The sequence below is a fragment of the Schistosoma haematobium genome, chromosome 5 (genome assembly GCF_000699445.3).
Source record: "Schistosoma haematobium chromosome 5, whole genome shotgun sequence".
Classification (NCBI taxonomy): Eukaryota; Metazoa; Platyhelminthes; class Trematoda; order Strigeidida; family Schistosomatidae; genus Schistosoma; species Schistosoma haematobium.
Genome location: NC_067200.1, coordinates 21808351 through 21952529, shown reverse-complemented (window position 1 = coordinate 21952529; position 144179 = coordinate 21808351). Strand labels below are relative to the sequence as shown.

Below are 144179 nucleotides of genomic sequence, written 5' to 3'. Positions count from 1 at the left end.
ACTAATTGCTAGTCACCGACTACCATGTCACTGCATCTCCTAGCTTTGCTCCACTGCCTTGTGGATTAGACCTTTAGGTCGAATGCTGCGAGTGTGGCCGATTAAGAAACCCACCTGATTCGGTTGGGGCACCCGGCTAGTATCACACCTCATACACAAATCAGGTGACTTGTGCGGCGCAAATGTGTTCGGTTCCCCTTGTACCAATACCTATGTGTTCAAATAAATAAATGTGTCGCTCAATTTCGTGGATTAGTTGGAGTCAGACATTAACACATTTGGATTTCAGCTCAGTGGTTAAGCGCTAGCACGCGAGACTGATAGGTTCTGGGTTCGAATCTCACGTGGCGGGATAGCGGATGCGTATTGCCACTGAGGACGGACATCCAGTGTTTCCAAGTTTTCCATGGTAGTCTCACTTCAATTGATTCATAATATCAACTATTGAAATAACTTAAACTTAAATCCATTTCATAACAATGTTACATAATAAATAAGAATGTAATCATTGGAAATAAATGAATTTTAATCAAAATACTTAATACTAATATGCGTAAATCATGCTGATCAATGTATATTGAATTGAAAAGATATAAATGATTTCTCATTTAAATGAATGTTAAGTAAGCCGGATTGAAAATGATCACGTATAGAATACATTAGAATTGAATTGAATTCATCTATGATCTATTATTAGATTATTATCTCTATGATTATTATTATTATTATTGTTGTTCCATACGTGTTTTAATTAAATCTTTTAATATTAATGCATCATTAGTAAAACGTCTTATACCATCAGTTAATTTATCATTAGCCATTTCATCTTCATTCATTTGCCAACGAAATTCTTCTTCTGTTAATAATTCATCTGATTGATAAGAATGATCATAAGATGTTTGAGCTGGATGTGTGTGAGTGTGTTTTATTGTTGTTGTTGGTGGTGGTCACAATAAAAAGAAAAGAAGAAAGAATCATAATTCATCAATTTACGTAAGTGAATAACACAGAAATAATGCATAAAAAAATTCCATCAGTGTGTAGTTATTTGTTAAGCCCCTAAATTCCATGTTACGACCGAGAGTGGGAAGAGTCAGCTCTCCCTCTCAAAATGCTCACACATGGTCACGTATATACAACCACTTCAAGTGAATTCCTACTTAACGCCTTTCACGGCAAGGCTGATGTTTACGAAATTCAGAGGACGAAAAGCGAATATCCGGTGGTTTAACCGGGTTGTTGGATATAGATGATCCACGTACGAGAGTTGGAAAACCCTCATTCCAAATCAATGGTGCACATGGGCTCCAGGATCCTAAGTGAACAAATGTCGTATGAACATATTGTTGGTCATCGGCTACGATGGGACTGCATCTCCTTATGTTGCTCCATTACCTTGTGGATTAGACTTTTAGGTCAAAGGCTCCGGGTATAGTACCCTAAGAAAACTACCTGCTTCGGTTTGGACACCCGGGAAGCATTATAGCCCACACACAAATCAAGTGACTTGTATAAATTATTAATACGACTAACTTATCAGTTTAGCTTGAAAAAGAACAACATAGTATCCAAATGAAACAATTAAAGATATTATATGGCTATCAAAACAGAAGTTGAACACAGTTTTGTTCCATAACTAAGAAAACAGAATAAATTTATTTACCTTTTTCTACAGTCAAGCATAAACTGGGCACTTCTGACATTTTACTTAATTCTTCTAAAAGACTAGGTGATATTGTTAACAAATCACATCCAACTAAACCAAGGATTTGTTCAACATTTCTAAATGAAGCACCCATTATCTAAAACAAACATTAAGAAGCAATAATAATATTTAGAAAAAAAACTGTATTCAGAATAAAATAAAAATATGTATATAGATGCGACAAAAGAATAATCCTGTTGACTAACTCCAACCATCATCTTATCTCAATATAGTACACTGAATGTCGAGTCACCTAGACTGGTAGCCACAATGCAACTTGGTCGATAGGATTCGATCTGCACTAAGAAGGACCACATATACATGATATTGATTACCACTCAGTGATTAATCGATTGTAAAAAGAATACTCTTTTGAACTATTAGAGTCTATCAGCATGGTATTGAGTTTGTATAGATGTAGAGTTTAGGAAATATACATAATTTAGGTTTGGATTATTTTTCTGGTAAGCGGAGAACAGCAACCCAATCACCCTTGATGGCAAAACTCTGGAAGATGTAGAGTCCTTCACATACCTAGGAAGCATCATCGATGAACAAGGAGGTTCAGATGCAGACGTAAAGGCGAGGATCGGCAAAGCAAGGGTCGCATTCCTACAATTGAAGAACATATGGAACTCATAACAACTTTCAACCAATATCAAAGTGAGAATCTTCAATACGAACGTAAAGGCAGTTCTACTGTATGGAGCTGAAACTTGGAGAACTACAACAACCACAACCAAGAAAGTACAAGTATTTATAAATAGCTGTCTACGCAAGATACTCAACATCCATTGGCCGGATACCATCAGCAACAGCCTACTGTGGGAGAGAACAAACCAACTTCCAGCTGAAGAAATTAGGAAAAGACGATGGAAATAGATAGGACATAAATTACGCAAATCGTCAAACTGCACCACGAGGCAAGCCCTAACTTGGAACCCTGAAGGGAAGCGAAAAAGAGGAAGGCCAAAGAACACATTGCGTCGGATAATAGAAGCAGATATGAAAAAGATAAATAACAACTGGAAGGAGCTGGAAAGGATTGCCCAGGACAGGGTTGGATGGAGACTGCTGGTGAGCGGCCTATGCTCCTTCACGAGGAGTAACAGGCGTAAGTAAGTAAGTAACATAATTTAGCTGCTAAACATTGTTACATTAGAAAACATTTGTCACATAATGAACTGCGTGGAAATCAAGCATGTCAACCCTACCTAACATAATATTAGTGCTGTCTACAATCTTAAAGGAAATAACCTTCCGCTTGTTGTGGATCGGTGGGAGTGAGGTAGCGTGTTCAAAGGCACATTACTTAATGTCACACTGTTGGAATTATTATTGCTAGAATGATCACTCACTAACTGATCACTAATAAGTGGTAATAATAATAATAATCATGAACATTATTGGATATTAAATATCAAAACAAACTATTTTGTAATTACAATGGTTGAGATTATGAATCAATTGAAGCTAGATCACCATAGATAACCTGGAAACACTGGACGGTCGTTTCGCCCTATTGTAGGACGCCTCAGTGACAGTGCACATTCACGATCACGCCTCACGAGATTCAAATCCAGGATATATCAGTATTGCACGCGAGCGTTTAACCACTAGATCACTGAGTTGGCATCCAATTGACTCATGATCTTAACCATTGAAATTACTACAACATCTACAAAAACCCGTTCGATATGAAACTACTTTGTATTGAAAAGATTTTTGTAAAGTTTTACACAGAATGGAATAGTTTAATTCATATACACGTTTCTTTTTTTTTCTATTTTTGTTTGTTTTGTTTTGTTTTGTTCTGCACTAATACCATTGATTATACAACTTTAGAAAGATTTATTATAGAAAGGTAGTATCAGCATGTTTTATATGTACATTTGGTAGTGATAATAATGACTACAAGAAACATCAAATGAATTGACGTAAAAGTCATCAGAGAGGAAAAAAACGATGACGACAACGACAACAGCAACAATATGAAGACAAAATAACAACTGTTGCTGTGGATAAAACATAAATACTTCATATAGACTATAAGTCATTCAAATTAACCAGGCAAACAATGATCATCTTATAAATCAACTAAAATGTTAATACATATTCTTTCTCATATATAGTACTATCATTAAAGAAGTAACTACTTCTATGAATTCAGTGTTCATTTAGTTGTACTAATGAAGTGCGACAATTTGAATCAATGCATAAATGTGTGCCTAGTTCTATATTGTAGCTGACTGACCGACTATTGACTGATATGATTTGTTCATGTCAAAATAACCATTTTAACTCGATATATTATTCAATAAGAATTAAAAGTGACTTCTAAGGAATAACAACAATAATAATAATACATATTCAGTTATTATATTGAATAAATGTTTAGGTCATTTAAAGAAGCAAAAAAAAAACAACATTCTTACATTAACTGAACATTGAATAGTTACTACGTAATGTCTTAAACAATAGACAACTTATAAGTAGTATAAATATGCATTAAACTAAGTTGTCATATGATGCAATCAAGACAAGATAAAAACAAAATTGTAATAATAATAATGATGAATAGTAAGATGAGACAATATGTATGTAATATGAATAGAAGATTTAAAAAAAAGTAAATACATGTATGCCATAATAACCGATATTAGATCGTTTAACATTGCTTAACAACCGTAATTAAATAATCGATATCTTTCTATACGATTAGTTCGAGAGTCAACAATCTTATGGATTAATATTGTAGTTTTGAGTTTCGTTAATCTATTCATGCTCTAGGCAACATTCGACGTCTAAGGAAACAATAGTTGAAGGTCTTGTTAAGTGTCCCCATGATGGAACAACATTTTCAACGAATTTGCTTAATTATGTTATATGCTTTTTTTCTACCTTTTAATAACTAAGACTAAAGTAATAATGATAAGGTTGTTTTTGATGTGCCTGCATTCCAGAGTCGATATTCACTACTAGAAATTCACCCCATTGCACAAATCAATGTCTATCTAGACTCAGTAGATAAGTGGATATAGCGATTTTATTGAAAGCTAAATGTACTGACATTAAGTCCTAGAGTGAACATCAAGTCTGAGATGCACGTACATCAAGCCGACTAGTTCAAAATACAACGAAACGCACGTCGCTGATTTTACTGCTATTCACCATCCATATGCTTGTAGCTTACCGGCAATATCGAGGCAATCAGCACAGAATGTACATACATCAAAAAGACTGATCGATTGCAATCCTGAACATTAATGGGAAGATCCAAACAACCACTATTTATTATTATTGTTTATTTAAACACATAAACATTGATAAAAGAAGGCACCAAACAGATATGCACCACGTAACTCATTCGATTTATGTGAAGGCTGTGAGACATCCCAGGTACCCAAGCCGAAGCAAGCGGTTTTCATAGGGGGCCAAACGCACAGCCTTTGACCTAAAGCTTCAATCCACAACACAATGGAGCAACGTAAGGAGATACAGTCCCATTGTAGCCGATGACCAAAAATATGTTCATACGCCATTTGTTCTCATAGGATCCTGGCGCCCATGTACACCATTAGTTTGGGATCAGTGTTTTCCAGCTCCCCTAGGTGGACCCTCCATATCCACCAACCTGGTTAAAGCACCAGACATTCGCTTTCCGTCCTATCAATTTTGTAAACAACAACCCCATCACGAGAAGGCAGTCAGTAGGACGTTCCTGGTAGCGGCTGTATACACGTGGCCTTTTGAAAGCACTTCGAAAGTGAGAGCTGACTCTCCCCACTCTTGGCCGTACCAGGACATTTGGGGGTATTAAATTAAAGATATTCATTATCTTTAATAGTAATATTATACAAACAACAGATTGTCTCTTGACCTTTTTATACCAAAAATGAACAAAATTTTGATGAGATCTTATTGTGTATACCTTAGAAACATTCTTTGGTAATGTTGATTACAATTATAATATACCTGAAATAGTTCTGATATGATTGTGAAACAAAGCGTTGAAATTAATTGAATTTCAATCGCTGAAATTATTTAAACACATTTTCTATATTTAATATTGTATCGTTTCAAACAATTCTATACAAGGGTTAAAGGAAAACAGTTAGAAGTTCTATTAGTCAGTCAGCTACAACGTAGGACCATACACATATATGCATCGGCCCTCATACCTACCTCTTAACAGCACTCAAGACCACTGAAGAAGTTCTATCGTTAAATATTCTATCAATTTCAATCACTCCACTATCATTGATGTAACTGTTTTTATGAATTTGGTATTCATCTTGCTTTGCTAATGAGGTATAGCAACTTGGACTGATGAATATATATGTGCTTGGTCCTACGTTGTAGCTGATTGACTCCATTGATCCACTGGTTAATTTAAAAAGTTATTTACATAACTTGTCAAAATCTATCTAGATTTTTTCGTATCCAACCCATTAAAACGATAGAAGCCTTTATCATTCATGAGATGAAGCCAAAACTGTGCGTGCAAAAGAAATATCTCTTATACTTACAATCGCTTTAAACTATTATTTAACTTCATATTTTTTATTATTACTATAGTTATTACGTAATCCGTTATTACAACCCTTTATAGCCTCTGCCAGGGAAGTCCTACTCACTGCCTTCTCGTGGCATTACTGTTATTTACAAAATTGAGAGGACGAAAAGCGAATGTCCGGCGCTTTAGCCGGGTTGGTGGATATGGAGAGTCCACCTAGGGCAGTTGGAAAACCCTGATTCCAAACCAATGGTGCACATGGGCTCCAGTATCCTGAAGGGACAAATGGTGTATAAAACAATCGTTGGTCACCGGCTACCATGGGAATGCATCTCCTTACGATGCTCCACTGCCTTGTGGACCAGACCTTCAGGTCGAAGGCTCCGGGTGTGACCGATTAAGAAAACCACCTGATTTGGTTTGGGCACCCTGGCAGTATCACAGCCCTCACACATATCAAATGAGATCTGTGTGGGGCATATGTATTTGGTGCATCCTTGTACCAATATCTACGTGTTAAAATAAATAAATAAATTTTACTACATCAGCACGTTTATTCATTAGTCATATTGTCCATATGGAATGAATATCTAAGAAATTTCATACAAATATATAGATTGATTGTTCAGTTTGAAAACAGGATTTCTTGAAAATAGATCTCTTCGTTGATGAACTTTATGTTTCCAATGATGAAGTGACAATTATACATCTATATAAGGACTATGTTATTTAAGGTGTAAAATCTTTTTCAGAAAATTAAACAAAAAGAATAGTAGAATATTTAAACAAAGATTAAGTGTTTGAGCATGAACCCGAAGGTCCTGGGTTCGAATCCAGAGGGTGGGATCGTGAATGCGCACTGCTGAGAAGTCCCACAATAGGACGAAATGGCCATCTAGTGCTTCCACGTTTTCAATGATGGTTTAACATCAATTGGTTCATGATCCCAATCAAAAACATAATAATCTCCGATTCAGTGGTCTAGAGGTTAAGCGTTCACGTGCGAGACCGAAGGTTCTAGGTCCGAGTTCCACGTGCGAGATCGTGGATCCGCACTTCTGAGGCACCCTACACTAGAACGGTTGTCCAATGCTTCCAGTTTTTCAATGGCGGTCTGGCTTAGATCGATTCGAGAAGTCATCTCTTAAAAAACGGCTCTATTGAGCACTCGATAGCGCCACCTGTTTACGATACAACAGTAACACGATGAGTTGAAAGATAAAAGTGACATTGAAGTAAAACAACTTAAAATGCTACAAATCAGTATATGCATGACTTAATAATTAGCAGACTGAAAATGTTGGAAATTATTCGGAAAGGAGCAAAACGTTACGCGAAACATTGGAAAAAAGTATTAACATCCACTTTTTCTAGGAAGAATTGAGCAATTGAGCAATACCAAAAAATGAAGAGGCTTATTCAGCAGATTCTCAAATAGCTTACGATTACCCTAACTCTAAATAGCGAAAAAAAAATGGTTGTCAACTCGAAGAAACCTTAGATATGCATACAAAGAAGATACATGCAATCTTATTTATTTGCTATATTCCATAATAAAAATGATCGATTCTTAGTCTAATCTTAAAGGATATGATATTTCTTACCTTTTTGTGTATGACCCTATATGAACTTTACCAATTACTTTATTTTGTTAGTATTTAAGATTTAATCAACATGAAATTTGAGATTTTCGAAGGATAACGCTAGTTAGTTTGATTTAAATGCTTACATACATACGTTGTTGTCTAACGTAATACAGTAATTTGTAAGCTGTGTTCATTATAGATTGACTTCAGTTGAAAACCAAAAATCACTGGACAGCACAGGTGCATCCACTCTTTGTGTTCTCCCAAATTCTTTTGTTCTGAATTCTTCATGTCCTTTTATTTTTACTCTTTCCAAATTTATTTCACTGTATTATACTCTTTAAATAACATCTACAAACCCTAATCTTTCCGATTAATGCTTATACGCTGACCGCCTCTACCACTATAGGATTTGAATCGACAACTGCATCTCTGTTCTAATGTGGTGTGGCAACTCGAACTGATGTACGTACGTACGAAGTTCTACGTTGTTACTGACTGACTGGACAGCTGTTCTACTCTAGTGATCGTAAGCCAACTCAGTTGTTTTAATGGTTAAATGTGAGCTGAAAGAATCAAGTGTTCTAGGTTCAGTTCACAAGATACTCAACATACATTGGCCGGATACCATCAGCAAAAACCTTCTATAGGAGAGAACAAACTAGCTTCCGGTCGAAGAGGAAATTAAGAAAAGACGATGGAAGTGGATAGGACATATATTACGGAAATCATTAAAATGTATCACGACGCAGGCCCTAACTTGAAATCCTGAAAGGAAGCGGAAAAGAAGAAGGCCAAAGAACACATTACGTCGGGATATAGAATCAGATATGAAAGGGATGAATAACAACTAGAAAGAGCTGGAAAGGATCACCCAGGACAGGGTTAGATGGAGAATGCTGGTGAGCGGCCTATGCTCGCCCACGAGGAGTAACAGGTTTAAGTAAGTAAGGTTTAGTTCATGGCGGGGTATTAAGTGAGCATTGTTAAAGAGATTTATATTAGAAAGAAACAGCTATCATGTACTCCTTGTTTTTCAACTGAGCTTTAACTAAGATCAATCTGTAACAAATATAACCTACAAAGTAAACTAATCTCCATAAGATTGCTAATTGTATAGATCGAAGAAGTTATCACTGAAACTGATTATTTGATACATTTTGGATTCACATACTTTTGAATACATAGAAAATACTTGACACAAAAATATGAAGCTAAGAAATGTATCACAAATAGATATTAATTAATTAAACAATGATAACATTCATAACTGATATATTGACCGAAGTAAAACACAATATTGATTAGATTATGGTGCCAAAATATTGAATATAAACGAAAGAAAAGGATAACTAGCACATATTACTGATAAGTAATCGATTACTAGTAATAAAGTTATTATTACTATAACTATATATATAGCAAGTGTATTAAGCTAACATGAACTAACCTAAACGAATTGTAGATGCATAATATAATTGATTGAATTTATGGATTGCATAACCATAACCTAATTAGAAATTGTACCATTTATTATATTTTCTTCAAATAAACCAATTAAATCTTAATGTTAATTAAGAAGTCATTAGTTAGTCAAAGTTAGTCTATGATGTAAAACTATACCAGTCTTTAAAGCTTATCATAATAAAAACAAATCAATCCTATGTTCATTAGTAGTGACTCACACACAAATGCCTGGTACAGTCGAGGGTGGAGAAAGTCCTCTCACCCCTTCAAAGTGCTCTCACGTGACCACGTGTATACAGACACTGTCAGGGAAGTCCTACTCATCGCCTTTTCGCGGTGGGGCTGATGTTTACGGAATTGAAAGGACGGAAAGTGATTGTGCGGTGCTTTAACCGGGTTGATGGATACGGAGATTCCAAACCAATGGTGGACATATGCTCCAAGATCCTGAAGGAACAGAGAAGGTATGAACCTATTGTTGGTCATCGCCTACCATTAGACTGCATTTCCTAACGTTGCCACACTATCTTGTGGATTAGACCTCTAGGTCAAAAGTTCGGGCTGTGACCCCCTAAGAAAACCACCTGCTTCGGTTTGGGCACCCGGGGAGCATCCTAGCCCTCACACAAATCGAATGATTTGTGTAGCGCATATATACTTGGTGCCTCGTTGTATCAATCTTAATCTGTTTAAATGAATAAATAAATAAGTCGTGACTAATTTTTATAGGTAATTTTTGTAATTCTAGCCAGAAGCCGTGAGACAATTGTTATCACTGGTAACCAATTGTAGTTGTGTAAAATCACGAATTGATTAAGATTGGAAATGCAAACCGGCGGGTGTTATATTCAGTAGTCTAGATGTTAAGTGATTGAAATGAGGTTTGAAGACCTTAAGTTTGACAGCTGGTTGTAAGTCCCCATTGATAAGTCACATATTAGGGATGAAGCATCTGCAAAGTGTTTTCTGGTTCTCAACGGTTATGATAAAAAGTCAGGGGTGTGGAATAACAAAATAAAACAAACAATTAAAAAAACCGAATGCATTAAATGCTGCAAAAAAAGATGAATAACTTCAAAAACATGTAACTTTGAGTTTTACTTCAGTGGTTTGAATGGTATTGTGCTTGTTGTGATATATGGAAATCCTAAGTTCTACATTGAGAATGCGTTATGAGTGTACACTGAAGACAAGTAACCAATTACGATCAAACACCTATCAAGTGTTAATGGGATTTTAATGTTTACTTCTCTTGATGTCAGGTTGAAACGAAATTTGTTATTTAAAATAAAGAAATCTCTTAACAGAAAACGAATAATAACGTTTTCTACAACACAAGTTAAGTTAGGCACTTAGCTTCCACTCAACAGAACTCAGATTAAAAGTACATTACACTTATTTCTATTTGGCCATTCCTCCTACAAAAACAATGTGGCTCATAGTCCATTGCACCAAATTAGTGCTTCACGATTAAGCTGAATCCCATAGGTTTTGTTTAGTTGGCGCAAATGTAAATAAAATGGAACATGTGCCGTTCATTCTGCCTCAAGTAAAAGAGGAGGGTTATGCATGCGGTTAGTGACATCTCGTAAAAAAGAATCTTGCTATAAAACTCCAACCAGAGATCATTTAAACCATTTAAACTCTGCCCTGAAAGTTGAAAGGTCTTCATATCAAAGGGTGATGACACTTCCAACGGTCGTTCGTGTCAAACACTGTATTATTATATTTTATTCCATTGTTTTCAAGACTTTCTACTTTTTATATTATTTCTGGGGTACAACTGAACATCTACTGGTTTTCAGTTTGAAATCAAACTAAATTCAAGATCATCATATTTTAACACGAACCTAACAAGCTTTAGAGATCAATCTAAGTCGGTCAGTAACAACGTAGAACTTCGTACGTACGTACATCAGTTCGAGTTGCTACACCACGTTAGCACAGAGATGCAGTTGTCCACTCAAATTCCGTAGTGGTAGAGGTAGTAAGAGTATAAGCAGCAATCGAAAAAATTAGGGCTTGAAGATGTTATTTAAGGAGTATAATACAGTGAAATAAATTTGTGAAGAGGAAAACAGGGACGTGAAGAATTCAGAAGATTAGAATTTGGGAGAACACAAAGAATGGATGCACCTGCGCCATTGCAAACGATTTTGAGCCATGTCATTCAGGGTCTCTAACCATCGGTTGCTATCATCTCGCGGTCCCCAACCAGGTAGTCTACACCTACCAACATGGCTCAGTTCATTTGTCAGTCATGGATTTGTGCCATGTTTTGATCTGGCCGCCCCTACCTTTCTTCAAACCTAATCCTACACCATGGAACATCGCACGTCGAGGCAGTCGGTCGTTGGGCATACGTAACACGTGTCCCAGACATCTCTACTGATGAAGTTTCACTACTTCATTAACTGATTTCCCATCCTTACTTAGTACCCGTTTCCTAACAACTGCATTACTTACTCGATGGTCCCAGGATATACGAGCAATGTTTCAAAGACACCTATGATCAAATACTAGTAACCTACGAATATCCTCTACTCTTACCGGCCATGTTTCACAGCCATAAAGTAGGACGGAACGAACTGTTGCGCAGTAAACACGTCCTTTGGTTGATAGACGGATATCTCGCCTACGCCATGAATAACGCAAGTTGGCAAAAGTTAGTCGAGCCTTCTGTACCCGTGCTGAGATTTCATTATCTTTAGTTTGAACAAAATGCTTTACACAACAACTTTATCTAACCCTTGATTAGTAAGTTATAAGTTCGAGTCCCAATTTGTCTACATCATTTTTAAGGAATCGAACAGCTTCACTAGCTCAAAAAAAACATCTTAGTCTGTATATATATTTATAATTATTTTAAAATAAGGAATTCATTAACTCACCTGTGTTTTATAACCATGAAATTTATAGTAATTATAAATACGAGTAACCAAATTAACACCAGGATCATTATGTCTAGTATATTCTTTTTTACCATATTTAGTTATATACCAATCTAGTACACGTCCAACAAATGGTGAAATTAATGTAACATTAGCTTGAGCACAAGCTATAGCCTATTAAATTTAAAGTAATATACATTTAAAAATGAATTATTTCAATATATTTATCAAAATATATGAGTTAAATAAAAAAGGAACACTCTCGAAAGGAAAACAAAGAACACCAATGATCCTTTTGTGATCAGCTGATCTAACTCCAATTTGGATGAATGTATAAATATGTTATGAATATAAATCTTCCATTTAATCCTAGACTAACCCTATGTATGACGGTGGTAATAAGAAGTCAAAAATGGGTTGTCTCGGAGAAATTTATTTCAAGCATTCGTTTATCTAGACAGATGTTCAGAATAAGATACGCAAAAGCGAAGAAGGTGAGTGAGCGTGACTCAATATTTATAGTCCGAAGAAAGTAAGCTAGAGACATGTGATAAATAGGATAAGCAGTTTACACATATACCCTCCTATACTAGCAGTCAAAGTTAATAAGTGAATAATTAACAGAATCGGAAATGTGAATTGACATGAATGAATAAATCGATCTTTCCGGAAGTTAGAATAAACCATGTCCGTTGGATATAATACTAGACACTACAAACTGATACCTAATTATGTATATATACATCTCGATACAAGTATGCATACATATATGTGTAGACGATGTTTCGATCTCAGATTCAGAAAATTTGAGCACAAACCTTTTGTTGACCAGTAACATAATTTTTGTACTAGCCAAAGATATTTTTTGAATGCATTTTTATGATCAGTTTATGTATCATAAACAAATAATTAGTATGAATGTTTTAAATAATAAATATTCAGACATGTTAGGATTTCAACAGTTGAATTTATAAATTTATCTAAGTTAAACCACCATTGAAAACCTGGAAGTATTGAATGGCCGTATCGTTCTAGTATAGGATGCCTCAAAAGTGGGGATTTACGATCCTGCACGTGGAATTGAACCCAGGAACTTTGGTCTCACACGTAAATGCCTAACTTCTAGACCATTAAATCGACATCCAACGGTATTATCGATCTATGATCTTGCACAACCCTTCATCTATTATCGGAAGTGGATAATTATCTCCGTCAGATAAGGATTGAATTTGCAAATGTAACGAATTAATAAATTTCAGTAGATAACACTTTTTCAGAGTCACTATTAATTACACTTATGACAGATATGTGAAAAGAACCACAAGAAAGGTTTATTTATACAAACTTTCGAACATGCTTTTACTAAACTGTATATTTGGAAAGTTAAAATTGTCAGTAGTGAAATTACTTGGCTTTTACTATGATTTATAGAGAAACTGTTATATCATTAAACGTTTTCAAACTGATTAATATGTACAGAAGTATAATGCAGTGAATCCTTCTTCATACCCTGATAAATAAAATTATAAACAGATCGTCTTGTTTCCCAGAATTTTATTGACATTCTCACACATGTAATGACTTACTATTTTTTTATTATGAACATCAATGATTAACACCCCACGTAGCCTACGATGTATAAATCTAATTACTTTTAAATACTATAAGTCATTCAGTGGTTATGAGCATACATTCAACACATATATACGTATTACACAGCAAGTAAATCTTTTTGACAATTTCCGATTGACGTAACATCCAAGTCTAGGATTTCCAGAAGACTATCCATAAATACACATTATTTCTAAGTATAACATTCAACACCGAATTTTTTTGTTTTTCTCCTATTTGTTTGAATTGCTGTGCGTTCTTTTTGAATGTTTATTTTCATCATAACACTCAGTCCGTTATACCATATTAGCATAACGAAATCAAATTAGTGAAATGAATACCGTACATGTCGGAATAAGTGATATTAACAACAATGAGAACCATTAAGTAGTGAGTGATATGCATCAAAAAGACAAGATTAATTTGTTGAACAAAAAAAACAATACTTAATGCTTAAGACAAACGGTCAAATAAAGAGTGAATGTATATATCATCATGATTGTTTACTAAACGTATTACGCAACGTTCCCCCCCCCACTGACTGCGGTTATCAAGCAAATCTAGATTAGATAGTTCGAATTTATTGATGAATGACTTCATAGACTGATAAAAAGTTTTTCTTCGACCGAATTTGATTTTCTTCCAATCTATCTCTATTCCATCATATATTATGCATTACGGGAGTCAATGGTTGAAAATATGTAACACATCTAAACCATCTCAATCGAATAAGTTTCACAAAACCATTAATATATCACGTCAACCGAATCATTTAATAAACATATCTGTAACTGGTTACTTATTTATTTAAACACATAAACATTGGTACAAGGATGCATCAAATAGATAAGCATCACATAAATCATTCGATATATGTGAAAGCTTGGATACTGTCCGGTTTCCCAAACTCAAGCAGAAACTGGTTAAAGAGACCTGAATAGAACATATTCTTGAGCAGAGAGTAGAAACAAAAGTCACTTCCTCATGAATAAAAACGTAAAAATATCAATTCATAAAAGAATCTGTAAAATATTTTACAAATAAAAATGCTACAACAAAATAAGCATAACTTTAAAGTCATACCATGATTTTGTTTTAATTACCTGATAAAATGAAAACATTAATGTTAAATTACAATGAATACCATATTGTGATTCTAATATTTTTGCAGCTTTTATACCTTCCCATGTAGAACTTAATTTAATAAGTATACGTTCTTTAGAAAATCCTAATTCTTCATACATTGAAATGAGACGACATGCTATTTCTATTTGCTTTTGTACATTGAATGAATAACTATAAAAAGATAAGAGAAGATAAGAATAAATAAAATAAGTATTATTATTGTTATTGTTGTTTTGTTACCGAGCATCCACTTCAGTAGATACACGTCCTGGTACAATTTTCAATATTTCACAACCGAATAATACAAATATTCTTTCTAGTGCTAATTCAATTTGTTCATTTAATGTCCTAAAAACGGTTGTTATCTTTTCAGAAAATAAACATACTGTCTTTCTTTTTTAGCATATTGAATAGCAGAATCTAACAAGTGTGAATATTGTGGTAATTTGCATGCAGATAATATTAGAGATGGATTTGTTGTTGAATCAATTGGTAAATACTTTTTAATAGCTGTAAATAATAATAATAAAGTGGAAATGAGAGTTGTTTTGTTAAATCATAAAATTGATTACATACAATTAAAATCTCCAGTGTCCGCTACAATAATAGTATGTTTTTTCAAATGATCCAATGTTGATGACATAGTAGTTTAAGAAGGGACTGAAAGATTTGGGAAAAAACGAAAAGAAAACAGAGTTACAAGCTGATGCAAACGAAAACAAAAATGAAATAAATATTTTAAGTGGTACTTTTGGTCAGGTTATTAAAACTGTATTACACCATCAAACGATACGACAGCGATAACCACATTGAATACAAAATGTTACGCATTTTTAGAAACCATCTAACTCAATGGGTAATGCTTTTTGGTGTAGAAGTAGGTCAGGAGGAAGCTAGGAGTGATTGAACGAGAGCATGGTATTGGTCCACGAAGTCACTGGCTATTGGTATGAGCCATGCTGTTAGATGTGGAATGTGGTTGTGGTCTGTGTCGTAACCACGATTATTGGCTGCAGTTGTGTAACTTGGGTTAGAATCAGTCACAATGGAGCCGATGTACTCACATCTCGATCTTGAATCCTAATATTCCTCCATACACTACTTTCCACTGCCTTTTCGAAACGATTTATCAATATTTATTCTTTTCCATTATCATTGAAACTACATTATTTCGATATGTTTTGCAATCCATCTTGTTGTTTTAAACTTGTGATGTTGCTGTATGGCGACTTGGGGTAATACACATCTATCCCAAGCTCTACGTTGATAGCGACTAAAGAAACAAGTAAGATGAGTCTAAATTCATCAAAACACTGCTAATACAAAATACAAAATGTTGTCTTAAGCGCGATTATAATGTATGCATGAACCAGTCAGATTTAAGTTAGCAAGTCTTGGATTTTGGCGCAAGAATCAATCAACTATATGGTTAGACAGTATCCCGCATTATAGCTGATCTCAGTTCGTGAAAACCTTAACTCAAATTACTAACCGTATTTTCCAACTCCGAATCCTAACCCAGTTTCCTCACAATAATACATAACCCTCTTCTGACTTTAGTGAATGGTTGGATCTCAAGATTATTTCAACATGGATAACAGGTTGTCTATAAATCATAGTCTCACCACCTTTTATGTCTACAGCCTACAAAAATGGCTAGTCGCACAACTTTACCAAAAGATGTCTAGAAAAATGACATACTGTTACGAAAGCACTTTTGGAAATCAAATGACAAACCAATGTTGTACATGATAAATACTCATGCAGTAATACAATCACTAAACTTTATCTTATGCAGACAGAAATACGAAAGAGAAAGGAACAGAAAATAAGGTACATCAATTGCAAGATGTGCTACACTATACAAAATGGACTTCCACTTTTCTCATACATAAACGAACGCACTAACAGTGAAGGCAGATACGTGATCCCTTACAGCAATGTATGCATACAACTACAGATACAAACTTGATTGTAAAAATCTAAAGACTCTATATAGAGAATTCAAGAATAACAAGAAATTCCAAAACGCATGGGATCTATGTCAATCTGCAATCAGCATTGATTTAAATCAGATTAATCAAATCAAGACAAGTAAGTCAGTTTAATCGAACAAACCGGTTAGAGAGAAGATAGTAAGTATTAAAACCTGTGAAGACTAGTCAAAATGGTTTTAGTGCTAAAACAATCCAAAATAACGAAAGTCAACTAGTTAAACCATCTAGCTCAAAGAAAGCAATACTACCAAAAACTAGTAAATATGACCTCCCTGATATTTGAACTGAGCTTATATGTTTTTAGAGAAACTAAAAAGAAAATCCCATAATGTTCAAGGTGTACGTGGTTCATCGTAAAAATAATCCATGAGAAATTTAAACAACTATCATACCTAATTGAAGACAGCATTCAAGAACGTCTCGAACGAAATGAAAGTGAAAAATATAAGCATGAGTACTTTGGTTACTCAAACCAGTTTATCCAAACGGCCCACACACTAAATATGAATAGGATGTTAAAGAGACACTAATAGTACATGTCGAAAAATTGAGTGGTTAGTAGAAAGTAATGAACTAAGAAATGATAACACTGATCATTTTCCTAACATACGTTGGCAACGTATCTAAACGTCAAACCGTCGAAAATAGAAATGTTAACTTTATACTGATCAACAATTGTACGCATATTCCTGACATATTACAACTTACAAGCTTAACGTAGGTAATGACTAAATCACTGTAAACAGACAGTTTTAGTCAACACTTCTAGAACCAATATTGGTTAGGAACAAACAAACAACAGGACAAAATCTTTTTCACATAATGATGTATAAGTTCGCCAATCCAACATTTGCAAATCTCACATTATGCTGAAGTACTGCGACGTAGAACTCAATGTGTGGGACAGTGAATAAAGAGAAGATTAAGCGACTAAATGAGACAAGCTGTACGGGCAGATGACTGGTAAAACACACGGATTAACGCTACATGTTGAATCTACTTTATGGTCACGTTATAATAACGTGTTGTGGAATACGAAGTGTATTTTCGCGCCTAAATAGTGTTGCAGGACCCTAATAACGTGACTCTCCAAGACACTAGCCGTCAATTTCTACTTCATTTTGCGAGATTTGATAGCTTATATATTTAGCAACCATATATGGTTGTGTTATAACATCTTTTCACCATAAAAGTTTACAAATCTAGGCTCTATGAACTATTCAAATGGTTCAAATGATTGTGGACGGAATAGAAGCTTTCGCTTAACCATATAAAAATATTGTGTAAGTATTGTAAATTTCTTTTCACCATGTTGTCATAGTATCATCATATCAGTATGACATACACAATGGGCAGAAACGAGTACTTTGGGAAGTATTTCCGACCGGTTGACCTTGAAGAAATCGAATTGTGAGCATGTGTTAAATAGAAAATGTGAATGAAGTATTTTAAGCAATTTAATATCCAATATATATGCACACTTATCATCGTGCAAAAAATTTATTCCGGATTTTTCCATTGTCCAGCAACGTAGCTAAGAAGAAAAACTTACCCATTCCCAGCAAACTCAATTGTTTTTTGTAAGTTCACATAATTTTGTCACAACTAATTGTTTATTCCAGAAAAGTAGGGTTGTTACGACTGTCAGACACCACATAAAACAAAAATTTTCTAATTATGTGCAGCGAAGTGATGACATAAGAGTCAAAATTTCGGAAGAAGAACAAACGGTCGATTCACCAAATTATGTTTGAACGAATGTGTAAAAATAAAGCGATTTACGAATACTAAAGTAATGAAATGGTTTATGATGTGCTGTTAAAGGTATAAGAATGACTTATCAGATATAAAAGAGGAGGACACTGAGTTTGATAAGTCAATGCTGAGTGCGTGATTTTCAGTAACATGTCTTGTCATATCTAGAAGTTAAATTCTTGAGCATTGGAACTCTAGAACTCCTCAAGTCGCAAACGAGAAGACAGAAGACAAGTAAGAGGAATGCTATTTTAAACATTGCCGAATGTGGTTTAAAAGTTTCAGGTATTTATAGTTATTAGTAAAAGCAAAATCGCCATTGTAGCCATCCAATCGGCGTAGAGAGGGTTTTCATTAGTTAAGCTACACGTCGAGATTCTGGAATAATCTACCAAAGAATGATTGGTAAGAATATCTTCAGCTTTTTATCCGGTTCTTAAAACTTCCTCAAACTCACACGTGGGCCGTCTTCACACGTCTAACTTCAGCGCACACTAAGCTTTTCAACAATTTCGACAGTATATGAATTAATAGTACTATTATGTGGGAGCTCGGGTCATCCTTGTCCCGTCCTCGAAATCCAGTGATCAGTAAGACCAGCTGCATATGCAACGCTACACGTTACACCGAAGACAAATATTCGGAACGTAATTTACGCAGTATGTTCTTTTGCCTAATTATGAAACCTTATTGGACCCCCTTCGAGATGGCCACACGAGTAATGTTGTTCAACATTGTCTAGTATTAGTCGACGGTTTTTCTTGCTCCTGAAGCGATAAATTATGATAAACTCTGTCATGTGTCTGGCCATAATGTCACTTTAGCAAAGTATAGGATGGTTTAGTATTATACAATTATCTTTCTACTAGTTCTAGCTCGACCAATGTCACTCAATGTCGCCTGCCTGCGGACAGTTTCCAATGTCAGCTGATTACCCTACAGTAAATGGTCAGCATACGGTCATGGAAAATGTAGCGTTTTGATTGACAGCATGAATCGATCAGTATCAAACCATCACTGAATGCCTAAAAACACTAAACGCCGTTTCTTCCTGGTATGGGACGCCTCAGCATTGCGTATCCACGATTCCCCACCCAGGTTTCGAATGCATTACCTCTTTATGGGTTTGGTGTGAGATGGTTGTTCAATGAAGATAATGTAGGACGGTCGCGCAACATCGTGGATTGGCTGATGTTAGACAGTGACACTGTTGGATACCAGATCAGTGACCTAGAGTTTAAACGGTCACGCGTGACGTCGATGGTACTGGGTAAGAATCATGCGTGCGATATCGTGAACGCGTACTGTTGAGGAGTCTTATGCCGGGATGAAATGACCGTTCAATGCTTTTAGGTTCTCAATGGGTTTGAAACTGATGTTTAACTGTCAGCATTTGTTGATTGCTTCTCCAAACTCACGATTTTCTCGGCGCACCCATCACTTAAAAATTATTCCATACGTGTTTCTTTTATTATTCAAATAAGGTTTACAGTAATGGTGTTTTCACCGGCATGTACACTAATATGTCTGTCTACGTTCTCCGTCCTTATTCCCATCCCTCCAATAATTATGTGCCTTGTTTCATACTACTCAAGTATAATCAGTAAACAGTCGCATTCCTAGCAATTTATACGCATATACGTTAGTTGATCGTTTAACATTCGAAAATATTTACATAAACTCATAAAGTTCATTGCGTCCTTCATTGTATTCACTTTTTTTCAAATCGTGTAACAGTTATTTTCAATTTTGTGTCGTCGTCTAATACTTGTTTGAACTCAATGATTCCTATATAGCATACTCGTGGTCCCGCCTTTGCAGCTATCATACGATTTAATTATTCTTTATTATCGAACGGAGTTTTTTCACTCCAGACTGACAGACGCACAAGGCGCCACACATAACTCATAATTTCAGGTTTATAGCTAATTTATCCATATTATTCAGTAAATAATCGCTTTTTAAACAAATCGCTGTTTTGCAAATTTCAATTTCACGCCTATCTCTATTGTGAGATTAGATGATTCGACATATTGGGCATAAACTATAACTACACAGACGTTTAGTTTTGTTCTCGATGCTGGAAATGATTGCTAATAAATAATCTATATATCAAACTCTGGGCTCGTAAAACATTCCAGGATGGACTCGAGAAATGGGCTCAGAGAATAGTGTGCACGGAATTTTGTGTGATCGTGACTCTTTGGATAATGGAAATTGTTATAACTGAAAATAATGCTGATTAAGGGTAGGGAATTATTGATCGGACCAAAGACGCACAAACACGTAGAATAGCCTAGGGTTCTGATTGACCTCTCTTCCCTATCTAACCCAGCCAGTTGAGTCCAGAACACAAGTCACAGCCTCGGAGATATGAATCATTATATTTCAAACATACTTGTTTATATACCAGTCAAGCAGACCACAACGTCCCATAAAATAGAAAATAACATTGTACAATAATGGCCAGTAGGAAAATGACACGTTAAACAAGTATTGACCAATAAGATGATACCATTTCATGTCCAAGGATAGCATTAGGCTTAACAGGATAATTTTTGGGATATTTTCCTGAATATCCCAACAGAAATACAGTCATATTCACCAGTTTGACGAAAACAGTAACACTAGAAAAGCTGACTACGAGAACCATATGACGGACGAATCACATGGCGAATTCGACGGATTAATTCAAGGAATCACGAGCCACTCCAAAAATACAGGACAAAAGTGGAGGGAAGGATTAGTGGTTGTGAAAAATTATGGTCCACTGCGATATTAGTGCTGCTCTAATAATAGACCTAATCCTATAATAATGGATTTGTCATGATATAACTGCCTAATCTATAAGATCTTACGTGGAAGTCACATAATCGTCTACACCAACTCACTACATCGTAACGATTACTAATACATGATAGAGAACAAACTTAGGCCAGAGATAGAACAGTATGATAAATATGGATAAAAGATATAAGGTAACATTCAGCAGGGACCACGCCTGAATGGTCGAGCCATGCCAATTAACTCAATTCATTCTTCCAGCCCTCTTCATCGTTGGGTTTTTCTCCGTGTTAAATGTTGAATGTCTATTTCCCATATTTTCTCATATTAGGGCCTAGTGCCACTACAGTTGGCTACTTTAGGAAGGAATAGAATATACACAGGCCCTCTTATACGAAACCCCAGAAGACGCAGCCACCAAATATTAGTCCCTGGTTTTATTCAATATCGCATTCTTTAGGGATAGTCAGCAAAGAAGTGGGACAGTCTTTGGTTATACACTGCAGGATAAACTTTGAACCATTCATACTATAGGAAAAATCTCAACGAAGCTCTAGAAAAACGCTTACAAGCAGAAATAACTCGAAACATTTAAAATCTGCCCTGAAGTTTAGAAGGAATTCATTTAGAGGAGTCGTGACGTTAAATGATGTAAGCCGAGTTCCTTTCGGAAGTTACGAAGCTGATGTCCATTCTGAAAAGCATAGCAATCATTAATTTAGGCACATGGAATATTTGTACAATATGGGAGACCATAAGAGTTCTCGAAGTTGCTGCAGAAAAGAGAAGATATAACCTGAAGGTGCTTAGAATACGTGAAACACATTGGACACAGGTCTGACAATAAAGCCAATCTTCAGAAGAGCTACTGTCATACTCCGACCATGAAGAAGAAAATGCTACACATACACAAAGAGTTGGAATGATGCTATTCAAACAAGCACAAGAAGCACTTATTGGATAGGAATCTCATTTAACCAGTCTCAACAAAGCCTCTTTCAAAACAAAGAAAGAGTGAACGTCACCCTACCAACGAATGCAGTGAAAACGTTAAAGATCAGTTCTATTATAGGATTCAGTCAGTCGTTGGGAAATGTCCAACAAAGGACTTGACTATTCTGATGGGAGAACTAAAAGGCCAAAGTTTGGGTGGACAACTCTGGATAAGTAGACATTGTGGATCGACATTGACTATCAGAGAAAAAACAAAAATGGTGAGAGATTTGCAAACCTATGTGCCTTCCATAAACTAGTCATAAGGAGCACTATATTCCTACATAAATGCATACATAAAGCCACGTGGAATTCATAGGATAATACTACACAGAACTAAATTGACCATATGTGCATCAAAAAAGTTCAGGAAGAAGATGAAAGATGCGGGAGCCAAGAGAGGAGCTCACATAACATCATATGATCACCTGCACGTCGCCAAGATGAAACTGGACAAAGGAGCGGACAATATCACAAAAGTTCACTACAACTTTTCTTCAGGATACTGACAAAGGGAATGAATTCAGGATAACCTCTGGTAATAGGTTCCAAGCCTTTCACCATCTACTCAATGAAGTGGGAACTACTATGGAGAGCAACTGGAAAGGGGTAAAATAAGCAATCGCTTCGACATGCCGTGAGGTTCTGGGCCACGAGAAGCACCATTACAAGGAATGGATCACTGTTCATACAATAGATAAGATTCAAGAAAGGAGGAACAAGAAGGCAGCAGTCAATACCAGCCTGACAAGAGCAGAAAAAGTCAAGGCAGAAGCTGAATAAACAGAATTAAACAAACAAGTAGAGGGGAGCATCAGAAATGACAAACGTATATATGTGGAAGATTTAGTAATGACAGCGGAAAAGGCTGCAACAGAAGGAAACATGAGAAAACCGTATGAAATAACGAAGAAACTCTGTGGAAATCGCCGCAAACCAGAACGACCAGTGAAAAGCAAGGAAGGCGAGGTGATCACCAACGTTGAAGAGCAACGAAACAGGTGGGTAGAACACTTCAAAGAACTCTTGAATCGACCAGCCACAATGAACCCACCCAACATCAAAGTAGCGCACACGGTCCCCCTAATAAATGTTGGCCCACCAACAATTGAAGAGATCAGCATGGCCATCAGAAAAATCAAGAGTGGCAAAGCAGCAGGATCAGACAACATTCCAGTAGAGGCTCTGAAATCAGAGGTAGCGGTAACTGCAGGAGTACTCCAGATTCTCTTCAATACGATTTAGGATCAGGAACAAGTACCAGTAAACTGGAAAGAATGACTTCTGGTCAAAATACCAAAGAAAGGCGATCTCAGCAAGTATGATAACTACAGGGCCATCACTGTTCTCTCGATACAAGGAAAGTTATACAAGATAATCAGTACAGTCTTTTGGACGGGGATAAGGAGAGATATACGTAACATACCGATTAGTAACTAGACAATAGGAAAAATGAACCAACAAGGTGAACAGTGTTTTATAATGAACATAAAATTGTGATTGGTCAATAAACAGGGCATGATCATACAACGTCAACGAAAGTTAATGTGGTTGTTGGAGTTTTATGTTATCATTGTTGTGTTTGTTTATCGATCACACTTCCCAGTGAGCACAACCAAACGTATTGAATTTGGAATTCAGAATCAGACAGACATCAATTACGAAAGAATCATTGGATCGTACAATCACCACACTCGCCACAGCTTAAACTGAAGTCTACGTTTCTGTAGTCAATTGAACGTTTTCTCCTCAGATTCATTGTATCTCTGTCAGACTGTGTATTCGATACCGACTCTGCATGATCTAGGTCCTAGAATCTCACTTCATCAACATGTCAGTTATGTACTGAAATCACTGATATCTAGAAGTTAAAATACAAATTTTCAACACTATCCTTCTTCACGAAATAATATTGAGTCCTTATGTGGTATTGCTTGTACCGATTCGACTTCCATTTTTAGTTTCTACTCGTACAGAAGTTCTGGTTACCATTGCTAGACATCTTTCAGTTCCGCATATAATGGCTGTAACATGAGAGCAATGATAAAGAAAATTGCACAGGATGTGTATATGCCAAAATAAATTGATTAACTGTAGTCCTAGGCATTAACTGGAAGATTCAGACAACCAATAAAAATGAATACACTTGAAAATATAATTTACTCGCGTGCATACTAATAATGTTATAAACATAAAAATGAGTTAATATATCAGTGCTTTTGTAGCTATTACCGTTATTGCTCACCATAGTACCACTAATTCCACTACTACGACTACTACTACTACTACTACTACTACCACTGCTACTCTACTGCAGATTTGCTATCAAACTGAAGATAAACGACCTTCACACACATGTTATGATCAATTCTAATCATATTAGTTAAGTCACATTATTCTACCTTCTGTACCATGTATTATGCATCCCAAGAACAACATAATTTGACTAATTTGTAGTTATTTGTATAGTTTCAAAAATCAAAGCAGCCCATCTTATAGTGAACAAGAACACAAGTGAAGACAATCGAATGTACAAAATTACAGAGCATCTTAGTAAAATCTGAGAACCATACAGTAAAGACTCCATTTGCAAAATATCAATCAATCGTCTGAGACCTCATTGTTCTTCCGTTTCTACAGAAATCATTCTTTGTTCTCATTTTCTTTTCGTTGATCTTCTTAACCTTCTGCCTCCAGACATTTCACTTTCGACCGATGATACATACTACTTATATATGAGAATATCAGTCAGTAGTACACACCACAATTATGTTGCAAATATGTAGAATATAAGATGCACTATTTTAATATTTATTATCAGATTTTACTTTTATTAACGATTTTTGCTAGTTAGTTTTCTACGGGATGGAGTCGCTAATCCCATGCCCAACCTTCTTCCTTTATCCGGGCTTGGGACTATTCAATATTCAACAATGGAATATAATCATGTATACAGTATATAAAATACAAATAATCTAATCATTATATTAACCATGTAGAAAATATCAGTTTTAAAAGGTTTAACTTAAATGTCAGCTAAACATTATTGACAATAATGACTGAATATAATCTCAATTATTTTTTAAATTAAGCTGTACGCTCCAGTGAATAAACATCATCAAATGATTCTTTTGTACAATCACATTCCAACCAATATAGTCAGGTTATAAGAGCATTGAGGGTTAGTTGAAATATGTTAACTATTATCTCATTTAAATGATATCAATTTGTTTGTTTGATTGTTTAGAACTATAAATTGTTCACTAGTAAAACATTCTCATTAAGTCGCCCCAGACAAATTAATGAAGTTGTTTTAGTAATGTGGTGTATGCTATTTTGGGTGACAGATTCAAGTAGTTCGTAGTTCCAGTCGGAAATGCAATGCCTGGCAGCAGAAGATTGAAATGAAGAGAACAGGGAAAAAATCAGAGAGTGATCGAAATAACAATATAATTAAATGAATAATGAAGTGTGTAAAAGACAACTCTTTACAACATCTGCATCTCAGAGATAATGTTCATTCCGGGATTCCAAATTAGTACTGTTCGCTTCAATTTAAGCTACATCACCACTGACAACCTGGAATAACTGGACAGCTGTTTCGTTCTAGTATGGGTCTCCCCAGCAGTATGCATCCATGATTCCGCACATAGGAATCAAATCCAGGAACCTCGATCTCTCATTATTAACCTCTTGAATACTGAGTCTAACTTCAATCGAACCATGATATTGCTCAAGATCTAGGTTTTCATTAATGGTTTGGCGTATATTGACTGGTGAATTCAACTGCGTAATACTACAATCTCCACAAATCTTTATACTAAAATGTTTAATAGTTGATTACTTGTCTGTGATAACTTGGTATCGGTTAACAATGCCAGATTTCTCAGGTGCTACACATGCCTTTGATTGTGTGCAGAGATGTCGATGAATTTTAAAGAAGTCTTAGAGAATATACAGAATAATTATTATTATAATAATCATAGTTACTAAAACCATACAATTACATCTCAGGTGTTAATGTAAACTTTGCTTTAAACGACCTAAGAAATATAATACACTTATTAGCTCATATTTCATATTATACCTATATAGTGATCGGAAACTCAGGTCGCGCTTACCTATCGTGATGAATCAATCGAGCTATACTAGTTGGAACAATCGTTCCTCAATGTCCTACCATGTCAGACAGGTCGGTTGAAGAGCGGTAAGAATAAAAACAGTTAACTTAAGATCTGAGGGCGAAGTCGTACTGCTGACTGTACAGAGGTGTGATAGCAGTGAGGTGTTTCCTTCAGACAACCAGCATAACAGCGATGTTGCATTCTCACAAGGAGAAGTGGGGTTAGGAAAGATCAACCCTAAAAATACACACCCTACCTTATCCCACGGATATCCGTCTCCAGAGGTAAAGTCTTGACAAATACGAGCTGGCACGAAAACTACTTACAAAAAGATTGTGTGTGATCAACCTCAAGCCGTTTTTCCTTAAGCACTGCAGCTCCGCTCTCAGGTAACTAACACCACCTTTAATCAAATTTTCTTTTCAGGTAACTCCAGAAGAGAACTCAGGTGGGGAATGTCAGTTTATTATTCAGTTCATAATCATAGGAATTTTTTTGAAAAATGTGAAAAACTAAACATTAAGTAGTTCATTCACAAATCCTCCATTACTTGTTTCAAATTTCATTATTCTTTCATCACTATGATAAGGATCCTCTGTTAACATCACTGTTTTTCTTCATTTCAATCTTCTTAACCATCTGCTGTTAGATATTCTACTTGTAAATGATGTTACATACTAATTATGTTTGTCAACATCAATAACAAACATTATAGATAATGTCTATGATTTTAGCATAATTTGTGAAAATGTCACACTATCACGCCTTTAATGACGTGGTTTGAATTTAATGAATTTAATATAATCAAATTATTTCATTAAATCTATTTTCATAAAGGTTACTTTCAATATTTTTTGGAAAATAGTTGAAATACAATTATCAAATGATTAAATTAATAGATGTATGTAATTCAGCTGGCATAATATTGGAATGAATAGGTAGTCAGTTATTATTCACTTATCTCTATGTAATCTATCACTTTATATACCTTCTTAAGAATATGTTATCATTAGGGAAATTGTTATCAACAGATTATTTCAGAAAGGTTTTTGTTAGGTATCATAGTAAATACAATAGCTGAGATCGTGGGTCGATTGCAGCTAGACTACTACAAAGAACCTGGAAGCACTTGGCGGCTGTTTTGTCCTATCGTGGGATTCCTCAACAGTGCGCATTCACGATCCCGCACCCCGCGAGATTCGTACACGGGACCTATCATTGTGACGCGCGAATGTTTAACCTGTAGAATACTAAGCCGACATCCAACGGTGTTAATGTTTAACTTCAACTAGTCCACGAAATTGAGCGACACATCCACCATTGTCTTCAGTAATTTACTATCTCACAACTGACCCGGTTGAACTCCACTGGTCACTGTTTCTCACTAGAACTCCAGGAAATACCTCTTGAAGCCATTCACTAGTGAGCATATGTTGATTAATATCAGAAGAGGTTTTGTGGATATTATAGTAATTTCAACAGTTAAAATCATGAGTCAATTGAAGCTGGACGACCATGGAAAACCTGGAAGCACTGGAAAGCCGTTTCGTCCTATTGTGGGGTTCCGCAGCAGTGCGCATCCATTCTCTATCCAACTCTGCCCTGAGCAATACTTTCCAGTTCTTTCCAGTTGCTATTAATCAAATTCATATCTACTTCCGTTTCCCGACATTCTTCTTTGTCGCTTACCTTCAGCATTCCAATTTAGGGCTTGCCTTGTGACGCAGTTTGTTGATTTCCGTAATGTATGTCTTTTCTATTTCAACGTCTTTTCCTAATTTCCTCTTCGACTTGAAGCTGATTTGTTCTCTTTCACAGTAGTCTGTTGTTGATGAAAACATATTCTCATGAAGTGAGGATTAGAATGAATCACAGGTATCCAAAAATAAACAGTTACTAAAAATAGTATAAGTTATAACACTAAGTCTTACTGCGATCGGTCATACTGATGGCGACAGATATAAGTAGTATGTATCATCAATCCAAAGTGAAATGCCTGGAGGTACAACGTTAAGAAGATCAAATAAAAGTGGACGAGAACAGAGAATGATTAGTGTGGAAAAGAAGAAGGTACAGTCAAGTCTGAGACAATTGATTGACATTTTGCAACTCAAGTATCCACTGTATGGTTCTTAGATTTCACTAGGATGTTCTGTGATTTTGTACATTCGATTGTTCTCACTTGTGTTCTCATTCACTATATTACCAGTAAGCTTTTAATAGGTACTACATTTGCATAGTAAAAACTAACGCAAAATGCTCATACACATTATTCTCAATAGGTCTGAATAATATCATAATGTTAAAGTGTTTTCGATGTGGTTTTTTTCATTTTGTATTTTCACAAAATAATAAATCACTATATTACTGTAGGGTATTATTATTAGTCTTATTTTGATGGAGTTTTGTTGTTTGAGTTGGATGGTTTACTCGTGGAGCTTATATCGTTCTTCTGAACGACATCATGAGCACAAACGTCAGATGGAACTGAAGTGTTAGAATTTCTTCACATATTACTCACAACTTATCCTGTCATTGACAGACTTAAGGTCAACAAGAACCGATCAATATCAAGATCTACAGGACAAGCTTTGAGCCATATGTGGAGAAATTCTAACACTTCACCTCTACTTGAAGTTTCTGCTGATGATGTCATACAGTAGACTGATGAAAACTCCATGACTAAACCATCTAGCTTAGAGAACAAAACTACATCAAAATCATCTACTTGAACTACAAATCTTCTTCATCATTAGTCTTATTTTGTTGTTATGTATAATGTTTTTCACCGTATTCCTCTAAACTAAATTATTCTTTTTGCCATGTTTAAATTTAGACTAATCTCATTAAGTTATATAGAGAAAGTGTGTGTGTGTGTATTTGAACCATTGATCTTCTATATATATATATATATATATATATATATATATATATATCTTCGTAATGAACAAATCGTGCTTTCTTTCTTTTGGTTGTTCATTCATTCATCACTAACCAACCAACCAAGCAACCAACCATAATTACGTAATGACAATATAAATAGAGATAAATATAAAATCAAAGAAAATTTCGCAACTTAACATGCGGTATTCATCAGTAATTTATATGATTATAATTTTTTCAATTATTCATCCTTCTATACAAGATTGTAAGTTTATAAGTAATCATAAGTAGTATAATGTTGTAAAAACTTTTTTTTTCTATTTTATATATTTCATTATTTTGATATTTAACATGTGGTGAGACTATAATTTATGTGCGAACCAATCACGTATAAGATAACATGTCTTTGATTTTGGCGCAAAATTCATTTATCCATTTGAACAAATAGAATATTGGTATTATAGCTCATGTTAATCTAATGTCTAACCTTAATCATCAACTGTAAAACCATCATTTGATCCTAGTTATAAGGTGAACGCTCTCAAAATCATCTTAGCGTCGATCAAATGATCGTCCATGAATTATAGTCCCACCGTTAGTTTTTGATGAAATCAGTTCATATATACGTATTAAGGGACTATGAGAAATATACATATGATTTGAAAATGATAGTGAGATTAGACGCATAGTAGTAAATGTTCATCGATTAAGATGGTTAGGCCACGTGTTACGTATGCCTGAACACCGATTACCATGACGCTCAACTCTGACTGACTAGTGTTGGAGATGGTTGGAAGAATGTTGGTGGCGGCCAAATAACAACGTGACATCAGTGCTTGAAGTCACCAACTTCTGGTCTCAGCCATGTTGGTAGATGCAGACTACTTGGTTGGGGTTCACGTGACTATCGTAACCAGTGGTTGGAGACTCTTGGTGACATGGCTCAGAATCGATCACAATGGCGTTGGTGTGTAAACTCTCTGTCTTCCCTTAAACTAAGAGATTACAATCGCTTCATATCTTTCTTTCTCCCTGTATTGTATCCTTGTATGCGATCTTTCTTTTATGCATTTCCACCACTGAATTAACTACTATGAATCCGGTGTTCATCTTGCTGTGCTAACAGGGTGCGTGCAACTTGAACCGATTCAGGATAGTTTGTTGCATTTATGACATAATTGTTGTGTAATACATGTGAAATCATATGAAGATGGTATACGATTTTTATCAGTTAATACATTAGATTTTTCCTAATATCTATACGAATAAATGTATATCTGATGTTGGCAAAAGGGTGACAAACTCATGAGAATTATTCATATTATCTTTAAATATACATAGAAGTAACAGACTAGACTTTTAAATTCAAAATGCATTTGAACATTATAATGATTTATAGTGGCTAGCAGTGAAATCCAGGACGCGCGTTTCGCCCTATTCGGGACCCGTCAACTTAGTGAACCTGCATCTCAGAGTTGATGTTCACTACGGGAAGGAGTCGAACTCAATATCATTCGCTTCAAACGCCGTCACGTTCTCGAATTAGCTACTGAGACCTGATAGCCAACTGCTTGTGCGATAGGATGAAGTTTAAATTCACTTGGTGTTGTTTTACTTGTGTCTTCCCATTGTTATTTAGGACTGCAATCCATCATTCTCATGTTGGCTTATGCACATCCTGTGTGGATTGCCTCGATATAGCCTTAAGTCACAAGCTTCTTCAGAAAAGATGGATAGTGACTCCCAATGGAGTCCAGTTTGACGCGCGTTTCATCCTATTCGGAACTCATCAGCTGCATCTCAGAACTGTTATTTACTCTGAAACTTGATTTTCCTGTTTCAAAACTGTTATATTGATTTTTATATAAAGTCATCTACATATAATTCCGTAATGAAATGGCAGTTTGGTGTTGTTGTTATTGTTATTTATTTGGATAAATACATTAATGGTCTTATAACATCTTTGATATTTATCTATGATATTAAGCATGTACTGAATTGATGACTTATTTTTTAGTATATGATTGGATAAAATTGCGGACATTGGAATACCATAGAGATCAAGCCAAACGTAAGTATTCATTTATAACCATTTTCAAATCATTCAACTAATTTCATAATTTTAATAGTTGATATCATGAGTCAATTGAAGCTAGACCACCATGGAAAACCAGTGGAGTTCAACCAGATCTATTGTGAGATATCAGCTTATTGAAGACAATGGTGTACAGTGGCGCAATTTTGTGGATTGATTGAAGTTATAAAAATAAGCACCATTGGATGCTGGTTCAGTGTTCTAGTGGTTAAGTGCTCGCGCGCGAGACTGATAGGTCCTGGGTTCGAATTCGCGGCGGAAGGGATCGTGGATGCTTACTGGTGAGTCCCATACTAGAACGAAACAGCCGTCTTGTGATTCTACGTTTTCAATGGTGGTCTAGTTTAGATTGACTAATGAATTCAATTATTTAATTATTACAATCTCTACAAATCCCCATACTGATCTTATTTTTTTATAGGTCAATTCAATTATGCAATATTACAAATGGACAAATCGATAGATGAAATGAATTATGTAAAATGTAAATTCTTTTAATTTATTTATTTGAACACATAACTAATGGTCCAAAGGGGCACCAATTACATATGCGTTACACAAGTCACTTGATTTTGTGTATGAGCTATGATATTGTCCGGCTACCCAGACCGAAACAGATGGTCTCCTTAAGGAGCGACACCCGAATCCTTCAACTTAAAGCTCTAATCCACTAAATATAAAGTAGAGAGAATAAGTCGTCTAACCATTCAAGAGGTTGAAAGTAATATAGTTACCATTATCATCGTCATCATCATCATCATCATCATCATCATCATCATCATCATCATCATCATCATCATCATCATCATCATCATCATCATCATCATCATCATCATCATCATCATCATCATCATCATCATCATCATCATCATCATCATCATCATCATCATCATCATCATCATCATCATCATCATCATCATCATCATCATCATCATCATCATCATCATCATCATCATCATCATCATCATCATCATCATCATCATCATCATCATCATCATCATCATCATCATCATCATCATCATCATCATCATCATCATCATCATCATCATCATCATCATCATCATCATCATCATCATCATCATCATCATCATCATCATCATCATCATCATCATCATCATCATCATCATCATCATCATCATCATCATCATCATCATCATCATCATCATCATCATCATCATCATCATCATCATCATCATCATCATCATCATCATCATCATCATCATCATCATCATCATCATCATCATCATCATCATCATCATCATCATCATCATCATCATCATCATCATCATCATCATCATCATCATCATCATCATCATCATCATCATCATCATCATCATCATCATCATCATCATCATCATCATCATCATCATCATCATCATCATCATCATCATCATCATCATCATCATCATCATCATCATCATCATCATCATCATCATCATCATCATCATCATCATCATCATCATCATCATCATCATCATCATCATCATCATCATCATCATCATCATCATCATCATCATCATCATCATCATCATCATCATCATCATCATCATCATCATCATCATCATCATCATCATCATCATCATCATCATCATCATCATCATCATCATCATCATCATCATCATCATCATCATCATCATCATCATCATCATCATCATCATCATCATCATCATCATCATCATCATCATCATCATCATCATCATCATCATCATCATCATCATCATCATCATCATCATCATCATCATCATCATCATCATCATCATCATCATCATCATCATCATCATCATCATCATCACTATTTAAATTAATCTACCTTTCAGATCAACTAATCGAAGAATATCCAACAGAATTTGAATCACTTTCCAAATGCATGTAGAATGCTTTTTCTTTTTATTACATAATTATAATTCTAGATGTGAGCTGTATACTTAAACGTATGAAAAGTGAAAGTTTGTTAAAACTTACTAAAAGTGAGTAGTATATTTTGTAAAGACTAAATTATGACAATTTGATGTTTTATATTCAGCATAGAAATGAATTAATTCGATTGTATAATGATATTTAGTGTAGATATGATTACTACTTGTGGAGAATGTGATCGATAATTTCAGTGTGAGATTTCTCTTTATACTTATTACTTACACTTGTTACCATTTGTGAGACACCGTTAGATGCCGGCTCATGTGTGGGACTGATAGATCCTGGGTTCGAGTCCCACGAGTGGGATCATGTATATACACTGTAGAGAAGTTCCATTTTAGAACGAATAGGCTAACTATTGTTTTCAGGTTTTCTATGGTGGTCTAGCCCCTAAATACCCTAGTACAGCCAAAAGTGGAGAGAGACGGCCCTCCCTCTCGAAACGCTCTCAAGTCCCCATGTGCATACAACCACTGCCAGGGAAGTCATACTCACTGCCTTCTCCTAGTGAGAGTGTTGTTTACGAAATTGAGGGGACAAAAAGCGAATGTATCGCTCTCCAACCGGGATAGTAGACACAGGGGATCCACGTTTCCTTTTCTATTCTATTTAAACGATTGTTTTTGTTGTTGTTGCTGTTGCTAATTTTACTGTTACATTTTCTGTTTATTTCATTTTTTGTAATTACTCAGTGATAATATATACTTATATACTTACTTACTTACTTACTTACTTACTTACTTACTTACTTACTTACTTACTTACTCACTTACTTACTTACTCACTTACTCACTTACTTACTTACTCACTTACTCACTCACTCACTCACCACTCACTCACTCACTCACTCACTCACTCACTCACTCACTCACTTCACTTACCACTTACTACCACTTACTTACTTACTTACTTACTTACTTACTTACTTACTTACTTACTTACTTACTTACTTACTTACTTACTTACTTACTTACTTACTTACTTACTTACTTACTTACTTACTTGTGAATTTTGCTCTCAATGGTGTATAGGTCACTTACCAGCGTTCACCAACACACTCTGTCCAGGGTCTGCCTTTCTAGTTCTATTCAACTAATATTTATTTTTCTCATGTCTGTCTCCTCCTCTTGCCCAAATATATTGTGTTGTCTTCCTTTTCTTAGTCGCCTTGTGACACAGTTGATTGCTTTCCTCAATGTGTGTCATATCCAATTCTAATGCTTCTTCTTGATTTCTTCGTCCACTGCAATCTGGTTTGTTCTCTTTTTCACAGTAGATTGTTGCTGATAATGTCTGATCAACGGATCCGAAGTACTTTGAATAGACAACTGTGAATAAACATTAGTATCTTCTGGATGGTGGTTTTCGTAGTTCTCCAAGTTTCCACCACATACAGTAGAATTGTCTTGACATTTGTATTGAAAATTCTGACTTTGGTGTTAATTGACAGTTGTTTTGAGTTCCAGATGTTCTTCAGTTTTACATATGCTGCTCTTGGTTTGCAGATCCGATCAGTTACTTCTGTCTGAGTTCAGTGCTTTAATTGCCATGTTGTCAGGTGCTGCTGCTTTCCCAGTGTTAATTTGTTTGATGACAAATCATCCTGATTTCTTCGATCGTTGGTGAATTGACATCTATAGGAAGGTCTATGTGTGTTGCTGCGATGTATCATGTATTTGATGGAGTTGGCCCATTCACAAGTACTTCCATAAGTTCTACTCTTCTTACAACTTAGTGATTAATTTACGATTTTTGTTCTTGTCTATTCGCCCTGGTTTATTATATTTTATAACTAGCTTCTTTGTCGCATCAAATAGTTATCTCACTACCTCTGTTGATGTCATCAAGGTCGTCTGCAGAATTCCACTTACCAGCTTCAATGCTTCACTACCTGTTTCAGTTTTGGCATCCGGACAATATCCAAGCCCTCACACAAGTTGAATTATTTTTATGGAACATAAACATCGGTACAAGGAGGCACCAAATATATATATATATATATTTAAATAAACCCTTTTCACTAGCTTGTTTGCTTATTCACTTTCGGCCTGTGTCTTTGTTTTCCCTGTTCCTTCTTGTTCGTCTCTTCTTGTTTGTTGTCTTCTTCTCTTTCCTTTAACTGAACCATGCCTTGATTAATAACTAAAAAATGACTTACTATACTACTTCAAAGCTAATGAACTGTAAAGAATTTGAAAAGAAAGTAAGATCCAATCATTAATAGCACATTGTATTTACACAATTACAACTTCATTTGAATATTCTTGTAAACATTATAGGTCTAAAGGATTTAATGAATAATACACAAACGTTACATCGTAAGTAAACTGTAATATTCCCATTGAAACATAATTTCACTTTCCCTATATAAGAAATACACTATCTGATATTACGTAATACAATGTGTCCTGTCAAATGAGAGCTACAAGTATGATCTAAAGAATTGTAATCAATATTTTTGGTGATGGTCCACCAGGGTGCTTGATACTTATGTGATTGCTTCACAGGATTGAGCTGTACTATTCAGATTGTAGCGTTAAAGTCTATACGGTGTCTGGTTCTCCTGAAAAACTGAGCCTTACTGCTCTGGTTATAAAATGTAAGTCTGGATAGTGTTTGGTTCTCCTCGAAACAGGATTGAGCGATACTATTTGGGCCACAAATTTTAATTCTGGGCGGTGTCTGGTTCCCTTGTTAAACGGGATTGAGCTGTACTGTTTCGGTTGTCATGTGAAAGTCTGAATGGCTTCTGGTTCTTTGAAATCCAATATAAAATTACCCTGAACCACAAGGGTATATTATATATATTTTTTGTGAATTTTGTTATTGTTTTCTAGAGGTAAATCTCATGGAATCATCTGCATTGAAAACTTGTTTAGACATAGATGAATCATTTCATCAAAGTAAGTTAAAATATCCTAATGTGTCCAAATGAATTCTTTCTTCATCTGTCACATTATATAAATACACATATTTTTACACAGAATATGAATAAGGAGGATTCAACCAGAGGAGTTGTAAAACACTCATTTCAAACCAATGATGCACATGAGCTCCAGGATCCTGAAAGTACAACTGGAGCATGAACCAATTATTGGTCACTGGCTACCATGGGATTGCGTCCCCTAACATTGTTCCATTGCCTTGTGAATCAGATCTTTAGGTCAAAGGCTCAAGGTGTAGCCCCACAAGAAAACCTCCTATTTCGGTTTGTATAACCAGGCAGTATCCCAGCCCTCACACAAATTGAATGATTTATGTGGCACATATATATTTGGTGCCCCCTTTGTACCAACATATGTGTTAAAATATTATCACTTTATTACCTTTGTAACTATGTCACATAATATTCATATCACTTTGTTAAAACAAAATTGAGGCTTCATAAACATGTCTCTTTTCTAATTGATGAAATACATCATACTATCAATAAACACAAAATTGTTGTCATGGAAATTATGGATCTTTAGAATTTTAAGAATGATAAGAAGATTCTAGAAACATACTATTCAAGTCAATTAGCAATCTACAAACATTTTGATGTAAATCTGATCAATCAATTCATTTTCAAAAAAAACCAAATAATAATCCGGCAAAAGATATACAAGACTTAAACACTAAGACAGATGAAAATAATGAAACTTACAAGGATAACTAACTCCGTCAGTCAGTAACTACGTAGAACATTGTACGTACATACATCAATTCGAGTTACCATACCACATTGGTACACAGATACAATTATCGATTAAAATCCCATAGTGGTAGAGATAGTAAGAGTATAAGCAGTAATCGGAAACATTAGGGCTTGAAGATGTTATTCAAGGAGTATAATACAGTGAAATGAATTTGAAAGGAGTGAAAAGAAAGGGACATGAAAAATTCAGAAGACTAGAATTCAGGAGAACACAAAGAACAGATGCACCTGCACCATTGCAAACGATTATGTTACTTATCCATGATTCTACAAAACTGATATTGTGAATTAAAGTCAAAGATGATTATTCCATTTCGGAATCAATGGAATATATCTGTCAGTAAGTCAGTAACAACGTAGAACTTCGTACGTACGTACATCAGTTCGAGTTAACATACCACATTAGCACAGAGATGCAGTTGTCGATTCAAATCCCATAGTGGTACAGGTAGTATGAGTATAAGCAGTAATCGGAAACATTAGGGTCCGAAGACGTTATTCATGGAGTATAATACAGTGAAATGAATTTAGAAAGAGAAAAAACTGACATGAAGAATTCAGAAGATTAGAATTTGGGAGAACACAAAGAGTGGATACACCTGAGCTATTGCAAACGATTTTGAGCTATGTCATTCAAAGTCTCTAATCATCGGTTACTATCCTCTCGCGGATCCCAACCAGGTAGTCTACACCTACCAACATGGCTGAGTCTACTTGTCAGTGACTTTATGGATTTGTGCCATGTTTTGGTCTGGCCGCCTCTAGCTTTTTTTCAACCTAATCCTATACCATTGAATATCGCACGTCGGTGCAGTCGTTGGTTCAGCATACTTAACAAATTTCTCAACCATCTCAACTGATGAAGTTTCACTACTACTATCACTAAGTCAATCAGTAAAAATTGGTTTGAAATTCTCAGACTAACTAAAAAGTTCACTTCTGTTTGAAGTAACCTTTTTATAATATTGTCTAGAACAACAACATATGCACCTCTGTTAATCCTTTGAACTCACAGACATCAACAACAAGATGAACTCTAGTAAATAGTAGATTAAGTTGAACCAAATTCAACAACACCGTTGATAGTCATACATCGTTAAATGGATCAAACAAACTACGTCATATACCATCCTGATTCCCTAAAAAGTATATGACAGGTTAACTACACAAAATAAGAATGATTTAATCATCTATAATCAAAGTTATCATGGAATTCAGTGATCATCACCATTTGTAATTTTGTTATTTTATGTGAACACAGAAATATCAATGGACTATTCTGAAAGAGATTGTCATAAATATTTTACAACCTACAAACCAGGTAAGTTGGCATTGTTACAAGTATAAATTTATAAACATATATATATATATATATATATATATATATATATATAAAGACGGATGGTGGCTAGCAGTGGAATCCAGGACGTGCACTTCGCCCTACTTTTGGGACTCGTCAGCTGAATATACCTGCTTCTCAGAGTTGATATTCAATCTGAGACTCGAATTCAGTACCTTTCGCTTTAAACTTCATCGCTTTATTGACCTAGATACTGAGTCCTATCAATAAGAGATTGATCAATTGAAATCCTAAACATCGATGTGATGATTCAAACAAACACTATAAAATGGATTTATATGTAATGGTTAGGTGTGAAATTTGCATTTTGTTATAAACGTTTATAAACAACATCGTTTATGATAAGCCAAGTATACTGTAAGTCTACATTGGTGTTATAAAAGTACACAGACTTCAATCAATGAAATTAATAAATTTTAATATGAGAGCAAACCTGTGATATGTGCTAGTGATATCGACGGATTTAAGTAGTATTTATCATCATTCGAAAGTGAAATGCCTGCAGGCAGAAGGTTAAGGAGAACAAAGAATGATTGGCATGGAAACAAAAAACCAATGAAGTCTTAGACGACTGATTGACATTTTGCAAATAAAATATCAACTGTATGGTTCTCAGATTTTGTTCTGTAATTATGTACTAAAATGCATTCAATTGTTCATATTGGTGTTCTCGTTCACTACATAACCAATTTAAAATAAATCTGGGTGACATTGTTCAACATGTCGATAAATGTATCACTGGTGTGACTATAATTTATGGACGACCTTTGAGTGACGCTACAGTAACCTTGAGGGTGTCCACCTACATACTACAGCTAATTGAGAGTTATAAACCAGTGTGAGGAATTACAATTATGATTTACAGTTGATATTTAAGGTTAGAAATTAGATCTAAGGGGTTTTCATCACAAACTGATATCAGTTATAATGTCAAAACTCTATTTTACTAAGTGGATGAATGAATTTCGCGCCAAAATTCAAGATCTGCTCTCTTAAATCTGATTGGTTCGTTCATAAATTATAGTCGTTATGTTAACCATCTATACTTCATTGTTTGTTTTGTTTTTTGCAAGGAGTTATATTTCAGTCAGAATATGTTCGTATTAGACGTTCTATTGAGAAGGTTAACACAAATATTTATTTATTCAATTATTATTTAAGTGAGTAACAATCATTTTTTTTATTATCAGAAAGAGGTTTTGTGGAGACTTTAGTAATTTCAATTGTGGAGATCATTAGTCATTTAAAGCTAGACCACTATGGAAAACCTGGAAGCACTGGATGGCCGTTTCGTCCTGTTTTGGGACCCCCGCGAGGCGGGATCTTGGATGAGCACTTCTGAGGGGTCTCATAGTAGGACGAAACGGCCGTCCATTGCTTCCAGGCTTTCCATGGTGGTCTAGCTTCAATTGACTCATGATTTAAACAATTGAAATCTTTTCTTTCTTTGTTTTTTCTTGCATATCTAATTACACAATTGTTAAAGAAGAAGAAGAGTGGATTAATGACATCTCAATGAATCAATTTGAAGTACGTTCAACGTTTCTCCTGACAATCTGGTTTAAACGTTTTGAAGGAAAATATAATCAAACATGAAGATTATCGGATATAAAAATGAGGTACATGATTCTCTGGTTCACTTTATACTATATAAGTCACCCAATCAACGTTAACAATGTTTAAAGTAGGTATTTATATTTCTGTGTAAAAGACGTGTGGTGTGAAATGTAAAGTGTGTTAAGATAACAGATTGTGTGTTTATGTAAGTGGTATGAGAAGAAACTTCATTAATTATATCATTGTCACTTTCTCTTGGTGATCGACTGGATCATGAACATGTCAGTATCTGGAAGGCGAAGCATGGGATACAATGTACATCTACGATGCAGGTGGACGATATCGACTTCGCAGTTGATCTGGCCGTCCTATCGCACACGCAATAACAAATGCAGGAGAAGACGACTAGTGTACCAGCAGCCTCAGAAGCGCAACATCTCAAAATACACAAATAGAAAATCAAGATCATCCGATACAACACAGCATACACCAATCGAATCACAATTGAGGGAGAAGCTTTGGAAGATGTAAAAACATTTACATATTTGGGCAGCATCATTAATGAACACAGTGGATATGATGCAGATGTGAATGCACGAATCGGTAAAGCAAGAGCAGCATATATAAAACTGAAGAACATCTGGAACTCAAAACAACTGTCAATTAACACCAAAGTCAGAATTTTCAATACAAATGTCAAGACAATTCTACTGTATGTGGTGGAAACTTGGAGAACTACGAAAACCACCATCCAGAAGATACTAATGTTTATTCACAGTTGTCTATTCAAAGTACTTCGGATCCGTTGATCAGACATTATCAGCAACAATCTACTGTGAAAAAGAGAACAAACCAGATTGCAGTGGACGAAGAAATCAAGAAGAAGCATTAGAATTGGATATGACACACATTGAGGAAAGCACCCAGCTGTGTCAAAAAGCATGCCCTGACTTGCAGTCCTCAAGGCCAAAGGAAAAGAGGAAGACTAAGGAACACATTGGGCCGAAAAATGCAGACAGACATGAGAAAAATAAATATTAGTTGAATAGAACTAGAAAGGCAGTCCCTGGACAGAGTGTGTTGGTGAATGCTGGTCGGTGGCCTATACTCCATTGGAAGTAACAGGCCCAAGTACGTAAGTAAGTAATATATTGTCTCTGGTTGGTAAATAAAATTTCTTCTCGCAAGTTGATTGGATAACTTATTTAGTATACTGTGAATCAGAAAACCATTTACCTAATTTTATATTCGATCATTTTAATGTTCGATGATATTTCTTCGACAAAAACTTGAACCAGAGAGTCAAGAGAAACGTCGAATTAACTTGAAATTCATTCGCTAAGATTTTACAAATACCTTCTTTCTCTTTAATGTCTCATATCAACTTGTCACCCAAATACTGTGAAATTATTGGATCAGATTTAGACGGAAGTTCTAATGTATATTACATAATTGGTACTTAAACGTTTAAAATGTACACATTTACTTGTTAGATTAATTTATTCTTTATGTGTGATTGTTTAAATCAACATGTAGATAAAATAACATTATTGATGTAAAGGGGGAGTGTTGTTTACGAAATTAAGTGGGCGCCTAAACCGGGTCGGTGGACATAAAGGATCCACTTAAGGGAATTGGAAAACCCTGATTCCAAATCAATGGTGCATATATACTCCAGGATCCAGAAAGAACAAATGGAGTATGAATCAATCGTTGGCCAACGGCTATCATGGGATCGCATCTCCTTACGTTGCTCCACTGACTTCTGAATCAGACTTTTAGGTCGAAGGCTCCGAGCGTAGCCCCCTAAGTAAGACAACCGCTTCGATTTGAGCGCCTAGGCAGTATCTCAGCCCACATAAAAACCAAGTGATTTATGTATCTAAAACAAAACGTTTAGCCATTACAACAATCATGGCATTTCAGATGGTAGATAAGATTTCTAGCTTGTATAGATGATGTTGATGGAGTTTTATTCTTTGAACTGAATGATTGAGTCATGAAGATTTCATTGTTTCATTGAATGACATCTTCAACACAAATTTCAAGTAGAAATCTGAAGTCCAAAGAACAAAACTTTATCAAAATGATGAATGACATTTTGAAAATCAGTAAATGTTATTATGATATGATTTGATGTTATATTAATGTAATAACTTGTATATTCTGTGTTTTTAGTAAAATATAAATTTCTATCAGAAATAGTTAATGAATTCAAGATTCAAATAAAAGAAGGTAAGTGATCAGATAAACAAGCATATTGATTTATTAAAGAAGTCTATAGAATACATCATGAAAGAATTAAACATGACCACTTGATGTATCTCATCAATAAAGTTTGTTAAAATCATATGCTTCTTAAGTGTATTCAACTGAAGTTTATAAAGTTAGACCACCATCGAAAAACTCAAAGCATTAGACGGCCGTTTCGTCCACCTCAGCAGTGTATATTCACGATCTCGAACGTGGGACTCGAACCCAGGGTCTTCATTCTCATATCTGAACATTTAAACTCTAGACCACTGAGCCTGTATTCAATGGTGTTAATGTCTAACTTCAACCAATCCACGAAATTACGCCACCATCCACCATTACCTTCAGTGATATTATTAACATAAATTTATTTATTTAAATACATTGACGTTGGTACAGGGAGGCACAAAATAGATATGCGCCACATAAATCTTTCGAGTTGCGTAAGGGCTGGAATACTACCCAGGTGCTTGAAGCGAAGTAGGTGGTTTTCGTAAGGAGACACACCTAGGGCCTTCGACCTAAAGGTCTAATCCATAAGGTAGTGGAGCGACGTCAGGAGATGCAGTATCATGTTAACCAGTGATCAACGATTGGTTCATGTTCGATTTGTTCCTTTAGAATCCTGGAGCCCATGTGCACCGTTTGTTCGGAATGACGGTTTTCAAACTCTCTTAGGTGGATTCTTCGTGTCCACTGACTCAGTTAAATCACCGGACATTCGCTTCTCGCTCATTCAATTTCGTAAGCAACATCCCCTCCACGAGAAGGCAGTGAATACATAAGATTCAAAGTTTATTTTAAAAAAAATTAATGATAATTTTCTTTATGTTGTAGGTAAAACATGATTATTAAGAGAAAATGAAATTTGTAAATAAACATCTACCATGGTATACTGTGTTCATATTGTTTAACAGTGTACAGACATTTGTTGTTGATATTCTGTTCTTTGAGCCGAATGATTCATTTAGAGAAGAAGACGAAAAGAAAAAGAAGGAGAAGGAAATAAAGACTTTTAATGTTTGTTGTTTACATCATCATTTGATGATAACTTCATGTAAAACTGTGAATTTCACTTATTGTGTTAATGGACTTGTATGTAATTAGATTATGATTGATTATCTCCATGGATTTTATGCATAATTATGGTATGATTATCTTGTGTTTAATCGTCTTTTTGAAGTTATATTTCAATAAGCTTAATTTATTTCATGTAATTGGTTCTATTAATGAGTTTAAATAAAGTCAGAACAAACATGGATGCATAATAATATCGATTCTTACTATGGTGTTGTATACATTATTAAGTTTTTGATGAACTGATTTATGTTAGACCACCATTGAAAGCCTGGAATGGCTGGGCGGCAGTTTCGTTCTAGCATGGGACTCCTCAGCAGTGCATATCTATGATCTCGTTCGAGGGATTCGAACCCACGACTTTCGGTTTCGCGAGCGAACGCTTAACATTTAGACCACTGAGTCGGCATCCAACGGTGTTAATGTCTAACTTCAACTGATCCACGAAATTGAGCTTCAATCTTTTACTGTACTGATGTAGATACCTGTCTCTACCAGACACAGATTAGCTACATTGGTCACTGTTTCTCACTAAAACTCCGAGAATCCTCTCATGACACTTGTCACTAATAAGCACATGGTATTTATCAGTATGAATTGGTTAGATCTCATAGTTTCTCATAAGCTGCTTACTCATTGATATGTATTGAAGGTTAACATTAAGATAAGATATAGCGTGAAACAGTTGATATGGATGAATGAAAAGAATTGGAATGACAAATCTTATTAATAACAACTATATGTATGCATGTGCAGGAACAGGTTGGAGGTCATTTGGTGTTGGAACCTAAAACAAACATAAGGCATAGGTGATGCATTAATTATGTGAGGTTCAGAGACATATAAGTTAAATTGTGTGATAATTTTGGGGGTTAATAAGCGATTGCATAAGAGTTCTGGAATTAAAGAACTGATAAGATGGGTTACGTAATAATGGAATGAGATTTGAAGAGTTTACGTCGAGACTATGATTTATAGACGACCTTTGAACGAATATTTAAATGACCCTGAAAAACTTAGCCAATCATAGAACTGTTAGTATAAAGTAAAAATATATAATACAAAACCAAAGAAATAGAGTGGATACACTTCTTGTCAAGGCTGAAAAGAGGTTCGGAGGTCCTGAAATCGTAATGCCTACGGTAAAGGGACTCATCCACAGGTCTCCATAATAATCGGCCTCTCGCGTCATGACAAGGTTGCAAAAACTCTTTCGGCCTCGACCACATAGCTTCAATATTGTTTGTGAGCACTCCGGTTGTTGGGTAAACAAAATGCCACTTGTGAATAACGACACGATACACATAACCAAGTCTATGTAAGAGTCTGTACGCTCTCCAATCATTCTTATATATTGTAGTGACTGGCTGAACATATTCGCCTATAATTCGTATTACTGTCGTTGCCTGTCGATTTCTGACCCTTTGGATGTGTCACTTTTTGGTTGACCTGTCGTAAATTCTAAAAGCCTGTAAGCTATATTCATGTAAGTGCTATTTAACCAATCTTCTTTACAACTACGTCCTCTGTTAAATTTTCGCTTGTTGACTATTGTTTCGTCTACTTGATTACTGTATTCACAAATAAAGAAACTTCCTAGCTATCCCAATTGTTGTAGCCGCTAAATTCTCACGTCTTCTCTTAAATCCTCTGTTAACTAATAGTACGTGAGCATCAGGTACTGAAATTGTTGCCGTAACCTTGAAGCAATTCTAACGCTTCTGAATGACTCGTCCGTAAATTATAGACTAGCCAAAATTCAGTAAGGGAAGATCACATAACAAAATGAACACAAATAGAATAAAACTAATGACAGAAAATGATCTACCACGATAGTGATAGGTCTACTACTATCTCTTTTTGGATACATAAATTAGATTTGAGTTATTTTTTATCACTATTGCTTCAACGAAGCGAACAGACGCTGCATTTTGAAGGTCTGGGGAATGTTAATAATGTGCCTGCAGCAATCTTGAAGACTCTCCCCGTTTCCCACATTGTACGAGCATTCCATATACCTACGTGAATCAATATACATAACTATGTGATTTCACTGTTAACCTTTTCATTGCATAGTTCCATCATGTTAATTATTCTTGTAAGGAATTTCACTATTTGTCTCCATTGAATATATCTACATTATAATATGTTTATCATTGTTGTTTCATCGGATCCAATTTTTTGCTTCTAATCTCCTAGTTGTGATAACTTAGTTTATCAATATCTATGTGCATACAAATCGATCTTCAATGAAAAGATTCAACCGAATATGCTATCAATGCATAACTGTCATCGTTTTGAAACCGATGCTTCTCGTTTAATATATATTAAATTACTCGTAAAGCTTCAATCAGTGATACGTTTGCATAATTACTAATGAAATTTATATAAGGAATTACCAGTTAGATAGATTCAATTGAAAACAATATCACATTACTGGGATGACTGAAGTTAGACAGTAACACTGTTGTATGCCGGCCGGTTCAGCATTCTAAAAATTAAGAACTCGCACGCGGAGCCGAAACTCCTATGTTCGAGTCCCGTGAGCGGGATCGTGACTGCGCACTGCTGAGGACGAAACGGCTGTCCGATGCTTCCGTGGATTTTATTCATAGTACACATTTATTACACATATACCTATTGAGATACTATCAAAAATAAGGAAGAAATCGATGGCTATTTCATTTCTTCGTTATAAATTCTTTATTCTAAAATCTTTTCATCCCTGAATATGCATTTAATCTGGTTCACATGTTCCACAGTATGGACAAACTTGTGATAAATAATCCGTCAAACTGTAATATGAATCATTTTTTTCAAAAAATAGGGAATGATGGTAAATCGGTTGATGATGTCGTGGATTTTCGCCGACGAGATGATTGGGCCAAGTGTTGCGTATATCTGAACACCGACTACAACGAAGTGCAATGTTCACCAGTGTTGGGGGATGGTTAGAAGAAAGTTATGGGATGCCAAACTAAAACGTGACATCAGTGCTTGAAGTCACCAACTTCTGGTCTCAGCCATGTTGGTAGATGCAGACTACTTAGTTGGGGTTCACGTGACTATCGTAACCAGTGGTTGGAGACCCTTGGTTACACGGCTCGGAATCGATCACAATGGCGTGGGTGAATATACTCTCTATCTTCCCTTAAACCGTGAGATTGAAATCGCTTCATATCTTTCTTTCTACGTACTAATTCTTTCTTCCTGTATTGTATCTTTATATGCAATCTTTCTTTTATGCATTACCACCACTGAATTAACTACTAGGAATCCGGTGTTTACCTTGTTGTGCTAATGAGGTGTGGCGGCTCGAACCGATGCATATATGTGTCTGGACCTACGTTGCAGCTGACTGACTGAAACATTATATCCTTATTTTGTCGAAAGGTTTCATCCGTTTCAGTATCCACTTAATTATATTCATGAATTGGTAGGTAGTTCGTAATTATTTCCGAGATACATCAATATTATCAACAATTTCTATAGATTTATGAATGACTGAAATCAAGTAATTAGCTGGTAAATCCAATTTACTATCAGAGATTCATTCAGATTATAAGTTAATTGATAAAGGCGACTCTATTGTTATTTCAATCAAATTAGTCTTAACTAAAACGTTAAAAGTAAAAAAAATCTATTTATATTAACCATCACTTTTATGATCGATCGATTCAGGCTGGTGTAGTTAATGATGTAATTTTTATGATAACCCATTCAACAACATTTATAAATGTATAGTTATTGATATAGGTATACTTCATTGTGAGACTGACTGAATATGAAGTTAAAGTCCTCTTCACGTTTCTCGGCTCTGACGGATAGTGAGTGAACGCAGTAAAGGTGACAAATCTCGTGCTAAGGCCAAAACGCGATCAGACTGTGCTGGTCTGCAGTTCTCAGCTGGTCGTGTCCATCACCTCCTTCGCAAGGGTAACTACGCAGAACATTTCGGAGCTGGTGCCCCTGTTTATTTGGCAGCTGTCTTCGAGTTCCTGAGAGCTGAAGTTCTTAAGTTGGCTGACAATGTCGCCACTTAAAAGGCCAAGTGTATTATCGTCAATCTAGCTTTTATGTGGCTTATGACATAAATGTGTCAGTATATCATATAATATGTAACTGGTCTTCACGAGAATTTTCAGCAAAATTAACGTAAATTTAATGCCTGGATACATTTCACAAAATCGATGTCCGATTTTGTGTCTTTCTTTTTATGTTGTTCTCTTCTGTTGGATCGGTAAATATTTTGAAGGGGATATTGAGATGGAATTTGGCGTAGTAACATTTTTGTCATCAATCCATATAGATTAAGTAACTAATAGTAAACTCAAGTCTATAATTAGCCACAAATTTAATCCACCTACATACGTAACAGATAAATTTCAAAAAAATTGGAACAACAATAAAAAAGATAAAAATGGATCTGTGTAAAGATTGTAGATTTTGGCACAAAGAACTTCTAAGCTTATACCTTGGAAAACCCACTTAATGTACTAATTAGTGTAAAAATCATGTCGATTTTAAATTTTCCAGCATGTGATGTATCAAATTTTTATAATCAATGATCAATATATACCCTGAAATGTGGTCAATAGTTTTCGACTCTTCGTCCTTTCATTTCCCCAAGAGAAATCATAGCACAGGAACAAATCATTTATATACACGTGCATTTCAATTATAAACTTTCTATTGATATATAGTTGAAATTTTTTAATCTGAAATCTTATATGACGGGTTGAAATGGGCCAAATAAAAAGTGATTTCAGAAAGTGCTGTATAAGTGATTTGTATCTCAATAGAAATATTTGAAGAATATCACTGCCAAAGTCTATTGTTGTGCAGGAACACTTTAGTGTTTTAAAATAAGGGACATGAGCTAAATCAGATAACTGCAGTAGCCAGGTATCTTCTGACTTGCCTCAGAAATGAGTAGGGTGAATCAACTAGCCAGGGTTCCGAAACATTTAAGGACGTGTCCAATCTTTTTTAATGAATTACTAAGCCAGTTTATGGTAATATTTCAGGATAATTGGAAATCACAACGAACAAGTTACTTTGTTTATATAAGCCAAATCCTCAACATATAATAGCTCCGCCTGGAGTCCCTCCGGGGGCTACTTCCGGTCTCAAGCCCGGATAAAGGAGGAGAGTTGGACACGGAGTTATCGACCCCATCCCGTAGAAAACTAACTCTCCAAAAAAACCCTAGCCTGAAAAAATTATTCAAACCTCTTAAACTCTGCCCTGGGAGTCAGAAGCTCTTCATTTAGAAGAGCTATGACGCCTCATGATGAAAGCTGGATTCGTTCGGAAATTACGAGGCCGACGCCCCTTCTGACAACCAGAGCGACCATTTATTTAGGTACATGGAATGTTCGTACAATGTGGGACACCGGGAGAGCCTTCCAAATTGCTGCAGAAATGAGAAGATACAACCTAGAGGTACTTGGGATCAGTGAAACACATTGGACACATGTTAGACAACAACGACTAGCTTCAGGGGAGCTTCAGTTATACTACGGTCATGATTAAAAAAATGCCACACATACACAAGGAGTTGCATTGATGCTGTCCAATTAAGCACAAAATGCACTTGTAGGATGACAATCTCATGGACCAAGGATCATCAAAGCCACCTTCAAAACAAAGAAAGAGGGTATTACAATGAAGATCATCCAATGCTATGCGCCTACCAACGACTACAATGAAGACGCTAAAGATCAATTCTACGATAGACTGCAGTCAATCGTCGAGAAGTGCCAAACAAAAGACGTGACCATTCTGATAGGAGATTAACTGACAAGGTTGGAATGGGCATCAACGGATATGAAGACATCATGCGATTAGGAGAAAGGTGAAATATTTTCAAACCTGTGTGCCTTCAACAAACTGGTCATAGACAGCACAATATTCCTACATAAACACATTCACAAAATCAAATGGGCTTCATCGGATCACACCACGCAAAACCAAATCCACGATATCTGCATCAACAAAACGTTCAGGAGGACGATGAAAGATGTGAGAACCAAGAGAGGAGCTGACATAAGATCAGATGATCACCTGCTGGCCGTCAAGACGAAATTGAAACTCAAGAAGTACTGAACAACGGAGCGGACAATATCACAAAAGTTCAATACGGCCTATCTTCGAGATACTGACAAACTCAACAAATTCAAGATAGCCCTCAACAACAAGTTCCAGGTCTTTCATGATCTACTCAATCGAGGAAGAACTACTATGGACAGCAACTGGAAAGGAATAAAATAAGCAATCGCTTCGACATGCCGTGAGGTTCTGGGCCACGAGAAGCACCATTACAAGGAATGGATCACTGTTCATACAATAGATAAGATTCAAGAAAGGAGGAACAAGAAGGCAGCAGTCAATACCAGCCTGACAAGAGCAGAAAAAGTCAAGGCAGAAGCTGAATAAACAGAATTAAACAAACAAGTAGAGGGGAGCATCAGAAATGACAAACGTATATATGTGGAAGATTTAGTAATGACAGCGGAAAAGGCTGCAACAGAAGGAAACATGAGAAAACCGTATGAAATAACGAAGAAACTCTGTGGAAATCGCCGCAAACCAGAACGACCAGTGAAAAGCAAGGAAGGCGAGGTGATCACCAACGTTGAAGAGCAACGAAACAGGTGGGTAGAACACTTCAAAGAACTCTTGAATCGACCAGCCACAATGAACCCACCCAACATCAAAGTAGCGCACACGGTCCCCCTAATAAATGTTGGCCCACCAACAATTGAAGAGATCAGCATGGCCATCAGAAAAATCAAGAGTGGCAAAGCAGCAGGATCAGACAACATTCCAGTAGAGGCTCTGAAATCAGAGGTAGCGGTAACTGCAGGAGTACTCCAGATTCTCTTCAATACGATTTAGGATCAGGAACAAGTACCAGTAAACTGGAAAGAATGACTTCTGGTCAAAATACCAAAGAAAGGCGATCTCAGCAAGTATGATAACTACAGGGCCATCACTCTTCTCTCAATACCGAGTAAAGTCTTCAACAGTGTATTGTCAAACAGAATGAAGGACTGCGTAGACGCCCAACTTCGACACCAACAGGCTGAATTTCGTAACGATAGATCGTGTTCAGACCAAATCGCAACTCTACAGATGATTGTGGAACAATTAATTGAATGGACTTCATCACTCTACATCAACTTCATTGACTACGAAAAAGCAATTGATAACGTGAACAGAACAACACTATGGAAGCTTCTTCGATATTACGGAGTGCCTCAAAAGATAGTCAGTATCATACAGAATTCCTATGACGGATTAGACTGCAAAAATCGTGTATGGAGGACAGTTGACAAACTCGATCGAGATAAAAGCCGGTGTCAGGCAAGGTTGCTTACACTCACCCTTTCTCTTTCTCCTGGTGATCGACTGGATCATGGAGACGTCAACACCTGAAGGGAAGCATGGGATACAATGGACATCTAGGATGCAGTTGGACGATCGAGACTTCACATCTGTTCTGGCCCTCCTATCACAAACGCGACAACAACCTTTGGAACTCAAAACAACTGTCAACCAACACCAAAGTCAGAATTTTCAATACAAATGTCAAGACAATTCTACTGTATGTGGTGGAAACTTGGAGAACTACGAAAACCACCATCCAGAGGATACTAATGTTTATTCACAGTTGTCTATTCAAAGTACTTCGGATCCGTCGATCAGACGTTATAAGCAACATCCTACTGTGGGAGAGAACAAACCGGATTGTATTTTAGGGAGAAATCAGGAAGATGCATTGGAAGTGAATAGGCACACATTGAAGATAGCACTCAACTGTGTCACAAGACAAGCCCTCGCCTGAAACCAGCAAAGCCAAATTAGGAGAGGAAGACCAAAGAATACATTAGGCCGAGAAATGGAGACAGATATGAGAAGAAGGAATAACAGTTTGATAGAACTAGAAAGACAGTCCCTGGACAGAATGGGTTGGTAAATGCTGGTCGGTGGCCTATACTCCGTTGCGAGTAACAGACGTAAATCTAATCTAATCTCATCAACACATAGCGGCTTGCTTATTTATGAAGTCACGAAACTTAAGTCCGTTCTCTACAGTGGGCATTATTTCTTAAAGAAACCAGTAAGTTTGTTACTTTAACTGAAGATCGAAAGTTAACTAAAATCCATTTATATATATATATATATATATATATATATATATATAAACTCTTCTGTCCTATGGATGTATGTGCATCAATGCCAAGGTTGGACTTGACAGTTTCGAATAAAGTGAGCATTAGGTAAAAATTTAATAATATATATATTCACATTGACAAATCCAGGCCAATTTTTTATTTTGACTGTACAAAAAATATTCCGCATTGATTCCTTCGTACCATTTAAATATGTGTTAATTAAATTTGGTTATTTATTTAATCTGAATACATGGCTTATATTAAGCCACGAAACGACAGTAGTATAATTGTTCCATTAATTGGGATATAGCAAAAATATAATTATTTCTGATTCCCTCATTAGTCAATCTTATGTAACTCAGCATAAGTAAGAGTTTCCGTATTTTAAAACAGTCAGTGAATACCCACACTGTTTTACCACTTCTGTAGTCCTTGAATTATTTTTCATTTCCTACGATAACGTGTTAAAAAATACCATCATCTCTTCTTGAAAAGACATATAAAAAACTGCCAAACATCCAGCTTTCTGGTATCATTGAAAAATAAACAAAAAATAAATTGTAGCGGTCCAATTCTGTTTAAATTTCTAAAATAAGCTGCCCCACTGGCAACTCTGATGAAATCCAACAAGTGTGCAACCTTGTGTTAAAAACTCGATTCTGCATTATCATCTGTTTAAAACTGAGTATGAACGCGTGAATGCTGTATAGTGTCTCGCTTGACAGTATCCTTGTTGTATCCAGAATATTACATCTTCTTTTCTATTATAACTCTCATGCCAAAGACACATGTAAGCATTCTTTTATTCTTCTCAGTTTACATTGATCAAATCTTCAGAATTGGACTTTGTTCCAGAATTGTCTTTGATATTCTTCATTGCATGACAGCAATGTCTTTTGGACTGAACTTAAAATTAACAGAGTGCATTGGTTGCTCAATATCACTACAAATATTTTTTGACCGCAACATTCTAGATCCCCGTGATACGAAAATTACTGAACGGCATTCTGCCATAAAAATCAGATCACTTCATACCAACTTACAATAGAACAAGGAAGGACTACTCCGTCATGCAATAAAAACCAAGAAATGCGTTTTCCAAAAATTCATCGGTCTGAATCCCACAGTAGTCCGAACAGTTCAAAATTTGGGGTCTAGATGTATCTTCTTGAAGTATCCCTCATTTTGAACCTACTGAAGGTAGATATGATGTCCGCAGGCTCGCCAGATTAATCATGGAGAAATCTGAGCATGTAGAAATAAGTAAAGTCGCAAGATAAACAGTTCGCTAAGTCCTCAATATTTGATGCTGTCCGCATTAGTTTCAGTGCACTCATCTAGCTGAAGGTACTTGGTCACGGATCCGTACCACATCGTGAGTGGTTACACCGTGCTACGCACCCGTTTCATCTATTAGTCAGCTTAGACCAAATGTTCATAGACATGCACAATTCTATCAGTAGTGAAAGCACTACAGGTAGTTGGAAAAGTTTAAGAAGATAACCATTAGGTCGTTTCGCGAAATTGCATTGCTGTCGTGTGATGAAAGACTAGACAAGGTACATTTGTTTACCTCTGTTGTGTAGCGTCGAATCACGGTTGACTATGATCACCACTACAGGAAGACTACGTGCCAGTTACACGATAAGATCCCTCGTAGGCCAAATATCACCAATCGCGTTCTGTTGATAAAAGTAGGTCACTACAACCTATATGGAGAAAAAGTAGAGGTGAGATAATCGAAATTTTGTAATAATCTACTGATAAATTTGCGTCTGACATAACTCGTATCTGTTGCCTAACAAGAAGGAGAATTCACTAAATCACTAATAAAGTTCCACTACCTTGTCAACTGAGATCCGGCCTTTAGCGCAAGGACTAAGAACAACTAACAGACCTTCATTTCTTAACCAACTGAAACAAAGTAATCGAAGTTCATTTCACATACATGCTTATAATATATGAAAACCCATAAATAAATTAATTGAACATTGCCTAGTTAAAATGACAAAACACCTCGCTGGATGCTACCAAAAACCTAGATTTACTTATTAACATCATTGTGTGAATGTGAAGGATGCAGTCACTTTATATCAGCTTCATGGAAAAAATATTGGAGATTTGGCATCGTGACGATTTTCAACTTGTGCGGTACTTCATCTCAATCTTACTATGTGCAATGAATTTCCTATTGTAAGTTGCACATGGAGTGACAACTGCATCCGCTATAACATGGACCTCAAGTGTACAGTTTTTGGTTATACTTCGGTTTAGATAGAATATGAGAGTGCTTATTCCATGTATAAAATAATTGCTAGTTTTCGAATCATGTCTGTTCCGTACTTAACTCTTTTATGGATTACACTAAACCCATTTAGGTTAATTAAGTCAATATCACTTCGCGCACGTTAACAAATAAATTGCAAGGATTTGCAGTTACTGCAGACAAATAAATAGAAACTAAGTTCTGTCGTGAAGCTATCAGGTTTGTTGAATGAAGTCCGTCCTCATCAACATAGGATTAGGTCCAATTTTCTGCAAGCTCATATCACAGACATATGGCATCAACTAGCTGCACAGCAAATAATCTGGAGCCGTGATATTATTAAGGCTTCAACATTGAGGACATTGTTCAAAACCCAGTGTTAATAGCATGGGACGGCTATAAATGTGGTATCCAGACCACAGCATTTATTAGATCGAAGTAAGACGGCAATCAGTTCTCAGCTGTATCTTGTAAAGTTTCCAACCTTCGATCTCAGACAGTTTTGTGCTTTGTGGATAGAAGGTAGGGGGAGTCTGTCAATCCTTTTCTTCACCTGTCTTACCTCTTAAACGAGTTGATTAAAAGTGTGGACATTCCTCCTTCTGGCACAAGATTCAAGCGTTCATTACGCAATGAGAAAAAGTCTACACGCCTTGTAGATCCTGTTCATTCTTGGCTCTTCCCATACCCTCCGAGTTGTCCTGACCTTGGTGGAAGTCAGAAAGAGAATTAATTAGTCCTAAGTCCATTCCTTGCCATCCTTTACACCATAAATAAATCCCCTCTTAGTTCTGTGTCGTCTTCTAAGTAAGGACCTGGGAGTAGTAAACATTTTTAACTTAGCCCTCACTAGAGTTGTGAAAAACTTAGTGAACGGAATTGTACTTGATTTGGTGGCGAGACTCTAGTTTAGCGACGACCTTTGAACGAATCTTAAATGACCTTGACAATTTTTAGCCAATCAGAAGACAGTTAATATAAAGTGAGAATATGTTGTAAGTAATGAATTATAGTGGAGGCTCTGAATTCATAATGCATATGGTATAGAAACTCATTCATAGGGTTAGTGGTTAGGGCTGTAGCCTAGGCTTGGGGTGCTAACATCCGATCAGTTCACAACGGATATTAGAGGTTAGGGTTAGGGGTGAGGGTTAGGGTCAGGATGGAGTTGAGGCCTGTCAAAAAACACCTCTTCTCTAAAATCCGATGTAAACCGATCGCATGTTAGCACCCTAACCCTAAACCCTAATCTAACCCTAACCTTAACCTAACCCTAACCTAATCCTAAACCCTAACCTTAACCTAAACCCTAACCCTAAGCCCTAATCTAACCCTAAACCCTAATCTAACCCTAACCTAATCCTAAACCCTAACCTTAACCTAGACCCTTACCCTAAGCCCTAATCTAACCCTAACCTTCACCTAACCCTTAACCCCAAACCCTAACCCTATGGACGAGTTTCTATACAATATGCATTATGAATTCAGAACTTCTGAGCATTTATCAAACCTCAACAAGTTTTTAAATCATGTAAAAGAAGAATATCCACTGTAATTCATTACTTTCTTGTAATATATTTTTACTTTATACTGTCTTCTGATTGGCTAATAATTGAAATTGCTCAAACGCTTCTCATTGGCTCGTCCCTAAATTAGAGTTTCGCCGTCCCATCTGTTTTAACCTCTCATTAAGCACCTCCTCCTTAAAATCCGCTGTGAACCGACCGTATGTTAGCATCGCGTGTTGAACTTGGCTCCGTGACCTTGAAATTGCTCAAACGCTTCTGATTGGCTCGTCGCTAAATTAGAGTCTCGCCAACTTGGTAAATGTTAGTCTTAACATCCTTTCAGCTGCAACTTGACATCAGAGAGCTGTAGTCTTAACGTTTAAGTGTGCTGTGACCATGAGCTGGGGATAAATTCAGTAGTTTCTCTAAATTTGCAGTTAGTGCCGTCTGTGTCCATGTTGACGCTTTTAGTTTGATTAATAGATATTAGCCCCCAAATGCCCTGGTACGGCCGAGAGTGGGGAAAGTCCGCTCTCCCTTTAGAATTGCTATCACATGGCCACGCGTATATAGCCTCTGCCAGGGAAGTACTACTCACTGCCCTCTCGTGGCGGGGGTGTTGTTTACAAAAATGAGAGGACGAAAAGCGAATGACCGGATTCCAAACTGATGGTGCACATGGGCTCCAGTATCCTGCGGGAACAAATGGCGTATGAACCAATTGTTGATCACCGGCTTCCATCGGACTGCATCTCCTCACGATGCTCCACTGCCTTGTGGATCAGACCTTCAGGTCGAAGGCTCGGGGAGTGGCCCCTTAAGAAAACCACCTGCTTCGGTTTTGGGACCTGGGCAGTATCATAGCTTTCACGCATATCAAATGAGATATGTGTGGTGCCTATGTATTTGGTGCCTCCTCGTATCAATAGATATTAACTATAGCTTGGACTAACCTACCAGAGTTTTGTGGTCTGCATGGAATGGATATACGTGATCTGACCAATAACTTGATGTTATCGCCATAAAGTAACATTGGTGTAGCATGATATATGTAGGTTCTTTGACATAGAGAATTAATAACAGTAAGCTCTGATGTACTTTTCTAAGTCCTGGTATCCAGTAAGAGATGTTGCAATTAGCTTAGACTTTTTGTGGGCGACCGGCCAAAATGTCTCTAAACTACCTAATCAAGTATTCGAAGATTCCTAAACTTTCCAGCTTCACTAAGAGCCTATTATGCGGAAGCCTATCGAAGGCTTTGTTAATGTCTATGCGAATTATATCCAATGACTTTTTGCTATCTAGTTAATCTGCTCAGATATGCTTGATCGGTAAAAGATTTATCATACGCTGTCGACCATTTCTGAAGCCATGCTGTTCACTTAGTAAGCTGTGGGTGTTTATAAAGATTATAGTATTCTTTATAATAACTGAAATGTATTGACTGCAACACGAGTGAGACTTATTCTGTAGTTCGACCGATGTTATTTATACTCCGTCCCATGTTTCGGAGTGACTGTCGCATCTTTCTAGTCTTGGTAACACACTAGCTGAGTGATATTTCGAATATCGTGGTGAGGGGAGGCAGCCGCCTATATCCCAAGTTGTGATGTGATGAAATGAATGAGAAATGAGCGAGACTATAATTTATGGACGAATCAATCACATGTAAGATAAAAGAACTCGGATTTTCGCGTGAAATTCACTCATCTGTTAGGATAAGTAGAGTTTTGGCATTGAAGCTGATGTCGGTTCATGATGAAAGCCCTAAATCTAAATTCTAGCCTAAATCATAAACTGCAAATCATAATTCCAATCCCTCACACGGGTTTATAACCCTCATTTGGTCCTGATTATTAGGTGGACACTCTCAAGGTCAGTCTCGTCGCTCAAAGTTCGTCTGTAAATTATAGTCTCACTGGTAGCTCATCCATCCCTATTGATTTCTTCGTATCCAAATAGCTTAATGAATTCAACACACCATCTGCGACAAGAAGGGGTTTATGAGTAAAGACGTTGCCTGAGTAATTGCACATGGCTTCTGCTTTGTCCTAGTCATCTTCTGTCGTCTGAAAAATTTCCTTAATTATAACGGAAATTCATTGGTTCGTTTTAATCTTGGAATCAACATAGAAGAGTAGTGACATTGTATGCCTTATTACTTATTTATTATATTTATTTGAACACGTAAATATTGGTACAAGAAGGCACCAAATATATACGCGCCACACATGCCTTATTAAAATTCGTGAGAGTTGATTTTCACATTTCTTTCGTGAGTTACGGATTTGGTAATGTATTCATTTCAGTCAACTTATAAAGTTCCCTTGAATCAACTGTACGGAGACTGACAATGATGTCTCTTTGTTCTTTTCTTTGGTTGCAACAAGCATTAAACTTTATGTCTAATCCAGAGTCGTTCTTGCTTTTGGGTCTTTTCAAGGTATAAATATTGGCTTTAGTTTCCGGAAACGACCCCATACCTCTCCAACCGATGCTCTGTAGTCCTTTGTCCAGTCTTAGGAAGAGGCAGTGGTCACTTCTGCAAATAGTTGAGAAGGAATTACGTCGAATAACATTGTGTTCGTGAGTGAGAATTAAGTCAATGATAGTGTTGTAAGTCATTTCTGATAAGATCTCCAATATTCTGAACTAGAGTAAGATTGGTTGACAGTGGATCTTGATCAGACGAGTTTGCTGAACCTTTTTGATCTGGAATGGAGCTTATCAATAACGAAATTATTTGCTGTGCATTCGAAGCTGCGACATAATACTAACAGTTTCATGTCCTACTCTACATTTTAGCCGATACATCACCGATTAAAATGTTTGTGAATCACATGTCACTGTCTCAAGGGTTCGTATAGTTAAAACATTTTTCTAGTAAAGGATAGAACGGTCATCTCTACGACTTGTTCTGTCAGTTCCACAGTTCGAGAATCGAGTCAGCGCCATTTAATTGTGGCTTATTTTTGATATTATTCATAATTTTTGGACCAAAATAACATCAGGACATTCAGCGACTACCATGTTTCTGATCTCCACCTTATTTAAAATACCATAAGGATTGACATAACGTATTTCTTTGGGGATAATTTATATAACAAGCCAATAGTTTCTTTATGGTCATCGAAAATGTATCGGGTAATTAAGGACATCAATGATTTAATTTTAATGATAAGCTCTCATGATATTATTTCAGATATTGATAATAACAGTGACTATCATATTGATGTTCTCATATGTGATACGAAACATCTACTGTGCTGCAGTTCGCTCTGTTCGGCTTTAACTGTGAAATGTCTAAAAATAGAGTATATTCATGGGTTACTGGTATTCAGTCTTACGTGTCCTCGAATAAATTGTTTGGAACATCAAGTTAGAAATTCTAAGGTTATATGCATAGTACTACGTTAGTATGGCAAAACGATTGACGATTTATTGGATCATTATCGACTGAGGTACCTGGGACATGTATTAAATATGACCATCCACCGACTACCTTGATGGGCAATGATGACTGGTGCAGAGAGTGAATGGCTCAGAGTCGTTCACTGTAGCTTAGGTGCGTTCACACTTTGTTTTCCCTTAAAACTCAAGTATTAAACTGTTTACAAATACTTTATATTTCACTAAATTTATATTTTCTCGAATAGTGTGTTCGATGTCTTATGTTTTCTGTTGCCACATCTACCACTTTTGAATTTGCCCTGACAGTGTTAACTTGATGTACTAATAGGGTTATTTATTTATTCAAACACAAATATTGATACAAAAATGCACCAAATCTATATGTGCCACATAAATCATTCGATTTATGCGAGGGCTGGGGTACTCCCCGGGCACCCAAACCGAAGCAAGTGGTTTTCTTAGGGGGTCACACCCGGTGCCTTTCATCTAAAGGTCTGATCCACAAGGTTGTGGAGCAACGTCAGGAAATGCGATCTCATGGTAGCCGGTGATCAACGTTTGGTTCATACACCATTTGTTTCTTCAGGACCCTGGGGTCCATGTGCATCACATGTTTAGATTGAGCATTCTCCAACTCCCATAGGTGAATACTTTATATCCACGAACCCGAGTAAAGCGCCGGACATTCGCTTTTTGTCCTCCTAATTCTGCAAACAACACACCCACCGCGAGAAAGCAATGAGTAGAACTTCCCTGACCGAGGTTGTATACACATGGTCATGTGAGGGCATTTCGACAGAAAGAGCTGACTCTCTCCACTTCCCAGCCGTACCAGTGTATATCGGGGGCCAAAATGAATGGTGGTTAGCAGTGGAATTCAGGACTCACATTTCATCCTATTTGAGACTTGTCAACAAGATGTACCTGCATCCTAGAATTGATATTCACTGTGGAACTCAAACTCAATACTGTTCGCTTCAAATACTATTATTTTATCCACTTACCTATTAAATATGACAACTTGAACGGATGTGCATATTCGCGAAGTTCTACATTGTATTTAATTGATCTATGAAATTCATTAAGTGTTAACTAAATTGTCCGTTATCACCAAGTTCATATTATTCATATATCATCGAACGTTAAGTTCACTGAATCCTTTTTTGTAACATACAAGTGATTTAATTTTATCAGAAGGGGTTTTGTGGAGATTTTAGAAATTTCACTGATTGAAATCATGAGTTGATTGGAGCTAGACCACCATGGGAAACCTAGAAGCACTGGACGGCCGTTTCGTCCCAGTACGGGACTCCTCAGCAGTGCGCATCCACGATCCCGCACCAGGTCTGTTGTGAGATATCAACTCACTGAAGACAATGGTGTACGGTGGCGCAACTTCGTGGATTGGTTGAAGTTAGACATTAACACTGTTGGATGCTGGCCAGCTCAGTGGTCTAGTTGGTTAAGCGCCTGGCGCGAGGCTGACAGGCCCTGGGTTCGAGATCATAGATGCGCATTGCTGAGGCGTCCCATACTGGGACGAAACGGCCGTTCAGTGCTTCCAGGTTTTCCATGGTGGTCTAGCTTCAATTGACTCATGATTCCAATCAGTGAGATTTAATTTTAATCATTTCGATTGCATATATATTACAATATATTATAAATCCCCTATGTTTATTTCGTTGTTGTTGTTTTTTGAAAATTACAACCTACTTACCTCATATTAACATACGATTATTGTTAATTGTCAAAGTACGGTGCAAAAATAGTACAATCTGTATATATAGTTGTGTATATTGATCTGTTCACATGATGACTTCTTTATTATTATAGAAGAGAGAAAAAAAACAAACTATTTTAATGATATGCATAATATGAAATTATCTAATTCATTAACTTTGATTGAATAATTAAATGAGCCAATAAGTGTACATATGAATGTCAGCTTATATCTATATATATACATCTTGTTTTGTTTTGTTTTGTTATACTAATTCTTTCATTGTCATTATTCATATTCTAATGAAGAAAGTCACAAGATACATTTATCATATAAAAAGGATTATAAATAATATAAAGAAAAGAAATTAAAACTTTTTTTATTTTCTTTCAATTGATTCTTTTCTCTCTTTTCTTGTTTTCTTTTATTCTTTTTTTTTCGTTGTTGTCGTTCTTGTTGTTGTTACTAACTGACAAACTTCTTTTATTGATATTTATGTGCATATCATTATTTTGATAAGAGTATTAGTATTATTATCATCATCGTCATCATCATCATCATTGTTACCTATTAAATTTACACTTGTTATATATTGAAATATCCATTCAAAAACGTGTTCAATTCAGTGTTTTATGTGCATGTAGGTTGTTATATTTTGTGTATATTCTCTACTGTATGATATATATATATATATATATATATATATATATATATGCATATAGTTATATAACTTCCGTACAATATACTAATGATAATGTTATGATATAATAATAGTACATAGAGATATTGTTTTATATTTATAATGGATTATATGCTTAATATTAAATTATTATCACAACTTTTTAGCGGTAATCGATTATGCAGCAAAACATTCAAACCACGTAAAAATATCTCTGAAACTAATAATAATAATAATCCTTCTACTAATACAAGTAATCATAATCCTACTATTGGTAATAATAATAATAATAATCATGATGTCAATGGTAAACAAAATGATTTATTACCAGAAACTGCTGCAACATTGGGTAGTGGAGATTTACGTTTAGCTGTTCGTCTACCTGAAGGTGAAGATCTACATGAATGGATTGCTATAAACAGTAAGTTTAGTATAGTTTATTCTACTTAATAATATTACTGATTTGTTAGTTGTTTCATTGATAATATATACAAATAGGTTTATACTATTGTATTTGTTAATCTATATGATTGACTGGCTATCTAGAGAAATAGTATCCGTTTAGTTTATAAAATCATTTACTGTTAATCTGAACCATAATCGTAAATACAAACCATTTGATTATAGTCCATCGGATAACCATAACTAATGATTGGAGAATTTGAGTGATAAAGCTTAGAATTGTTTTATCATGGGAAAGATATATTCACTCTTTTTCTTCCTCTTTGAATTCCAATTTTTTTAAAAAAAATACCTTTCCATTCAGTCTTTTCGAACCAGATTTTCAATATTTAGTCTTTGTAGTTATGATTGCCACAACATTATTTCGATATTGTTTACTACCCATCTTGTCAATCTTCTCTCGTTGTGCTAATATGTCATGAGGGCTTGTATCAACTCATATTCCTGCTAGGTTCTACATTGATGATGTTTATATAGTATCTGGGTTTATGTTAATGCGTCGTCGGTAATAATAGATGAAGTAATGAATTGTGTTAGTTAATTCATTTAACTTGGACATTTTATCATCTTTTTTGGATTGTGGTTATTGACGAAATCCCTGCATGATTTTGTTACTTTATCTTCACTATGACTGTATTCACTAAACAACTACAATTCACTACATAGAACTTAGTTTGTTAGACTGCTATGCACAGTACGTATGATAACTGACTCTTAATGACACTCCTGCAATTTCGAAGCGAAGGATTTAAAACTGTTGAATCAATTGTTAAATGTGAAGATTGTATTGAATTATTTTTAATATCGATCATAAAAAACTTATAACCTGGCATATAGGTTGAAGTTGCTACACCGCATCAGTACAGCGAGATGAATATCTTAGTATTAGAAGTAGTAGTTTAGTGAACAAGAACACCAGTGGGGACAATAGAATGTATTTAACACAAAATTACAGGACTTGTTGATAAAATCTAAAAATCATAAAGTAAATGCTTAATTTGCAAAATGTCCACCAATTGTCTCAAAATGACTCGGACTTCATTGTTCTTGCATTTTCATACAAATTGCATTCTGTTCCCATTCTTTACTGTTTGATCCTCTTGTCTCTCTGCTGCCAGACCTTCTGTTCACGACTAACATGATCTACTACTTATGTCAATATAAGTAGCACACACCACAGCAGCAGTAGTAGTAGTATGGTGTATGCTCTTATGTCTACAAGTATAAGTATCATGTAACACCAGTCGGAAGTGAAATGTATGGGAGCAGAACATTAAGAGGATTGAAACAAAGAGAACAGAGAAGGAAACTGAAAACAATCCAAATAAAAACAGGAATGAAAGAACAATAAAGTTTATAAGAGACAATTCAAAGAAGATGTGCAAATGATGTATGATTATCACATTTTACTAAACCACTATTTGATGATTGTGCATTAAACAATAAATTGATCTTCATCATCTAAGTGTTCGTTCGTTAAAATTGCAATAATATCTGTGACAATAAAAAATTAACGGTACTAACTGTTGTAACTTGTGGGTTAATGTATAACGTAATGATACCGCCAATTACAGCAGAGTGAATTATCGACCGGACCAATTATGCATAGAACCCTTACGAGCAGTCTAGATTCTTTACCGGTCCTGCTTCACGCCTAGCCCTGCCTGTTAAATTCAGAACACCAATCTCAGCCTCTGCGAGATCACTCATGTATTTAAAATACTGGGTTTATATACATCAGCCAAACAGACCACACCTTACCATAAAATAGAAAATAACATTTGTACAAGATCTAGCCAAAAGTGGCTGTGATTGTGGGAGATAGTAATAGATAGACTGGGAGTGAAGTAGTTGAACGTGTCGACCGCTTCATTTATCTGGGAAGTCTCATCAGCCCTTCTGGTCTGGTGTGTGACAAAATCTCAGCACGGATACAGAAGGCTCGACTAACTTTTGCCAACTTGCGTCATTTATGGCGTAGGCGAGATATCCGTCTATCAACCAAAGGATGTGTTTACTGCGCAGCAGTTCGTTCCGTCCTAATTTATGGCTGTGAAACATGGCCGGTAAGAGTAGAGGATATTCGTAGGTTACTAGTATTTGATCATAGGTGTCTTTGAAACATTGCTCGTATATCCTGGGACCATCGAGTAAGTAGCGCAGTTGTTAGGAAACGAGTAATAGATGAGGATGGCAAATTAATTGATGAAGTAGTAAAACCTCATCAGTAGAGATGGCTGGGATACGTGTTACGTATGCCCAACCACCGACTGCCTCGACGTGCGATGTTCAATGGTATAGGATTAGGTTGAAAGAAAGCTAGAGGTGGCCAGACCAAAGCATGGCACAAGTCTATGAGCTGAGTCATGTTGGTACGTGTAGACTACCTGGTTGGGATCCGCGAGATGATAGCAACCGATGGTTAGAGACCCTGAATGACATGGCTCAAAATCGTTTGCGATGGCGCAGGTGCATCCACTCTTCGTGTTCTCCCAAATTCTAATGTTCTGAATTCTTCATGTCCTTTTTTTCCTCCTTCCAAATTTATCTCACTGGATTATGCTCTTTAAATGACATCTTCAAACCCTAATGTTTCCGATTACTGCTTATACTCATACTACCTGTACCAATACGGGATTTGAATCGACAACTGCATCTCTGTGCTAATGTGGTATGGTAACTCGGAATGATGTACGTACGTACGAAGTTCTACGTTGTTACTGAATGACAGACTGGGCATTAATCAAAAAATGGTAAATCGTATAATAGTAGTTCATAGATCAAAGTAAAGCTCATAATAAGAGGGACATGAATATGAATAGTTTAGTTACTTAACAATTATACAATAAAAATATACGTATAGTATTAGTCCATAAATAGATCCTAACAATTATCATTCATCATTCTCATCGGGATATAACACTAACCTAACAAGAATGAATGGGATGGGTTTCAAAACTAAATAAGATAGCAGTTTCTTTAAAAAAAACCAAGTTATCTTGACAACTGCTGTGAATGCGTTAAGATTTAAAATAAAATATCAAATTTCCTATAAATGTAATATCGAATTCTTTTTCTAAACATAGTTCTGAAGTAGTTTAAATATGGTTACATTCTAGCATAGATCATATAATAATGCATAAATATAACATTCTTTAACTTAAGAGTAAAAATAGATTTAATCCATTAAAATCTACAAACTCTATAAAAAAAGAACTGGATCATTGAATCTTAAGTTTAAGTCTTCTTAAGAATTTATGTACTAAAACGAAGATTTCTTTTTGATTATATTAATAACTACATGGTAGTAGTGAAATAGAGTCAGAGCAAGACATGCCGTAATGTTTATGAAATCACTGAATATTAGACTGAAATATGTTAGAATAGCTAAAGATCATTTTGATCAATTAATGTGGAAGTTGAATGACATACCTCACAATCAGCGGTAACATTCTAGACCCATTCATTATATTCCTAGATTTTGAGTTTTAAAATTATCTTCTGCGGTTTATTGCTAGAATTCATTCTCTATCCCTGTATCATATTTTTTATGTGCAGTATTTTCTATTACCACTTGTACTGTTTTAATTACTTACTAGTTTACTTACGCCTGTTACTCCCAATGGAGTATAGGCCGCTGATAAGCATTCTCCAACCCATTCTGTCCTGGGCTTTCCTTTCTAGTTCTATCTAACTGTTATCCATTCTTCTCATGTCTGTCTTCATTTCTCGGTCTAATGTGTTCTCCGGTCTTCCTCTTTTTTTAACCTTGAGAATTCCATGCTTACCTTGTGACGTAGTTGGGTGCTTTCCTCAATGACTTGTACTGTTACTACTCATATAATATATATATCCAATTCATCACCGAATTGAATGAAAATGTAAAACTGACATTGAATGGGTTATTATTAACCACTTCCAACCAAGAAGTCGTAATCAGTATCGGTTGAACTTAAATATTCTAAGTTCACTTACCCTTCTACGTAGGTTATTCATTCAATATACATTACTAAAATGATTTGATTGGTTTTAAATATCAAGTTTTCTTCAAAAAATCTCAAATCATGGTCCGATTTATTTTAACACATAAACATTGGTGAAAGGAGGCACCAAATAGATAAATCAATCGATTTATGTGAGGGCTGGGATACTGCCCGGGTGCCCAAACCGAAGCGGCTGGTTTCCTTAGGGGGCCGCACTCGGAGCCATTGACTTAAAGGTCTAATCTATAAGGCAATGACGCAACGTTAAAGAATGCAGTCCCATTTTAGCCGGTTTTCAAAAGTTGGTTCATACGCCATTTGTTCCCTCGGGATATTGGAGCTCATGTGCTCCATTCGTTTAGAATCCGGGTTTTCCAACTCCCCTACGTGGACTCTCTGTGTCTACTATCCCGGTTAGAGCGCGGTTCATTCGCTTTTCTTCCTCTCAATTTCGTAAATAACAGTAATACCGTGGGAAGATAGTGAGTAGTACTCCCCTGGTAGTGGCTATATGCGCGTGGCCATTTATGAGCATTTCTCGAGGGAGAGCTGACTCTCCCTACTGCCGGTCGTACCAGGGCATTTTGGAGCGTGTATTAGTAACTAAATACTAGTGGGTTATACTTAACTTCTCGCAAAACACATACCAATCTAATAATCGCTATCTTAAATTTGAATAATCCGTCAGTGTAGTGTGATTTTATCGTTTTCAAAAACCCATTCATGACTTACTGAACAGTAAAATAACACTTGTATTTGTAAGGGCTTGAATCTGCTCGTTGTTGATGTTCAAGACTTCAGTTAATCAATTTCTTTTGATATATGTATATGTTGAGTGGAAGTGCCTCAATATTACCAGATATTCACAAGTATTTAAGTAAAGCTGGATAGTAGCTATCAGTAGAATTCAGGAAGCGCTTTTCTTTCTATTTAGGACTTGTATCACAGTGTTATTGTTCACATTGGGACTCTAAGCTGTCATTTTTCACTTCAACTGACTAACGCATCATTCACTGAATTATTAAGTTCAATTGTATTGAATTACTTGCGATTTTATAAGAATATTGAGGCAATCAGTTCAGTATTACATACATCCCAAAGAATATTGATCATCGTTATCAAACGCTTATAAATAAATTGAAATTCATCCCTGTTTCATAAACTAACGTTTATTTAGACCTAATAACGTTTTGTTTACATTGACATTAGGTTTGAGTCTCGGTGTAAACTTCAACACTGAGATCTAGGTACATACAACTGACGAGTCTCGAATAATACGAATTACCAGTCTTAATTTCTAGTACTAGTAACTATCCATTTTTTCACTTAAGTAGAGTTATAAAAGTTTACTATTATTGGTAGCGTTGCCATCATCAACTTGTTTGATGATTTTTTTTGATAAAACGATTACATATTCTACTCTGATGTGTACATTATTGAATTACGTACACACACACACACACACACATGTATATCAACTAAAGATGATGACGTTGATGATCATATGCATCAATCTTACAAAGATTAACAAAACTATTCATCAATAGATCAATTATCAATGTTCTCTTAATTCATAGATTAAAATCACATGTTCTTCTTGTGCATTTTACATTTGATCTAAATTTCATAATTTTATTCATCAATAAACATTGATTATATACGAATTCTTTTGTTTTTTCTCAATCATCTTCGTAGATGTTGTTTGTTTGTTTTGTTTTTGAAACAATTTCATAAATTGTTCAATTCCATATGATTACTGTATGTGATTAAGATCATAGCAACAATAAAATACATATTAATTAGTCTAATCTCTCCCTTATCTTACTCTTTGTCTCTCTCTCTCTCTCCTTTACCCCTATTTGCTACCATGTTACTACTAATTATGTCTTATTTGTTAACTTGTCAAAGAAACAGCAAAAAAAATAACAAGAATTCAGTTATTTTCAATGTCATATGATTTGAAATGTGAATCAATTAATGAAATAGAGCCTTATTGATTACATAAATACATTATTACTAATTCATTACTATTAAATGAAATAGAATTTGTATTCATTTCGAAGAGCTACAGTTGATTAGTTTAATTTCTTTTTTTGTATTTTGAGTAGAGATTACTTCAATATTGTTATTTAGTAACCGGGTCTGTTGTAAGATAGTAACTCGCTGATGACAATGGTGGATGTGTCGCTTAATTTCGTGGATTATTTAAAGTTAGACATAAACACCGTTAGATGCTGGCCAGTTCAGTGGTCCAGTAATTAAGCGTTCGCGCGTGAAACTGATAGGTCCTTGGTTCGAATCCCGCGAGGCGGGGTCGTGGATGCGCATTGCTGATGAGTCCCACAATAGAACGAAACGGCCGTCCAGTGCTTCCAGGTTTCTCATGTTGGTCTAGCTTCAAGTGACTCATGATCTCAACTATTGAAATTACTACAATCCCCACAAAACCTCTTCTGAGAATTCTAATTTTTATATACAGTATTCTATTAGTTGACTTTAATTTTCTTTTTTTTTTGTTTTTTAGTTGTTATCTAACATTTCTGAACTGATACTGTATTTTAATCTTATTGGTTCTTATCACTAATGATGTATTTGTTTAGTTATTGAGACTATTATTTTATGCATGGTGAATAATGGTAAATCAGTTGATGAGGTTGTAAATCTTCATCGACTGAGATGGTTGGGCCACGTGTTACGTGTGCCTGAACATCAATTACAACCACGCGCTCAAAGTTTCAGTGTTAGGACCCCTAAGAAACCACTTGCTTCGGTTCGAGTTCTCGGGGAGTATTCCAACCCTCACATTAATCGAATGATTTGTGTGGCACATATATATTTGGCGCCTTTTTGTATCCGTTTATAATAATAATAAATAAATGTCATACAATAGATTAAATAATTATGTAAGAACTCAAGATGAACTAGTGCATATTATCTCTGCTTAGTTCCATAATTCTAACTAACTAAACTAAAGAGTATGGAACGTATTATTATAACATATGGTTAAGGTTTTGTCAAACTTACAAGCATCTAAACTTTACAGTTAGTAATGTACTTTACCACATATTCTTTAAGTTGAATGTATTTTTTCAACAATTTACAAGTGGTCATCTATTCATATTTACTCTTATGTAATGATAAAATATATTCTTTTTTTGGTGATATTTTAATGAGTAGAAGATTGTATTTCTAATGTTTTGTAACTTAAATTAAGCCACTTCTTCAGAGTAAATAAACAACTTACATAAAATCAACATAAATTTAAATAGTAAAAAAAAGAAAGAATGAAGAATATTTTTAGTATTCTTATGTATTTGAGAAAATCTCCACAAACTATTTTGGTATTATATGTAGTGCGTTGTGGTATAAAATATTGTTGTGTAGATATACCGTTTATCAATCTGTCTTGACTACCTCCTCTAGTTGATGTCGTAGAGATAGTATAACTTATCAGTTTAAGATTTTGCTAGTTATGGGTTAGAATAGAATCTAATGACAGTCTTATTCTAGTTTTGTTATGTTACACGATGTCTTATACTGATATTAATACACAAACTTTATATACACATGTCCAACTAACTACTAAGCAAGAATCTTGGAAGTGAGAATATATCTATCTATCTTTGTCCCTTAGAAAATTAAGTCAGATCTTGACCAATAGCATGCACTTATCATTTGATTGACTCAAAGTATTAAGTTGATTGTTATATTATTCATGTAAATAAAATGAATTTTCTTCAGATAAAATAAACTATTTTCAATTTCACTTCAAGTGGATCATATCTTTCCTCTATCAATATTTCCCTATTGTTTCCCTTTACAATATTATCATTTTGTTTAGTACAACGTTTAACTATTCTAGAATAACAATGATCTTTAACTGTAGAATCAGTTAACTTGAATTATATAACTAATTTATTCATGCTGTATTAGTCAATCTTACTTACTTACGCCTAATAACCCTCATCAAGGAGCACAGGCCACCCACCAGCATTCTTCATCCAACTCTGTCCTGGGCAATCCTTTCCAGTTTTTATTCATCATTTTCATATCTACTTCTATTTCCCGACGTAATGTGTTCTTTGACCTTCCTCTTTTCCGCTTCCCTTCAGGATTTCAAGTTAGGGCTTGGATCCTGATGCCTTTTGATGATTTCCGTAATATATATCCTATCCACTTCCATTGTCTTTTCTTAATTTCCTCTTCAACTGGAAGCTGGTTTGTTCTCTCCTATAGAAGGCTGTTGCTGATGGTATCCGGCCAATGTATGTTGAGTATCTTGCGTGAACAACTATTTATACATACTTGTACCTTCTTGATGGTGGTTGTAGTAGTTCTCCACATTTCAGCTCCGTACAATATGACTAACTGTCTTGACGTTTGTATTAACGATTCTGACTTTGATATAAGCTGACAGTTGTTTGGAGTTCCATATATTCTTCAATTGTAGAAATGCTGTCTTTGCTTTACCAATCCTCGCATTTACGTCTGCATCTGATCCTCCTGTTATTCAAACTACTGTGACACTAATTTAATAAACAAGTTTAATTTGACTTTACCAAGGTCATCTTGATATCATGTAAAAAAAAGCTTATTACCCCATTCCCGTTTGATCAACTTCTCTTGGTGTGTTTATAACCACTATGAGAAGAGAGTTGTACTGATTGCATTGACATCACGTGAGTGTTGTTTACAAAATTAATTGGACAAAAAACGAATATCCAGCGCTTTAAACAGATTGATGGATATTGAGGATCTACATAAGGGATTTGAGAAACCTTGATTCTAAACTAATAATGTACACTGTCGAATTCTAATTGATCTATTCTAATACGTCTGAGGTAGTGAATGGAATTAAATCTGATCTCATAATAATAATAATATCTTTTTGACGGTATTAAAATTCTCCTGTATTCATTTATTAGATTAAATTTTTCTCATTATCAACACAATAGAGTTATATGTTTGATCCTGTGAAGTCTCGTGAGTGTATAATGTTCACTCTTTCTTATGTTTAATCGTTGTTCAACTCTGATAACGTCAATTCCTAATGAGAAAGAAGATTCTTATTCAAATTGAATATGAACTATTAAAATTATACATATTTTTTACGATAATATTTAACCTGGCATATGTATTGAGATCACGAACCGATCTAATTTTGATGACTATTGAAAATGTCGAAGAACTGGATAGTTAGTTCATCCTAGTATTTGACTCTTCCACGATTCTATCATTAGCAGTGTAACCCAGAACCTTTGGTTTCCCTAAGCCAGGATCTAAAAGTGTACAAGTATAACTCTAATCAATTCACAATATTGTCCAACCATTTTCCATTGCCTTCAGTGAGTACTTTCTTCACAGCCGACATAGTTGAAGTCTACTGGTCGCGGTTTCCTACTAAAACTCCAGGAATAATAATAATTTCTCAGAGTTGGTCGTTAGTAATCATATAATACCATACTATTATGCAGAATTAATGCTTAACCAAACACTATTATTCTATTTATTTTGTTTATTTGTTCACCTAATAAAAATGACTGTATATGTATATCTTCTTATAGCTGTAGATTTTTTCAATCAAATTAATATGCTTTATGGTACATTACTTGAATTTTGTACCGATGATACATGTCCAATTATGTCAGCTGGTCCAAAGTATGAATATCATTGGGCTGATGGACAAACAGTGAAAAAACCATTGAAATGTTCTGCACCACATTATATTGATTGTTTAATGATATGGATTCAAAAACAATTGGAGAATGAAGCTATATTTCCATCGAAAATTGGTAGGTTTTTAGTTTATGAATTATTACTATTAGATTGATTTATTATTAATGTTAAGTGGAGCGATTACATACTACATATGCTAAACATAAAGTACTCTCTTTCATACCAGGGTATTATGTCACAAACTAATCATCTCTTCGCTTTTTTATCCAGTTTTAACGTTGACAGTTAATACCCGATAAGAAATGTTCTGCGGTGACATTCGTGATGTATATCCAAGCCACCGAAGTTAGTATTTCAAGGCAGTGACATTAGTTGAATGACCGTCACAGGGCCATGACTTCATTATAACTAACATGGTATTACCACTGGATATGAGCAAACCATAAAATTTAGAAAATAACGAATCAACTACAGTAATATGTAATGATTTAGAATTATATCAATAATTTCATAGCGAAAGAGGGACCTGTTAATTGAAAGTGGGAAAAAGAAGATAATAATAACAAGTAATATAAATAATGTTTGAGCTTTTAAACCAAAGTGTATGTGATATGATGGTGCGTATCGGAGATCTGATACTGATACACAGCGTGCTATCCGCTAATCCTTCAAATTGACTATATGAACAAGAAGACAAAAGTGGAACAGAAATTCTATTGGGCTACCGAATAACATGCATAAATACTCACTTATATAAATACATTTCTATCCCTTAGAAAGTCAATTCATTTCTTAGTCAATGAAATGCACTTGCCCGTCAAGTCACTTTTGATTGCCATCAAGTGACCTCATTTGTCTAATTCTGATTAGGTCATCATGTCAATATACAGAGCATACCCAGCAGCATCAGTCAAGGAAATCGTAAATACTGTTGATCTAAGTCGTTTTATCTTCTTCAAATCTAGAATGTGATATCATTATCATGATTTTATGAGGCATTGTAACTTGTACCATTGCAAGTTATCTACACTCTAGATCCAAAACTATCCGTAACCAACTGGTGTTATCATTATTATTAGTTATTCTCTTCGCGCAGTATGCTTTGTTGTATCAAACATTATCACTAACCCATTGCTAGTGTATGTGTTTGTCTGTGTTAGTATGGACGTTTTTTAATTTATGAAGGCTACTAAACATTGGAACATCAACTACTGAGAGTTGAGTGCTTGCAAAGACCCGAAACCACCATAAATCAGTGACCATAGCATTAGACTGACTTATCACTAATCAGTAAACAGTTTCATATTTGATTAGTTTTTCGTGTTGATCTTATTCTATCGATCCCTTTGAAATCTAAATGCTAACCTCGGTCAGTCGACACTATTGCCATTAAGTTCGGTAGTAATACTGGACAATGTATGCTTGAAAAACCAAGGGGCGGCATTCGTCCAGTCAAGATTCCGAATGCGCCTTGTTGATGATTCCTGTCAACTAGTTAGAAATATATGTCCTGGTGCCTCTTGTTTACTGCCTCATGGCTGTAGCTGCTGCCTTGATGTGGTGGTCCAGGATCTCTGTCGTGACGAACCGGTCGAGCTATATTTGCTAAAATACTTATTCTTTCAGGTCCTACCATACCAGACAGGTCGGTCTAAGATCAGTATTACTAAGAGCAGTAAACGGGTAGCCTGAAGGTCTGTGGTATGTGACAGCAGTAAGTTATTTCCACCAAATAACCAGCATTTCAAATGATGTTACCTTCTCACAACGTTAAAAAACCGACCTTTTCAGTTACCTTGAGAAGAATTATCCTTCTACGATATGGTTGACCAGAACTTGATAACCACTACCACCACCTTTAATGACGTTCGACACTATTTTCTCCTCCAGCTACTTTACATCCGCACAGATCATTGTTCATATTCATATTTTTAACTGAAATACTACATCCCAAATATATATTTTTTTGAATTGTCTATATGTAATACAATGAGATCAATGTCTATCGAACTATATTTCATGTCATGTTAAAATCATCCGATGATATCTGGATGTTTTTTTAAATGAAAACAACATACAAGAAATAAACATTTTTAAAAAAAATGATGATATGGGCAGTTTCTTTGTCCTTCTCTAGGTCATTTCATAATGTCCTTATTGTTACGGTTTTTAGTAAAAATGAAACTAAACATTTCTAATTCAAACAAAATATAGTTACCTAGATCTTACTAAAAAGTTTGTAATCGATCGGAAAGAAAATCAATGATACACAGTTTTTGTTTGTTTGATATGTTGAATTGGGACCAAGTGAACAGAATAAATACTGCATATTTTTGTATTCAACTTTGAGTCATACACTTATATATATATATATATGGAGAGAGAGAGTCCCTTTGTACTACAGTTTGATTGCAAAAGCCAAAATTGTTGAAACTGTGCTCGAATCTGTAACAGACGAGTGTTTTAACCATCATGTCCTTTGATCAGTTTCTTATGTATAAGTAATTTCCCGACCGTTGTTGCTACCTTGACGTGGATGTCGGGCTTGCCTATCGTGATGAATCAATCGAGCTATACTGGTTGGAACAATCGTTCCTCAATGTCCTACCATGCCAGACAGGTCGGTCGAAGTCGTACTGCTGACTGTACAGAGGTGTGACGGCAGTATGGTGTTTCCTACAGACAACCAGCGTGACAGCGGTAGTGCCTTCCCACAGGGAGGAGTGGGGTTAGAAAATGTCGACCCTAAAAATGCACACCCTACCTTATCCCACGGATATCCGTCTCCGGCGGTTAGGTCTCAACAAGTACGGAGCTAACGCGAAAATTACCCATGAAAAGGTCGTGTGTGACCAACCTCAAGCAGTTGTCCCTTGGGCACTGCGGTCACGCTTTCGGGTCACTAAGACCACCTTTAATCCAATATCCTTTTTAGATACCTCCAGAAGAACCCTCCCACGGTGTGGGCAACCAGGAAAAGATAACCGCCCTCATACCTCTTACAGCACTCAAGACCACTGTATAAGTATTCAATCGTTTTACTGGTTTTCCATGAAATAACTACACGAAAATCAATAATCCTAGTTAACGTATTTTCTGGAGTTCTAGTGGAAAGCCGTGACCAGTGGGCCTCAACCGTGTTTGGGTTTGAAAAAGTAACCCACTGAAGATAATGGCAAATGGTTAACCGATATCATAGATTGATTAAATATACTACTGAATTCGGGCTCAGTGGTTTAGAGGTTAAGCGTTCACGCGCGTGATCGTAGGTCCTAAATCCAACTTCCGGTGGTAGAGTTGCGGACATGCAGTGCTTAGAAGTCCCATACTGGGACGGAACAGTCGTTTAGTCTTTTCAGTTTTTCAAAGGTTGTCAAACTAAAGTCGGTTCGTAACATTAATGAAATTTATTTATTTATTTAAACACATAAACATTGGTGAAAGGAAACACCAAATAGATATGCACCACATAAATCAATCGATTTCTGTGAGGGCTGGGATACTGCCCGGGTGCCCAAACTGAAGCAGCTGGTTTCCTTAGGGGGCCACATTCGGAGCCTTCGAGTTAAAGGTCCAATCCATAAGGCAATGGAGCAACGTTAAGAAATGCAGTCCCATTGTACGCTGTTTTCAACAGTTGATTCATACGCTATTTGTTCCCTCAGGATATTGGAGCTCATGTGCACCATTTGTTTGGAATCAGGGTTTTCCAACTCCACGAGGTGGATTCTCGTGTCCACCAACGTGTTTGAAGCACCGTACATTCGCTTTTCGTCCTCTCAGTTTTGTAAATAACAGTAATACTATGAGAAGGCAGTGAGTAGGGCTTTTATGGCAGTGGTTGTATGCACGTGGCCATTTGTGAGCATTTCTCGAGGGAGAGCTGACTCTCCCTACTCTCGGCCTTACCAGGACATTTGGGGGCCGAAATATCATTTAGGTTATTCTTTAAAAAAACGAGAATACTGAGTAATCAGAGACGGCACCCACGAATGCCCTGATATGGCCGAGGGTGGAGGGAGTCAGCTCTCCCTGTTGGAATTCTCTAACATGGCCACACGTATACAGGCACTGCTAAGGAAGTTCTACTCACCTCCTTCTCGCTATGAGGGGTATTGAGAGGACGAAATGCAAATGTCCTGCGCTTTAACCGAGATAGTGGAAACGGAGAGTCCACCTATTAGAGTTGGAAAACCCTCATTCTAGACCAATGATGTACATGGGCTTTATGACCCTGAAGGAACAAATGGTGTATGAACCAATCGTTGATCACTGACTACCATGTGACTGCATCTCTTGACGTTGCTTCACTGCCTTGTGGATTAGACTTTTAGATCGAAAGCTCCGCGTGTGGCCCTCTTAAGAAACCACTTATTTCGGTGTATGCACCCAAATAGTATCATAGCTCACACACAAATAGAGTGACTTGTATAGCGTATATGTATTCAGTGCCCTTTTGTACCACTATTTATATGTTAAACTCTTTTAGCTATTAATTGAAAATTATATTCTTCAATTGTAAAGAAATCACTCATTAGAATGATTATGTAATCATATGAAATACTACCGTTAGTATCTTATTAAATAGAATAATCAATTCATTGTTAAAATATTTATCATTGACATATAATCTGAATATTAAATATATTTTTTTAAATAGGTGCTCCATTTCCACGTGATTTTCTTAATGTAGTCAAAGTGATATTAAAACGTTTATTTCGAGTTTATGCACATATTTATTATCAACATTTTTCTGAAGTACGAGATCTACAAGAAGAAGCTCATTTAAATACAAGTTTTAAACATTTTATATATTTTGTATTGGTAAGTATTATTGCCCTATTTCGTTTGTATTTATATATTTGTCGATCTTTATAGTGGTCTTGATTGTTGCTAGGGATATCTTTCTGTACTATATCCTTACATAAAACCTTTTCCTTTATATAATACACCATTAAGTAAACTGCTTCTATGAATCCGGTGTTTGTCTTGCTTTACTAATGAGATATGGCAAATTAAACCAATGCATGTATATGCCTTGTCCTGTGTTATAATTGACTGACTGAAGTACTCTTTATGTAAAAGGAGGACACTGAGCGAACTTGTTATGGCGTTTAGTTTCTTATATCCTGAATAAATTGTTAGAAATTCAAATTATATGATTAAGAGTCCTAATTCCTATTGATCCACACAGCTTCTCTTATCCCTAGTAGCTTATCAGAAATGATGATGAATGATGCATGTCCCATCCTCATAAGAAGTATCAATTCGTTCAACATTAAAAGGTATGGATTGTTGATGAGTCCCAATTAGCACGAGAATTAAATCGACCAGAGTATTCTAGCAACTAGGTCCAACTATTTAACAATAATAATTCCAATACATTTACAATGAAATGCTTACGTATATATCTTCTATATATCTACAACTGAATAATAGGGTATAAATCAAAACATTTCTTTAAATAATACTTGTGTTATAGTGCATAAACGGCTCTTTCAATCAAAGATGTACAGTGGCTAGCAGTGGAATCCAGTTTGATGCGCGTTTCGTCCTATCGAGACTCGTCAGCTGGATGTACCTGCACCGTAGAGTTGATTTTCACTCCGGGACTCCGGATGCACATATGCCAACATGAGACTGATCAATTTCAGTCCTAAATAACAATAGGAAGATACAAGTAAAACAACACCAAGTGAATTTAAACTGCACCCCATTGCACAAGTATGTGGCCATCAGGACTCAGTAGCTAAGTGGACAACGTGATGGCGTTTGAAGCGAACGGTACTGGGTTCGAGTACCAGAGTGAAGATCAACTCTGAGATGCAGGTACATCCAGCTGACGAGTCCCGAATAGGACGAAATTCGCGTCCTCTATTCCACTGCTAGCCACTATCCATCTTTGCTTAAAAAGCTTATGACCTAAGGCTATTATATCGAGGCAATCCATACAGGATGCACATATACCAACATGAGACTGATCAATTGCAGTCCTAAATAACAATGGGAAGATATAATTAAAACAAGATCAAGTAAATTTGCTCTTTCAATGTTTAATATATATGCTTGTTTTGTTTTTCTACTTATAGGAATTTAATTTAGTTCAAAAACGTGAACTTGTTCCATTACAACACTTAATTGATTTATTAACAACAAATGAATCTACCACAAATGATGAACATAATAGTAATGATAATGGTTCTACATCACATAATTATTCATTACATACAACTACTAATGATAATAATATAAGTAGTATAATCAATGATAATTAAATATTACATATCTCTATTAGATATAATATAAGTATATATATCTTTCATAATAATCGTTATCATTGATAACGACAACGATCATAATCATGATTTATGCCTTAATCTATTCTTATATTGACTTCTTTCTTTGATATATATATATCAATATCCTGTATGTGGTACTCTAGCGTTTGCATGGAAACTACCATATATTTTTAAATTTGTTCTATATGTATGAGTTAGACGAATATTTCTTTTCTGTTGGTATACCAAAAATAAAACACAATTTATATGTATATATTAAAAATAAATACTTAACAGACAGGTGATTTCATATTCTGTTAAAGGTATGAGGAAAGTTGTCGATTCCATGATTGCCTGTCCACACCATAAAACAATATTCCTTCTTCGAGGGGTGTCAATTGAAAATGCAATTAGGGTCAATGGTGGTATTATTAAAGAGTTGGGAATGTAATCGAACAGCCGAAAGGAACAACTGCTTGGGGATGGTTATACACATTTCGTGGAAATTTTTTAATCTATTTGCTTTATACTTCAAAATGCCTTACTGTTATAGATGGAAATCCATGGGGTAAAATAAGTTGTGACATTTTTAGGCCCGACCTTTTCTAACCTCTTCATTCTACTACGAGAAAGCAGCATCTTAATAGATGATAGTAATCTGATGGAAAAACTGTACTACTATTATACCCCTGTACAGTCGTCAGTTCGACTTAACCCCTGGCTTTAGTTTTATCGTCGTTCTCCAGTAGACCTGCCATATATACCCTTGTGGGTCAGGGTAATATTAAATTGGTTTTCAGAAGGACCAGACATTCACATGACAACCCAAACAGCACAGCTCAATCCCGTTTGACAGGAGAGCCAAACACCACCCAGGCTTAAATTTTGTAACCCGAGCAGTACAGCTGAATCCCGTTTCACAGGAGAAATAGACACCGTATAGGCTTTAATGCTACAATCTGAATAGTACAGCTCAATCCTGTGGCGCAACCACACAGGTACAAAGCACCCTAGTGGACCATCCAAGACATGTCACTATATCTCGGCTGAGTTATTACAATATACAATCCCAACCTACCACTTTAAGGTAGTAGTTACAGTCGGGAAATACATTATCTTGAGAGCGGATATCCTTACTGTGGTGATAAGCGTTTGTTCAAAATAAAGTTTACGTCAATCGGAAGGACAACCACATTATTTGTAAGTGTTTGAAGCGAAAGGTACTGGGCTTGAGTTCCGATGGAGCATCAAAACTTTAATACAGGCACATTCAGTTGACGAGTCTTAAGCGGGATAAAATTCACCTGGATTCCACCACCAGCCAAACTACCAACTATTCTGTAGAAATAAGTTAAATATCTGTTTATACCCCTTTCACAGATTCTCTGAATGTGAGAGTGATAGCTTACTATTTATAGTATTGAACGTTTAGCCACTGACTAACCGGGTTATAAGTTTGAAACCTGTTCTACTTACAGTCTGAATTGTATCGTTTGATATAATTTAAAAATGAATCGATAAGCCACCACTCTATTACAGAGTTGCCTTAAGCATTTGTAGTAATAAATGAAATTTCATTTTCATCGGATATATCTCTAGTGGATTAATAATATCTGAGAGGGGTTTTGCGGAGATTGTAGTAATTTAATAGTTGAATTCATGAGTCATTTAAAGCTAGACCACTATGGAAAACCTGGAAGCACTAGTGACTGGCTTCAAGAGGTATTCCCTGGAGTTCTAATGAGAAGCCGTGACCAGTGGAATTCAACCGGGTCTGTTGTAAGATTGTGACTCACTGGAGACGGTGGTTCGATTTCGTGGATTGGTTGAAGTTAGACAATAACAGCGTTGGATACCAGCTCAGTGATCTAGAGGTTAAGCGTTCGCGCGCGTGATCGAGGATGCTCGCTGCTTCGGAGTCCCATACTAGAATGGAACGACTATCCAGTGGTTCCATGGTGTTCTAGCTTTAATCGACTCATGGATTAATAATAGTACTTATAAATGAGAATAACACCGAGAAAATAGGCACTAACTTTATGATTGATTCCCAAATATGGTTATCCGATTCCTAACCACTTAGACTGAAGGTCACATAACTAATTCGTTAGGGTCTAACCGAAAATCTTATTCTTTATTACTCAGGTATCAGTGTAAAAATACCAAATTTGTGAAGATAAATCACTTAATGAATAGTTCAATTGTAATATCTGTTATGACCTTGATGTCTGGCTTTCTATCACGCGACTTATCGACCAGTCAGAATACGACTTATACAATTTCGCACTATGCCAAACCAATGACGTTCAACCGGTATGAGCAGTTTAGCGTCCTGATCGGTCCTATGTCCTCCTAACCCTTCCACTTGAGTCCAGAACATAATACCAGCTTCTGTAATATGAATCGAATCATTTATTTCAGACATACTCGGTTTATATATCAATCAGACAGACCACAACGTACCATAAAATAGAAAATAACATGTGTACACAAATAAGCCAAAAAGTGGCTGTGAACGAGGGGGACAGTAATTAATAGACTGAGCATAGCTTAAGAACCGTAAATCATACAATAATAAATTATAGGTCAAAATAAAGCTTATCATAAGAGGAATATAAATATACATAATGTAATTGTTGAATAGTTATACAATAAGAATATTTATAGAATATTAGTTCATTAATAGTCCTTGGAAGTTACCTGTAATTTAATCTTCACCGGGATACAACAACATCTTCGATCCCCTGTAAAATTGATTTCAGTTTTAAAGGAAGGGGTATTTCATATGGCTACTAATGATTGACTTGGTTTCTGGAGATTTCTGAATACATTTTTAGTATTAGTAATAATTTAATCACTTAACTAAGCAAGTTAGAAAAAAAACCTGGGTCTTTTTTTCAGTTTGTTAGATCCTTCTTCTGAAAACTATACAAATACTCTAATTAACTAGGTAGAAGGTTAATTGTAACATTGAAAAATAGAATGGATTTGTGCTCTTGATAACTATTCAAAAATTCAAGTTCAATCAGTGTTGGGACTAGAACAAACGTTCATCAATTCAATCAGTACAAAAGAAAAAGCTTAGAACAGTGAAACATAAAGTTCTTAAATAAATATAAAGTCATAATAAATGACTTTCTTAGACTCTTTTCTATTGTTCTAATATAATTGAAAAACTTCAAACGTTCCTAGAAAATTATCCCACTCATTCTTAGATGATAAAAGCGGTAGAACTGATTACAAATAGGTAAATGCCACAATGACTGAGGTTTTTTTAATTTTATAACCTGAAAATTTGTTGAATGTAATGCTTCCATGGTAACTGATTGTTTAGAACTATTGGGTCATTTTATTATCTGAGATTTCCATACACATAATCATAGTAAAATCTAGATGAGTAATTCTGTGTTCGATTCACTGGAAAAAGAAGTGGTGGAGAAGATTTGTAGCTCAATTGGATGAGTTCAATGAAGTTTGTACTAATGATGTCGTTCACAAGAACAATGAAAGCTCCACAACTAAACCATCCAGCTCAAAGAACAAAAACTGGAAAGTTTTTGTTCAGTTAACCAGGTAAGTGGTTATAATACGTTTTATGTCAAAATTATGATACAACTACGTACACCAAGTTCTATTCCGTTTAAATTTGAGCTGTACTACAGAAGTAGTGGTGTATTGGTTAAATGACACAAATGTTAATCAGTGTATCATAGATTTTATCCAATGTTTCGAGGATTCATCAGTTGAACATGTAAATACACATGCTGACATACCCAACCTTGCAGTTGAACAGATAGTTTTTATGACTTATTAATTTTGTAAATACTTGAGAGGATGAGTTCCGGTGTCAATTAGATTGTATATTCCAACTGGAAAAATCACATTTACTGAATACTTATTTTTTTATTCCCTAGATAAAATACCTAACTATGATTCTCTGATCAGAATAGATCACTGTTTAGCGTCTGAAATAATTTTTCGTGGTTCTTGATGCTTATCAGACTGCTTTTTGAAAGACTCCACCAGTATAGATTATGGTACGTCTAGGATCATATAAGATAGGTAGATATAAAATAAGAACATTCTCACTGATTAATTGTTCAGTAATAACCAGTAGAATCTTTATCTAATCCATCGTACTAATTGAATCCTATAAATCAATTTGTAATACATTCACCAGTCTAAATAAATTATTATCCCATGCACTACATTTAATTATAACTTGACAGGGAACTCCGAATCCAGATTTCCTTTTACTTGACATATACCATCATAGCATACCTTCAGTCCTAAGGGAACTGATGCTAAGATTTAGAGAACATTCTGTGAGTTTATTGATGTTAGTTAATTAATAGTCAGGATTATAAAAAGAACATTAATAATTCAATATCACCGACCGGGTGCCCAGAACGAAGCAAGTGGTTTTTTAAGGGGAAACACTCGGAGCCTTCGATTTAAAGATCTGATCCACAACATAGTGGGGCAACGTCAGGAGATACAGTCACATGGTAGCCGGTGACCAACGATTGGTTCATATGCCATCCGTTCCTTCAGGATCCTGGAGCCCATGTCCACCAATTGTTTGCAATCAGGTTTTTTCAACTGTCCTATGTAGATCCTCTATATCCATCAGCACCGTTAAAGCAACGCATAATCGCTTTTCTTCCTCACAATTTCGTAAACAACACCCTCACCGTGAGAAGTCAGTGAGTAGGATTTCCCCGGCAGTGGCTGAATACGCATTGTCGTGTGAGAGAATTTCGAGAGGAAGAGCTGACTCCCCCCCACCCTCAGTCGTACCATAGCATTTGGAGGCATATAAAGGGTGAAGCGAGACACAGCACACAGTATGTGTGAGAAAGAGTTATGCATAAGTACGTGGAATTATTCATCTGACTCAGGACAGTCCTCATGAAAATGTTCTAAGAATTGTTACAGTTAGTCAAACCACGTTTCATGTAGTAATTCAACGAAGACATGCAGATTTGTGATACATCACCAATTAAATTTAATAGTAAGTGTGAGTCATTGGAATTTAGCTCAGTGATACCTTTCTCATAAAGAAACTGAAAGATTTTTGTTACACCTTTCATAAAATAGAGACAGTTTCATTGTAATTTCTTTACAGTGCTACCTCAATACAGTTTGATCATAGAACCCCTGATGAGTACAAATGCTCACTCTGAGTGAATCATTTAGACTAAGTAATTCAAACTAGTAAGAATGTAAAATATACTGCTCATTGAAATCTGTATTGAAAATTATCACCGCTTACCGATTCGTGCATTCACATCTGCATCAGATCCACTGTGTTCATCAATGATGCTGCCGAAATATGTAAAGGTTTTTACATCCTCTAAAGCTTCTCCGTCAAGTGAGGTTTGATTGGTGCATATTGTGTTGTATCGGATAATCTTGATTTCCCGTTTGTGTATGCTAAGACCTACTACTTTTGCTACACTGGTCGTCTTCTCATGGATTTGTTGTCCTTGGATTTCCAATATTTCACCAAATGATCTCAGAATGGGGGATTTGTGGAGATTATAGTAACTTGAACAGTTGAATTCATGAATCAATCTAAGCTAGACCCTCATTGAAAACTTGAAACAACCATCCAATACGTTCAAGTTTTCAATAGTAATCTAACTTAGATCAATTCATGAATCCAACTGTTAAATAACATTACTTTATGATAATCAGTCGTTATAAACTCAGTAAAAAAAATCACTACAAATCCACATCATTTGATAAGAGTTAAGACATACTTCTTCAACTTTTCTCATATTTTGATAACTCTACATAATATGCTAATAACTTTGACAAATTCGGGATAGAAATAATATCAAAGATCACTTAATGTTTGTAAATAGATGATTCAAAAAAAACCTTTTAGTTAGTTGATAAGATCTATATTCATTAAAATAACTGTCTTTTTGTAGAATAGAAAATTCCACTAAATTTCTAACCGAGTTAAAAATGTTCTCTCTTCTAATTTATTCAAGAATAAATTGTTTGTCTTATTCTTTCAATTGATCAGATTGAACTTATCTGAGATTGGAATGTTATTATAGAAAGGAAATGTTATTATGAATGACTTTCAAATAATATAAACATGCTTTCTTGTTGTTGTTGTTAAAATTTTGATAATCCATTTACTAGCTATGAGATAGCATGGATTACTATGAGAGAGAATAAACCAACTTCGAGATGAGAAGGGAATTAGAAAAAGACATTGGAAGTGGATAGGAAATATATTACAGAAATCATCAAAATGTATCACATGGCAAGCGCTAACTTGGTATAGTGAGGAAAAACGGAAAAGAGGAAGGCCAAAGAACACATTACGTCGGGAAATAGAAGTAGACATGAAAAGGATGAATAAAAACTGGAAAGGATAGCCCAGAACAGAGTTGGATGAAGAATGCTAGTGGGTGGCCTTTGCTCCTCGATGAGTGTTATTAGGCGTAAGTAAGTAAGACAGCATGTATGTAACAAAGGCAAGAAGTGATCTTAGCTACATTGATGGTTCGATGCATTTGATGACTAATCAACCCATTTCCTTGTAGTACTATGTAAAACCAAACATTTCCAGGCATTTTACATTTCCCTCTAATATTTTAAGACAATCTTTGCTAACTTTTACTATATATCTAATGGTATGAATTAGGTTGAACAAGTGTATAAATCACATTTCTATTCTCTAATCAACTATTCGTTCAACTTTATCGTGAAAAGTAGCAAGTGAGACTAATATACTCCTGAGCTATGTATGAAGTGATTGATGAGCATTCAAGATTCTCAGCTTTAAACTCGTACACTTCAGGTTCAAACTCCATCCTAAATATATTCCAATATCAGGAGTTGATTAGCAGTTACCCTAATCTTCATATATGAAATGTAGTTCAGAATTGATTACAAAAACTTATACTGATCAGCTGAAAATCCAATGACTAGTTGTAGTGTTTGTAATAACCGATAAATGCTTCAGAAATAACTATTGCTCAATTTCTTTACATTCAGTAATATATATTCACGTATGTTTTGCCTTTTAATGTTGGTTTGTTCGTAACTACTATAATTGAGTTTTGGATAAATCTGAGAATTTCTACTATTTTTTTGAGCTAAAGCAATAAAAATAGTTATTCGATCCAGTATACCAATAAACTTCGATATTACATAATTGAATATACATCCAAGTAATGACAGATTTGAAAAATACATTAAGTGTTTTGTAAGCTTCCAAAAGACGAATATAGCAGCTCACGTGCAATTGAGTTTGTTTACATTTGATTTGATTAAGCCTTTTTGTTAACTTATTCGACGGACAGAGTCATTCGTACAATGACAAGTTATCTATACCATTGTACCTTAATTATTGTTGCACTTGTATGAATATGTATGCTTGAGCATTGTTTATTTCCTGCTATCCTTACTATCAGTCACTTAATAGATAACATAAACATTGGTACAAGAGGACATCAAATATGCGCTACGTAAATTATTCGATTTATGTGAGGGCTGGGATACTGCCCGGGTGCCCAGAACGAAGCAGGTGGTTTTCTAAGGGGACACACTCGGAGCCTTCGATTTAAAGATCTGATCCACAACATAGTGGGGCAACGTCAGGAGATACAGTCACATGGTAGCCGGTGACCAACGATTGGTTCATATGCCATCCGTTCCTTCAGGATCCTGGAGCCCATGTCCACCAATTGTTTGCAATCAGGTTTTTTCAACTGTCCTATGTAGATCCTCTGTATCCATCAGCACCGTTAAAGCAACGCATAATCGCTTTTCTTCCTCACAATGGCGTAAACAACACCCTCACGGCGAGAAGGCAGTGATTATATGCATATGGCCATGTGAGAGCATTTCGAGAGAGCTGACTTTCTCCACTACCAGCCGTATCAGTACATTTGAGGGCCGCTTAATTGATTTGATGATTCATTCATTTCACCATGTATATATATGTACATTTTATCTTGTTCACTCACTCGTTCATTTGACTCGAATGCCCAATCACTTAACCGCTTGCTTTTCAGCACTACCCTTTCACGTTTAATTTTGGTGATCTGTGGATGATGCAATAATAAACGTAATCAACACTTCGTATTCGCTTTCTGATTAATACACAGGTTGGAGCGTTATCTATAAAGATGGTTATCAGGACGAAGTTTAAAGATTATATTGATTATTGACCATTACAATAGGATAGAACAAAAGTGGATTTTAAACATTCTTGATTTATGAAAAACACAAAAAGAAACTATATTTTAGATCGCTAACCTTTTATTAGAGATATAAGTATAACACGATGTAACATAGATCAAGAATTCATACACACACACACACACATAAAGCTGAATTGGCAATAACAAAACAAAAACGGGAAAGATGACAACAGAATAAATACTTACTTCATAATATAGAATAGTTGACACTTATATGAATATATCATTCACTTCTGATGATAGAATTGAGAAGTTATGAAATTCACAATCTCATCGTCGACAATGTTGGTGCATTTTTCTTTTTCTTCTTCTTCTTCTTCTTCTTCTTTAAACTTTTTCAACAGCATCAAAATAATCTAAATGTATACCTAACCATAAATTTGTATACTCTTTATCATGTATTAAACAATGTATTAATTTCGGTATAGAATTTATATTAGATGGATCTATTGGTATTTGTTTTTTAAGCCATCCAATACATACACGAGCTGATTCATTTGATTCAATAATTTGATGATTTAATTTCATATTATTAAATTGAATACGTGTATCTAGATGACCATGATTTTCTATGATTTCTGTTAACATATTTGTATTTAATGGTCCTGGAGAATAATTTAATATAGCTAATGATGGATTATCTATAGATAAACATTTAAAATACATTTCTCTAGCTGATTTACCAATACAATAATCTGACATATATGGAAATGGTTGAATAGCTGTTAAACTAGATATATTCACTATAGTAATAGGTTGATGATTAGTGATAAAATATTCTATAAATAAATTTGTTAATAAGATAGGTGCAGTTAAATTAGTATGATAATATGTATCTAATATATCAATATTATAACATTCATATGATTTCGACTTGATATTACCTAATGTAGCTGCATTATGTACAAGCATATTCCATTGACATTTTATATTAGATTGAATAGGATATAATGAATTTAATTGAAATAATGGTTTTAAATCATTTAATAAATTATCTTTATTAGCATTGGACATATCAAGTGATGATGTTGATACTAGTATAGTTAATTTCATTTTAGAATTAGTTGATAATGAAGCATACATCTGTGCAAGAATTTAAGAGAAAAAAAAGAAAGGGAGAAAGAAAGCATTGAATCATTTACATAAATTTAAATCAGTCAGTCGGCTACGACGTAAGACTAGACACATATATGTATCGGTCCAAGTTGCCATACCTCGTTAGCACAACAAGCTGAATACCGGATTCGGTGTAGGTAATATATAAAAGAAAGATTGTATATAGGGATATAGTACAGGAAGAAAGAATTGGTTGGTAGAGAGAAATACATGAAGCGATTTTAACCGCATAGTTTAAAGGAAGACAGAATGTGTATACACCTACACCATTGTGATCGATTCTGAGCCATGTCACCCAGAATCTCCAACCATTGGTTACGATAGTCTCGTGGACCCCAACCAAGTAGTTTGCACCTACCAATTCGTTTATTTATTAGACATTATGGTTGATAATAAGTAATATAAATAAATAGCTAAGATGATGGTTGAGGGTATTCAACAGGAGATCCTGTACCCGGGTTTCGTGCTATTTGGCATTTGTCAGCAAGATGTACCTGTAATCTTGGGGGAAATGGTGCTCCTGACGGATCCGGTCCCATGTCACCCAGCCCCCAAATGCCCTGGTATGGCCGAGAGTGGGGAGAGTCGGCTCTCCGTCTCGAAATATTTTCACATGGTCACGTACACACAACCACTGCCAGGGAAGTATTACTCACTGCCTTCTCGCGACATTACTGTTTTTTAAGAAATCGAGAGGACGAAAAGCGAATGTCCGGCACTTTAACAGGGTTTATGGATATGGAGGATCCACCTATGGGAGTTGGAAAACCCTCATTCTAAACCAATCGTACACATGAGCTCCATGATCCTGAAGGAACAATTGGAGTACGAACCAATCGTTGATCACCGGCTACCATAGGACAGAATCTTCTGACATTCCCCCATTGTTTTATGGGTTGGACCTTTAGGTCGAAGGCTCGGGGTGCGGCCTCCTAAGAAACCACCTGCTTCGGTTTGGGCACACGAGCAGTATCCCAGCCTTCATACAAATCGAATGAGTTGTGTGGCGCATAACTATTTGGTGTTTTCTTGTACCAATGTTTATGTGTTTAAATAAAATAAATCACCCAGCTTCACAGTCAGAAATGTTACCACTGGGCTATCCGGGCCGCAACTGACCTCCTGTATGACTGAGATGTATTCACAATTGATTGATCATTGGGTAGTGATCAATTTCATGTGTGTCAGGTCCTTCTTAATGCAGATAAAACGCTATCGACCAAATTGCAATGTAGCCATTAGTCTAGGTGACTCGACATTCCGTGCATTACGTATTGTTTTACCTTAGATCTTAAGTATTTTAACTATCTTACGAATTTTATCCGATGAACTCATTCTTTTACCTCGGTTAACTATATCTATGCCTAATCTTCTCCTCTACCACCGATATTGTTACTGCTTCCACTAATCTAACATCTCTCTTAATAACTTTACTTAGCTGTATTGATATGGTATGACAATTTGAACTGATGTACATATATATCAGTTTCTACGTTGCACAAAACTAACCAACTGACTAAGTGTGACACTTGCACTCCTTTAGACGGTTAATCTAATAGTCACTGCATCCGTTCAAATATTTTGTTTCTACCAACCACCATCATCTATTATGTATGTCTTTTGAGTATTATATTTGAAAGACCTTGACAGCAGCATTGGCCGTTTAGCTCGTACTAAAAACTACTTTGTCATAAAGCTTTCAGTGCAACAGAGTATCAGGATAAAGAATGTACGACCCACATAGTGGAATAACAATATTTCATATAAAAAATGGGAACAGAGGATAAAGTTATGGGATAAATGGCCAGGAATAGTAAGTTTTTGAAAGCTCCACTTTAATAACCAAAACAATTAACTAGAACGGAAAGTCCACAAATGATTAATATATCCATGTAAAGAATTCTTGAATAAAGGCTTCTAGAATGTCAACAAAGATTCATGGATGATGACTACAAGTTATGCAATGGCGCAGGTGCATCCACTCTTTGTGTTCTCCCAAATTCCAATCTGACTTCTTCATGTCCCTTTCGTTTTTCTCTTCCCAAATTTATTTCACTGGATTATACTCCTTGAATAACATCTTCAAACCCTAACTACATCTAGCAGTACGGGATTTGAATCGACCACTGCACCTCTGTGCTAATGTGGTGTGGCAACTCGAACTGATGTACATACGTACGAAGTTCTACGTTGTTACTGACTGACTACAAGTTAACAAGACATAGATACGGTAACAGGAATAAAAAAGAACTACGTATTAACTTCGTAAAAAATACGAAACATAAAGAAAATAATTTCATTTGCACAATGGAACGTTTCAATCTTAATTAGCTTTTATCTTGTTTTTATCTACAGTCAGCAACAACGTAGAACTTCGTACGTACGTACGTACATCAGTCCGAGTTGCCATACCACATTAGAACAGAGATGCAGTTGTCGATCCAAATCCTGTAGTGGTAGAGGTAGTAAAAGTATAAGCAGTTATCTGAAAGATTACAGTTTGAAGATGTTATTCAAGGGGTATAATCGAAAGAAATAAATTTGAAAGGAGAAAAATAAGGCATATGAAGAATTTTTTATCTACTCTCCTCTGTTATTGCTCAGCGTATCTTGAACAAAGTTTAAAGTTCAGTTGTCCGTTTTCATATAGTACACATAACTTATACAAAGGATATTATCTAAAGATATACACACAACAAAACAACATTATTAGTGATATTTTGTTATAAACCAATTAAAGTGTACATAACTATAAAACCTGACCAACCAATTGATATAGATATAGTTTCATAATCAACCTCCCTCTTCAATTCGTATTAATCGTCCTACATCGACTTTCAACCATAAACTTTCTCTTTTCGCTTCCACCTCAAGTGTCACCATAGCCAACGATTCTAGTGAGCAAAACACTGTCCCAGGTCTACTGAAACCTCGCTCCAAACTACACATTGGAGCCTTCAACGTACGCACCCTATGTCAAATCGGTCAATAGGCCTCCTTGGCTAAAACCCTAGAATCTCGTACCATTGATATGTGCTGTGTCTCCGAAACACGCATACAGAATCCTAGTGTGGTCAACCTTTGGACCTCATCTTGCCGAAACGGAGAGCCAACGAGATACACCCTCCATGTATCTGGCGACCCGATGGCTAGTTCTCGTGAATCGGCAGGTGTAGGCATAGCAATAAGTACGAGGACAGAACAAGCACTATTAGGGTGGATCCTCGTTAACAGTCGTCTGTGTGGTGTTTGGCTGTCTGACATACCTTATTTGCTTGAGATTTTTAGGTTCAATATACCTTCAAAATACTCTTTTCATCCATTCTTTTTCGAACTGTATTCTTTATATTTAATCATTCTCTTTGACATATATCGATACTATTATCGTCTTTACTCGTTGCTTACTCATGTTGTTAATTTTACCCTTCTGTACTGATGTCAGTCAGTCAGTCAGCTACAACGTAGGACCAGGCACATATGTGCATCGGTCCAGGTTGCCATACCTCATTAGCACAGCAAGATGAACAGCGGATTCATAGGAGTGGTTAGGTCAAAGATGGTAATATATAGAAGGAAGATTGCAATAAGGATATAGTATAGGAAGAAAGAATTAGTTCGTAGAAAGAAAGATATGAAGTGATTTTAATCTCTTAGTTTAAGGAAGGACAGGGAGTGTAATGTTTTCAACTAAATGGTTAAGATTTCTGCCTCAATTTAGATTAATTGTTTTCTTACGTTGTTTAACGTGAATCGGCATACATTTGTATCAGGTTCTACAATGATAATGGCTGATTGAGATGTCTGTGATAAAAGCAATAAATCTTGACTACATTTTGATATCAGTATACAACAGCTCTTTTGTCTTCTAACCTGAGGTACTACAAGAGATAAAACATATACGGAAGACTTATTCCGTAAAAACCAAATAAGATCAATTGACGTTTAGATTTATTTCATTGTATACAGATTATACTCAGTAATCACTGCTTATTGTTAAACTGCAACACAAAATTAATACAATTAGATGTCATATTGAACAGAAGCCGCATGGTAAAAAAAATTGCGTTAAATCAATATATGATCTTACACTTGCTTTCTTCAGATATTGTATTTAAGGATTCAATATACCCAACAATGACTGACTTATTAATACAGCATGTTGATTCATAAGATATAAGAGAGTATTTACATACATTTTTTTATCCTTTTATACATCAAATGACATTCTTTTGTTAAGCCTGGATTGCTATGATCAACTAGACAATTTCTAATCATATTGGTTACATGAGAGAAGAAACTTCTAAAGATAAACTCACCTCAGACTCCGTTACACGAAGAGCATTAACATCACGAGCCATTAGTAAAACATTTAAGGAAGCAGCATGGTCTTCCCCAGATGACATTGACTTTACTAGCTCCACAGCGAACGCCCGACCAAATCCACGACTTGCACCTGTGATTACAACAAAACAGTCAGCATCACACCATGGACTTTTGAAAGAGTTTAACTTGTCACATGTACAATCCTTCACAGAAGACATCTATAAATAAAAGATCATAAGTATTTAATACAATTGTATTAATCCTTTAAATAAAACTTCAACGATTAGCACAACTAACTTTGCGCATATAATTTGCTTGACGGTTTACAGAACTCCACAATCACTGTTCATGATGAGCTTCTAGCACATGTAGTTTTCATCAGCGTTAGTAAATTCAAACTCAAAATGGATGGCTTAAACAGCTCGCTAGCAGAAAAAATACAAACTTAAATATCTACGAAAATCCGGGAAACAATATATGAATCTAAAACATCTAGGAAAAAAGCAGGCGAAGTTCAGTAATAATCTTTTGGTCTATTGTGCTAAATAAACATAAAATGTAGTCACACTACAAAAGTTCACCTAATCACACATTAGTGAGCTTAAGAACGATTGATAGGGTAATACCAGTCCTTTTTAGATCTATGCAGTGTATAAAAAACCACCGATAATCACAAATACAACTTAAAATCTAATGATCACAAAAATCAATACATATCCAGTAGTTAACACATTGATTAGATCATAATGTAATTTTAGCAGTGAACGCAATGTAAAATCTGGCATCAATAACTGAAGACAAACGTTTCCCAGTTCTATAACAATTAAATGTTTATCACTTAGTTAGAACATTTTATTAAGTCAGGATTTTCGAATATACGTATCATGGGAGAAGGTGTAAAAACCGGAATCGGGAGAGACTTAAACTTGTTGACAACTTGTAAACTATTGAAAACTTAAGATTTTAATTTACAAATACGTTCAAGAATGGTGGCTTAAAAGAGGTAATATGAACAATAACAATCATGAAAACTGAATTTCTGGGTATCGATGACTTGGAAGACAATACCTTTGAGACGTGCATGAATATAATAAGCGGTTTTTCAGAAATCCTAAGCGTTTTATATTAGACCTGTCTGGAGAAAGAACCGATACCCCGCACAATCTATATCACAAAAATAATATATAACAACCATACTTTAAGTCATAATCCTGTACTGGGTAGGTTACTTAAAATGCTTCCATGCAGCATATTCACGATGTTATCGACATTCGACTTTCCACTATTAATGAGTGAATAGAGTTAGGTGTATTTTAGGTTTATAATACACAATTTTGTCTGATTGTTCTTCTCCCGTTTGAATATATTGAACATAAACATCTTGATGATCATAAAGTATTTTATTGTAAAATTAGTCTGCTAACATACGACGGGCAATTGAAAAGGTTTGGGACGACTTGAAGATCACATTCAAAGGAATAATAACTATATCCATTGCATGATTACCACATCGGCTATTGTAGTCTTAGTGAAATAAAACGACAAACCAAAAGAGCACCAAAATGTAAAAAACACTTCTAAAATCTACATTACACAACCAACAGTGTTGTTAAAGATGGAGTGCGTTGGTCAAGAACAGATATAAAAGTGCCGTCATTTGGTCGCGTAAACCAAAAGACGAGCATATGACTTTCCTTACATTAGAAAAATAAAGACAGCGGAATCAAACTCAAATAAAGCCAAGACGTTTGACTTTCTTTAAAGTATTATGGTTACTGTACTAGTAATTCGTGGTTGATAAAACTTTTTGATGTAAGAAGGCTGTGGTAACTCATTATAGTGATCTATGCTCAGTAAAATAATAAAGGTTAGGTATCACAGGTGATGTGCCTTAAAATTTTGGGCGGTCATATTTATGTTTTACCCCTACATGCATCTGAATATATTACATCATATGATCATTTGACAATAGTAATCAATTATTTCTAAAGGAATTTGTTTGATCCTCCGATGTAAATGAAGACAATACTCTCTATCTTTTGTTTTGAATATCATTCGTGTCCTCATATTCTCAGAATAAGATTGGCAAACTACTTTCCTAAATACTTTCAGCGACTTATTGATGGTAACGCATCATCAGCACTTGCAAGTACACATTATATAGTTATGAGATAACTGTCACTGGATTTTAAGGTGCTGTGATGTTCAGAGGTTTGAACCGTAGGGGTGATTTGACCAGGTTAGTTAGGTTATAAAAACATTGCTTGGAAGCCAATTCGTACAAGATTGATCAAAAGTACATCAACAACCAAGCACCACTTCCAAAGTTTCACTTAGAACTTTAGGACGACAGCGCACTGAAAGCCAACTGCTCACCAATGGTTTCACCATATGGCCAACTACAGAGCCTCTAAATTCATGCAAAAGAATACTAACGGTTCACTTAATTTCTGCATGAAACTACATAAAATATTGTGCTTAACTAGCCAACGGTGACCATGATTATTAATGGCCAAAATAAGAAAAGTCAATTGCATTAAATGCAAAATCCGCGAATCTGAAAAGATCGAGTAATTTGGATCCATATCAAATGAATTCTCTCATTTGAACAGCCTCACAATTAAAATACTAATAGACTCAATTTATAATATATACTGCGTTGTAGTACAATGCAACTCCATGCATATATACACACTATAGTATGTAGTATACGTGGAGTTGCTGAATAGGTCATATATGTATATAAATTCAGAGATGTTGCTGTATATTTCTGTGTCAGTATTCTTTAGCGCCAGCACAGCGTAAATACTTACTGAACGGAAAGTAATGGATGCACGGAAATATAAGAACTGCTATTTAAAACTGCAGACTCCTGGCTGCAAAAACAAACAAAGTTAAAATTTCTACAAATTCTTTACTAATGTGATAAATTTTGATTGAAAAGCTAGCTTAAAACTATTTGAGATTCTATACTAATTCTGTGATCCACATGAAAACATATGACTTTTTATTTCTTACAATAACCCTTCCACTTGTAAATCATTGGCCCTATAAAATTTTTGTGGATGGAATAAGAGAAGTTTTTATCATGCAAGCTCCAGTTTTTATCATCAGCCGACTATTGAAGGCTTAACCACAGTCTCAGTGTAGCGGTTCGCGTTTAGCCATAAAGTACTTTGTGTACTACGGGAGTGCTCACAGTTGCGTTAGGAGGAACGAAACCTAGAGCAAAAATTGGTGGGTCGACTTAACAAGCTCACATAATTCAATTGTATTTATTAAGAAAAGCAATTCTTCGAATTCAAACAAAAAATAAGTCGGTAAACCAGTTACGTTCTGTCGGATTCGAACTAGCCCTATTTAAAAAACACATCATGTGGATAAGGACAAGGCATTCAGTACCAAATATCTTTATTATTAGCCCATATCGACAGACTAATTTTGGCACACACGTCCTGTTATTTCAACACAGTTCCAGGAATTTGGTAATGTTCATTACTAGGCAGCAAGTTGGCTGGCTGGTTGTAATGTATAAAACGAAGAGAAAATCCGAATACTGGGGGAAGACGATTGTCCCAATCAATGAGTGATCAAGTGAGTTGATTGGTGTTTAATGCCAACCGTGAGAGCAGACGGAAGTGCAAGGATAAAAGGGGAAACTGAGATTGTAATAAGCGAGATAGAATGTAGCTACTGATATGTAATAACGATGACAGCAGGCAGTCTACAAGACATGCATCAGGCACAATTGATACAAGCGGAAGATGGCACTTTATGGGTGAGTACGTGTTTATCAAGCCTCTTCTTAAAGCTATCCACTAAGAGGGCTGTGGTCACTTCTGATGGGAGAGCATGTAGTGCCATTGGGCCCTAACCACACAACCGTCAAAGCTGAACACGAGACCACTCGGAAAGTAGATATTCAATATTTAACGCAGAGAAAAACCCAACGACTGAGAAGGCTGGAACAATTAATTAAAATGAATTCGAATTGATCGAATGGCATGGCTCGAACTTGCAGGCGTGATCCCTGTTGAATGTATCTTATATCTTTTATTCATATTAAATATATTGTTCTATATCCAGCCTGAATGTGTTCCCCATCATGTATTGGTGACTGTTACGATGCGATGAGTTGATGTGGACGGTGATGTAACATTCACGTAAGATCTTATGGATTAGGCAGTAGTAGGCGGTAGTACAACAACGTATGGACAACAAAGTTGTGCAGCTAATCTCTTTCTCTGAAGAATTAGAACTATCAGCTGTTTTTGGCCATAAAGATTGTCTTCATTCACTCTAGGGTAGGGGTTTTAGAACACCTACATATAAAAGACTTTTGATCTATCTCATTCATATAAACAGTGACTGTAACGCCACCGTCGAAACTTGACAACTGGCGAGCATATCCCTGTTTTCGGCCAAGTCCTCCTGGTAAAAGGTAAGCCAAACATCACTGTACTCCCAAGCTGCCAACTTTGGGGAAAATTTGGTCCATTTTGCGGAAATTTTTAGTGTATAATAACGTGTTAAGATATGTGAAAGGTCGATGATGTACCAACAGTGTGACAATGTTCTTAATAATGCGAACAAAGAACTTACAGTTACGTCTGATAAAGCCTGCGAAGCCAACTGAAAGGGAAACGGACAAGACAAAAGTTGTATCACTTTAAGTATTGATCACAAAGTAATAAACCCTAACAGTAATTAAATTACAGTGATAATAGTGATAAATACAATGATAATTATCATCCGGCGAGGTTTGTGGAAATCCCCAAAGTGAACTTCAGTTATTGCGAAGATTTCCGAGGATCATCATACATTACGTTGCATAATCTTGCCACCTAAAATTTATCGAAACACCTCTTACAACTTACGAAATGATCCCGGTATTTTTGGTTTTCTATTGCTGCCTCTAAAGAACGCAACTCCTCATGCGTTTTTAATGGGAAATGTATAGCATCACTATACATTTCCTCTGTACGCCTGTCAGTTACACCCATGGCTAAGCGTTCATACAAAAATAGCATTTTGTCTATTTTCGTAGACAGCTCACTGACCGATTTCAGGAGCGATCTTGACATTTTGTTTGTATCATCGCACAAACTTTTGTTATAAGGAATACAGTAAATGCAACTTACGGTTTATCAACTTCCGTCGACGTTGGTGGAAGTGGTGGTGATGATACGTCAGCTTTTGATGAACTACTTCGTCAAGCCAAAAGAGGAGTTTCTCAACTGGTAGGTCTTAACGGCCCGACCAACAAAGATGGCGACGCCGCTAACCTTCTGGCGGCACATTACTCTCAAACATTTCAACCGGCTGACATCAACTTTACTGACGACAGTTTCATCTGCAATTCCACAGGACTTTCTGAAGTGGACCTAAGCGCTGACTTGGTGTTCCGGAAATTGCAGCACATGAGACTAGACACTTCTCCTGGCCCGGATACGGTTCATCCTGCCATACTGAGGGAGGCAGCCTCAATCCTGGCAACGCCGCTCAGCGTGATGTTTTCTCACTCGCTTAGCCGAGGCAAATTACCGGAAAATTGGAAGTTGGCTCACATCACACTAATTTTCAAAGGTGGTCGACGCAATGAACCTTCAAGTTATCGGCCGGTGGCTCTTCTGTCATTACCTTCAAAACTCATGGAGTCCCTGATATGCGACGGTTTAAATGACTATCTACTGTCCTTAAATTTCTTCTCACCCCAACAGCATGGTTTCAGGAAGGGTTACTCTTGTATAACCAACCTGCTGACCGCGGTGGACAGATGGACAAGCATCCTCGATTGCAAGGGAAAGGTTGATGTCATTTACTTTGATTTCTCAAAAGCTTTTGATAAGGTTAACCACTTGTGTCTTATCAACAAGCTCAAACGACTAGGTATCAAACCACCCCTAATCGATTGGCTTACTTCATACCTAAAAAATCGACACTTTAAGGTTAGGGTTAATTTCACTTTATCTCAGGCTATGGAATGTCCTAGTGGGGTCCTCCAGGGTTCAGTACTAGGGCCTCTTCTCTTCTTGATCTACATAAATGATCTTCCTCAACAGGTAGCGTCAGATTTATTACTTTTCGACGACGACGTGAAACTTTGGAGAGAGATACGCAACCAAGACGATACACAGGCACTTCAGGAGGATCTGACTCGACTTCAAAGTTGGGCATACGATAATGGACTTACCTTTAACACTTCAAAGTGTAAAGTAGTCCATCTGCGACATGTTGCAAACTACAGTTACAACTTAGGAAACTCCTCTCTAGTAGTATCCCAAGTCGAAAAAGATTTAGGAGTCCTGGTGCCCCATGACTTAAAGTCTTACGCTAACTGTGACAAAAATGCCTTCCGAGCAAACCTTGCACTGGTAACGTTGAGGCGCATTTTTGGCCAGTTTGACAGAAGAACTTTCCACACAATCTTGAATAGTTTCACCCGTTCCCATTTAGAGTACGGAAACATAGTACTCCCCCCTCACTCCAAAAGGACAAGGTCACTTTGGAGCGTATCCAGCGGCGAGCCACGAAATCAGTTCGAGGACTCAAGTCTAAGCCTTACGAAGAACGCCTCCGTTCACTAGACCTTTACCCATTAGAATATAGGCGTCTTAGAGGTGATTTATTAATGGCTTATAGTATTCTTAACACTTCTGGACATCCTCTTAAACACCTACTTAAGCTTAGTTCGAATAATAACCTAAGGGGTAACACCCAGAAACTGGAAACACAACATAGCAAGACGGAATGTAGACACAATTTCTACTCCTTAAGAGTTGTCAAAAGCTGGAATTCGCTGCCAGCCGAGCTAGTCCAAGCGACTTCTCAGGAGTCCTTCAAGAGGCAACTTGACCTATTCTTAAGGACCAAGAACAGCATCACACTATGATTTACCAATCTCTTTTCCTCTTTTATTGTTAACATACCTAGGTTCCTGCCTTGAGGATTTGGTGATCCCCTGCTACTAGACACGGAAGCCTGTTAAGCGAAAGCTTCTTCTATTCCGTCCACAACCATTTGAACCATTTGAACCATTTACTATATGAGTATTGATAAAGTAGGTATGAACCTCGCAATCAGAGAAAAGTTCCCCATCAAAATGTTGACAGCTGGAAATTCCACCGGGGCGAATCCAGCCTCAACCTCAGCAACCTCTAGTTCTTCTGAGGTGTATAAATAATCAGTATTTTTTCGTTTGACAGTCCTAACACAAGTGATATAATAAGTTGAACAATTTACCTTTTCGGCTTGTCAGCGCGACGAATTGAAAATTGATTACATTCTTGAACACTTCCTGATGGACTACGCCAAAGTACTAACCGACAGACACTAACTGCATGTAGTACTATATTTGCAACAGTCCTTGAGAAATGATGTCACATCTGCTACTCGAATGTATGCAAAAGAGGGATAATAACCTCATGGTGTTGTGTGCGCATACACATGCACTTACAAAGTATGTCAGTGTTACCCACGTGCATTCGTGGCTTAAGGTAGAACATTTAAACATATCAATATTACTGGAGGGAAAAGGATAGGTATATAAATCGGAAGGATTATGGAATGGCCGGAACCTAATAAGGCCTCCATCAGCTATTTGTGTGACGAACCCTGGCCGATCATTGGCGATAACTACATTGTCCGGCCTTGTGGTAGATAGCTTTGAGTTCCTGTAACTGACGATTTGCTTGGAAGAATCATCAGTTACCTCAGGCTCAGTGACATTGTCAGCTATATCCTGATTCAGTATACTTTGAAAGTAAACCTCTTCGGCATATCGCTGTGCGGCTTGTTTAGCCGCAGCAAATCCGCAGTGTACTGAACGCCTAATTTTCCTCATGTATGATTCAAAAGGAAAAGCAGAGAACGACTCTAAACTTCCATGCTCTATAACGTCCTCTACAATGTGCTTTAAACTATGGACATAGTAGAATAATTGGTCGCTACCGTAACACTTTTCGTAACTTTACAAGAAGTTGTTAATATGTACCCGAACACTATTTGCTAATGTGGTGTGTAACTTAGGGTGCGATAATAAATATATTGACAAGGACAGTGACCGGAAGTTTCTGTACATTGATAGTGGTAACCTATTATGAGGAACTACAGCTCCTAAGTATAATAAGAACAATCGACATCCAGTGGCTTTCCATACAGAAACTTCATAAGGTGAACGACATTTCCGTTGAAAGTCGCATGTAGTGTGCTGTCTACATAAGTCTAGTGCATCACTTATTGATGCGATAATAGATTGATCCATCCTATTAAGTCGCTTAATAGCTAGCCCCTTCCATAATGAAATAAGTCGTGTTCACCATTGGGGAAAGTTATTTGACCACCCATTCGCGTCCCTAAAACCTGACATTTGTCACAGCTAGCGGTAGCGTTATGTCCAACAACATATCTGACGTTACTGCGGGCTGGAGCGTCACAAATAACAGCAGCTAATTTAACTGTTAAATGTACGTGAAACTTATCAACATTAATACCTACCGTCAGCAACTCTTGTAACTCAGTTATAAGTGCTGCTGACATGTCGTTGAAATCAGATGGTTTTACTTCACCACCGTAGATCCCAACTATGAATACATTACTAAATAATGGACTTTTCGTGCCTTAAAGTAACCCTCGTGCTATTGATAGAAGAAACCAGACAAGTAGTGAATAGGTCTTTATTTCGATCTTAGCGCTGTGACAGTGGAGCATGGGATTATCTGTTCAGACAAACAAAGGCTCTCAACATTCAATATAAGATAATAAAGAATATAACGCTTATACAAAATAAGGAAGTGAATGAATACTTGAACAATACTGTTTTGACATATGCTTGGGTGTTTGGGGTCAACTCTTAACCAACCAACCTAAGCTGTTACATTAGCTTCCCCCTAGAATCGACTTCCGTAGGAACGTCGGTTCGATTAACCTCACTATCGAAAACGCCTTAGTTCTATTTCTCATCCCAAGGGAAAATTATCAACTCGCTCACTGTTTGATTTACAATCAGTGACGACTGACGCTGTCAACGATAGTCCATGGATGTCTCTTCATTTACTAGCTTGTCATCTCATTTTGTAGCATGTGATTTCTTCTACAACTACCGCCGATGGTTTGCTGCGTGCTTTCAAGAGAAAGTTTGAGAATGTGGAATAAGAATATCCGAGGAAGTGCCACGAGCGGGCTACCCAACACCATGTTGGTGAGGTACGATTTTTCCGTGCTCAGACCGGCTATCAGGTGTTTACTCACCTGCCTCTTGAGTCGCCCTCAAGTAGAAAGTAAAGAAGAATCTACTTCAAAGGTAATGGTGAAAATCAAGCAAACCTGAAGAACTGCTCCACTGCCTGCATAAAATAATAAGATACAAAATGGAAATACATAAATGTAATTGATAATTGTTCGGTTCCATGTAAGTGCTTGTTCTCCAGAACGGATTGGTATTCTGGAAGAGAATAGACATAGTGTAGATATCTTGTGCACGAAAAACCATGAAAACAAAAAAAATTATACTTTTTTGTAATGCATATACGTAAAAGGGTGAACTTGCTAGAAGTTGGACCCTTTAACAAAATCGATCAAACGCATGACCTTGAGCCTGTGATGACCGCGTTTTACAACTAGGTGCGTAACCAAGGGTGCATCAGAGTACTCCACAAAACGGAAAAGAATATACGGTTAAGAAGCAGAAATTATTGTGTAGAGTATACGAATCAAATACAGTTGTGTCAAATACCCTTTTCCTGTTTGATTTAGGTATGCATGATATATTGAAGCAGTATATCGTCAATTCATTCAAGTAACGAATTGGTTTGCACCTCAGAAGTGTGTAAGTCCTATTACTCATTATGATTATGAGTGATTAATTGGTGTAAGGAAATATTGAAGTCACTTCCTCCGTGGTCTGATGTGGCTTAACGGTTAAGCACGCGGTCTAGCATTCAGGAGGGCAGAGGTTCGAGTGCGTGTGGGGCCTGCGTTTTTGTTCACCAGACCCACCTTCAATACGATGTTTGTCGCGCACATATGAGAGAAAAAATGACAAGAGGACAGATTGATATATCAAAGTGCCATATTGGAAAAGTATAAGTTCTTTGTTTACATGAATATTATTACTATAGAAAAAAAACTACAAGTTTAGTAAATTTCCATTTTACGTTATATTTAAACCAACGAATATATATATATATATATATCAGTTATTGACATAAAATGTCTTTTTTATAACGCTAATGTTAAGTTCCAGGACTTTGTATGGACCACTAATAATAATTGGTTTAACGTTAGCATAGTCGTGATATTCATATTGTCAGTTCAATGTTATGATTACTAAACAGTTCCCTTATAAGTTGTTTAAAATTAGGTATGTGGAATCAATGCGGCTGACATAGTAACCTTACAGTAACGCACTGTACTATATCTTCACGGTTATTGATTCTTAAATGTCAGAAATTTAAAAAAATCTGAATATTGCCAATAAAGATGGGTTATATGATCACACTGAAAAGCATGCTGCAGGAAAAATGGTTAAGTCATTACGTAAGTTTCCTAAACATGAAAAAAATGATGGGAACTTTAATAAGTACTTGACCATGGTTTAATCCAAAATGTTTTGTCTAGAAAACTACTTATTAATAGTAGTATTAATAGTATCAAGCTACTAAACATATCCTCAACCGAAAACTTTTAGAAGTAGTTCATATGGTATATATGTATAGCCAGTCTACGTGAAAAATGTATATAAATATATAAGAAGTACAGCTAACATAGTTAATTAACCAGAAAAAGAAATTATAAAACTCGCCTGGGTTGCTTTTTGAATTCGTTGTATTTGCCAGTGTTAGTTGTATGAGTTTGATTAAGATCCTCAGCCATCGTTTCGGAATACCTAGCTTATGTGTCCAGTATTTAAAAAAAAAATATTTAACATAACACGTATATATCAAAGGTAAAAGGTCTGGGGAGTTGTAGGTGAGGCGGAATGAGGGAAAAAAAATTTTTAAGTAAATGCAGGGTGTGATTAGCTGCGTGGTTAGATTTTATCCTGCAGCCGAAACTGTCAACATCCTTGACTGACTGATCGGATGTGCCCAGCGAACCGTTTTAGTCATTTGTAAAGATTTATCATCTTTACATTTCGATTCCGTAATGGATTTGTCAGTTAAACGATCTAACAACACGTATGGTGGTTCATGATCTAGATAAGCCGGCTTTAGCCTATCAATACTTACTGTGTCGATGTTTCCATGTTTTTCTACCACGAAATATTTAGATTTTCTTGAGACAACTTTGAAAGGACCTTCAAATGGAGGACTGAGTGGTGCTTTTATTTTGTCACATCTTATCCAGACGTGCGTGCAATTGCTTAGGTCTTTAGGTATATATACGGCGCGCGATTGTTCACGAGTATTAATCGGTTTAATTTTAGACATGTGGTCCCGTAGTTGATCTACATAATTTTCTAAATTAAGTTTTTGACTGTTAGTATTAGAGTTAATAAATTCACCTGGTAGTCTCAGAGTTGTTCCGGAAACCAGTTCCGCAGCTGAACACTGTGCGTCAGTTTTGACAGATGTTCGTATTCCCAACATAACTAACGGTAGGAATTCTGTCCACTGATTGGGGTTTGAGTGAGATATAAGGGCGGTTTTTAGCTGACGGTGAAAACGTTCTACCATCCCAGTAGCCTGAGGATGATATGCAGTGCAGCGTATCCTATTGGAGCCTAGAAGTTTAGCCAAGTTATTAAATAGTTCGGATTCGAATTGCGCTCCTCTATCCGTCGTTATTGTTATGGGTGTACCAAAAATGGTTACCCAGTTCTGCATGAAAACTTTGGCTACTGTTTCCGCTGTGATGTCCGCTATCGGGATGGCTATAGGGAATCTGGTAAATCGATCTATGCATGTAAACAGATAATTAAAACCGTTTGAACGTGGCAAAGGACCTACCAAGTCGATATGCACATGGGCAAAACGTGCATCTGGTTGCGAGAAAACATCTATGGGTGAATTTGTGTGACGATTAATCTTTGATTGTTGACATGCTGAACACTCTCTAACCCATTTGTGTACATCCTTCTGTAAATTCGGCCATATATATCTGGCATTGATTAGTTTTGTTGAAGCTTTTGCGCCAGGATGAGACAAAGAATGAAAGTTATTATATATCAGCTTTCGCATATTTTTGGGAACGAAAGGTCGCGGCATTGCCTTGGTCGTGTCACAATAAATTAGAATACCATCGATAGGTGATGGGAATTGTTTTAAATTAAGACTTGAATTGTTTGTTTTAAGTAGGTTTTGTAATTCTAGGTTCTGCTCTTGTTCGTGTCTCAACGTTTCGAAGTTTACTGTGAACTGCTGTAGCACATTCATTTCTAGTGTAGATAAAGCATCTGCCGCCTGATTGTCCTGACCTTTGACATGTCGGATATCGCTTGTGAACTGTGATATATAGTCAAGGTGTCGGACTTCTCGAGGTGAGTATTTATCGGCTCTCGCTTTTAATGCATTCGTCAGTGGTTTGTGATCCGTAAACACTATAAATTCCCTACCTTCTAACATGTGTCGGAAGTGTTTAATGGTCAGGTAGATTGCAAGAAGTTCTCGCCCGAAGGTAGAATACCTTGTTTCGGCCGGAGCGAGTCTTTTCGAGAAGAAAGCAATTGGTTTCCAGGCGTTTTTAACCAGTTGGTTAAGGGTACCGCCTACTGCTTTATCTGAAGCATCCACCATCAAAGCAAGTGGGGAAAGTGAATTCGGATATATCAACGTAGTTGCTTGAGCCAGTTTATCTTTAAGCTGTTTAATAGCTTCGATGGCGTCAGAAGACAGTTTAAATTCTTTTGGTTTTCCTTTAAGTGAATCTGTCAAAGGTTGCATTAATTGTGCACAACCTGGTATGAATCTGCGATAAAAGTTTTCGGTTGAGGATATGTTTAGTAGCTTGATACGATTAATACTACTATTAATAAGTAGTTTTCTAGACAAAACATTTTGGATTAAACCATGGTCAAGTACTTATTAAAGTTCCCATCATTTTTTTCATGTTTAGGAAACTTACGTAATGACTTAACCATTTTTCCTGCAGCATGCTTTTCAGTGTGATCATATAACCCATCTTTATTGGCAATATTCAGATTTTTTTAAATTTCTGACATTTAAGAATCAATAACCGTGAAGATATAGTACAGTGCGTTACTGTAAGGTTACTATGTCAGCCGCATTGATTCCACATACCTAATTTTAAACAACTTATAAGGGAACTGTTTAGTAATCATAACATTGAACTGACAATATGAATATCACGACTATGCTAACGTTAAACCAATTATTATTAGTGGTCCATACAAAGTCCTGGAACTTAACATTAGCGTTATAAAAAAGACATTTTATGTCAATAACTGATATATATATATATATATATATATATATATAAGATAATAAAGAATATAACGCTTATACAAAATAAGGAAGTGAATGAATACTTGAACAATACTGTTTTGACATATGCTTGGTTGTTTGGGGTCAACTCTTAACCAACCAACCTAAGCTGTTACAGACTTGTTATGCGACCTAGGATCGGCCACAGCTGTTGGTTAGAGCTTTTGAACAAACTTAGACCATCACAGTTTAATTGCAGCTTCAATTCTGTGAAACGGATTTTACGTAGCCAATTTTCGTAAGTCCTCAGTAAAGTTGACTTCAATCCTAAATGGTAGTAAGTTCCAGATTCCAGGGTTTTTGGCTCCACGTCGTTGCATGGACGTAGAAAACTACGGACGGACGTTGGAAGTTCTGTATTTTTTGCACGAAAAAGGTCCAATATTTGATCAGCCTTGTTTATGCTTATGTAACCACCTTTCATCATTTCAATGACTTTTCTGTCTGACTGTTCTTTGATTCAAAGATGAACGGCTGGAGACATTTCTGACATCACACAACCTATAACTTTTTAATAATTAAACAGATACTACCGCTGATTGTGTTGTCTGAACGCTGGACTTAACTACATGAAGCAGTAGCTGTATCTGTGACAATATTAGCCCACTGCGCTGTAGCTACGGTAGTACGCGATTCTGTGACGATAACTGGATTGTCTGTCTCTTCGTCACAGCTCGGTAACTGACACTTCCTAATAAACTGTGCTTTTAACTTATTCAACCTTCTGTAATGAGCCAAACAACCTCAGGTATTTTGCAGCTTCAGCCCGCCTTTTTGCAATCTTATCTACCTGTCTATTATTATTCTGAAAGAAATAATTGACTTAAGACTGAACATAGACAGCAACCAACCTGCACCGCTAATAACTCACCTGCATAGCTTTTGAACTTTGAAAAAGTGGCTTACAACCGACAACTCTTTGTCTCGTGTCTGTTTGTTGATGTATTAAAAGAAGACCTGAAATTCGATAGACTATCCCTCACCAAAAGTCTGTAATGCATAAAAATTTAAATTTATTTATTCAAATTTACTACTTTGAGGCTTATTTATATTATGTAAATGAAATGTTAGTGTGAAAAAATGCGCTACGAACATTTTGGGGATATTCCCCAAAATTTCCCCAAAGCTGGCAGCTTGGGCTAAATGATCATGCCTGAATGTCCATTTCATCATCTTAACCAAAGCAATTAATTTACGGGATATTGCTCGTTTATATTCGGATGATCCTGATTTTACCGCTCGCAGATAAAAATCATGATTGCTATTAAAGTATACTACTTTACCTTTCTTAGACTGAATATCAAGTTAATGATAAAGTTCAGGCATTCCATAGCAATTGGCGCAGAATGAAAGTACTTCATCACCATCACTCGATGTTTAATCTGTAGAGGGATTGGGCCCTAACCACACAACCGTCAAAGCTGAACACGAGACAACTAGGAAAATAGATATTCAATATTTAAAGCGGAGAAAACCCAACGACTGAGAAGGCGGGAACACTGAATTAAAATGAATTCAAATTGATCAGATGGCATGGCTTAACCTCGCGTGCATTGCCGCTCTGTACATTTTTCTGCTACTGATATTAAATATATTGTTCTATATCCAGCCTGAATGTGTTCTCCATTATATATTGGTAATTATTGCGATACGATGAGTCAAAGTAGATAATGATGTGACTTTCACGTAAGATCTTATAAATTAGGCAGTTATATCATGACAAATCCACAATTTCGGGATTAGGTCTATTATTAGAGCAGTACTCATGTCATAATAGACCATAAATCTACAAGCATTCCAATTAAAACTAACTCGTAATGAAAGAAAGGAAGAGCACCTGGACTTTTCTCCCTGATGATTATTTTTCTGGAGTGACGTTGAGGAGCGTGATGATGCTGTTCAGGTAAAATGCTCGTATTGAGGCGTATGAAATTCTGGAGGGTTTTCTAGAGACACTATAAGCAATCACTAAAATTATCCTGTAGAATTATGGTCCACTTCGTTATTAGTACTATATTAGAAATAGAACTGATCCTAAATTGTAGATTTGTCTTGATGTGACTGCCTAATCTGTAAGATCTTACGTAGACGCCACACAAATGTCTTCACTGGTAACAGTTAACAACATGTATGGAGTTTCTAATAAACACGTTTACGTTGGATATAGGGCAATATGTTTAATGTGATTAACGACAAGTTATACAGGATGACCACGTCTGCAAGGCTGAGCCATGCCATCAGGTGAATTGAAATAATGTTCTCGCATTCTCCATAGTTAGTTTTCTCTTCGTGTCAATCGTTGACTATAATTTTTTCTTTAATTATATGCTTGGTTTCAAAAATCGTGTGGTTAGGGTTCGATGCCACTACAATCCTACATTTAATCCAGCTAGATGTTAAGAACAATATCTGTGATTTATATTATTGAATGGAATCTAAGACAGGTATTTATTGTGGGAGATGAGCAACTGATCTATACCCAAACTTAATTCAGTGTGAGTTATCTACGGAAGTAGCATAGCTAGTGTACGAATTAGTTGCCGTCACAAACCACAAGTTCAATAAGATATTGAATTCAAAATTAAAATAAGATTATTTATTTTGCAAAACCTTGATGTTTAATTGTACTCAAGAAATAAAAATCTTCATATAACTATTAACTTCGTTAGGGCCAATGTGAACAGATGAAGACACTCGCGCACGTAGATGGATATTAATGATCCGAAACCTAGACCAAAAAAATCAGTTAGTCTACAACAGCCATCCGCAAAAGCATTGTATATTTTCCCGAGAATTCAATGTAAAATCAAAGCTGTGGGACGCTACGATTATGTAAAGTAATATTGTACCTGTACAATTACGGTCTAGGTTCGTTATTAATACTGCTACTGGTAGACCTAATCCTAAAATCGTAGATTTGTCACGATGTGACTACCTAATCTATGTAATCCGACGTAAAAGTCATATCACTGTCTACCCTTACGCATCGTATCCTAAGAATCCTCTTAGGCCACTGATATCCATGGTTTTGGTGTGAATGTCTGGAACGTAGGTAAAAGTTCACGAGCAGACCAACAAAACATAAATGAAATGCTTTAATACACAGAAAACAACCATAACCAACACAAATGGTTCATCAAGCACAAGAACAGTCAAAGACTTTATCAAAAAAGACATAGGCCTTGAGAATCCTAAGAAGACGGCAAATTTCCCTAGGAAATCGACGGCCACTCCCCTACACACTGTTTGCTGTTAATGAGAGAGACTGTGAATGACTGTTAGAAGAGGTATTGATAACGATGTAGGCTCCAGTAAAAAAAATGTACTGACAAGAAGTCTGCGTCATACCCGGTAACCCTGTTTGATGTTCTAATATCACATGGTAGTTAACTGGAAAACGGGAAACGATTGGCATGCAAGAGTAGAGTAATATTGCATCATGTTTGGTTTGGTACCATCTCATGAAATCTGTGTCACTTGTACAGATACGGAACCAGAGCGAAAAGTAAACTCCTTCCCCTTATAATGAATTTCGTCTCTGAAGATATACAGAAAAAGACCTTCATGATACCTCAGAGACTAGCAGTTCAGCGGTTCTGTGACATCAAAGGTGAACATAATAAACCTTATTACATCAGGGCTCAAGAAAACAGATGGCGAGCCGCAGAAAACCAGTCGTTTGCTCACCGTGCATTTTGATCGAGACGATGTACTTGAGGCTCCTAGAACTTTGGACACGGAAAAGTCAGCAAGACAGAATGAACTACTGTCTTTTGTCTAGATCAACGATTGTATGAAGTATACGTATCCGAAATTCATCCTCGTACTTGACTCATTTAATTCTTCTATTGACGAACGAAATTTAAATCGATGATTATATACGAAAATTGGCGATATGTATATTTCAATCACAGCCAAACATATGATATAACTGGAGTCAGATCTCCTGCCAAGAAAACTTCCATCGAACATCAGTGGATGTTGTCTACATAGACTTCTGCAAAGCATTTGATAAGGTTCGAACAAATAGACTGCTCTTGAAGCTGGAAAATCTAGGCGTCGCCGGACCTTTCCTAAAATGGCTTAAAAATTTTCTAGTAGGTGGTAAACAGAAAGTAAAAATAAATTCTAGGTATTTCACCAATGTCTAACACTTACAGAGCTATTTATTTTGAGGATTTATTTACCGCTACAACCCAATTTTACTATATGCTGATGGTGTGAAAATCTGGTAATAAATGACTAGAGACGCAGATGTACGAGCACTTCGAGCGGATTTAAATATTGTAATTAGGTGATTTAAAGAGTGACTGATGACTACGAACGCGGCAAAATGTGTTTATATGCGTTTTGGGGATACAAAGGTAAATATACACAGCACAGGGGAAGCGTCTTTACTTGTGGTCTTGTCTAACAAGGATCTTCGGCTGACAGAGTCTTTATTTTAAAACCACGGTCCACTGTCGGGAAGCTGCAGCTGAGGAGTTAAGAAATCTTTGGGCTTTAGAACAGACATTCACCAAGTTAGATATTAGCATGTTCACTACCGTGAACACAACCTTCTCAAGCCTTAGCTTGAGAATTGCATTCAGGATGCAAGCTCATGCTTTAAAGGTGAATCCGGTATACTGGAAAGAGTACAGGGGGCAGATACCTGCGCCATTTCAGAACTATGGGGTTAACCACACAAGTAGCGGCTTGAAAAGCTAGACCTACTTACTCCTATCGTAGATTTAGAGGTGATCTGATTGTTATATAAAATACTGAGAAATGATTTTGAACCCAATATGCCTTCTATTTTTCTTTCCACTAGATAGAGATATCTCAGACGATATAGTAGGCGCGTGGAAGAGCCAAGAACGAACAAAGTACCCGTGGCATAATGGTTTTCACATTGCGTCATCAATTCTTGGAACCTGTTACTCGAAGTGGCGGTGCTCGCACCTTCACTTGACTCATTCAAAAGAAGGCTAGACACTCACAGAAGTTTGCTAGAAAAGAAATAACAGAGGCCATAAGCCTTCTGTATTACTACACAAATTTTTAATCTGCTTCTTAGATATTGGGTACTGAACACTCATAATTTCAAGGTCAGTCCGAGGCACCCTTGTTTTTTGTACCTTTTGGATATCGTTTATGTCCTGTAAAACACGTTATTAGAGAGCTTGCTTATATTTGACTTTTTATTTGTAAGATTGCATTGCACCTCGGCTTCTTTATTTTCTCCGTTTTATATGGTATCTTATTGAGCCTGGTCACTCGATCGAATTCGATCTCGAGATATTTGAGAAAACTAACACTTGTTCTTCTCTTTCAGATTTTTCTATTGCCTAGTTGATAGTTGCTCTCTGAACAATTCACTTGTATTTCCCATACGACGTATTTGCTAACATAGCCTAACTGACAACTCAGAATTACATTAGTAGGATGACGGGGACCGACGAGGAATTGAAGGAAGCTGCTGAAATGGATCATCATCATTTCGTCAAAACTCTGTCAGCTTTTAGGTTTTTTGGGTATGATTTGATGCACATATTTCACAATTGTATGCAGTCCACATCTTCTTAAAAGAGTCGAACGCTCGCGAGCTTATTATTACTCGTTACCGTCTACTCACCATAAACTTATTCGTGAATTTGATGATAACCTCAAAAAGGTTGAGGAATGCATCCTGCACAACAATGATTTAATAGCCAGCATTATTAAGCATTCCGCTCCAGACATTTTCAACGGGGAACATGTAGGTTGACTGTGATTAACGTTAATTTTGTTATCAAGGCTTGTGAGTTGAATGGCACAGTTGGTTCATCAAACGGAACAGATTTAGATAACAGTCACGCGGTCGGTCCCCGGGAAAAAATTGGTCCTTTTGCATTTACAAATACAGAAATGGATAAAGTTCGATCAGCTTTAAAACAATTTGTAAGAGATTGGTCAGCTGAAGGAAAACCAGAGCGGGATATATGTTATCAATTTGTACTTAATGATGTTTTAGAACTGTTTAACCCAAAGAAAGTGTAAGTTTGTAACCAACAATTATATTTTTAATTATTATTTTAAGTAATTATAAAATTTCAAACCATGCAATTTTAAAGTGGAATATTTGAATTTTATTTCAGTGCGAAAATCTTGTTAAGTATATCGACATGACCTTATTTTCGCCAACTACAGTTCATTCCAAATATTACAAGTTCCTTCTAGTTGTCGGTGAATGTAGATACTCGCGGAAATAGCTGTTAACTATGTTTGCTAAACTTGTAGAACGTAGTATGTAGGGCACTACTGAATAAGTACAAACATCTATTACATTCAAAGGTTGATAATCACGAGATGCCATATTCTTCCAGGTGAAACATTTGCAAAAAATGATAAGAATAATCTAAACGTCATTTCTAAACCATGCTGTTACCAAACATTTGATATAAATCTACATCAGATCTATTAGCTATCGAGATGGGCTAAACCCATGTTCATAGTAAATGGACAGATTCTGCTCTTTTCCAATAGGGTATAATGGGATCCTTGCTCATTTTACTAGCCAACTGTTTTAATGACCATCTTGTTTGCTTTGTTTGTTTCTATCACTGCGGGTATTTTCAGTGTTAAAGATTGAGTCACGTGTACAGTGGATTTTGTTGCTCTATGTCCAGTAATGTAGGCTGCAGTGCACCAATTAAAGTACGGCTTTCAACCAGCCATTCTCAGGTTCGAACCCGGCGTCACCCAATAGTTCAAATACCTGGTTGGTATAATAAACCTCTGCGTAAATTGTGTGGCTCAAGACCGAGCACATAAACCAGCACATGTTAATTTAGCCACGTTATTGTTAACCGCCCAGGTTTTTAGAACGAATCTCCCAATCCTAAAGAACTAGGTTTCACAACGATAGGACGGCCAATATTGTTCATGTAGAGGTCTTTAACGTTTTCAAGTTACAAATACAGCGTGCCTTAGTGCATTATATACGCGTAATGCTTATTTACTAACTAATTTCTTTCGGTTTATCCAATTTTCTTACTAAAGCTGTCATTTTACCTCCGGGATTAGTGAACAAAATTCAACATGGTTAGTTTTGGTTATAAACAGGACTTTACCATACTGTTTCTTGTTTTAGAAATCCTGCAAACGTCAACATCCTAGTCCCAGGGGCTGGCCTTGGTCGATTGGCTTGGGAACTTGCTCATCTTGGCTACACATGCCAAGGAAATGAATGGAGCTTGTACATGCTTATTCCAGCTTATTTTATTCTAAACACGTATGTTGTTAAGCATATATTTATTTTGACCAGCATTATTTTATTTCATAATTTATTGCAAAATAACATCTTACAGTCGAATGTATGAGGTTAGTCGGTCTAAATGTTTGTTAGTAAATGTAGTGGTACCTGATAATTTGAATATTTTCTCCAAATTCTGCTCTTATTATTATTAAGTTTTATTAAAAAATTAGGTGAGATCATATTATACCATCTGTGTGAGTGAAAGTGGGTAGTTAATCAGACTTAAACTCTGACTTATTATTCAAGGACTTTCAACATTACAATTTAGCATAATTTATGCTGTCCAGGAGGCTGATAATATCATTTTTTCTAAAAGAAATAGGTGGAAGATTCTCATCATCCCTAGTCCTTTTCCAACTCCATTATTCCTTATTTCCAGTAATGATTGCTACTTTGCGTTTATCTATTTTCGTAATCATCACTAACGCTTCTGTTTCGAAATTCACTGCTAAATTCTCAAGGTGGTTGTTTTAAAGGTTGAAGTTCTCGATCTTCATTTATAAAGCGTATTTCAGTATCCAAAATCCGAATTGCAACTCAGGAATGTGTCCTGTGTTTGCAACACGCTGATGCAAAGTCTAAGTGTAACTAATTATTGTAACCAGTTAATAGCAACCTACTAAAGGAGTTTTCCGAAAATTTAGTTATCAGTTTCACGGACTAAGTCCATTTGACGACAACGGAGAATCTAAGAACAAAATGTTACATTTTTAAAAATTGGTTCTAAGTTGTTCTACTGTTCAGTAAAACAACAGTAGATATTTGTAGCTGTAGCGCGATTGTCCACTTCTTACTTTCTACTCATATAATCCTTGGCTGTGTTTCAGATGAGATTCACTGTGTTTTCCAACTAACCATGCTATTCCTAATCGAAAATGTCAAACATGCAAATGTGGTCACTGACTTGAAATGTTAGCTGAGAGGTGATGACTTTTGTTAATGTTCAAGACAGTCAGTTTTCAACCGAATAGTTATAGGTTTAAACCTCGACACCTGATTGCATCAGGTATTATAAGTCGTCTTACGCTAAAAATGGTGTAACTTAAAACCAAATGTATGTAGACCTGTATGAGTTATGCTTAAATCATATGATTCAGTATTCATCAATAGTGAACATCGAGGCAAATACAAAGGGGCGTTTGAAGGTTTCTTTCGAAAATTTAACTCTTCAAATCAATATCTCTGATATTCCTCCAATTTCGGTGTGTAGTAGATGGTTTTAAGGTTTAATTGAATGGTCTACTCAGTTTGTGATTGTTAAGATAGTGATTCGAATTCTTATCAATCGATCGTGTGAAATGATATTACTTTTGCTGATTAATGACTCACCATACTGAATTACTAAAACAAGCCTGCAAACTGTTGAGCGGAATAAGTTTCCTTATGTAGTATAATGGCCTGGCACGGTCGACAGTGGGGAGAGTCAGCTCACTGTAGAAATGCTCTCAAGTGGACACGTATATACAACCACTGCCAGGGAAGTCCTACTCACTGCCTTCTCGCAACATTACTGCTGTTTACGAAATCGAGAGGACGAATAGCGAATGTCCGTCACTTTAACAGGGTTAGTAGACACGGAGAGTCCACCTATAGGAGTTGGAATACCCTCATTCCAAACTAATCATGCACATGTGCTCCATGATCCTGAAGGAACAAATGGCGTATGAACCAATCGTTGTTCACCGACTACCATGGGACTGCATCTCCTGACGTTGCTCAACTACCTTATGGATTAGACATTTATGTCGAAGGCCCGGGGTGCGGCCTCCTAAGAAAACCACCTGTTTCGATTTGGGCACCCGGATAGTATCTCAGCCCTCACACATATCGAATGATTTATTTTGTGCCTCCTTGTACCGGTGTTTATATGGTTAAATAAAATAAATAACCTATTGCTTCTGGTTTCACATTGTCTACGGATTACTAAGTGGTCTTTGTATTTGCAAACTTTCATATTGATTTTCCTACATTTTCAGATGCAAACAAGTTAATGAGTATAAATTATATCCATGGATCGGTCAATTTTGTAATAATATGTCACGTAAAGATCAAATAACCCCTGTTCATTTCCCTGATGTATGTCCAGCAGATTTACCTGCTAATGTTCAATTTTCTATGGCAGCTGGAGATTTCGTTGAAATTTATACTGATCCAAGTATGTGTGTTTTTGTTTGTTAGTGTATACCGATACATGAAATTGCTCTAATTATAATTGTCCTTCTTTACAAAAGTAAACAAAAGAAGAAACAACACTGATACCAGAATATAATAAATTCATTGTAGTTCGTTGTTTTCCCTTCAGTTACATACAAGTTGATATGCTTAGTTATTTCGAATTGTCAACATAGATTACCAAACAGCACGAAACTTATGTCAAGGGTTTCTTATTGACTACTTCCAACCACCATCCTATCTCAACATAATGCACACAATGTCGAGTCTCCTAGAATAGTGGCCACATTGCAAATTGATCGATAGAATGTGGTCTGCACTAAGAAGGACCTGATACACATGACATTGATCACTATCCAGTGTTCAGTCAACTATAAACAGCATAGTTTACAATTTGAAGAAGGGAACTGTTCATAAAGATTATTTTGTTTAGAATATAAATGAAATTGTAATCTAAGTTTATAATAGGGTTTTTGTGAATGTTTAGAGTGATTATTCTAAAAATTTATTATTTTAGAAAATCAACATCTTAATTCGAGACTTTTGGTAGTATTTTGTTTTCTGAGGTATATAGTTTAATTGTGGATTCTTTATTGTCGTTCTGGACAACATCAGCGCCTAATTCATATATAGTTATTCCACATGTGTTTTGTTAATCTGTCATGACAGCCTTGTTTGTGATTGATAGTTTTCTTAGATTTTGTTGTCTTCATTTGTCCTTTCATTCATGTCAGCTGTTCTGTTCGGTTACCGTTTAACCTTAAGATCTATTAAACTCTCCCGTATAGGTTAATGGATTAGATTTGTGTCGATGCGTGTATTGATTGCTCATTGGTTTGAATGTAATGCTTCGATGAAATTTATATCCAAGGTTATTGACGTACAGTGATATCAATGATTACATATCATTTTGATGGTGTTTCAGTCCTTTAGATACCTTTTTGATGAAATTGCGGAGTAGCGATTCTTACGGAAGACGGATAAAGTATGAATGTTTTTCAACTTTTTGTGTACCAAGAGTACTTCATTGGGTTTTCGCCCTTCTGAATAGTGTGTGTTTAATAACCTCTTTATGTTTTGTTGCATTGTTACCGTTGTAGGTTAACATTTGACCTTTGAAGTCCTTCTTCCTGTACCACTTGTGTTAGCAAATATTTAAGATAGTATCTCTTACGTCGCATAACAAAATTTGGGGCTTTAAGGAAGGCAATATTTGAGTTGAACTTACTAGAATATGATTATAATTAACGGGAAAGTATTAGAAATGTCCAAACTATTTCTTTTATCAAGTCAAATAAAGGTTACAAACCACCGACTCTGACTGTGAAACGTGGCATTTTGAAAATAGAGTATATTCATGGGTTGCTGGTATTCATTCTCACGTGTCTTCAAATAAATTTTTTGAAACATCAAGTTAGAAATTCTAAGGTTATACGCATAGTACTACGTTGGTATGGCAAACCGATTGACGAGATAGTGAATCATTATCGACTGAGATACCTAGGACATGTATTATATATGGCCATCCACCGACTACCTCGACGGGCAATGATGACTGGTGTAGAAGTTGTTTGCAGGAAAAATAGGGGCGGCCAAACCAAGATGTGGGATCAGTCTTTGGAGTCAGTGACTGTTGGACTAAGGCATATAGGTAGGTGGAGACCACCTGACTGGGGTCCGTGTGATTATCGTAGCCAATGCTTAAAGAATGAATGACATAGCTCAGAGTCGTTCACTGTAGCTTATGTGCGTTCACACTTTGTTTTCCCTTAAACCCTAAGTATTAAACTCTACAAATACTTTTTATTTCACTAGATTCATATTTTCTCGAACAGTGTGTTCGATGTCTAATCTTTTCTGTTACCACATTTACTACTTTTGGATTTGCCGTGACAGTGTTATCTTAATGTTTTAATAGGGTATATCAACTCGAATGAATGTAGACATGTGCTAGGTTCTGTATTGTATTTCACTGACTAAGTATTCTTTAACCCTGACCTCAAACAGTTACAAAAACCCCTTTTATAACTTTAAATTCTAGTTTGATTTATATTTCAAATAAATTACTCTTTTTGAACAATTCTTTCCTTTAAATTGCAAGTTATTTTGATCATTCAAAATGACTAAACATATTCACTTTTATGTAGTTGAAAGGAAAACAACAAACTATAATCAATTTTTTTAATCCTCTATTCAATATCCCTGTTGTTTTGTTTGAACAACTTCTATATCGTCTATCGTTAGTTTGTGTTGTACAGTGATGATCTCACTTTCGATGATGAGTGGTATAGGTATTACATGCTGATTTTTACTCGTTTAGTAAAATCCATTTTCTTAACTGTCTCTTTAAACAGAATTGGCATAGCACTGATAAGTTGGATGGTGATTAACCAAGTTTCATATAAAGGGGCACCTCTTCTAGAAACCAGTTAAGAACCACACACTGTCTTAGTCTTTTAAACTGACGTCATTCCAATTTTGAATTATTTAACGAACATTTTATTTCTATTTATTTATTTGTTTAAACACATAAACATTAGTACAAGGAGGCACAAAATAGATATGCACAACATAAATCATTCGATATGTGTGAGCGCTAAGATGCTGCCCGGGTGCCCGAATCGAAACAGCTGGTTTTCTTAGGAGGCCACACCCTGAGCCTTTAACATAAATGTCTAATCCATAAGGTAGTTGAGCAACGTCAGGAGATGCAGTCCCATGGTAGTCGGTGAACAACGATTGGTTCATACGCCATTTGTTCCTTCAGGATCATGGAGCACATATGCATGATTAGTTTGGAATGAGGGTATTCCAACTCCTATAGGTGGACTCTCCGTGTCTACTAACCCTGTTAAAGTGACGGACATTCGCTATTCGTCCTCTCGATTTCGTAAACAGCAGTAATGTTGCGAGAAGGCAGTGAGTAGGACTTCCCTGGCAGTGGTTGTGTGTACGTGGCCATGTGAGAACATTTCGAGAGGGAGAGCTGACTCTCCCCATTCTCGGCCATACCAGGGCATTTGTTGGCTTTGTTTCTAAGTCAATAAACTAAGTCTTTTTAAACGATATCATTATGAGAACAATTTATTCTACTTCCCGTCCTTCTTTCCACTTCATTCTGAAATCATTAATACTTATTGGTTTTGTGCTTAATTTTTTTCCTGATTTAAACACAGATACATGGGATTGTATAGCCACTGTGTTTTTCATTGACACAGCACATAATATTCTTAGTTATTTGGATACCATTTGGCGTATACTTAAACCTGGCGGTTATTGGATCAATTTTGGTATGTATAAGTTCATGCACTACAAAGATATTCATTTATTAGATATACAAGTTTTTATGTAGTCAGTTGGCTTTTAACGAGACACATGTGTTTGTTGGAAAGCCTAATGATTCTGCCCAACATCCCCTTAAAATATCATAAGTACGGTATGGTACGGGCCTGAGAACATATGATGATTGGCTAATCGAGTTATTATTATTTCACCAATTTTTATATTATTTAGTCACCCCTTTCTACTTATTGAATTTCTAGTTTGAAGAAGTTTGACCATTAGTCTAAGTGACCTAATATGGTTCGTGTTATTTCCTTGTTACTAAGGGCTTAGAGACAGTCAAAACAAGAGGCTTTGAACAATTCACATTTCATCCTGAATTATCTCTTTGTAGTACAGGTGTATCCAATCTTTGTGTTCTTCTAAATTCTAATTTTCTGAATTGTTCGTGTCCCTTTTTTCTCTTTTCAAATTTATTTCATTGGATTATACTCCTTGAATTACATCTTCGAACCCTAATCTTACCTCTATCACTATGGGATTTGAATCGACAATTGTATCTGTGTGCTAATGTGGTATGGTAACTCGAACTGATGTACGTACGTACGAAGTTCTACGTTGTTGCTGACTGACTGATGTTTTTTTGTAAATTCGACTAGTCAGAAATACCTGTTATTTGATATATCTTGCCTGTCTTTAAAAAAATGTAGAACCTGGTGCAGGTAATCGTTAGCCATATTTTCTATTTTTCTTTTCACCACAGTGATTAGGAACCGCTATCATTTTAAGTATAGGAGAATGAATGATTGTGTCAGTTATAGTAGAAATATAAAAAATATAAGTGTAAAATAATGAATGAAGTTGACGAATGAAAGTTAGTTATAGAATGATATTAAATTCAATGTTAAGAATCACATAGACGGTGAATCGTGCGTGTACCATTGCTGAACCCATCCTAAATCATTCTATTTAAAACCTGTAACTCGTGATTTACAGTTGTGGTGCACATAGATCTCAAACTGGAAGTGAATAACCTCTTCTAACATGTTCAGCATTACAATTCTGGTTTGATTATGACTGATCATACGTAACGTGTCCTAATCACTTCAGTTGTTGAAGCTTCACAGGTAATTTCCTGTCTTTTCTGAGTAACTTACATAGAGAAGCAACTCAACTAAGCAAATATTCTATTAACTTAGATATATAAGAATAGCAAAGCAGACTGTAAGGGTTATGTACCTAAGTAATCAAATGTAAACTGATTAAGTTCTATGTTATATTCTGTTATGTTATCTTTCAATGAAATGCTCGTATATGTGTCGTACATATGTCGTTTTAAATATATAGTTTTAATAATGTTTAACAATTTGAGTTCTATTAGCTGAAAACCGGATAGTAGCATTAACTTCCATATTCAAGTACTCGGTGAATAAGCATTTTTTTGTGTGTTGATCGTCACTGTTTATCACCATTGCACTCGTCTGGAAAGTTATAAATAAAACGAAATGCCTCGTGCTCTGAATCTCACTACTAATTACAAACATTATCGAGGAACTTGCCCAAAGTTAGTTTGTATGTCAACTAAAAGTGATTAAATTTAGTTCTGAATATTAACGATAGAAAAATATAAACCTTTACTATAATAAAGTACAGGCTAATATACCTAGCCAGATTTGCAGGTCGCATTTGTTACAGACTAATGTCAGCTGTACTTTCATTTAAAGCCATGGAACATTGAAGACATTTCGTCCTTGTAACGAGATTCCTTAATAGTCCCCATCTTCACTGATTAAATCCAAGATCAGGCCTAGCAGAAAATCCCTAATCATTGGAACTACTGGATTGTCCAATTACATTATATGATCATCACTTTATTTCACAAATCGATTACAGTCTGGATCATACAATTAGACGTTCACCCATTGGTTCTAGTGTTTAGAGATTTTCCGCATGACGTAAAGGTTTTGAATTCAAATCCATTTGTGGGGTCACAAGTTCCCACATGTGAACAGTTTGATACTAGAATAAAACACCTGTTTTATGTCTTGTAGTTTTCAGTGATACTCCACGACCAATCTGTGATAAATACAATCTATAAGTTAAACCACTCCCACAAAACCTGTTCAACCAGAATTTAAGATAGGTTGTTTTTAATAAGGACTAGTGACATTGATAAAGTCTTTCGAACTTTGCTATGTTTGAAGAGATTGTAAGATCCTCTAAAATCGGCAAACGGAATGAAGGATCAGCAACACAACAACAAGATTAGCTAAACTACTCACTGTGCCCCGGCTCTGTCAACTAGAAGGAGAAAACCAGAATCACCCAAGGGAAAAGCATATTCTACAAGCAGTTGGAAACACGGATGAACAGGCACACAACTTAAGTACATATATACAGTATAAAAATGTCATTGGGGAATATCATGAAATAGCGTATTAAAAGAGGAAACAGACCAATGACATTTCGAATCCTTCCAAGTGGGAAATACAAAATAAAGGTAAAAGTGAGCGCTTTTTGGCACGAAAATTGAAAGTTCAAATTTCCGAGATTGAGCATCCTCGAAAAACTTAATTAGCTTAGAGCTAAAGTTTTTGAACTTACAATTTACTTGTTGAAAAACTAAGCCTTTTAACTATTAAATTATCAGTTCTTTGCATGTACTACTTATATCCACATAAGTAGTATATAACGATAGTCAGACAGAATGTATTTCAGTAGAAGATCAAGAGGGAAAGAACGGAAACGGAGAGAAATTAGTATGAAAATGCATAAACAATGAAATTTTAGACGATGAAATGAGATTTGCAAATTAACTATTTACTGTATGGTTCTCAGATTTTATTGAGATGTTTTGTAATTTTATGCTCAAATACATTCAGTTGTCCTCATTTGTGTTTTTGTTCACTACAATAATAGTAATGAATATTCTGAACAGTACATACCTATGTTTTTGTGTAATCATTCTATGTAATTCCTTGTTTTTGTATAATATTTGTATCATTTTATATTTTAGGTCCATTATTATATCATTTCTCTGATATACCTGGTGAAGATTCTTTAGAATTAAGTTATACAGAACTTCGTTTAGCTATTAAACGATTAGGTTTTGAAATTGTGGTAAGATATAATTTAGTTTTTTACAATGATGCAATAATATAATTATAACTAAGTTGATTGGTTTTTGTGATTTTGTTCAATATTTATATGTAACGATTTATTATGTTTGTTATAGTTTACATCACAGACTAACTATTCAGACAGTTATTGAAAAGCAGGAGATATTGGACAATTATTTGGTTCAAGTGTGGAATCCCTCAGCAATGAGGATCCATGACTATGACAGGAATCAAACCCAAAACTGTTAGACCTCACTTCAAGCGCTTAACCTTAAGGTAACCGTATAAGCCATTGAATGGTAACTTAGTGGTCCGGAGATTAATTGCTCTCTTTCTCTCTTGGTCTTATGATCCTGGATTCGATCCATAAAGAGATAACTATCCAGTACCATTTGGTTTCTCATGGTTGTTCAACATTAGTCTGTGATATAAAATCACAAGATTCTTCAATCTCCACAGCCATCCTATACTAATATTCATTATGTATAGAATATTTTTTTGAAATATGTAAATTAGTTCAATGCATCGGAAAGCTGACAAACTGTCATTAAATTTACTTAGTCTAAATTTCCAGTGCCAATCAAATGAGCGAAAATATATTATTATTGGACATCTTCAGAAGTGTTGGTCATTTTCACATTTGTGCACCCTGATACGTTCCCCAAATGCCCTGGTACGGCCGAGAGCGGGAAGAGTTAGCTCTCCCACTCAAAATGCTCTCAAGTGGACACGTATATACAACCACTGCCAGGGAAGTCCTACTCACTGCCTTCTCGTGGCACCGGTGTTGTTTACAAAATTGAGAGAACGAAAAGCGAATATCAACTCGGGAATGCAGGACATGCAGTTGACGAGTTCCAAATAGAACAAAACGCGCGTCAAACAGGATTATACTGCTAGCCACTATCCATCTTTGCTTAGAAAGCTTGTGATTTAAGGCTATACCGAGGCGATCTGCAGATGATACCAACATGAGACTGATCAGTTTCAGTTTTAAAGACATCAATGGGAAAATACAAGTAAAAGAACACCAAGTGAATTTAAACTTCACCTCATTGCACAAGCAGGTATCTATCAGGACTCAGTAGCTAAGTGGATAACGCGTTGGTGTTTAAAGCAAACGGTACTAGATTTGAGTCCTGGAGTGAACATCAAATCTAGGATACAGGTAAATCTAGTTGTCGAGTCTCATATAGGACGAAACGCACGTCCTTCTTTCCACTGCCAGCTACTATCCATCTTTATTTATAATAATGTTTATTCTGTTTTGATAATCATTTATTCTCATTATCTTTTTTCTTTAAAATTATTTTATTATAAAATTTAGCGTGAAAAATCTAATATTCAATGTGGTTATACACAAAATTCATCATCAATGCTATCATATAATTATAATTGTGTATATGGTTTATTTCGTAAACCATTTATAACAACAATATCACCAACAACTGAAACGAATGTAACAAAATTAATGTCAACATTGAATACGACTACTTCAACTATCAATGATATGGAATAATTACACAATTTTATATAACAAACCCTGCCAATCAAAACATTCTTATTATAAGCAAGTAATTGTTTTGATGTTCATTTCAAGGTGTTCAAGATTTGATAATAAAAATTTGTTATTTTTTTTCTAGGTTTTTAACTTTGCAGTCGTTCTTTTTTTTTCCTTTCAAAATGGTATTACATAACTCATTAGATCCAGTTTATCCATTGTATTCTTATCTGAGTTAATAAGCATTCAATACAGTATATGAAAGTGTTGTAGTGCCTTTGTTTAAATGATTAGACTGTTGTGTATTTGAACAACAACGATTAATTATCATTCATCTTTGATCGATGTATTTTGATTATAAAGTATATATACAAATGTATAAGATTGTTCTTATCTTTATATCATGATTGTTTATTGAAAATAATGTTGAGTTATAAAATATAATGTGAATACGTTGTCAATTATAAGGTTGTGAAGATCATGCGAGTGGTATCGTGGATGCACATTACTGAGAAATCCTACAATAGGATGAAATAGCCATTCAGTGCTTTTAGGTTTGCAATACTGATCTAACATCAATCGATTTATGATCTCGATTGACTATGTTGTCAACATTAAACAAAATTCTTGAATAATATACGACTAAAATATAAAATGACAATGTGAACTGAAATAATGAAGTTATTAGGAATATTCAATAATCGAAAAAATATCTGATAAACATTATTGGAAGATTTCTCAATTATTTTACACCATAAAATTTTTTCCAAAAATAAAAACGACAAAATGATAAACGTGAGCTGGAAACAATTACGACACGAGAGGTTACAGCTACTAATAGTTGAGGTATGGAAAAATGATGGCGAGTTATTGGTCTGTCACGAATCCATGGTAAAAGAATGTGTACAGGTGTGTGTGTGTGGAGGAACTCACACTATCATGTCTGTATGTGGATGATGGGGTTGTTGTTGGTGATTTCAAAATCGCCTGCGACCGCCGGGAGTCGAACCCGGATCGACTGCTTGGAAGGCAGCCATGATAGCCACTACACCACGGTCGCGACTATTCCTACACCTCACACTGAATCCGCAACTACAACTACAACTAACACCCACTCGCAAACAAATCATGCATGCATTCACGCACACACACTATATCATTCACTCCGAAAACGATCACCAACCCTACCTCCAACTCTGTCCGATCATCTCCGACTGTCTCGAACTAACTGTCCAACAGCACCGACAGACACCACCACCTACAACGTGCCAACATCAGCAATATCGTCAACACTATGCACTATGTGTCCAGCTGAAATACACCACATCACAACTTTGCCTGACCAAACTGCACAAAGCACAATTTTTCATGTGCACTCTCTCCATCGACACCAACACGTGAATTATCCAGTCAGACGCATTCTATTGGACGAGCAATCGAGGTGAAAATATCTACAGATGAATGTCACAATAATCGGCAAGACATGTGAGTTGGTGATCGGACGGAAACTCGCTGTTCATCTACCGCATCGTCAACAAAGCACAGTATCGAATTGAGAAGCACACTGACTATGGTTGTGAGCAATCACACAATCAGTCGGTTCTATCCTCACCTGTGTTACACACTGGTTCTAGTGTACCGCTTCACATGTGTCCCGGTGTGGCTTTGTGTGTAGTGCACATGTAGTCCCCCAATCCACACACAATCGCCTCATCATTGTGTGTGTGCATACATGCTTGCAAACATGATTGTGCACATGATCGACCCATTCACTGAACGTCATTCAGAATCCTGTCTGTTCACTCGAGTCAGTGGCGATCCACACTTCAGTCTGTTCGTCTCTTGAAATATCGTTTCAATTGTCGTCAACTTGTCAATCCGAGAGAAGATATCTGAGTCGCAAGCACTTTCAACGTGCTTGTGTGATTGGATGGGAGAGGATGAGAGAATGCACATGCGAGTGCGAGGTGGAGAGAATGAATGAAGCGATTTGTGTTTGTTTCCATCTGAGATTGTGATGTGACATGTGGTAGTTTCTGAGTGAGTACACGGTGTTCGGCCAAATGTGTGTTTGTGATTTGAGGTGGTGGTGTATGGAGGAGGTGGAGTTTGAGGAAGAGAGGAGTTTATGAGTGAGTAGTTGATTTTGAAGGAATCATGATGAAGCTTGATTGGTGCATCAGTTGGGTGATCTGTCGTAGTGGGTAGACGAACGTGTGTTTATGCTGTGATACGAGTCGGCCACACTGGTGTGTCGTGGCGTTTCGGACAGTCGATGTTGAGGTGTGGAGACAATGATAAACGAGTTGTTTGTCTGTCCGGACTACGTGGGAGCAGAGTGTGTTGTCTTGAGTGTGGTCGGGTGTGTGTTGTGTGTGCGTTTGTATGGCGGAACTCACTCTGTGATGTCTGTATGTGAATGATGGGGTTGTTGTTGGTGATTTCAAAGTCGCCTGCGACCGCCGGGAGTCGAACCCGGGTCGACTGCTTGGAAGGCAGCCATGATAGCCACTACACCACGGTCGCGACTATTCCTACACCTCACACTGAATCCGCAACTACAACTACAACTAACACCCACTCGCAAACAAATCATGCATGCATTCACGCACACACACTATATCATTCACTCCGAAAACGATCACCAACCCTACCTCCAACTCTGTCCGATCATCTCCGACTGTCTCGAACTAACTGTCCAACAGCACCGACAGACACCACCACCTACAACGTGCCAACATCAGCAATATCGTCAACACTATGCACTATGTGTCCAGCTGAAATACACCACATCACAACTTTGCCTGACCAAACTGCACAAAGCACAATTTTTCATGTGCACTCTCTCCATCGACACCAACACGTGAATTATCCAGTCAGACGCATTCTATTGGACGAGCAATCGAGGTGAAAATATCTACAGATGAATGTCACAATAATCGGCAAGACATGTGAGTTGGTGATCGGACGGAAACTCGCTGTTCATCTACCGCATCGTCAACAAAGCACAGTATCGAATTGAGAAGCACACTGACTATGGTTGTGAGCAATCACACAATCAGTCGGTTCTATCCTCACCTGTGTTACACACTGGTTCTAGTGTACCGCTTCACATGTGTCCCGGTGTGGCTTTGTGTGTAGTGCACATGTAGTCCCCCAATCCACACACAATCGCCTCATCATTGTGTGTGTGCATACATGCTTGCAAACATGATTGTGCACATGATCGACCCATTCACTGAACGTCATTCAGAATCCTGTCTGTTCACTCGAGTCAGTGGCGATCCACACTTCAGTCTGTTCGTCTCTTGAAATATCGTTTCAATTGTCGTCAACTTGTCAATCCGAGAGAAGATATCTGAGTCGCAAGCACTTTCAACGTGCTTGTGTGATTGGATGGGAGAGGATGAGAGAATGCACATGCGAGTGCGAGGTGGAGAGAATGAATGAAGCGATTTGTGTTTGTTTCCATCTGAGATTGTGATGTGACATGTGGTAGTTTCTGAGTGAGTACACGGTGTTCGGCCAAATGTGTGTTTGTGATTTGAGGTGGTGGTGTATGGAGGAGGTGGAGTTTGAGGAAGAGAGGAGTTTATGAGTGAGTAGTTGATTTTGAAGGAATCATGATGAAGCTTGATTGGTGCATCAGTTGGGTGATCTGTCGTAGTGGGTAGACGAACGTGTGTTTATGCTGTGATACGAGTCGGCCACACTGGTGTGTCGTGGCGTTTCGGACAGTCGATGTTGAGGTGTGGAGACAATGATAAACGAGTTGTTTGTCTGTCCGGACTACGTGGGAGCAGAGTGTGTTGTCTTGAGTGTGGTCGGGTGTGTGTTGTGTGTGCGTTTGTATGGCGGAACTCACTCTGTGATGTCTGTATGTGAATGATGGGGTTGTTGTTGGTGATTTCAAAGTCGCCTGCGACCGCCGGGAGTCGAACCCGGGTCGACTGCTTGGAAGGCAGCCATGATAGCCACTACACCACGGTCGCGACTATTCCTACACCTCACACTGAATCCGCAACTACAACTACAACTAACACCCACTCGCAAACAAATCATGCATGCATTCACGCACACACACTATATCATTCACTCCGAAAACGATCACCAACCCTACCTCCAACTCTGTCCGATCATCTCCGACTGTCTCGAACTAACTGTCCAACAGCACCGACAGACACCACCACCTACAACGTGCCAACATCAGCAATATCGTCAACACTATGCACTATGTGTCCAGCTGAAATACACCACATCACAACTTTGCCTGACCAAACTGCACAAAGCACAATTTTTCATGTGCACTCTCTCCATCGACACCAACACGTGAATTATCCAGTCAGACGCATTCTATTGGACGAGCAATCGAGGTGAAAATATCTACAGATGAATGTCACAATAATCGGCAAGACATGTGAGTTGGTGATCGGACGGAAACTCGCTGTTCATCTACCGCATCGTCAACAAAGCACAGTATCGAATTGAGAAGCACACTGACTATGGTTGTGAGCAATCACACAATCAGTCGGTTCTATCCTCACCTGTGTTACACACTGGTTCTAGTGTACCGCTTCACATGTGTCCCGGTGTGGCTTTGTGTGTAGTGCACATGTAGTCCCCCAATCCACACACAATCGCCTCATCATTGTGTGTGTGCATACATGCTTGCAAACATGATTGTGCACATGATCGACCCATTCACTGAACGTCATTCAGAATCCTGTCTGTTCACTCGAGTCAGTGGCGATCCACACTTCAGTCTGTTCGTCTCTTGAAATATCGTTTCAATTGTCGTCAACTTGTCAATCCGAGAGAAGATATCTGAGTCGCAAGCACTTTCAACGTGCTTGTGTGATTGGATGGGAGAGGATGAGAGAATGCACATGCGAGTGCGAGGTGGAGAGAATGAATGAAGCGATTTGTGTTTGTTTCCATCTGAGATTGTGATGTGACATGTGGTAGTTTCTGAGTGAGTACACGGTGTTCGGCCAAATGTGTGTTTGTGATTTGAGGTGGTGGTGTATGGAGGAGGTGGAGTTTGAGGAAGAGAGGAGTTTATGAGTGAGTAGTTGATTTTGAAGGAATCATGATGAAGCTTGATTGGTGCATCAGTTGGGTGATCTGTCGTAGTGGGTAGACGAACGTGTGTTTATGCTGTGATACGAGTCGGCCACACTGGTGTGTCGTGGCATTTCGGACAGTCGATGTTGAGGTGTGGAGACAATGATAAACGAGTTGTTTGTCTGTCCGGACTACGTGGGAGCAGAGTGTGTTGTCTTGAGTGTGGTCGGGTGTGTGTTGTGTGTGCGTTTGTATGGCGGAACTCACTCTGTGATGTCTGTATGTGAATGATGGGGTTGTTGTTGGTGATTTCAAAGTCGCCTGCGACCGCCGGGAGTCGAACCCGGATCGACTGCTTGGAAGGCAGCCATGATAGCCACTACACCACGGTCGCGACTATTCCTACACCTCACACTGAATCCGCAACTACAACTACAACTAACACCCACTCGCAAACAAATCATGCATGCATTCACGCACACACACTATATCATTCACTCCGAAAACGATCACCAACCCTACCTCCAACTCTGTCCGATCATCTCCGACTGTCTCGAACTAACTGTCCAACAGCACCGACAGACACCACCACCTACAACGTGCCAACATCAGCAATATCGTCAACACTATGCACTATGTGTCCAGCTGAAATACACCACATCACAACTTTGCCTGACCAAACTGCACAAAGCACAATTTTTCATGTGCACTCTCTCCATCGACACCAACACGTGAATTATCCAGTCAGACGCATTCTATTGGACGAGCAATCGAGGTGAAAATATCTACAGATGAATGTCACAATAATCGGCAAGACATGTGAGTTGGTGATCGGACGGAAACTCGCTGTTCATCTACCGCATCGTCAACAAAGCACAGTATCGAATTGAGAAGCACACTGACTATGGTTGTGAGCAATCACACAATCAGTCGGTTCTATCCTCACCTGTGTTACACACTGGTTCTAGTGTACCGCTTCACATGTGTCCCGGTGTGGCTTTGTGTGTAGTGCACATGTAGTCCCCCAATCCACACACAATCGCCTCATCATTGTGTGTGTGCATACATGCTTGCAAACATGATTGTGCACATGATCGACCCATTCACTGAACGTCATTCAGAATCCTGTCTGTTCACTCGAGTCAGTGGCGATCCACACTTCAGTCTGTTCGTCTCTTGAAATATCGTTTCAATTGTCGTCAACTTGTCAATCCGAGAGAAGATATCTGAGTCGCAAGCACTTTCAACGTGCTTGTGTGATTGGATGGGAGAGGATGAGAGAATGCACATGCGAGTGCGAGGTGGAGAGAATGAATGAAGCGATTTGTGTTTGTTTCCATCTGAGATTGTGATGTGACATGTGGTAGTTTCTGAGTGAGTACACGGTGTTCGGCCAAATGTGTGTTTGTGATTTGAGGTGGTGGTGTATGGAGGAGGTGGAGTTTGAGGAAGAGAGGAGTTTATGAGTGAGTAGTTGATTTTGAAGGAATCATGATGAAGCTTGATTGGTGCATCAGTTGGGTGATCTGTCGTAGTGGGTAGACGAACGTGTGTTTATGCTGTGATACGAGTCGGCCACACTGGTGTGTCGTGGCGTTTCGGACAGTCGATGTTGAGGTGTGGAGACAATGATAAACGAGTTGTTTGTCTGTCCGGACTACGTGGGAGCAGAGTGTGTTGTCTTGAGTGTGGTCGGGTGTGTGTTGTGTGTGCGTTTGTATGGCGGAACTCACTCTGTGATGTCTGTATGTGAATGATGGGGTTGTTGTTGGTGATTTCAGAATCGCCTGCGACCGCCGGGAGTCGAACCCGGATCGACTGCTTGGAAGGCAGCCATGATAGCCACTACACCACGGTCGCGACTATTCCTACACCTCACACTGAATCCGCAACTACAACTACAACTAACACCCACTCGCAAACAAATCATGCATGCATTCACGCACACACACTATATCATTCACTCCGAAAACGATCACCAACCCTACCTCCAACTCTGTCCGATCATCTCCGACTGTCTCGAACTAACTGTCCAACAGCACCGACAGACACCACCACCTACAACGTGCCAACATCAGCAATATCGTCAACACTATGCACTATGTGTCCAGCTGAAATACACCACATCACAACTTTGCCTGACCAAACTGCACAAAGCACAATTTTTCATGTGCACTCTCTCCATCGACACCAACACGTGAATTATCCAGTCAGACGCATTCTATTGGACGAGCAATCGAGGTGAAAATATCTACAGATGAATGTCACAATAATCGGCAAGACATGTGAGTTGGTGATCGGACGGAAACTCGCTGTTCATCTACCGCATCGTCAACAAAGCACAGTATCGAATTGAGAAGCACACTGACTATGGTTGTGAGCAATCACACAATCAGTCGGTTCTATCCTCACCTGTGTTACACACTGGTTCTAGTGTACCGCTTCACATGTGTCCCGGTGTGGCTTTGTGTGTAGTGCACATGTAGTCCCCCAATCCACACACAATCGCCTCATCATTGTGTGTGTGCATACATGCTTGCAAACATGATTGTGCACATGATCGACCCATTCACTGAACGTCATTCAGAATCCTGTCTGTTCACTCGAGTCAGTGGCGATCCACACTTCAGTCTGTTCGTCTCTTGAAATATCGTTTCAATTGTCGTCAACTTGTCAATCCGAGAGAAGATATCTGAGTCGCAAGCACTTTCAACGTGCTTGTGTGATTGGATGGGAGAGGATGAGAGAATGCACATGCGAGTGCGAGGTGGAGAGAATGAATGAAGCGATTTGTGTTTGTTTCCATCTGAGATTGTGATGTGACATGTGGTAGTTTCTGAGTGAGTACACGGTGTTCGGCCAAATGTGTGTTTGTGATTTGAGGTGGTGGTGTATGGAGGAGGTGGAGTTTGAGGAAGAGAGGAGTTTATGAGTGAGTAGTTGATTTTGAAGGAATCATGATGAAGCTTGATTGGTGCATCAGTTGGGTGATCTGTCGTAGTGGGTAGACGAACGTGTGTTTATGCTGTGATACGAGTCGGCCACACTGGTGTGTCGTGGCGTTTCGGACAGTCGATGTTGAGGTGTGGAGACAATGATAAACGAGTTGTTTGTCTGTCCGGACTACGTGGGAGCAGAGTGTGTTGTCTTGAGTGTGGTCGGGTGTGTGTTGTGTGTGCGTTTGTATGGCGGAACTCACTCTGTGATGTCTGTATGTGAATGATGGGGTTGTTGTTGGTGATTTCAAAGTCGCCTGCGACCGCCGGGAGTCGAACCCGGATCGACTGCTTGGAAGGCAGCCATGATAGCCACTACACCACGGTCGCGACTATTCCTACACCTCACACTGAATCCGCAACTACAACTACAACTAACACCCACTCGCAAACAAATCATGCATGCATTCACGCACACACACTATATCATTCACTCCGAAAACGATCACCAACCCTACCTCCAACTCTGTCCGATCATCTCCGACTGTCTCGAACTAACTGTCCAACAGCACCGACAGACACCACCACCTACAACGTGCCAACATCAGCAATATCGTCAACACTATGCACTATGTGTCCAGCTGAAATACACCACATCACAACTTTGCCTGACCAAACTGCACAAAGCACAATTTTTCATGTGCACTCTCTCCATCGACACCAACACGTGAATTATCCAGTCAGACGCATTCTATTGGACGAGCAATCGAGGTGAAAATATCTACAGATGAATGTCACAATAATCGGCAAGACATGTGAGTTGGTGATCGGACGGAAACTCGCTGTTCATCTACCGCATCGTCAACAAAGCACAGTATCGAATTGAGAAGCACACTGACTATGGTTGTGAGCAATCACACAATCAGTCGGTTCTATCCTCACCTGTGTTACACACTGGTTCTAGTGTACCGCTTCACATGTGTCCCGGTGTGGCTTTGTGTGTAGTGCACATGTAGTCCCCCAATCCACACACAATCGCCTCATCATTGTGTGTGTGCATACATGCTTGCAAACATGATTGTGCACATGATCGACCCATTCACTGAACGTCATTCAGAATCCTGTCTGTTCACTCGAGTCAGTGGCGATCCACACTTCAGTCTGTTCGTCTCTTGAAATATCGTTTCAATTGTCGTCAACTTGTCAATCCGAGAGAAGATATCTGAGTCGCAAGCACTTTCAACGTGCTTGTGTGATTGGATGGGAGAGGATGAGAGAATGCACATGCGAGTGCGAGGTGGAGAGAATGAATGAAGCGATTTGTGTTTGTTTCCATCTGAGATTGTGATGTGACATGTGGTAGTTTCTGAGTGAGTACACGGTGTTCGGCCAAATGTGTGTTTGTGATTTGAGGTGGTGGTGTATGGAGGAGGTGGAGTTTGAGGAAGAGAGGAGTTTATGAGTGAGTAGTTGATTTTGAAGGAATCATGATGAAGCTTGATTGGTGCATCAGTTGGGTGATCTGTCGTAGTGGGTAGACGAACGTGTGTTTATGCTGTGATACGAGTCGGCCACACTGGTGTGTCGTGGCGTTTCGGACAGTCGATGTTGAGGTGTGGAGACAATGATAAACGAGTTGTTTGTCTGTCCGGACTACGTGGGAGCAGAGTGTGTTGTCTTGAGTGTGGTCGGGTGTGTGTTGTGTGTGCGTTTGTATGGCGGAACTCACTCTGTGATGTCTGTATGTGAATGATGGGGTTGTTGTTGGTGATTTCAGAATCGCCTGCGACCGCCGGGAGTCGAACCCGGATCGACTGCTTGGAAGGCAGCCATGATAGCCACTACACCACGGTCGCGACTATTCCTACACCTCACACTGAATCCGCAACTACAACTACAACTAACACCCACTCGCAAACAAATCATGCATGCATTCACGCACACACACTATATCATTCACTCCGAAAACGATCACCAACCCTACCTCCAACTCTGTCCGATCATCTCCGACTGTCTCGAACTAACTGTCCAACAGCACCGACAGACACCACCACCTACAACGTGCCAACATCAGCAATATCGTCAACACTATGCACTATGTGTCCAGCTGAAATACACCACATCACAACTTTGCCTGACCAAACTGCACAAAGCACAATTTTTCATGTGCACTCTCTCCATCGACACCAACACGTGAATTATCCAGTCAGACGCATTCTATTGGACGAGCAATCGAGGTGAAAATATCTACAGATGAATGTCACAATAATCGGCAAGACATGTGAGTTGGTGATCGGACGGAAACTCGCTGTTCATCTACCGCATCGTCAACAAAGCACAGTATCGAATTGAGAAGCACACTGACTATGGTTGTGAGCAATCACACAATCAGTCGGTTCTATCCTCACCTGTGTTACACACTGGTTCTAGTGTACCGCTTCACATGTGTCCCGGTGTGGCTTTGTGTGTAGTGCACATGTAGTCCCCCAATCCACACACAATCGCCTCATCATTGTGTGTGTGCATACATGCTTGCAAACATGATTGTGCACATGATCGACCCATTCACTGAACGTCATTCAGAATCCTGTCTGTTCACTCGAGTCAGTGGCGATCCACACTTCAGTCTGTTCGTCTCTTGAAATATCGTTTCAATTGTCGTCAACTTGTCAATCCGAGAGAAGATATCTGAGTCGCAAGCACTTTCAACGTGCTTGTGTGATTGGATGGGAGAGGATGAGAGAATGCACATGCGAGTGCGAGGTGGAGAGAATGAATGAAGCGATTTGTGTTTGTTTCCATCTGAGATTGTGATGTGACATGTGGTAGTTTCTGAGTGAGTACACGGTGTTCGGCCAAATGTGTGTTTGTGATTTGAGGTGGTGGTGTATGGAGGAGGTGGAGTTTGAGGAAGAGAGGAGTTTATGAGTGAGTAGTTGATTTTGAAGGAATCATGATGAAGCTTGATTGGTGCATCAGTTGGGTGATCTGTCGTAGTGGGTAGACGAACGTGTGTTTATGCTGTGATACGAGTCGGCCACACTGGTGTGTCGTGGCGTTTCGGACAGTCGATGTTGAGGTGTGGAGACAATGATAAACGAGTTGTTTGTCTGTCCGGACTACGTGGGAGCAGAGTGTGTTGTCTTGAGTGTGGTCGGGTGTGTGTTGTGTGTGCGTTTGTATGGCGGAACTCACTCTGTGATGTCTGTATGTGAATGATGGGGTTGTTGTTGGTGATTTCAGAATCGCCTGCGACCGCCGGGAGTCGAACCCGGATCGACTGCTTGGAAGGCAGCCATGATAGCCACTACACCACGGTCGCGACTATTCCTACACCTCACACTGAATCCGCAACTACAACTACAACTAACACCCACTCGCAAACAAATCATGCATGCATTCACGCACACACACTATATCATTCACTCCGAAAACGATCACCAACCCTACCTCCAACTCTGTCCGATCATCTCCGACTGTCTCGAACTAACTGTCCAACAGCACCGACAGACACCACCACCTACAACGTGCCAACATCAGCAATATCGTCAACACTATGCACTATGTGTCCAGCTGAAATACACCACATCACAACTTTGCCTGACCAAACTGCACAAAGCACAATTTTTCATGTGCACTCTCTCCATCGACACCAACACGTGAATTATCCAGTCAGACGCATTCTATTGGACGAGCAATCGAGGTGAAAATATCTACAGATGAATGTCACAATAATCGGCAAGACATGTGAGTTGGTGATCGGACGGAAACTCGCTGTTCATCTACCGCATCGTCAACAAAGCACAGTATCGAATTGAGAAGCACACTGACTATGGTTGTGAGCAATCACACAATCAGTCGGTTCTATCCTCACCTGTGTTACACACTGGTTCTAGTGTACCGCTTCACATGTGTCCCGGTGTGGCTTTGTGTGTAGTGCACATGTAGTCCCCCAATCCACACACAATCGCCTCATCATTGTGTGTGTGCATACATGCTTGCAAACATGATTGTGCACATGATCGACCCATTCACTGAACGTCATTCAGAATCCTGTCTGTTCACTCGAGTCAGTGGCGATCCACACTTCAGTCTGTTCGTCTCTTGAAATATCGTTTCAATTGTCGTCAACTTGTCAATCCGAGAGAAGATATCTGAGTCGCAAGCACTTTCAACGTGCTTGTGTGATTGGATGGGAGAGGATGAGAGAATGCACATGCGAGTGCGAGGTGGAGAGAATGAATGAAGCGATTTGTGTTTGTTTCCATCTGAGATTGTGATGTGACATGTGGTAGTTTCTGAGTGAGTACACGGTGTTCGGCCAAATGTGTGTTTGTGATTTGAGGTGGTGGTGTATGGAGGAGGTGGAGTTTGAGGAAGAGAGGAGTTTATGAGTGAGTAGTTGATTTTGAAGGAATCATGATGAAGCTTGATTGGTGCATCAGTTGGGTGATCTGTCGTAGTGGGTAGACGAACGTGTGTTTATGCTGTGATACGAGTCGGCCACACTGGTGTGTCGTGGCGTTTCGGACAGTCGATGTTGAGGTGTGGAGACAATGATAAACGAGTTGTTTGTCTGTCCGGACTACGTGGGAGCAGAGTGTGTTGTCTTGAGTGTGGTCGGGTGTGTGTTGTGTGTGCGTTTGTATGGCGGAACTCACTCTGTGATGTCTGTATGTGAATGATGGGGTTGTTGTTGGTGATTTCAGAATCGCCTGCGACCGCCGGGAGTCGAACCCGGATCGACTGCTTGGAAGGCAGCCATGATAGCCACTACACCACGGTCGCGACTATTCCTACACCTCACACTGAATCCGCAACTACAACTACAACTAACACCCACTCGCAAACAAATCATGCATGCATTCACGCACACACACTATATCATTCACTCCGAAAACGATCACCAACCCTACCTCCAACTCTGTCCGATCATCTCCGACTGTCTCGAACTAACTGTCCAACAGCACCGACAGACACCACCACCTACAACGTGCCAACATCAGCAATATCGTCAACACTATGCACTATGTGTCCAGCTGAAATACACCACATCACAACTTTGCCTGACCAAACTGCACAAAGCACAATTTTTCATGTGCACTCTCTCCATCGACACCAACACGTGAATTATCCAGTCAGACGCATTCTATTGGACGAGCAATCGAGGTGAAAATATCTACAGATGAATGTCACAATAATCGGCAAGACATGTGAGTTGGTGATCGGACGGAAACTCGCTGTTCATCTACCGCATCGTCAACAAAGCACAGTATCGAATTGAGAAGCACACTGACTATGGTTGTGAGCAATCACACAATCAGTCGGTTCTATCCTCACCTGTGTTACACACTGGTTCTAGTGTACCGCTTCACATGTGTCCCGGTGTGGCTTTGTGTGTAGTGCACATGTAGTCCCCAATCCACACACAATCGCCTCATCATTGTGTGTGTGCATACATGCTTGCAAACATGATTGTGCACATGATCGACCCATTCACTGAACGTCATTCAGAATCCTGTCTGTTCACTCGAGTCAGTGGCGATCCACACTTCAGTCTGTTCGTCTCTTGAAATATCGTTTCAATTGTCGTCAACTTGTCAATCCGAGAGAAGATATCTGAGTCGCAAGCACTTTCAACGTGCTTGTGTGATTGGATGGGAGAGGATGAGAGAATGCACATGCGAGTGCGAGGTGGAGAGAATGAATGAAGCGATTTGTGTTTGTTTCCATCTGAGATTGTGATGTGACATGTGGTAGTTTCTGAGTGAGTACACGGTGTTCGGCCAAATGTGTGTTTGTGATTTGAGGTGGTGGTGTATGGAGGAGGTGGAGTTTGAGGAAGAGAGGAGTTTATGAGTGAGTAGTTGATTTTGAAGGAATCATGATGAAGCTTGATTGGTGCATCAGTTGGGTGATCTGTCGTAGTGGGTAGACGAACGTGTGTTTATGCTGTGATACGAGTCGGCCACACTGGTGTGTCGTGGCGTTTCGGACAGTCGATGTTGAGGTGTGGAGACAATGATAAACGAGTTGTTTGTCTGTCCGGACTACGTGGGAGCAGAGTGTGTTGTCTTGAGTGTGGTCGGGTGTGTGTTGTGTGTGCGTTTGTATGGCGGAACTCACTCTGTGATGTCTGTATGTGAATGATGGGGTTGTTGTTGGTGATTTCAGAATCGCCTGCGACCGCCGGGAGTCGAACCCGGATCGACTGCTTGGAAGGCAGCCATGATAGCCACTACACCACGGTCGCGACTATTCCTACACCTCACACTGAATCCGCAACTACAACTACAACTAACACCCACTCGCAAACAAATCATGCATGCATTCACGCACACACACTATATCATTCACTCCGAAAACGATCACCAACCCTACCTCTCCAACTCTGTCCGATCATCTCCGACTGTCTCGAACTAACTGTCCAACAGCACCGACAGACACCACCACCTACAACGTGCCAACATCAGCAATATCGTCAACACTATGCACTATGTGTCCAGCTGAAATACACCACATCACAACTTTGCCTGACCAAACTGCACAAAGCACAATTTTTCATGTGCACTCTCTCCATCGACACCAACACGTGAATTATCCAGTCAGACGCATTCTATTGGACGAGCAATCGAGGTGAAAATATCTACAGATGAATGTCACAATAATCGGCAAGACATGTGAGTTGGTGATCGGACGGAAACTCGCTGTTCATCTACCGCATCGTCAACAAAGCACAGTATCGAATTGAGAAGCACACTGACTATGGTTGTGAGCAATCACACAATCAGTCGGTTCTATCCTCACCTGTGTTACACACTGGTTCTAGTGTACCGCTTCACATGTGTCCCGGTGTGGCTTTGTGTGTAGTGCACATGTAGTCCCCCAATCCACACACAATCGCCTCATCATTGTGTGTGTGCATACATGCTTGCAAACATGATTGTGCACATGATCGACCCATTCACTGAACGTCATTCAGAATCCTGTCTGTTCACTCGAGTCAGTGGCGATCCACACTTCAGTCTGTTCGTCTCTTGAAATATCGTTTCAATTGTCGTCAACTTGTCAATCCGAGAGAAGATATCTGAGTCGCAAGCACTTTCAACGTGCTTGTGTGATTGGATGGGAGAGGATGAGAGAATGCACATGCGAGTGCGAGGTGGAGAGAATGAATGAAGCGATTTGTGTTTGTTTCCATCTGAGATTGTGATGTGACATGTGGTAGTTTCTGAGTGAGTACACGGTGTTCGGCCAAATGTGTGTTTGTGATTTGAGGTGGTGGTGTATGGAGGAGGTGGAGTTTGAGGAAGAGAGGAGTTTATGAGTGAGTAGTTGATTTTGAAGGAATCATGATGAAGCTTGATTGGTGCATCAGTTGGGTGATCTGTCGTAGTGGGTAGACGAACGTGTGTTTATGCTGTGATACGAGTCGGCCACACTGGTGTGTCGTGGCGTTTCGGACAGTCGATGTTGAGGTGTGGAGACAATGATAAACGAGTTGTTTGTCTGTCCGGACTACGTGGGAGCAGAGTGTGTTGTCTTGAGTGTGGTCGGGTGTGTGTTGTGTGTGCGTTTGTATGGCGGAACTCACTCTGTGATGTCTGTATGTGAATGATGGGGTTGTTGTTGGTGATTTCAGAATCGCCTGCGACCGCCGGGAGTCGAACCCGGATCGACTGCTTGGAAGGCAGCCATGATAGCCACTACACCACGGTCGCGACTATTCCTACACCTCACACTGAATCCGCAACTACAACTACAACTAACACCCACTCGCAAACAAATCATGCATGCATTCACGCACACACACTATATCATTCACTCCGAAAACGATCACCAACCCTACCTCCAACTCTGTCCGATCATCTCCGACTGTCTCGAACTAACTGTCCAACAGCACCGACAGACACCACCACCTACAACGTGCCAACATCAGCAATATCGTCAACACTATGCACTATGTGTCCAGCTGAAATACACCACATCACAACTTTGCCTGACCAAACTGCACAAAGCACAATTTTTCATGTGCACTCTCTCCATCGACACCAACACGTGAATTATCCAGTCAGACGCATTCTATTGGACGAGCAATCGAGGTGAAAATATCTACAGATGAATGTCACAATAATCGGCAAGACATGTGAGTTGGTGATCGGACGGAAACTCGCTGTTCATCTACCGCATCGTCAACAAAGCACAGTATCGAATTGAGAAGCACACTGACTATGGTTGTGAGCAATCACACAATCAGTCGGTTCTATCCTCACCTGTGTTACACACTGGTTCTAGTGTACCGCTTCACATGTGTCCCGGTGTGGCTTTGTGTGTAGTGCACATGTAGTCCCCCAATCCACACACAATCGCCTCATCATTGTGTGTGTGCATACATGCTTGCAAACATGATTGTGCACATGATCGACCCATTCACTGAACGTCATTCAGAATCCTGTCTGTTCACTCGAGTCAGTGGCGATCCACACTTCAGTCTGTTCGTCTCTTGAAATATCGTTTCAATTGTCGTCAACTTGTCAATCCGAGAGAAGATATCTGAGTCGCAAGCACTTTCAACGTGCTTGTGTGATTGGATGGGAGAGGATGAGAGAATGCACATGCGAGTGCGAGGTGGAGAGAATGAATGAAGCGATTTGTGTTTGTTTCCATCTGAGATTGTGATGTGACATGTGGTAGTTTCTGAGTGAGTACACGGTGTTCGGCCAAATGTGTGTTTGTGATTTGAGGTGGTGGTGTATGGAGGAGGTGGAGTTTGAGGAAGAGAGGAGTTTATGAGTGAGTAGTTGATTTTGAAGGAATCATGATGAAGCTTGATTGGTGCATCAGTTGGGTGATCTGTCGTAGTGGGTAGACGAACGTGTGTTTATGCTGTGATACGAGTCGGCCACACTGGTGTGTCGTGGCGTTTCGGACAGTCGATGTTGAGGTGTGGAGACAATGATAAACGAGTTGTTTGTCTGTCCGGACTACGTGGGAGCAGAGTGTGTTGTCTTGAGTGTGGTCGGGTGTGTGTTGTGTGTGCGTTTGTATGGCGGAACTCACTCTGTGATGTCTGTATGTGAATGATGGGGTTGTTGTTGGTGATTTCAGAATCGCCTGCGACCGCCGGGAGTCGAACCCGGATCGACTGCTTGGAAGGCAGCCATGATAGCCACTACACCACGGTCGCGACTATTCCTACACCTCACACTGAATCCGCAACTACAACTACAACTAACACCCACTCGCAAACAAATCATGCATGCATTCACGCACACACACTATATCATTCACTCCGAAAACGATCACCAACCCTACCTCCAACTCTGTCCGATCATCTCCGACTGTCTCGAACTAACTGTCCAACAGCACCGACAGACACCACCACCTACAACGTGCCAACATCAGCAATATCGTCAACACTATGCACTATGTGTCCAGCTGAAATACACCACATCACAACTTTGCCTGACCAAACTGCACAAAGCACAATTTTTCATGTGCACTCTCTCCATCGACACCAACACGTGAATTATCCAGTCAGACGCATTCTATTGGACGAGCAATCGAGGTGAAAATATCTACAGATGAATGTCACAATAATCGGCAAGACATGTGAGTTGGTGATCGGACGGAAACTCGCTGTTCATCTACCGCATCGTCAACAAAGCACAGTATCGAATTGAGAAGCACACTGACTATGGTTGTGAGCAATCACACAATCAGTCGGTTCTATCCTCACCTGTGTTACACACTGGTTCTAGTGTACCGCTTCACATGTGTCCCGGTGTGGCTTTGTGTGTAGTGCACATGTAGTCCCCCAATCCACACACAATCGCCTCATCATTGTGTGTGTGCATACATGCTTGCAAACATGATTGTGCACATGATCGACCCATTCACTGAACGTCATTCAGAATCCTGTCTGTTCACTCGAGTCAGTGGCGATCCACACTTCAGTCTGTTCGTCTCTTGAAATATCGTTTCAATTGTCGTCAACTTGTCAATCCGAGAGAAGATATCTGAGTCGCAAGCACTTTCAACGTGCTTGTGTGATTGGATGGGAGAGGATGAGAGAATGCACATGCGAGTGCGAGGTGGAGAGAATGAATGAAGCGATTTGTGTTTGTTTCCATCTGAGATTGTGATGTGACATGTGGTAGTTTCTGAGTGAGTACACGGTGTTCGGCCAAATGTGTGTTTGTGATTTGAGGTGGTGGTGTATGGAGGAGGTGGAGTTTGAGGAAGAGAGGAGTTTATGAGTGAGTAGTTGATTTTGAAGGAATCATGATGAAGCTTGATTGGTGCATCAGTTGGGTGATCTGTCGTAGTGGGTAGACGAACGTGTGTTTATGCTGTGATACGAGTCGGCCACACTGGTGTGTCGTGGCGTTTCGGACAGTCGATGTTGAGGTGTGGAGACAATGATAAACGAGTTGTTTGTCTGTCCGGACTACGTGGGAGCAGAGTGTGTTGTCTTGAGTGTGGTCGGGTGTGTGTTGTGTGTGCGTTTGTATGGCGGAACTCACTCTGTGATGTCTGTATGTGAATGATGGGGTTGTTGTTGGTGATTTCAGAATCGCCTGCGACCGCCGGGAGTCGAACCCGGATCGACTGCTTGGAAGGCAGCCATGATAGCCACTACACCACGGTCGCGACTATTCCTACACCTCACACTGAATCCGCAACTACAACTACAACTAACACCCACTCGCAAACAAATCATGCATGCATTCACGCACACACACTATATCATTCACTCCGAAAACGATCACCAACACTACCTCTCCAACTCTGTCCGATCATCTCCGACTGTCTCGAACTAACTGTCCAACAGCACCGACAGACACCACCACCTACAACGTGCCAACATCAGCAATATCGTCAACACTATGCACTATGTGTCCAGCTGAAATACACCACATCACAACTTTGCCTGACCAAACTGCACAAAGCACAATTTTTCATGTGCACTCTCTCCATCGACACCAACACGTGAATTATCCAGTCAGACGCATTCTATTGGACGAGCAATCGAGGTGAAAATATCTACAGATGAATGTCACAATAATCGGCAAGACATGTGAGTTGGTGATCGGACGGAAACTCGCTGTTCATCTACCGCATCGTCAACAAAGCACAGTATCGAATTGAGAAGCACACTGACTATGGTTGTGAGCAATCACACAATCAGTCGGTTCTATCCTCACCTGTGTTACACACTGGTTCTAGTGTACCGCTTCACATGTGTCCCGGTGTGGCTTTGTGTGTAGTGCACATGTAGTCCCCCAATCCACACACAATCGCCTCATCATTGTGTGTGTGCATACATGCTTGCAAACATGATTGTGCACATGATCGACCCATTCACTGAACGTCATTCAGAATCCTGTCTGTTCACTCGAGTCAGTGGCGATCCACACTTCAGTCTGTTCGTCTCTTGAAATATCGTTTCAATTGTCGTCAACTTGTCAATCCGAGAGAAGATATCTGAGTCGCAAGCACTTTCAACGTGCTTGTGTGATTGGATGGGAGAGGATGAGAGAATGCACATGCGAGTGCGAGGTGGAGAGAATGAATGAAGCGATTTGTGTTTGTTTCCATCTGAGATTGTGATGTGACATGTGGTAGTTTCTGAGTGAGTACACGGTGTTCGGCCAAATGTGTGTTTGTGATTTGAGGTGGTGGTGTATGGAGGAGGTGGAGTTTGAGGAAGAGAGGAGTTTATGAGTGAGTAGTTGATTTTGAAGGAATCATGATGAAGCTTGATTGGTGCATCAGTTGGGTGATCTGTCGTAGTGGGTAGACGAACGTGTGTTTATGCTGTGATACGAGTCGGCCACACTGGTGTGTCGTGGCGTTTCGGACAGTCGATGTTGAGGTGTGGAGACAATGATAAACGAGTTGTTTGTCTGTCCGGACTACGTGGGAGCAGAGTGTGTTGTCTTGAGTGTGGTCGGGTGTGTGTTGTGTGTGCGTTTGTATGGCGGAACTCACTCTGTGATGTCTGTATGTGAATGATGGGGTTGTTGTTGGTGATTTCAGAATCGCCTGCGACCGCCGGGAGTCGAACCCGGATCGACTGCTTGGAAGGCAGCCATGATAGCCACTACACCACGGTCGCGACTATTCCTACACCTCACACTGAATCCGCAACTACAACTACAACTAACACCCACTCGCAAACAAATCATGCATGCATTCACGCACACACACTATATCATTCACTCCGAAAACGATCACCAACCCTACCTCTCCAACTCTGTCCGATCATCTCCGACTGTCTCGAACTAACTGTCCAACAGCACCGACAGACACCACCACCTACAACGTGCCAACATCAGCAATATCGTCAACACTATGCACTATGTGTCCAGCTGAAATACACCACATCACAACTTTGCCTGACCAAACTGCACAAAGCACAATTTTTCATGTGCACTCTCTCCATCGACACCAACACGTGAATTATCCAGTCAGACGCATTCTATTGGACGAGCAATCGAGGTGAAAATATCTACAGATGAATGTCACAATAATCGGCAAGACATGTGAGTTGGTGATCGGACGGAAACTCGCTGTTCATCTACCGCATCGTCAACAAAGCACAGTATCGAATTGAGAAGCACACTGACTATGGTTGTGAGCAATCACACAATCAGTCGGTTCTATCCTCACCTGTGTTACACACTGGTTCTAGTGTACCGCTTCACATGTGTCCCGGTGTGGCTTTGTGTGTAGTGCACATGTAGTCCCCCAATCCACACACAATCGCCTCATCATTGTGTGTGTGCATACATGCTTGCAAACATGATTGTGCACATGATCGACCCATTCACTGAACGTCATTCAGAATCCTGTCTGTTCACTCGAGTCAGTGGCGATCCACACTTCAGTCTGTTCGTCTCTTGAAATATCGTTTCAATTGTCGTCAACTTGTCAATCCGAGAGAAGATATCTGAGTCGCAAGCACTTTCAACGTGCTTGTGTGATTGGATGGGAGAGGATGAGAGAATGCACATGCGAGTGCGAGGTGGAGAGAATGAATGAAGCGATTTGTGTTTGTTTCCATCTGAGATTGTGATGTGACATGTGGTAGTTTCTGAGTGAGTACACGGTGTTCGGCCAAATGTGTGTTTGTGATTTGAGGTGGTGGTGTATGGAGGAGGTGGAGTTTGAGGAAGAGAGGAGTTTATGAGTGAGTAGTTGATTTTGAAGGAATCATGATGAAGCTTGATTGGTGCATCAGTTGGGTGATCTGTCGTAGTGGGTAGACGAACGTGTGTTTATGCTGTGATACGAGTCGGCCACACTGGTGTGTCGTGGCGTTTCGGACAGTCGATGTTGAGGTGTGGAGACAATGATAAACGAGTTGTTTGTCTGTCCGGACTACGTGGGAGCAGAGTGTGTTGTCTTGAGTGTGGTCGGGTGTGTGTTGTGTGTGCGTTTGTATGGCGGAACTCACTCTGTGATGTCTGTATGTGAATGATGGGGTTGTTGTTGGTGATTTCAGAATCGCCTGCGACCGCCGGGAGTCGAACCCGGATCGACTGCTTGGAAGGCAGCCATGATAGCCACTACACCACGGTCGCGACTATTCCTACACCTCACACTGAATCCGCAACTACAACTACAACTAACACCCACTCGCAAACAAATCATGCATGCATTCACGCACACACACTATATCATTCACTCCGAAAACGATCACCAACCCTACCTCCAACTCTGTCCGATCATCTCCGACTGTCTCGAACTAACTGTCCAACAGCACCGACAGACACCACCACCTACAACGTGCCAACATCAGCAATATCGTCAACACTATGCACTATGTGTCCAGCTGAAATACACCACATCACAACTTTGCCTGACCAAACTGCACAAAGCACAATTTTTCATGTGCACTCTCTCCATCGACACCAACACGTGAATTATCCAGTCAGACGCATTCTATTGGACGAGCAATCGAGGTGAAAATATCTACAGATGAATGTCACAATAATCGGCAAGACATGTGAGTTGGTGATCGGACGGAAACTCGCTGTTCATCTACCGCATCGTCAACAAAGCACAGTATCGAATTGAGAAGCACACTGACTATGGTTGTGAGCAATCACACAATCAGTCGGTTCTATCCTCACCTGTGTTACACACTGGT

General features: G+C 37.6%; 4 protein-coding genes across 6 annotated transcripts; 2 read left to right on the top strand and 2 right to left on the bottom strand.

Annotated features, from left to right (window-relative positions):
* Positions 1-76: 76 nt before the first annotated feature.
* Positions 77-18330, bottom strand: TALDO1 (Transaldolase). The gene is made up of 8 exons (XM_035733931.2): positions 18244-18330; positions 15478-15561; positions 15288-15411; positions 15142-15249; positions 14880-15072; positions 12166-12339; positions 1664-1802; positions 77-904 (listed from the first exon to the last, which is right to left on the bottom strand). Exons 2-8 carry the CDS (start codon positions 15542-15544, stop codon positions 726-728), a joined length of 984 nt encoding a protein of 327 aa, XP_035590257.1. The 5' UTR covers positions 15545-15561; positions 18244-18330; the 3' UTR covers positions 77-725.
* A 20787-nt stretch (positions 18331-39117) lies between these two features.
* On the top strand, positions 39118-83386 carry MOB1B (MOB kinase activator 1B). Its single transcript, XM_051217745.1, has 7 exons — positions 39118-39666; positions 43154-54058; positions 54099-61118; positions 61325-61578; positions 71167-71394; positions 75939-76102; positions 77368-83386. Exons 3-7 carry the CDS (start codon positions 61111-61113, stop codon positions 77551-77553), a joined length of 840 nt encoding a protein of 279 aa, XP_051065185.1. The 5' UTR covers positions 39118-39666; positions 43154-54058; positions 54099-61110; the 3' UTR covers positions 77554-83386.
* Positions 83387-85827: 2441 nt separating this feature from the next.
* Positions 85828-96310, bottom strand: MS3_00009377 (uncharacterized protein; the record flags this gene model as incomplete). Of its 2 annotated transcripts, none has more annotated exons than XM_035733933.2 (3): positions 85828-86870; positions 91220-91444; positions 96104-96310. In XM_035733933.2, the coding sequence occupies 3 exons, from the start codon at positions 96308-96310 to the stop codon at positions 86115-86117; spliced, it is 1188 nt and encodes a 395-aa protein (XP_035590259.1). In that variant the 3' UTR covers positions 85828-86114. The 2 variants fall into 2 exon arrangements, with proteins under 2 accessions (XP_035590259.1, XP_051065184.1); XM_051217744.1 differs by lacking the exon at positions 96104-96310 and adding an exon at positions 94040-94101.
* A 13458-nt stretch (positions 96311-109768) lies between these two features.
* On the top strand, positions 109769-123093 carry CARNMT1_1 (Carnosine N-methyltransferase). 2 transcript variants are annotated; one of them, XM_012941423.3, is made up of 9 exons: positions 109769-109811; positions 109986-110184; positions 110222-110408; positions 110447-110685; positions 111783-111923; positions 113924-114102; positions 117296-117409; positions 120418-120521; positions 121848-123093. In XM_012941423.3, exons 2-9 carry the CDS (start codon positions 110096-110098, stop codon positions 122037-122039), a joined length of 1245 nt encoding a protein of 414 aa, XP_012796877.1. In that variant the 5' UTR covers positions 109769-109811; positions 109986-110095; the 3' UTR covers positions 122040-123093. The 2 variants fall into 2 exon arrangements, with proteins under 2 accessions (XP_012796877.1, XP_051065183.1); XM_051217743.1 differs by adding an exon at positions 111692-111733 and having other exon boundaries at positions 109986-110408; positions 113924-117409.
* Positions 123094-144179: the final 21086 nt, after the last annotated feature.

What these genes read in the sequence shown, in the direction of transcription:
- TALDO1 (XM_035733931.2), bottom strand. Translation starts at nt 15,544, where the DNA reads ATGTCATCAACATTGGATCATTTGAAAAAACATACTATTATTGTAGCG. An exon ending in TATGCTAAAAAAGAAAGACA is followed by an intron (nt 15,250 to 15,287) that starts GTATGTTTATTT and finishes AACCGTTTTTAG; the next exon opens with GACATTAAATGAACAAATTG. An exon ending in TCTACTGAAGTGGATGCTCG is followed by an intron (nt 15,073 to 15,141) that starts GTAACAAAACAA and finishes ATCTTTTTATAG; the next exon opens with TTATTCATTCAATGTACAAA.
- MOB1B (XM_051217745.1), top strand. An exon ending in TGAATGGATTGCTATAAACA is followed by an intron (nt 61,579 to 71,166) that starts GTAAGTTTAGTA and finishes ATCTTCTTATAG; the next exon opens with CTGTAGATTTTTTCAATCAA. An exon ending in ATTTTATATATTTTGTATTG is followed by an intron (nt 76,103 to 77,367) that starts GTAAGTATTATT and finishes TTCTACTTATAG; the next exon opens with GAATTTAATTTAGTTCAAAA.
- CARNMT1_1 (XM_012941423.3), top strand. Translation starts at nt 110,096, where the DNA reads ATGACGGGGACCGACGAGGAATTGAAGGAAGCTGCTGAAATGGATCAT. An exon ending in TCAGCTTTTAGGTTTTTTGG is followed by an intron (nt 110,185 to 110,221) that starts GTATGATTTGAT and finishes AATTGTATGCAG; the next exon opens with TCCACATCTTCTTAAAAGAG. An exon ending in ACATTTTCAACGGGGAACAT is followed by an intron (nt 110,409 to 110,446) that starts GTAGGTTGACTG and finishes TTTGTTATCAAG; the next exon opens with GCTTGTGAGTTGAATGGCAC.